At 38.5% G+C, this 115,678-nt stretch overlaps 7 protein-coding genes across 14 annotated transcripts; 1 reads left to right on the forward strand and 6 right to left on the reverse strand.

Annotated features, from left to right (window-relative positions):
• Positions 1-23,562: 23,562 nt before the first annotated feature.
• On the reverse strand, positions 23,563-27,769 carry LOC137940964 (pectin acetylesterase 5-like). Of its 3 annotated transcripts, none has more exons than XM_068786105.1 (12): positions 27,444-27,760; positions 26,919-27,001; positions 26,555-26,684; positions 25,688-25,767; positions 25,514-25,603; positions 25,200-25,324; positions 25,059-25,119; positions 24,806-24,859; positions 24,615-24,692; positions 24,421-24,526; positions 24,116-24,261; positions 23,563-23,923 (listed from the first exon to the last, which is right to left on the reverse strand). In XM_068786105.1, exons 1-12 carry the CDS (start codon positions 27,652-27,654, stop codon positions 23,807-23,809), a joined length of 1,281 nt encoding a protein of 426 aa, XP_068642206.1. In that variant the 5' UTR covers positions 27,655-27,760; the 3' UTR covers positions 23,563-23,806. The 3 variants fall into 3 exon arrangements, with proteins under 3 accessions (XP_068642206.1, XP_068642214.1, XP_068642224.1); XM_068786113.1 differs by having other exon boundaries at positions 26,919-26,963; positions 27,444-27,548; XM_068786123.1 differs by lacking the exon at positions 23,563-23,923 and having other exon boundaries at positions 24,148-24,254; positions 27,444-27,769.
• A 14,210-nt stretch (positions 27,770-41,979) lies between these two features.
• Positions 41,980-47,240, reverse strand: LOC137940977 (U-box domain-containing protein 33-like). 2 transcript variants are annotated; one of them, XM_068786136.1, is made up of 8 exons: positions 46,854-47,240; positions 46,479-46,597; positions 45,725-45,834; positions 45,129-45,498; positions 44,909-45,046; positions 44,261-44,806; positions 42,959-43,681; positions 41,980-42,351 (listed from the first exon to the last, which is right to left on the reverse strand). In XM_068786136.1, exons 1-8 carry the CDS (start codon positions 47,134-47,136, stop codon positions 42,169-42,171), a joined length of 2,472 nt encoding a protein of 823 aa, XP_068642237.1. In that variant the 5' UTR covers positions 47,137-47,240; the 3' UTR covers positions 41,980-42,168. The 2 variants fall into 2 exon arrangements, with proteins under 2 accessions (XP_068642237.1, XP_068642247.1); XM_068786146.1 differs by having other exon boundaries at positions 46,479-46,594; positions 46,854-46,879.
• Positions 47,241-48,372: 1,132 nt separating this feature from the next.
• On the reverse strand, positions 48,373-51,829 carry LOC137940986 (probable protein phosphatase 2C 4). Its single transcript, XM_068786157.1, has 4 exons — positions 50,067-51,829; positions 49,837-49,950; positions 48,869-49,133; positions 48,373-48,787 (listed from the first exon to the last, which is right to left on the reverse strand). Exons 1-4 carry the CDS (start codon positions 51,720-51,722, stop codon positions 48,666-48,668), a joined length of 2,157 nt encoding a protein of 718 aa, XP_068642258.1. The 5' UTR covers positions 51,723-51,829; the 3' UTR covers positions 48,373-48,665.
• A 7,230-nt stretch (positions 51,830-59,059) lies between these two features.
• Positions 59,060-60,376, reverse strand: LOC137940990 (fasciclin-like arabinogalactan protein 4). The gene has a single exon (XM_068786171.1). The coding sequence runs from the start codon at positions 60,344-60,346 to the stop codon at positions 59,117-59,119; it is 1,230 nt and encodes a 409-aa protein (XP_068642272.1). The 5' UTR covers positions 60,347-60,376; the 3' UTR covers positions 59,060-59,116.
• Positions 60,377-64,984: 4,608 nt separating this feature from the next.
• Positions 64,985-68,876, forward strand: LOC137942836 (uncharacterized). The gene is made up of 6 exons (XM_068788569.1): positions 64,985-65,067; positions 65,324-65,498; positions 65,649-65,849; positions 66,111-66,202; positions 66,289-67,948; positions 68,057-68,876. Exons 3-6 carry the CDS (start codon positions 65,699-65,701, stop codon positions 68,752-68,754), a joined length of 2,601 nt encoding a protein of 866 aa, XP_068644670.1. The 5' UTR covers positions 64,985-65,067; positions 65,324-65,498; positions 65,649-65,698; the 3' UTR covers positions 68,755-68,876.
• Positions 68,877-70,472: 1,596 nt separating this feature from the next.
• On the reverse strand, positions 70,473-95,124 carry LOC137934599 (putative pentatricopeptide repeat-containing protein At2g02150). Of its 5 annotated transcripts, none has more exons than XM_068779054.1 (9): positions 94,898-95,124; positions 91,339-93,880; positions 79,573-79,649; positions 79,019-79,455; positions 78,838-78,904; positions 78,345-78,654; positions 76,877-77,739; positions 76,665-76,765; positions 70,473-70,500 (listed from the first exon to the last, which is right to left on the reverse strand). In XM_068779054.1, exon 2 carries the CDS (start codon positions 93,696-93,698, stop codon positions 91,452-91,454), a length of 2,247 nt encoding a protein of 748 aa, XP_068635155.1. In that variant the 5' UTR covers positions 93,699-93,880; positions 94,898-95,124; the 3' UTR covers positions 70,473-70,500; positions 76,665-76,765; positions 76,877-77,739; positions 78,345-78,654; positions 78,838-78,904; positions 79,019-79,455; positions 79,573-79,649; positions 91,339-91,451. The 5 variants fall into 5 exon arrangements, with proteins under 5 accessions (XP_068635155.1, XP_068635148.1, XP_068635139.1 ...); XM_068779047.1 differs by lacking the exon at positions 70,473-70,500 and having other exon boundaries at positions 76,116-76,765; positions 78,345-78,442; positions 78,571-78,654; XM_068779038.1 differs by lacking the exon at positions 70,473-70,500 and having other exon boundaries at positions 76,116-76,765.
• LOC137942837 (uncharacterized) lies at positions 77,155-77,716 on the reverse strand. The gene is made up of 2 exons (XM_068788570.1): positions 77,556-77,716; positions 77,155-77,509 (listed from the first exon to the last, which is right to left on the reverse strand). The coding sequence occupies exons 1-2, from the start codon at positions 77,714-77,716 to the stop codon at positions 77,155-77,157; spliced, it is 516 nt and encodes a 171-aa protein (XP_068644671.1).
• Positions 95,125-115,678: the final 20,554 nt, after the last annotated feature.

Below are 115,678 nucleotides of genomic sequence, written 5' to 3' on the forward strand. Positions count from 1 at the left end.
ATTTGAAAAGAACAATAGCACTGAGTCGACGTTTGTTAGATTGGAGTAATTAGGTATACGTATTAAAATAAGGTTTGACCAGTGAAGTGATCCTTTCCGTGAAGGGTAACGAGATATTTGATGATGTCTGACTCTTCTGAGGATGTGAAAATCCAATTTCAAAGACATTATAATATACGCGCAGAGAGGGTGCAGGCATGAGATAGAACATGTCTGTGGTGATTCGTGCATTGAGACAAGTATGGGCAAGGACCCATCTTGCTTCACTTGGGTCGGCTTCCGTGGGATGGATGAGATCCTGTTTGTCTGATAAGGAGCGTGCAAGATTGAAGTCGGGTCATCCTTAATAAAGGTGGTGTAATCAGGCTTTTGTGCTTGGCAAGATTGCTTAAAGCACTCGGTTCATCCATTTTAGTCTCCTCCTTTTATTCTTTTCTTTTTTTCTAGTTTCTGCTTGGGTACTCTCTGCGTAGGTCCGTGTTCCACGAGGAAGGATAGACAGGCTTCAAAGACAAGTTAGGCATCGCTAAGACGAATTTGGAGTTGGACTGGCCCATGTCTGCTGGGAGAGTAGCGCACCTGCGGGGAAGAGAGGGAGAGAGACGGGACCGTCGTCATTGAGATAGAGAAAAGCGGAAGAAAGTCGGAGAGAGAGGATTTGGGGCGTTAAGAGGCAGAGGTGTCATAATTTTGTGCATGCCGTGTTTCCATGAGTGGGGTAGAGCAGCACTGCGGGCAGATCCGCCGCTGCGTCCACTTCCAACAGCTATTGATGGGGCAGACAGACGAGGAAGGTGGGCTTGCCTGTCTCTTGGAGCATTCCTTTGTGCCAAGAAAAAGTTGGTTGATAGAGAAGACAAGCTTTTGGTCACTTTTTTTTTTTGTATATAACACGGCTTTGCAGCCATTGTCAATTTTCTCTTTTCCTCCTTGCACCACTCTGTAATTATGAAAATCAAATCATTAATTTGATAAATTGTTATATTAAAGCCATCTAACCTGGGAGTAGATGGTAGTTGTGCTTCACCTTCGCCTTGGGATTTTCTAAACTGATTATAAGATTATTATTTTTAAATGTTATTTGTCAATAAGAAAATTGCTTTTCAGTTTTCACATAAATTCTAGAACTAAGGGCCATAACCAAATTCATCCATTTACTTGACCTAAACCTGACTTAAGGATAATCTTGGCAAGTTTGGCCTTCTTTTCCTGATTTTATTGATAATTGGATCAGCTTTAGGTTTGACACAAGGGTTCGATATATTTGAACCAATACCAAATAGGACTAGACTACCAATTTTGATTTTCTTTTTTTTCACAACTTCGAAGTAACTTGTCTTTCAATAACTTTTTGGATTTGTGTATCCTTTTTTATTTTCTTCATATTTTTATGTATTTTTAAAATATTTGGAAGATGACTCACGTTGGAATATGGGTACAAGCCCATATGACCAATGAAGGCCCACATGTCCAAGTGAGTGGAAGATGGGTTCAAGCCCACAAGATCAATGAAGGCCCACACATCCAAGAGAAGAAGAGGATGAGCTCAAGTTCATAGACCAAGGGGATGGCTCACATGCGACACAGTGGTGGCATAATAGTAAATAAAGAACCATCTCATAAAGATAGTATTGATATAATTAGTTTAAGTTTGAGGGGTATTATTGTAATATTATAATCTTATTCATTTATAAATTGAGCTTCAAAGAGAGGGTTACACAAGTCCATAACCCTTTTTCTTCCTCCCTTTTTCTCTCCAACATGTCAAAATTAACATGAATTCAGAACATTGATTTTCAGGAATCGTAGCTGTGGTTTCTTTTTAGAATTTCAATTTTTTTTTTTTATCTTTCCTCCTTGTGCCCTTGTTTTTGCTTGTAGTAAGAAGTTAGTAAGAATTATTTTTTGCTCGTTCGTGCCTCGTGCCCTTGTTGATTTTCATCTAATGGCACCTACGGGTGGAAAAGATAGTAGAAAAAGCACGCCGCCAAAGTGAAGAATCCACTGTTATGCTTGCTGCTACTGTTAGTTGATGAAGCTGTAGACAGAATAGCAATGGCTGCTCTGGCAGGATCATAGAGTACATCCATTGCATTCCTATCACCTATTACAGCATAATCCAACAATCAGCTGATTGGCCGATTAGGCAGTATCAGGGAAAACATTTCATGGTATAATTGACAAGTTGGGTTTGACTGATATCTATGCACCAAATTGAGGGGGAGTGTTGAAATGTATAGCTGTATAGCGTGATCGGAGGAAACTGTATAGCGTGATTGTTTCCTCCGATCCCGTGATTATATTCTTGATTCTATTCCTTGATTTTAGGATCTAAATTGATCCTAAAATCAACTTGTAATGTATTATAAATAGCCTCCTAACGGAGAAGAATAATCTCATCGGAAAACCATTCGTTCAATCTCTGTTACTATTTTTTAGTTCTCTGTTTTACATGGTATCAGAGCAGGAGAATTATCCTCTCTTTTTCGTCGCAGAAAGTCGGAGCTAAGTGCTCCTGTAATCGCCGAAGGAGGAAGCCGGAGGAAGAAAAAATCCGTCGGAGTTGCAAAACTCTGTTTTTTCTACAACTCTATATTCCGGCTGTCCCGACGCCAAAAGAACGTCGCCGACGCCCGACGACGATCGCTGAAGACAGAAGACAACCGCCGATGACAGTTCCACCTTCCCGTTATTACCGCCGATCACCACTGTTGCCGAGGGAAGCCGAATTGCCGAAAGAGAACAGAGTTCTCTTATGACGGTCCTATAGTCGGAATCACGTCGCCGACGAGTGCCGACGATCGCCGACGAGTGCCGACGATCGCCGACGAGTGCCGACGATCGCCGACGAGCGCCGACGATGGCACCACCACCCTGTTCCGACTGAAGCCGACGCTCCGCTGCCGTTGCCAAAGACGAAGGCGAATGTATTTTTTAACTTAGGAACTACTGTTCCTTTATTTTTCCTGCCAACCCAGACCGACGGGTCAACCAAATCGGACCAAACCGGTATAAACCCGAACCGGATCGGACCAGCACTGGAGCGGAACAGAATTGAATCTGCCCAGATCGTTCCGAACCAGACCAGATCGAACCGGACCGGACTGAACCGAACCAGACCGGATTAGAAAAAAAAAAATTCAGATCGATGGCCACCACTACAGGCGCATCCACCAAACTTATCCCATCACCACAGATTATAGTCCACCAAGATAATTCTGCGTTTCCAACTGGAATTATCCTCGATGAGACCAATTATTCATTATGGTCCCAACTCATGGAGATGCGAATTGGTGCACGTAACAAAGCTGGATACTTCACCGGCGAAACAAAAAAATCAACATTTGGTAATGCTAATCTTGGAGCATGGATTACTGAAAATCAAAGAGTCAAAAGTTGGCTTATTGACTCCATGAGTCCATTGCTCATGCAGCGATTTATTCGCCTCTCCACTGCCAAGGAGATATGGGAAGCTGTATCAAAAATATTCTATGATGGATCCGATGAAACGTGCATATTTGAGCTGAACCAGAGATCTTTTTCTACCAAACAAAATGGTAGACCGTTATCCACATACTACAATGAACTGGTTGTTATTTTCCAGGAGATTGATCATAGAACTATATCTCAGGAAGGAACAGTCGAAGGGCTAATCCAGTTGCACTCTGCAATGGCTAGGCTTCGGGTTCATATTTTTCTCAGTGGGCTTGACTCCGAGTTTGATCAAGTTCGTGGAGAAATTTTGCGAAAAGATCCCAAACTTGATTTGGAGAGTACATATGCATATGTCAGACGCGAATATCAACAGAGACAGACAATGGGGAGCTATCGCCCAGCCTACGAGAACTCGGCGATGTTGGTCAACCAAAACAGACAAGGATCATCAAGCAGTTGGAACCCTCAATCCTCTGGCAAAGGTAACAATCGTGTATGTATTCACTGCGGAAAAAAAAGGACATTCACAACACCGGTGTTATGAGATTATTGGCTATCCGGAGTAGCGGGATTTCTCAAAAAATCCCCGTAACAAGATTGCTGGGAAAGCTATGGTGACATCCATGGAAGATAATCAGGAACTACCTACTGCAAATGTTGCCCATCTAGGTATTCTCGCTAATGCATTAGTATTTTCTGTACATTCTAAGAATAGACCTTGGATTATTGATACAGGTGCATCCGATCATATGACAAGGGATCCCAGTCAGTTACAATCCATCTCACCTTCTCCACAATCTGTTATTTCAACAGCCAATGGTAGTACCTCTCCTATTACCGGGGAAGGATCTGTTATATTATCCAATAATCTGACATTAGATACTGTCCTTGTGGTTCCCTCTCTTGAATATAACCTGTTGTATGTTAGCCAAATTACTTCCACTCTTGCTTGTACTGTAACTTTTTGTCCCTGATTTTGTGTCTTTCAGGACATTCTAACCCAGAAGATTCTTGGTTATGGTGTTAGACGGGGCAAACTCTACTATTTGGAGTTGACAGAGAACGGGGGATCGAAAATCAGTCAGACAAATCAAGCTAGCAGTGAAGATAATGCTCAAACAATTGTATGGTTATGGCACCGACGATTAGGCCACCTTTCCTTTGGTTATCTTAAGAAATTGCGACCTCAACTTTTTTCAGGTTTGACTGATGTGCATTTTTATTGTGACACATGTGAATTGGCTAAAAGCCACCGTATTGCTTATTTCCCGAGTTTGAATAAAAGTTCTGAACCTTTTACGGTTATTTATTCTGATGTTTGGGGTCCAGCCAAAATTCCTTCTATTTCTAAAGCTCGTTACTTTGTGACATTTATTGATGAATGCACTAGAATGATTTGGGTATCTCTGCTTATAAAAAAAAGTGATGTGTGTCTAGCATTTCAGAAATTCCATACAATGATACATACTCAATACCAAAATCAGATTCGTGTTTTGCAATCTGACAATGGTACTGAGTTTGTTAATGCTTCTCTCGAAACTTTTCTGACCACTCATGGAATTCGTCACCAGACTTCTTGCACCTATACTCCCCAACAGAATGGATTGGCAGAAAGAAAGAATAGACAACTTTTGGAAGTAGTGCGTGCCTCTCTCTTTGGCATGAACATGCCTCGATTTTATTAGGGCGAAGCTATCACATCTGCTGCCTACCTCATCTATCGAACACCTTCTAGAGTACTTGATTTTCAAACTCCTCTACACAAGCTGCAATCCCTGATTTCAATTCCCCATCTTCCGAATCTTGAACCCCGAATTTTTGGGTGTACCGCTTATGTTCATATCCCAAAGATCTTGCGAAATAAACTTGATCCATGTGCCAAGCGATGTGTATTTGTTGGCTACTCTGATTTTCAAAAAGGATATCGGTGTTATGATCCACACACCAAAAAGCTCCATGGGACTTTAGATGTCTCCTTCCATGAATCCATCCCTTATTACTCAGGAGGAGTTTCTTGGACATCTCTTCAGTGGGAGACTTCAAATGAAGAGAATGTTTCACATGAAACTAACAGAGATGCTGAAAGAGGTGCCGAGTTTATTGAGTTAGAAGCGGTGAATGAATTTTTTAAGTGTCATGATGTGCAACAAGACTGTGATTCTATAATTTCACCTGAAGAACCCCCAGAGTTGCCCCCGTCTGCACCAACAACTGAAGAATCAACCCGGAATGTTCCTCCTCAGGTAAATACGAATCATATGTTTGATGAGTCTAATGAAACATGTCTTCCTACAGAAAACATAACCTCTAGATATCCACAAAGATTGAATAGGGAAGTTCCAAAAAAATAGTATGAACCTGATCTTGAAGCCAAGACCAAATACTCAATCAATAATTATGTGTCCTCCCATAGGTTGACTAAATCGTATGCATTTACTGTTGATCAATTATCCAGGGATTGTATTCCTAGTAATGTGCAGGATGCATTAGCTTATTCAAAATGGAAAAAAGCGATGAACGAAGAGATGGAGGCTCTACAAAAAAAATACCACTTGGGAACTTGTTCCCCAACCTGAAGGAATAAAAATAATTGGATGTCGATGGGTGTTCACATTGAAACTCAAACCGGATGGAAGCATTGACAAATATAAAGCTCGGCTAGTTGCAAAAGGATATACGCAAAGGTATGGGATAGACTATCAGGATACTTTTGCACCAGTAGCTAAGATCAATACAATTCGTATTCTTATATCTATAGCAACAAATCGAGACTGGCCTCATCAACAATTTGATATTAAAAATGCCTTCCTCAATGGAGACTTAGAATAAGAAGTCTACATGGAACTACCACCAGGTGTAAAAAGTGGTTCTTTGTCTCAAGGTAAAGTTTGTAAATTGAAGAAGTCATTGTATGGGCTGAAACAGTCACCTAGAGCATGGTTTGGGAGATTCTCGGCTACAATGAAGGAGTTTGGTTATAAACAAAGTAACTCAGATCATACTTTGTTTATAAAACACAAAGAAGGAAAGTTAACAGCATTAATTGTATAGGTTGATGATATGGTCGTGACAGGAGATGACCCAGGTGAAATGCAAGCTTTACAGGAGTATTTAACTACTAAATTCGAAATGAAGGATCTCGAACAACTTAAATATTTTTTGGGGATTGAAGTTGCAAGATCGAAACATGGAGTCTTCCTTTCACAGTGAAAATATGTGTTGGATCTTCTAGCCGAAACCGGAATGCTTGACTGTAAACCAATAGAGACGCCCATAGAAATGCATCATAAACTCGGAATTCTTCTAGATCAAATTCTAGCAGACAAAGGACGTTATCAGCGATTAGTTGGAAGATTAATCTACCTATCCCAGACAAGGCCCGATGTAGCATATGCAGTAAGCGTTGTGAGCCAGTTCATGCATGCACCAAGTGAAGAACATATGGAAGCAGTCTATCGGATCTTGAGATACTTAAAGAGTGCTCCAGGAAAAGGTCTGTTATTCTCAAAAAATGGTATCTCTAGTATTGAAGGGTATACAGATTCTGATTGGGCAGGTGATCAGACAACCAGAAGATCCACGTAAGGTTACTTTACTTTTGTGGAAGGGAATCTTGTCACTTGGAAAAGCAAAAAACAGAAGGTAGTATCAAGATCAAGTGCTGAAGCTGAATTTTGAGGTATGGCTCATGGTGTATGCGAGTTGTTATGGATACGGAATATACTGAGAGACTTAGGGATTGAATACGACAAACCTATGAATCTTCACTGTAATAACAAGGCAGCTATCGCAATTGCACAAAATCCAGTTCAACATGATCGCACTAAACATGTTGAAGTTGATCGTCATTTCATCAAAGAGAACCTCGATGCAAAGATTATATAATTCCTCTTTATTCAATCTGCGAGTCAGATGGCTGTTATGCTCACGAAGGCAGTATCAGGGAAAACATTTCATGGTATAATTGACAAGTTGGGTTTGACTGATATCTATGCACCAACTTGAGGGGGAGTGTTGAAATGTATAGCTGTATAGCGTGATCGGAGGACATTGTATAGCGTGATTGTTTCCTCCGATCCCGTGATTATATTCTTGATTCTATTCCTTGATTTTAGGATCTAAATTGATCCTAAAATCAACTTGTAATGTATTATAAATAGCCTCCTAACGGAGAAGAATAATCTCATCGGAAAACCATTCGTTCAATCTCTGTTACTATTTTTCGGTTCTCTATTTTACAATAATCCAACAAGTAGAATTCTGGATGTGGGTTATAATCGGCTGGCTGCTGGCATATCGTCCATATGGTGATTGCCTCTTGCTACTTCGGGTCAAGGAGTTGCTTTCACAGCAGCATCGGTGATTGGTATCAAATTGCCTTCGCAGCAGCATCAACGATCAGAGCATCGAGGATTGATATTATTCATAGTGCCTTACCTTTTGTCTGCTCGCCCATTGCTTCCGTAACTTGCTCTGTATAGCTTGGTATCTTCCGTAACTTCTATAAGATTGCTTCGACCAGCTATGGTATCTTCGTCTAGGATGGAATCTCGTTGGTTGACATATATACAACTCAATATTATGATATTTTGGTTGGCATATATTAAGTTGTTGTTTTTTTCTTTTTCAAATTGATTCTTCATTGCCAGCCAGACCGTATCTCATTTAGCAGCAGAATATTTTTGTCTACCTCCCTGATTGAATTCTGAAATGTTTCTAGTTCTCTGTTGGGAAGATTGACTCCCAAGAAAATCTCTCTGGTAATCTCTCAGTTGTCACCTGGTAATCTCTCAAATCTCTCTAGTAATCACTGGTAAGGCTCGGGAGGATCGCATGTCCTCACTCTGCGACAATGATTCTCCATCTGGATTAAAGCTTCGACGATGGTATGTTTGATCCAGCTTGGTTGACAGTTTTTGGCACCAATCATTCTGAATTATCAAACTTCGGATTGGGACGTTGATATTATCTCATCGATGCTATTTCAGGATGTATTCACCATTCATTTCAGATCTTCTCGCTTCTCTGGTTAGAGTCATTAGCGGTAGATATTTTGTGTTTCCTTATAGATCCGTTGCTGTTGCCAGACAGTATCTCCAAATCTGCCAAAAACTTCTCCGACAGCTCGTCACAAAAACGGGTTCGTTTTTCTCTAGCCAATCTATTTCTGAGGATAATTCATAGTTGTGCTTCGGCGGTCTGTTAAGAAATAGTCCCATATGGATTCGTGGATACAAAGATTTTGAGTTTATTAACTGAAAAAAAAAAAGTTTTCTAAGTGGCTAGTCATTTTGGGATAGACCTTCAACCCAAATTTAACATGGTATCAGAGTGACGATCTTGAGATCGCTCTTTCTATTTTATTTTATTTTCCGGTCTGTCTCGTTGCCACTTCCGATTCCGTCGAAGTCCAAATCCTCGTTCGACAGATGGAGATAAACATGCGTCGTTCATAAAGAGACGCAACTGGAGCTCTTTTATTCTCCACCAAAGGTCTCTCCCAGATCTGGCTACTGCGCCGTCCCGGCCACCGCCTTTTGGCCTTCCTCTGCCACAGACGTGCTCGCAAACCACGATCCGATGTCTGGCGTTGTCCCGTGACTGTGCCTTCCGACGACCTGCTTTATTTTCTTTCGCGCTCTGTCTGAAGAGACAAAACAAGAAGAAGAAATATTTATAGCACCACCCTAGGTGATGATGTGCTGAATTAAATCAGTGTTTTTTTCTAAGGTTCGAGCCAAAGCCAAAATCAGCCGAAATATTGAGCCGAGCTGAGCCAAAATAATTGAGCCGAGCCAAAATCATTTAAGTAGATATATTGAGCTGAGCCGAGCCAAAATCAATTGATCTGATATACTAAGCTGAGCTGAAATAGTGAGCTGAGCCAAACCAATTTTCTGCCGAGTCAACTCAAACCTAAGGAGTCTAGCTCGAAGTCCCGAGCCAAAGCCAGAGTCGCAATTTGCGCACACCAGCTTTTAATAAGGATATCACTAATATGATATCCAACTTTGCTAATCTGAATCACCCACTATATCTTCACCATTCAGATCAACCTGGGTTGGTTATCGTACCACAACTTCTCACTAAGGATAATTACAGCACATGGCATCATTCCATGACTATGGCCCTCGCAGTCAAAAACAAATTTGGTTTTGTTGATGGATCTCTCCAGCAACTAGACAGCAATACCGACAATGAATTACAACAGTGGATCCATTGTGATAACCTTGTCAAAACTTGGTTATTGAGTTCAATCTCCACAGATATTGCAGCAAGCGTATTCTATTGTGATGGAGTACAAACAATTTAGAATGAGTTGTGCGATAGTTTTTCTCATGTAAACAACGTCCAATTATTTTACATTGAGAATAAAATACATGATTGCGTGCAGAATAATATGTCTGTTAGCTCATATTTCACAAAACTCAAAGGACTATGGGATGAGAGAGGTTCTCTTTGTCCTATCTCACACTGTCGTTGTGGCTCTATGAAAGAGGAACTATCCTATTGAGAAACACAAAAAATCATCAAGTTTCTCATGGGATTAAGTGTACTACCATACGTAGACAAATATTGACAATGGACCCTTTGCCTAAGATTGGCAAGGTTTATTCTCTAGTACTCAGACATGAACGACAGAAAGATGTATCTGATAAACGGAGCATCATTCAACTTGAGGCAGCAGCTTTCGCTGTCAGAAATTCAGGCAAGAAAAGTGGTTCCTCCACCTGTACAAAATGTCACAAAGACGATCACCATGCTGGAAATTGTCGGGCACATTTGAAATGCACTTATTGCGGTTTGAAGGGTTACACCATTGATTTTTGTCAAAGACTCAAGTTTGCAGAATCCACTAAGCCCACAGAAAAGAAAAACATATCCAACTCCTTTCTTTTTACTCAGGAACAATGCCAAAAATTATTACAAATGCTCAGTCAAAACAAGCCATAAATGGCAAATCATGTGGGTAACTCCTCTGCTCACGACGGACTTTAAGGTAAAAAACACTTTACTTCTCCTCTCCCAATAAGCAAGCCACTCAGTATGTGGGCCTCCACCTAAATTATCCACTTATAGAGCCACAAAAGAGAGCGGGCCTACACGTGAGGGGGAGTATTAAGAAATATTCCCATATGGATTAGTGGATACAAAGATCTTGAGTTTATTAGCAGGGAAAAAAAGTTTTCTAAGTGGCTAGTCATTTTGGGATAAGGCCTTCGACCCAAATTTAACATGGTCTTCTCCTCTATTTGCTATTTTTTCCTAGTGCCAACTGGGAGCTGTTTCGGGAGGACAAAGATATTGGCTTTGTTTCATCGTTGTGTTTCTATTTTTGCTCCCTGGGAGTGAAGAAATTTGCTTTGTTATTACCATGATTCTGCGAGGGAGAACTTAATTAGTTGAGTCAACCTAGCAAACCAACAACCTGAGCGTTGCTTTTGTTCTACTGAGTTAACTCGGGTCAAGTAGGATCTAGGTGAACTTGACTTAGCTCACTTGCTTATTGCCTCTGTTATATGGGTTCGGGTGACGAGTTTTATACCTATTTCTTCCACAACTCGGATATATTAGTTTGATACCTGACTCGACTCGACTCGACTCGACTCGACTCGGTCCTTGTCTCTGACTGGATTATTATTTTGAAGTATTGGCAACTTAATACTTGGTTCTAGGATATTATTTAATGCAACTACCTTATTTAGTGATGGACTACTTGCAGATTATTTTATGGGTTATTTTTAAGGATTTTCACTATTTGGTATGTATTACTTGTGCCCAGGCTCATTTCAATTGCTTCTATTGTGTCTCTTCGATTGAGATATTATTATTATTGAAGAAGGACTTCTCGGTTGTTGGGAGAGGTTCATACATCTGAGAAAATAATATCAAGAGGGGAAGAAGAGACAAGAGAAGAGAGTGAGAATGGTAATTTTTTATTCTTATTGCATTGACAAGAATTGCAGTTGAAATTAAAATGCAAAGGAATGCGATAAATCTAAGTGAAAGTGGATACTATGTACCTGAGAAATGTAGACGACAGATGACCTAATGATGCCATGCAATTGAAGGGGTCTTTATATTGGAAAAAGGCGATTATTAGGGATGACTTGACTAAGGACGAAAACTATCGGTACATAGCATCCTTAATTTGACCCTACAAAAGTATTGCACCCGTGCAAAGATCCTTCATACAAAAGAAGTAGGTAAAAATTCAATGAAAGAATTATTAGTGTTGGAAGATAGGGCTCATGCCCACATGACCAATGAATGCCCACATATCCAAGTGTGTTAGAAGATAGGCCCAAGTGTCAGAGTGGTTTCATCCACTTTTGTAGGCAGTAGCTTTTCGCACCTAACAGATCGGTCTTTTGGGTGTATTGGCTAGTCGTTGTCATGGTATCGGAGCTGGAAACGCCACGTCCCGCGTTCAAATCCTATGAAAGGCGGTAAAGAATGGACGGGGTGAGTGTCAGAGTGGTTCTGTCCACTCTTGTAGGAGATAATTTTCCGCACCTAATAGACCGGTCTGTTGGGTTGTATTGGCTAGCCGCTGTCATGGTATCAGAGTTGGGCATGCAACATCCCGCGTTCGAATCCCGTGAGAGGCGGTCAAGAATGGTGGGGTGGGTGTCAAAGTGGTTTCATCCACTCTTGTGGGCAATAGCTTTCCGCACCTAACAGATCGGTCTTTTGGATGTATTGGCTAACCACTGTCACCAAGCCCATAAGACCAAGGAAGACCCATACATCCAAGAGATATAGAAGACGGGCTCAAGGCCCACAGATCAAGGAGAAGGCCCATGGGCCCACATACAATGATGGCAGGATGGTAAATAAAGAGTCATCTCATAGAGATGACATTGATGTAATTAGATTAAAGTTCCAGGGTTAAAACCCTAAACCCTAAGTTCAGGGGTATTATCGTAATACAGTAGTTACATTAATCTATAAATAGAACTTTAGGGGGATGGTTAGGATCATGAAGGCCATAACCTTTTATTCCTCTTGTTTTCTCTCAATGTCTATTGCCTCTAACAGTTTAGGTTTGTGTTTAATTTTTTTTTTCGTCCCTACACCAATTAGTCGTTTTATTTTTTGCTCCTCTATATTGCTCTTCTGGGAAGATGTCTACTGCTTAATTGGGATCAATTTTTTTCTGACTCTGTCTTTAGCGACCGTTGTCGTGGTTGCCGGTTCTGCCTCTAGACTACGGAGGGGGTGCATCTGGCGAGACTTGTCTGCGGTGATGGAGAGCGATAGGAGCCGCTCTATTCGGCGTTGTCGGTGAGGTAGACCGAGAGCTTGATGTTCCGCCGACTGCCTCTCTATTCCGAACCGCTCGGATACGACAACTCTATGAGTCTGGTTTTTGTTACATATGAGTACTCTGCCGAGAACTCTATTTCAATCGAGGAGATAGGTGCTAATTCAAACCAGTGAACTGAAAATACTTTGATTAAATTCACCACACTGTCTAGGGTGAGGTTTCTTCATTAATTTATAACAATTACAAAGATATACACGTGATTACAATTGATATGGTTTGTATAGGAAAAGAATGATTTGAGCTTAATTAGTTCCTGGAAGGAAGGCCCTAAACGGGCAATGATCTTGAATTGATCCTCAATCAAGTAGCCTTAATTGACTAAGAATAAGTATCTTCAACAGCTCCCCGCAAGCTAAGCGTCGGATTAGGACAGACGTGAAGCTTGAAGTGAAAAAACTGAAAGAGAGGTCGTGAGACGCTTTTGGTGAAGATATCGGTAATCTGTAAGTGAGAGGGTACATATTGAGTGCGAATCTTTCCAGCAACGACAAGTTCACGCAAAAAATGAATATCTAACTCAACATGTTTGGCCCGTTTCTGGACAACAGGGTTGGAGCTCAAGAACAGGGTGCTTTTGTTATCACATAAGTGAAGTGGCCGCTCGGAAGTAGAAACTTGGAGATCACGAAGAAGATGGGTGAGCCAAAGAAGTTCGGCGGCCGTGAGAGCAAGAGCATGATATTCAGACTCACAATTGGAACGAGAAACTATAGGTTGCTTCTTGGCACTCCAGGAGACTAAATTGTCACCAAGGTAAATAGAGTAGTCCGAGGTGGAGCGACGAGTGTCAGGACATCCGGCCCAGTCAGCATCAAAATACGCAACTAAAGATTCCGGCGAAGCAGATGAACGAAAGGACAAATCATAATGGAGAGTGCCTTTGACACACCGAAGAATGCACTTAACAACAAGGAAGTGATCAGCAGTGGGAGAGTACAAAAACTGACTTACGGAGTTGACAACATGAGCAATATCAGGACGTGTAATGGTCAAATATTGAAGAGCACCAACAAGATATCGATAAAAAGTGGGATCCAAAAATAACTGACCAACAACAGATAGATGCTGAGAAACCACCATAGGAGTGTGCACAGGCTTGCTGTCAAGTAATTGAGTGCGGGCAAGGATGTCGCGCGCATATTTCAACTGACTAAGAAATAGTTCATCAGCGTTTGGTGTAGCTTCAAGACCAAGAAAGTAGCTGAGGGAGCCCAAGTCTTTTGTGGCGAACTCTGAGTGAAGCTTGCTGGCAAAGCTATCAAGAAGAGAGAGGTTGTTGCTCATAATAATGATATCATCAACATATAAGAGCAAATAAAGAGTGTCAGAGTGTCGATGAAAGACGAAGAGCGAAGGGTCAGCCCGACTGGGGTGGAAACCAAGATGCGTAAGAAAGGAGTTGAATCGCTAAAACCATGCTCGAGGGGCTTGCTTGAGGCCATAGAGAGCTTTCCGAAGTTTGCAAACATGATCAGGAAAGTGAGGATCAATATACCCCGGCGGTTGTTCCATATAGACTTGTTCATTGAGATGACCATTTAGGAAAGCATTTTTGACATCCAATTGACGGAGAGACCATCGATTAGTGACAGCAATAGAGAGCACAACCCGAATAGTGGTAGCCTTGATGACAGGACTGAAGGTGTTGGTATAGTCAAGACCTGGTACTTGGGTAAATCCTTTGGCAACGAGACGAGCTTTGAACTGCTCAATAGAACCATCCGGCAAATATTTGGTCCGAAATACCCATTTAGAGCCCACAATATTGGTATGATCTGGGCGAGGTACCAAGACCCAGGTACGGTTAATTTGTAGAACTTGAATTTCTTCATCCATAGCGGCAAACTAGGCAGGATTCTTGGCAGCGGATTTGAACCCTTTGGGCGTAGTAGATGTCAAGAGAGCACAAAGAAGACCAGAAGAGCCAGAGTAAGCAAGATCAACCGAGTGACGAGGTTTGAAAATACCAGCCTTAGCTCATGTGAGCATAGGATGAGACCTCATCGGGAAGTGCAGCAACAGGAGCATTGGATCCAGGTGGACCAGAATCTGTGGGCGGCATAGGCGAACCAATAAGAAAACCAGTGGCCTGCAAGGACTCATCCACAGGATCAGTACAAATAGCACAGGGATGGGGACCAGATGGAGTAATGTGCGAGGAATGAGGTGCCTGAGGAGATGGGGACAGGACTGGAGGAGATGGAGCAGGTTCAAGAAAGTTGGAAAATTGGAGAGAGGAGAGGGGATGAGTTTGAGAAGATGCTAAGGAGGGAAAAAATGTCTCATCGAATTGAGCGTGTCTAGTGATATATATTCTAGAAATAAGGGGATCAAGACAATGAAAACCTTTATAAGATGAGCAATACCCCATAAAGATACATGGAAGACTGCGTGGGGAAAATTTTTTTGGCATGTAATCACGAAAAGAGGGATAGATCCGTAAACCAAAAAGATGAAAATGCGCATAATTTGGAAAAAAAACCATAGAGAAGTTCAAAGGGGGACTTACCTCTGAGAAGCGGTGTGGGCAAGCGGTTGATGATGTAGGCAGCAGTGATAAAAGCATCAACCAAAAAACGAGGAGAAATATGGGAATGGAAAAGTAAAGCCAAACCAATTTCAGTTATATGACAGTGTTTCCGTTCGGCGCGACTATTTTGAGCAGGAGTATATGGACAAGATAGTTGATGATGAATGCCAGATTGACGAAGGTGGTTTTTAAAGCGACTGCTTGTGAATTCTGCACCACCATCACTTTGGAAAATCTTGATATGAGCAGAATGTTGATTTTCCACAAATTTTTGAAATTGAAGAAAAGTAGCATCACAATCAAATTTCAATTTCAATGGGTAAAGCCAAGTAAATCGAGAATAATTATCAACAAATAAAACATAGTAAACAAACCCCAAAGTTGAATGTACGGGAGACGGACCCCATATATCGCAGTGAATTAATTCTAATACATGAGACGACCTTTTTTTATTTCGAGAAAAAGGTAAGCGATGACTTTTGGAAAGTTGACACGTGTCACATAATTTAGGGGATGGCAATAAGGAAGTAAGAGAAAGTTGGCCTTGTTTATTTAATAAAGAAAGAACAGAATGATGCACATGACCTAGACGTGCATGCCATAATTCATAAGAGGCATGAAGAGTTTTGTTTTTCAAAACAGAAATAAAAGCGGAATTTCCATGCTCTAGCACATATAAGCCTCCATCACGTCTACCGGTTGCCACCACCGTCCCCGTTTGGCGATTCTGAATAGTAAAAAGGTCATTAGTAAAAGTAACTGATAAAGGAAAACCAGCTGTTAATTTACTGATAGACAAGAGATTTTTGGTAAGATGAGGAACAACTAAGACATTTAGTAGTTTGAGATTTGGTGAAGGAGAAATATGACCTGTATGGGTAATAGGTAGGGACACACCATTCCCTACAATTACACGATCCTTACCCGTGTATGAGAAAGACCGATCCAGCGCTAACTGGGCTGGAGTCATGTGGATTGAGGCGCATGTGTCAACAAAGCAGTCGTATGCATTGGTCTGGTCGGACAGAGAGGGCCAAAATTTTTTCGCTGATGTGAGCGAAAGGTTCTTGCTGCACATACCGCTGGCGACAACGATCGGCGTAATGGCCGTCTTGCCGGCAAATCTAACACCGCGGTGGTCGACGACGGTGGTTCTGGTCAGAACAAACCTGTCCGTGAGCAGAGTCGTTGTTTTGGCCGTGGTTGGAGGAGTTGCGCGAGCCTTGACCGAAGTTACGGCCGTCACGGTGTCCTCGGCCACGATTCGGGTGAGAGGAGTTGCCGAAACGGGAGGAGGAAGCTTGGTTGGCGGTGAATACGAAGATGGGACGACGGGAAGTTCCATCAACTTCTGAAAAGTTTCGAAGCTCTCTGCTTTCGAAACCAAATCGAAAAAATAGGGCAAAGGGGATTGAGCCATCTGCGCAGTGGAGAAACTCAAAAATTCAGGGCCTAATCCTCGAAGGAACCAGTGCACCTTGTCGGTGTCGTCGACTGGGTGCCCAATGGCGTGAAGTTGATCGCACAGAGCTTTGAAAGCTCGAGCGTAGGCAGAGACCAAACGATTTCCGTGCTTCATCAATTGGAGATCGTCCTTGAAACAAATCTCACGGGCTTTTGAGCGATGACTGAAGGAATTTTCGAGGGCAGTCCACACCTCACGGGCGGTGGTCAGGCCAACGGCTTTTGCCATGGCCTCCTCGGACAGAGACGATAGTAGAAGGTTGAGAAGGCTTTGGTCTATCGCCTTCCATGCCAGAAATTTTGGATTTTGCGTCTGGGAGGTGGGAGGTTCAAACGAAGGTGGTGGCGCAAGAGTGTCGTCCACATGGCCCAACAAACCTTGGCTGTCAAGGAGGGAAAGAAATTGACTCTTCCAGAGGAGGTAATTTGACGATGAAAGCTTGATGGTGATCATATGAATCAAGGTATTGAAGGGGAGGAGATCGAAAGAAAATTTTGATGCCATTGAGGATCAGGGAATGTTAATCCAGGTAAAGCTCTGATACCATGAAAATACTTTGATTAAATTCACTACACTGTCTGGGGTGAGGTTTCTTCATTAATTTAAAACAATTACAAAGATATACACGTGATGACAATTGATATGGTTTGTACAGGAAAAGAATGATTTGAGCTTAATTAGTTCCTGGAAGGAAGGCAATTATCCTGAATTGATGCTCAATCAATTAACCTTAATTGATTGAGAATTAGTAGTTTTAGAGTCTTTCAACGAGGAGGAAAAGAAGAAGTTCATTTGCCGAACGGTTCGGCGTTCGTCGCCGTCACCGAAGAAGAAGAAGAAGAAAACTTGCGATTAAATTTTTAGGTTCTGAGTCTGCACTGTTTGGCGTCGTTGCCGAAGAAGAAGACTATTTTTTTCCGCCGTTGGTGAAGAAGAAGAAGAAGATTTGGCATCGACGAAGACAACAGCCGAATTATTTTTGAGCTATCTAATGTTCTTCCGAGTTATTCTAACGGATCCTTTGCCGTCGGAAATTGTCTGGATTGCTGTCTCTGGTCTCCAGAGATGTATCTGGGTTGCCATCTCTCTATTCAACGCCGTGAGGAAGACGATCTCTGGTTTTTCACTCTGTTCGGAAGCGGGGAGGAAGATGACTGCCAATTTAAAGTGTTTCCTAAGTTTAAGGAAAATTATTTGATCCAGCACCAGGCCGCGCCTATTGAGCAGCACCAATATATCGAGTCAACCCAGACCAACTCGGACTGAGTCAACTCGGGTCCGGGTCCATCTAACCCGGGCCACTTTTTTTGCCTCGATATACATGTCCAACCAAAGATTATACATATTTTTGCATCGACTCGGATATATTGATCTACTATTTGACTCGATGTGACTCGATAAATTTTGTCTCTGGCTGGATTATTATTTTGAAGAATTGATAGATTATTCGTTGGTCAGCATATTATTTGGTACAAATATTTGCATTAGATTATTTCATGGGTCAATTTTACAAGGATTATTTTGGTTTGTGTTATATTGGCCCAAACCCATTCCAACTGTTGTTATTGCATCTCTTTGGATGAGATATTATTATTAAAGAAGAGATGGCCTCAATACCTTTTCCTCATACCATAATTTATTTGACTCTAAAAAATATCACGGTTGGGACACCATGAGAGTTGGTGCCCGGATTCGGACACCATCATTTATTTAACTCTAAAAAATATCATGGTTGGGACACCATGAGAGTCAGTGTCTGGATTGGGACACCATGATAAATAAGCCCACTTCCCCCCATTAACATCATTTATTACTCTACCACTTGAAGAGTCGTTGTCCTATGGAGGGACACAATAGTGGAGGTGGATACTTCAGAGCAATGCCGATAGACACACTACCTATAGAAGATGGAGTGTGCCCTACATCTAACATGAGTTAAGATTGGAGTATGGAGCAATGTCTTAGGGGCTAGGAGTGATTTACTCTCACTTATATTATGCGAGTTGGGCCTCATGGAAGAGAGCACCAGTGTAAGGGGGAGTGTTGGAAGATGAAGGCATATTGGAAGAAGTGTCATTTTATACAAAAAAAAATTACATATCATTTGCAGCAAGCTGGGAGTTAATGTTCTTCTCTCACCCCCAGCTTGAGGGGGAGTGTTGGAAGATAAAGCCACACGATCAATGAAGGCTCACATATCCAAGCGTGTTAGAAGATTAGCCCAAGCCCATAAGACCAAGGAAGACCCATACATCCAAGAGATATAGAAGACGGACTCAAGGCCCACAGACCAAGGAGAAGGCCCATAGGCCCACATACAATGATGGTAGGATGGTAAATAAAGAGTCATCTCATAGAGATGGCATTGCTATAATTAGATTAAAGTTCCATGGGTTAAAACCATACACCCTAAGAACAAGGGTATTATTGTAATACAGTAGTTTCATTAATCTATAAATAGAGCTTTAGAGGAGGGTTAGGATCATCAAGTCCATAACCTTTATTATTCCTCTTGTTTTCTCTCAATGTCTTTCTCTCCATGACCTAAATCATGGAGTCCTGAAAATCAATTGTTAGATTTACAGAACTGAGAAATAGAAATAAGATTTTTTTTTCATGGTATGAACACATAAAGAACAACATTATTTAAGGAAAATTGGTGTGAGGGTGTAGAGAGAGATTTGTAACTAGTATGAATAATAGGGAGAACCGTGCCATCACCAATCACAATGTCATCAGTGTCGTCATAAGGAGTGTGAATAGAGAGATTGCTCAAGTTCGTGGTAACATGGTGCGATCTAGAAGCCAAGTAAAACCACTAGAAGAGTTAGCAGTTGAAAGATGGGCTTGTGGTTTCCATTGTGCTGAAAAACAAGGTTGCCAATGAGGAGGTTGGAGAGAAGCCTAGGGCGGTCGCAACAGAGGTTGCATTTGATGAAAGACCAGGCACTATGGAACGATGTGTCCTTTTTCATGACACCATTGGCAATGACCAAGGTAGGGTCGAGGCTGAGATCGACCATTCAATGTGACGGTGTTTGTGAGACCTGAGGCTAGAGCTGTCGGTGGGCAGTAGGAGGACACCGTAGGTTGTCGTTGATGACGCTTACCTAATTTTTCAAAATTGGAGCGAGCATGGTCTGGAGTTGTTGAAGTTGGAAGTGGAGAGGAGTGATTTTGATGGACACATAGTGAGAGTTCCTTGTTGATGAGTTTTTCATGCAGTTCTTTAAAATAAATTGGCTTGTCACGACCATTGATAATATCGACAAGTGGTTTTTAATCATATTTGAGTCCATCCAAAATTTTCTCAATGAGTTCCTTCGTATCCATAGGTTTTCCTAGGGCCGCAAGTTCATCAGTACGTTTTTTTAATAAACTACACATAATCAGTAATAGATTGAGATCCCTTAGTGGCATGCTTTAGTTGTTCCTTGATATGTTTGATGTGACCGCGCGAAGGCCAGGCATAAGTTCGGGCCAGAGTATTCCATGTTTCATGAGAGGTTCTTAATTTAGTGATACGCAAAATGCGATATGGCATGAAAGAGCCAACAGGAGCACCAAAAATCAGCTTGTCCTGACGAAGCCATGTTGGGATTGGGAGCAGCGAGATTATTGACAGTCTTTGTGGCTGAGGGCACAAGATGAGAACCATCAACAAACTTGTATAGATCATAACCAATAAGAATGGCTTCCATCTGAAGCTTCCAACAAATATAATTGGTGGGTGTGAGTTTGATTGAATTGTGAATGTTGATCACCGTAAGAGGTGTGGTTGGGTCATGGGCATCAGGAATGGTGGTTGGAGTATCTTCAGGAACCATGATTGTAGACTCGGATGATAGGAAATAATAAGTTCATGTTGACGAGTTGGAAGATGTTCAAAATAAATATGAAATAAATATGATGTACCTCAAAAATCGAGCTGAAACTTGCTGAATTGTCGATGTAGTGTGATTTTTTTCTTCGTCGTGTGAGATTGACACGTGGGACTTAACACGAACGGCGTGTGCTTCATCTTCAACCTTACGTGTGTCGTCTGGTTTCAAACTTCGGGGACTCGAAATTGGATCTTCGTCGGGCCTGTCGGTGAGGGGCGTTGGAAGGCTGAGTGGAGGCTCAGCTGCAGTCGTTGGCGGATTTTGGAGGTGCAAACAGAAGATTGTGTTGTTGTAGAGACATTCATGATGATGATAGAGAGTTGCAGCTTTGGTTCTTCAGTGAGGGTCACCTAATGTCAGTGATTCACTGTTGTAGAGACATTCACGGCGACCACAAAGAGAAGAAGATTTGAGAGTTGTAGAGAGGGAGGGATGGAGAGTTGTGGCTTTGGTTTTTTAGCGACTAGAAGGATGATTCAGATAAATCAGTCGCTCTGATACCAATTAGAAAAATCGGAAGAAAAAAGAAATATTTGTCGGGCTTTACATTAATGAATCATAGGTACTTATAGGTTACATATGGATAGGATTTACAAGATAAACGTTATCGGTATATTACATGATAAGTGTTATGATAGAGATAACAAATAATTGTTATCCGTTATCTCTATTATGTTCAAGTCTACCAAGAATGAATATAATACTATGTTAAATTTCAGTAGATGAACATGCAAGAGAGAAAGAAGAGAGAAGAAATCATATTAGAAGAGAAAAATGAAGGAAAGAGAGAACTTGTGTGTTCTCTCCTTAAGACAACTTCTTATTAATATAATTGAGAGTTTCCTAATTACAACCTAACTTTTACTTGTTTTGTTCATCCAATTACACCCAAATATAAATTACTAAATAAGATGACATGTGAAAATTAAATTTTACATAGGAAACTAAAACAAGAGATTTTAGACAAGACAATTTCTCATTTACGTTTTCATATAGGAGACAACTTTCTTTTTTTCTTCTTTGAATTGCTTCTACTTGTGAGATTTGTTCTTCGTGAGGTTTGCCTTACACTCTACAAAACCATCTTTTTTAGCATTGTTCCTCTAGTTGATGTTTGTAACTCATGGAAATTTTTTTGGTGTTCAATCTTCAATTTTCCTGTGTTGGCTATAAATTCAGCTTCAATTCTCCCTCTCACCTAAATGTCCTTTTAAAACATGATATTGGTCATTACTCAATAACTTTTACTCTAACTCATGGAATCTTTTGTTGTAGACTCTACCAAACACCTCTTTCTATGTACTTTTCCTCACACTTTTTCCCCTCAAATCGGAGATCACTCTTTCTTTTTCTAGGAGGCCCAACTTGCTCTGAAATGATGTGAGACAAGAACATCACCCCTTGCCAAACAACAAAATTCCATACACTAGTCAAAAAATCATTCTAAGTCAGAAAAGAAAAAATTTGCTCAATTACAAAGGCAAAACGACCCATTTTTTAAGGACATTAGAAAAAGTTAGCTCATTTCTTAATAGTAACTAAAAATTTTATGATGTGGGTGAAGTTAATGTGGATTTTTTTATGTTTAGGGTGAATTATTTTTTTATGAAATAATAAAACCTAATTAACTCAAACTAATTTATTCAAGTAAGATCCAAATCAAATTTAGATTGAACTTGCATTTTATACAACTACATTTAAATAATACTCTTAAAACATAAAAAAAATCTTTACACAAGGATGAACAAATTTTTTTTTGTTCTTGAAAGTAAGCATTAAAGTTAATACAATGTAGACAAAATTTATATTTTTCTTTGTAAAATAAAGATAAAAATAAGTGAATGCAATGGAATAATCTATTCAAGTATACATATGACAGATTGGGTTGAAATTCGAACCCTTTATAGACAAAGTAGAGTTGTTCAAATTAGTTGGATTTGGGGATGGTGCTAGACAAATTACTCAATGAAGTATCATTTTTAAAAAATAAATTCAATGATAAAAATATGTTTAATTATCTAAAAAGTCCTTTAATTTAAAAATGGGTTTGCCCACCATTTTTCTTGAATTTTTAGACCCGAATTCCTTTCGTCGACACAAAAAAGTTAAAGTGGATAGACTCTTATAGGAAATGATCGAAAAAAATAAACCAAGAAGTATGTATTAAGGTGGTTCCTATGATAGCACAATTGAAGACAATCGATGTAAATAAAATTTTAATTTTTTCTAGTAGAATTAATTTTTAAATGATAAAATTATTTTAAAATATGTTTTTATCATTTTATTTTCTTATAATAGTGTAAAGATCAGTTAATTTTTTCTTTAAAAATTAGTAATTAAGGTGGTCCTTACAAGGTAAAACGCTTTTCTTTTGCTCTTTGGGATATAATCGATATTTTCATCTATTATTTTAGACGAAAATAAGATAAATATTTATATTAAATATTAATAAACATTTCATAAATATATACGTAAAATTCTTAGTCAGCCGTCACAAGACACACAGGTGAAGTTATTTATGTTGGGTTGCTTGTTATCTTTCTTGATTCATAGAAATACACTGATCTACCAGATATTATTGCTTTGGCTTTCTTATGCTGATTTATATATATTTTCTAAAGCAACATGGGTGAAGCTTTTTTCAGCAAAACCCTTGTTGCCGATCGGTGGATGTTTTGATTTGGAAGACCTGTTTCTGCATCTGCCAAAAGAATTTTTCTAATCTTCGTCAGTGAACAGGATGAAAATGGAGATTGATCTTTCAAACATTAATTTTCAAATTGAGAGAAAAACTATCATCTCTTCTGCCTCTTCTATCATATTTCCACTGTTTATTGGTAAGTTCGATTCTCTTTCCTTCTCTTCTCTTTGGTTGTACTTAATGTTACTTTCAGGGTTTATTTGGAACCCCTAGAAAGAAAAAAACATGAGAACTTGACCATTATGATTCCCAAAAATAGTTAGTGACAATGAGATAATGATCTTGTCGTTTTTTGTTAGAAAGTAAGAAGCTAATTAAAGGGTATGTTGGGTTGTTTTGAAGTAAAAAAATAAATAAAAAGTCCTCTGACCATCAGCAGATGTAAGCCTCATTTGCCTTGCTGCGGACCACAGAACATATGAAAAACTGCCAATGTAGTAAAAGTGGTTTGTCTAAAAGATTAGTTGAGCTTGCTGAAAACCATGTTGTAGCAAGTAGGGTTACAGGGATAAGGGCAGTCCACCTCCTTAACCTGTTTCCGATCGAAGTACCAGTCTCCAACTGCCTCTGCAATAGTCTGCAAGGTAAAGGGGGAAAAGGATAGAATGAATAGATGAAACAGCACAGTTGCAGTGTGGATTATCCATCAACCCAGATGCAGCAGATGGACAAGAGAAGGCTAGAAAAAGAACGCTCAATGTGTAGTATGAAAAATTTTGAACCATTGCGCCATGCCACCATATTCTACTAGTCTCAAGTTAAGACCTACCTTGTTGTTGATCTTGGGAGAGTTTGGCGCATGCCACGTGTTAGACATCCACGTCTGACAATGAATGAAGCAGGAGTTTATAAACATGCCGGCATCCTTCTTCTGTTGGAAAGAACTCATTGCATTTAACAAGGAAGTCCTAAATCCTTGACATGCAACAATGATGGAAAAGAACACAAGTCAAAATAATAATTCTAAAAATGAAGGAAAAAATAGCAACCACAATGCTAGTGAAAAGTAGTACAGATGATAAACAAAGTGTCTCATAATTCAGGGTGTTGACATCTTTAGGCTATGTAACCCACCTTGCAGTCTTTCAATCTGGTCAGGATCGCAGTTCTGGATATTCAGTTTACATTTCCTCCACTTGCTATAAGGATCTGAATTATCTGGCACCAAAATATTTTGTATCTGACAGTGAACCACAGAAGTCAGAAGCATTCTGACATGGGAAGTGACATTTTCATAAAAGAGTAGCATGCCACCTAACAATCTATACCTGCCAAAAGTCATAGGCTGGGTTAACCAAGAACACTGGAGTTTTTGTTTTTTCAACAATCTGTTGAGGAAAGAAACACTGCAACACAAATCGAACAAAAGCGTAAATTGCTACTCCAGGAAAAAGTATTTGAATGTAGTTTATGTGACTCACAAATAACAAGTAAAATGTAATAAAAAGTTAAGGCCTGCCTGAGATGGCTCCTTCCTGGAGGTACAGTCCTTATGCAAACTCCTAGATATACCCTGGTTGAATGAAACCAAAAACTCACTTAACATAGGGCTCAGAGAAATATAGAAAGAAGCATGGTGTGAAGTGGTTATTTAGGAATAATCTTATGGATCCCATATCGGCAAATCAACATAGAAGCATCTTTCTCATAAAAAATGGAAGGAACATGACAAGAAGATTTAATCACAATAGGGTGTGACAATGTCAAAAGACCTGTAAGGAGACGACATCATTATAGAAAGACCTCATGCTGCGCTTTCCAGAAACATTCTCTCTGTGATGGTAGTAAGACAATTCAGAAGATCTCCTAAAAAACATAATTGAAACAATTATTATTAAGTGTGGTAAAAGTACTCGTCAACAAAAAAAGCAGCATCTGCCAGACACTTGACAGTAGCTTCCTGTGGCAAAAGCCCTCTAAAATCATCACAATGAATGAGAGTTGCCAATCCTCCAGCTGAGCACCCTGACAGAAGGGCCTGAAGAATAATCCAAAATCCAAGTATCAAGCAAAGAACAATATGGCAGAAGGAAAATAGTAACCACTCGGAATCACTCCTGAACATGAAACAACTGTACATAACATTGATATGTATGTTAAGATGCACTTCTGTAAGTAGCAGGCTATGTGCATGCATTTGCCAATGTCACAACTTAAAGAAATCAACCTGTCTGGCATTTGCTAATCCTACAGAAAGCAGCTCATCCATGATTGCCTCCCATATAAGCTGACCTCTGAACAAGAGCTTTGTTCCATTCTACACCAAACAAAAGGAGGTAATGCCATACATAAAGAGCCAGGGATAGGTATGACAAGGGATGAAAGTTCCAAACAGTTTTACCTGCACTTCGCTTTTCACAAAGCCAGCCAAGGATCCACCATCACAATACCTTATCTTGACTTTGTTCCAGTTAAAAAAATCTGAAGATAACCAACATTATATCAAAATCAGAAACAGAACATGAACACAATATAGAGCATGTGAAACTCAAATATTTCTTGGAACAAGACAAACTTTAAACTCAGGGGGGGGGGGGGGGGGGGGGGGGGGGGGGGTGGTATGTATCTGCATAAAATATAATGTAATGGGTAGTTTGGTCATTTCACAGAGTCTGTATATGTCAGTGAGAGGTACCAGTAGTTTAAGCATGTTTATATTAGTCTGTGGTTAAATTTTTATAGCATTTGGACATGTAACTGTGAAGATGTAAGGAGTTCTTGTATGAGGGATAGAGAGGTCATTTTCTCTCTACTCACTCAAGTTAATAAAAGAGAGACGGGGCTCAACTTTTTGCCCCATCAAGAGCAGCCTACGCTCTTCTCCAAAGCTTCCCTTTCTTCTTCTTTTTACCTTTTCTCTCTCTCAATTCTCTCTTCTTCAATAGTTTACAATCTGTATAACATAAAAATGAAAACAGAAACTATCATCTTTATTAAGTAAGAAAAGACACAATCTCATGAATTATTAGCAAAACTATATTGACTAAAACCAAAAACTGCGCATATTCTACAGGAACGTGTGACAAGCATGTGATAAGGAAAAGAATAAAAATTCATCCAAAATTAGGGAGCCAAACAATAATAGTCACCATAGAGCCAGAGAAAAAAATGTCCCTTCACAAAAGAATCGGCCAATAACAACTGTTGATACCTGATAGGGAGAAGTGAATTCAGTGCCAAGCTCATGTTGAAGTTGAACAGTGCATACCAGGATTTTGAGATGGATCATGGCCCAAAATTCCAGAGAAAACAACTTGACTCTCCATATGATCTGATGATCCTAGTGCTGTAGTTCTACGAAAGGAGCATGATGCCACTGAACTGCACCAGCCTCCACCCTGAAATTTTGTTGAAAATAAGCATGAATTAAAAAATAACAGCATAGATGCATATTAAGTAGATAAATATGACAGGATTTGAGTTCTCTTTTAAGAAAAAATGATGAGGCAAGTACCTTATACTGAGATGAATGAAATGCTACAGTGAATTGAAAGATAATAAAGAACCCACATTGTAGAAAACCATAAGACTGGAGAAGAGCAAATATGTTTTAGAGGAGCAAGTAAATGCACCTCTATATGTAGAAGCCAATTGTTTGAGCCAGATCCAGAGCCCTTCTGCAAATGATATCCAGGTAAGCTTCCATCTAGGCACACTGCGATAAATATCAACAACCTAGTTATAATTTTTTTAATGTTATACGACTTTTAAGGATCCAGTATAAAACTAACCACTATTTGAAAAGTAATTTGTGACTGAAGCTGTAATGATGCTTAGAAATCTTATTGGGCATCGATGGATGCCTTCTAATGCAGATGCAAGATAGTTTTCTCCGACGTTGCAGCCCAACTACAGTACAAGCTTTTTTGTCTTTCCATTGTTATTATGCCCAAATTGAAAACAAAACTCCCAATCAAGTAGTCCAAAATCACCAGCATGTATTCAGTTCTATCCCTAAGCAAAGCTTTGCCCACTATATTCATTTGGGCCATGTGAACCCTTCTCCTCCGGTGCTGGATCGTCCTTAAAATTCCAAAACGCAAAATAACCTAATAGAATTCAAATGTAAAACCAATATAAACAAAAGTGGCTCTCACCGGCTCCTCGATCTTTTGCATTTCGCACTAGAGTTAATCCCACAATATCAGGATCCGAAACAACGGGTCTATCCGAGTCGGTCTCTTCGCTCCACGAATCAAAAGTGGCAGAGAGAGCAAACAAGAAAATAAGTAAAGCTGCGGCTCCGACTACAGTTTCCTTTCCCCATCTTCTCCAGTAAAAGGCGTTCTGAAGACGCGAGCTTGCCATATGAGATGAGCGGGTAGAAGACAAAGGATATGGTAGAGCAGAGTGAAAGTCGGAAGTGCAGGGACTGAAACTTCCCCTCAGGGAATATGCAAAAGATAAAACTACAGTAGCAGTTCGATTTTAAGTCTATTAAATGGGAGTGGAAGAACTGCTGCGGTCAGCTGGTGTGCTCCCCGGACGAATCCAGAATCAGGCAATTTCACAGTAAATCAGAGAGTATTTCATGAATGAATAAAATGATTTCTGAAGCTGAGGTAGATGATCTTCTTTAGTTGAATATTTAAATTATATTATAATATTATTGCTAATAAATCTACAAAATCCATATATATGAAGAATAGAGTGAAAATTGAATAGAAAAATTATAAATAATTTCAACAGATGAATCATAAAGCAAGAGAACTATGCACGAAATATAAAGAATTAGATTGAGAGTAGTTTGAATAAAAGTACTGTATACAAGTATTCCAAATCAAAATTATATACATATTAGAGATGTGTTTGTGCTAATAAAAAATCATTGGAAAATATTTCTGGTGTTTGTGCTAATTTTTTGTATGGATCACAAAGTTTTCACTTGATTACTGTATCAAAATGAGTTTTCTATTGCTACATTAAGAAACTATAGCAAAATTAAACAAATAAACAAAGTGGTTTTTTACCCGTCACCTCTTACTTTTACCTTTTTTTTTTATCATTTACAAAATATTTTATTTTGTATCTGGTGTATGCACAAAGAATGCAATTAATTTTTCCTTATTTCCTCTAGTGGTACAAATGAGAGAACATTTTTTTCAATAGAAATTTTTCAAATGAAAAATTTAGTTAAGGAAAATGGTTTTCGCATCGTTCTAAATCGTTGTATGGCAACACAAATTTATTAGCTGAGACTTGACTCTTATCCATATTTTTATGATAACAAAACTTAATCAAGTTAACAATTATAAATTTAGTGTTTCAAAGATTTTTTCTTCAAGAAACACAAAAATCAAGGTATATGCAAAACAATTAACATATGCATCTCAAGACCTTGAGCTCCATTGGTAGGTCAATTCATCTTGAAGAAGCACCCATAAGTGAAGAAATGAAGAATGGAAGTTTAGAGTCCAATTTGTCTAGAAAAACTCAAGAACTCTTTCTATGTAAGAGAATCATCAATCATCCAAAATGTGCACTACCTAAAAATATAAAGCATTATTGATCAAGCAAGGGGGATTGATTCATCAAACAAAACTTGGCCAGAATGTGTTATAAAGCAGGACCGATCAATCCCTATAGACTGATCGATCAACCTTATCCAAGTATTAAAAACTTATAAAGCATATTCAATCATACTATTGATTGAATGATCATATAGAAGTATGCCAATGAGGGACATTATGCATGATTGATGAGACCCATGCTATTGATTGATTATACATGGTATTACACGCCCAGTAGGATAAATGCATGATCGATCAATCTAGGTGGACTAATCAATCAACTTGAGTTGTTAGACCTGATAAACAAACATTGATCGATCGATGCATCAATCAATTAGCCAAATATCTGACAAAAATATAGTCATGACACAAGATTGATCAATCATACATTTATATTGATCAATTATTGAGTTGCCAACTTTTCACAAACGACTAGTTTGGCTTAGGAAGCTATAAATACCCCACCAAATGTGCCTTGAAGAAATTATTAAGCATTTATTGGCAAACCTACCTTGATCAAAGCATTCAATAGTTGAATTTCCATTCAAACTCATTTTTTTAAATAAAAAGTGACATCTATCTTGCAAATCTTTCATTCCTCTCAAGTTTCTCCTTGCATTTCATTCATACAAGCTCCAATACATTTCAAATTGTTCTTCAAAGTTGTATATTTTGAGATTCGAAAAAAGAAGGTTGTCCATCAAATATTAAAGGGTGTAAGCTTTTCTTCTTTCGTAATTTCATATTTCAATTCATAGGTTTATCTAAGGCCTTTAAATCTAGGAGAGCTTCTTGGAGCTAGAATCTAGCCAAATATGAGGGGAGATTGTTGTAATCGTGATACCAATTGTTAGGAATTAAATGCCCGAATTCCAAACTAACGAAAACAATAATAATAATCATGGAAGAAAGGAAAAACAAACAGGGAAAAGCAAACAACAAGATTTATACAAGTTCGCCTTAAGGTGAGACTACGTCCTGTCTTCCACCGTTGCAGTAATCCACTATGAAGATGAACTAGTTTACAAGAGAAATCGCACATTTACAAGTGTTTCTCTCTAACCTCTCGAGCTGCAACTCGAGATGTTCCTCGAATTAAAATAATCAAACCCTATAACGGCACCCCTCAATTATAAAGAGAAAATTAAGGCAACTGCAATACAAGAGTAAATTTTCCAAACTGCTCTTAATGAAATAACAGTTAATATATCGTGGACCGGGCGGGGACTCCGCCCCCATACCCCCGGGAGGGGGGGCATCCCGTCCCCCTTCCAACTCCCACAGATCGACCTGACTGAGCAAATACGTGGCTTAAAAGAGAGCCAAAATCTCTTTTGTATAAATTCTTCCTAATAGAGCCAAATCTTTTTTGGGTAAATTCTTTCTAAGTAGTGGAAGAGCTTGGCAGAGAGACCATCAGAGTTTTCATCCTCTAGAATAGTTCATACATCAGTGAGGGTGTTTTTGTCTGACTGTGGTGCAGATGTGTCCTCCTTTTTGTTGTTGACTGAGGCTTGATTAGCAGTGAGCCATTCTGGCTTTCCATGGAGTTTCCAACAATTTTCTATAGTGTCGTTGAACCTCCCACGTGCATCCTTGGTTATCTGTTCTGGATGTACCAGTCCTTCCACCACTTCCTCGGCCTCCTATATAATTTCTACCACGACCTTGATTGGTAATGTGCCCCTATTACCCGAGTACATGGCTCATGATACTTCATTAGGAAAGGTGGAAGAAAATTTTGGAATTCTGAGTAAGGTATCACATACATCATCAAATTTTGGAATAGCAAAGGAGCTAAAGAGTTGAGTCTTAGCAGCCTCAAGATAAGGTTTAATATTTTTTAAACAGATAACGGTTGCTAAGACTTCCTTTTGCTTGTCTTGAGTAGAGACATCGGTGGAGTTAGGTTGTGCTAGCTTCCATTCTTGAATGAGGCCTTTGAACCTTCCCAAGTACTCATGGAAGTTGTCTCCTTGTTTAGTATTAAAGATACTTTGGAAGACATCATACAACTTTTGTAGATTGTTTGTGCTAGAGTACAATTTGACACATGTATTCCAAACCTATTTAGCGGTATCTATGTGGACTACATTGTTGGCTACATGCTTCTCCATGTTGTTTATGAGCAAACTAATCACCTATGTGTCATTTTTCAACCACTTATTATAAGCACTATCTTCCTCATCAATACGTGGTCCGAGCATAGTTAGGTGACCTAGTAGGTCTCGGGTAATAAGAAACCTCTTAATAGATTTTGACCAGCTCGAGTAATTTGATAACCCTCTCAAGGTTAGAGTGGTAATCTTGAGGATATCACTCTTACTACCAATGTGTTCTTCAGCCATTAGAGACAAGTCGAGAATGACAATTTATTCAACAAAATAAGTGATATAGCCTAAGGAATAAGCTTCAATAACTGATAATCAAGTCTAGCCAAAATCAATATCCTTGACAAGGTAAACCAATTCAGGTAAAATGAGGAAGAACCCGAGCTTAACTATTCATTTGAAGCAAGTAAAATATCCAATAGGCAAGAAGGAGTGCTAGCCAAAAGATAATTTAATCAGACCTCTTATCTTCCTTTTAGATTAAAAGGGAAAAATCAATCAAGAACACCAAATCATCAAGGAATCAATTTTCTTTTTCTTGTCGATACTTAGATCGTCAATATCTTTCCAAAAATAATTGATGATGCCAACCAATCTAGATTTAATCCTTTTTTATTCAGGAAAGATATGATTGATTGGGGATTAATAAATCAAGCCTAATCAAGGAGATCTTGAGGAGCTTTGTGATCTCTAAAAAAAGAGAAACCTTCCTCAAATATGTTGGCACCACCTTGGTCTTTCCTAGAGAACACCTTTAACTCCTTTTTCTTTGCTTATTTTTTTTTAAACAGATTTCCCAACCTTAGCTTCACGTTGAAATCTATGCAAGAAGAAGAAAAAAAGCATGGCTTTGAATCAAAAGACTGAAGAGTCTTGGTACTTAAAAAAAGGGCTCTTCAAAGAAGCAACGAGGAAGGAAGAAGTATCACAATGCCCCACATAATCAACTTTTTAAAACCAATAAATTATCAAGCTTGGATCATAATAAGCACGAGAGAGTGGCCTTCCATTAGAAACAAACTTTGGATGAATGAATAGTAGCTCTCCATGCAAAAAAATTCTCGACATAAAACTGATTTCAACCTAAAACATGCAAACCGATTGAAACAATCTAGCCTTTACAAGCTTCTTCCAAATTGAGAGATATGAATCTCAATACTTTCATAGGATAAAGAGAATAGTATCTAAATCATCTTCTAGAGATAAAAAAAACCGGGATCATGAAGCCATAAATGAGTAATAATAACAAAGAACAAGCACTTATCTCAATAAGCTTCAACCTTGCTTGACAAAGAGCCTTTCATTAGTGCCTTTGATCATTGTTAAACGAAGATTTCAAAGAGTAGTTTTTTTATATATATTCTTCTCTCAAATGGAGGTATTTAATGATACAATTACACCCTAAAGATAGATCCAAATCAGATTGTAAAATCAGGGAACAAATCGTTTAGATCCTAAAATTACGATATTTACAGCTCATTGCAACACTCCCCCCTCAAGTTGATGCATAGATGTCGATCATGCCCAACTTGTCAATTATACCATGAAATACCTTCTCTGATACTCCCTTCTTGAGCATATCAGCCAGCTGACTCTCAGATGGAATAAAAGGAAATTGTATAATCTTTGCATTGAGGTTTTCCTTGATGAAATGATGATCAACTTCAACATGTTTAGAGCGATCATTTCGAACATCATTTTATGCAATTTTGATGGCTGCCTTATTATCACAATGGAGATTCATAGGTTTACCATATTCGATCCCTAAGTCCCTCAGTATATTTCTTATTCATAACAATTCGCATACACCATGAGTCATGCCTCGAAATTCAGCTTCAACACTTGATCTTGATTCTACCTTATGTTTTTTGCTTTTCCACGTGACAAGATTACCTTCCACAAAAGTAAAGTAACTAGACATGGATCTTCTGGTTGTTTGATCACCTGCCCAATCAGAATTTGTGTATTCTTCAATGTTAGAGATTTTTTTTTTGCGAATATCAAACTTTTTCCTGAAGCACTTTTTAAGTATCTCAAGATCCAATAGACTACTTCCATATGTTCTTTACTTGGTGCACGCCTGAACTGGCTCACAATGTTCGCCGCATATGCTATATCTGGCCTTGTGTGTGATAGGTAGATTAATCTTCAAACCAACCACTGATAATGTCCCTTGTCTGCTGGGGTTTAATCTGGGAGAATTTAAGCTTATGATTCATTTATATGGGTGTTTCTACTGGTTTACAATCAAGCATTCCGGATTCGGCTAGAAGATCTAACACATATTTTCATTGTGAAAGGAAGACTTCATGTTTCGATCTTGCTACCTAAATTCCCAAAAAATATTTGACTTGTCTAAGATCCTTCATTTCAAATTTAGTGGCTAAATACTCCTTTAAAGCTTACATTTCACCTAGGTCATCTCCTATCAAGACCATATCATCAACATACACAATTAAAGTTGTTACTTTACCTTCTTTGAGTTTTATAAACAAAGTATGATCTGATTTACTTTGCTTATAGCCAAACTCCTTCATTGTAGCCTAGAATCTCCCAAACCACACTTTAGGTGACTGTTTCAGCCCATTCAATGACTTCTTCAATTTACAGACTTCACCTTGACACAAATAACTACTTTTATCTTTAGGTGGTAGCTCCATGTTGACTTCTTCTTCTAAGTCTCCATTGTCAAAAACATTTTTAACATCAAATTGTTGCAGAGACCAGTCTTGATTTGCTGCTATAGATATAAGAATATGAATTGTATTGATCTTAGCTACTGGTGCAAAAGTATCCTGGTAGTCTACCCCATACCTTTTCTTATATCCTTTCGCAACTAGTCAAACTTTATATCTTTCAATGCTTCCATCCGGTTTGAATTTCACCGTGAACACCCACCGACATCCAATTGTCTTCACTCCTTTAGGGTGTGGAACAAGTTTTCAAGTGGCATTTTTTTGAAGAGCCTCCATCTCTTCGTTCATCACCTTTCTCCATTTTGGATCAGCTAATGCATCATGTACGTTACTAGGAATAGAAACCTTGGATAATTGATCAACAATAAATGCATATGATTTAGTCAACCTATGGGAGGACACATAGTTGTTGATGGAGTATTTGGTCTTAGCTTTAGGATCAGGTTCATACTGTTCTTTTGGAACTCCTCTATTCAATCTTTGTGGATATCTATTTCTATAGGAACACACATTTCATTTGACTTATCAAACACAGGGTTCGTATTTACCTGAGGAGGAACATTCTGGGTTGATTCTTCAGTTGATGGTGCAGACAGAGGCAACTCTGAAGGTTCTTCAAGAGAAAATAATGATTCACTTTCGGCTTCATGGTTGTGATCACAGTCTTGTTGCACAACTGATTGTTTAAAACATTCATTTACCGCTTCTAACTCAATAAACTCAACACCTCCGCTATTATTCTCTAGTTAAAAATTCTCTTCACTTGAGCTCTCCCCCTGAAGAGAATTCCAAGAGACTAACTCCCCCTGAGTAATAAGGCTCTAATTCATGGAAAGAGGCATCTAGAGTTACATGGAGCTTTCGGGTATGTGGATCATAACACCGATATCTTTTTTGAAAGTCAGAATAGTGTTGATTTTCAGGACTCCATGAATTTAGCTCAAGGAGAAAAAGGGAGAGAAACCCATTGGGAGAAAATTGGAGGAAGAAGGGTTACAGACTTGATTATCCTAACCCTCCCCCTAAAACTCTATTTATAGATTAATGAAACTATTGTATTACAATAATACCCCTAAACTTAGCGTTTAGGGTTTAGGGTTTAACCCTAAAACTTTAACTTAATTACATCAATGTCATCTCTGTGAGATGACTCTTTATTTACCATCTTGTCATCATTGTATATGGGCCTATGGGCCTTCTCTTTGATTTGTGGGCCTTGAACCCGTCTTCTATATCTCTTGGTTGCATGGGTCTTCTTTGGTCTTATGGGCTTGAACCCATCTTCTAATACACTTGGATATGTGGGCCTTCCTTGGTCGTGTGGGTTTGGGCTCTGTCTTCCAACACTCCCCCTCAAGCTGGGGGTGAGAGAACAACATGAACCCCCAGCTTGCTGCAAATGATGTATAAAATCTTTTTTGTATAAAATGACACATCTTCCAATATGCCTTCGTCTTCCAACACTCCCCCCTCACGCTGGTGCTCTCGTTCATGAAGCCCAATTGGCATAATATCAGTGAGAATAAATCACTCTTAGCCACTAAGACATTAATCCATACTCCAGTCATAACTCATACAGTATGTAGGGCACACTTCGTCTTCTGTAGGTAGTGTGCCTATCGGCATTGATTTGGACTGTCCACCTCCACCATCGTCTCCCTCCACAAGACAACGACTCTCAAGTGGTAGAGTAATATATGACATTAATGGGGGAAAGTAACATAAATGTAATAATAAGTTCCTCCGTCATGGACTCCCAACCACAAATAATTTTGATATTTTTTATGGGGTATTAAGTTCCTCCGTCATGGACTCCCAACCACAAATAATTTTGATATTTTTGTCGGGGTATTAAGATCCTCCGTCATGGACTCCCAACCACAAATAATTTTGATATTTTTTATGGGGTATTAAGTTCCTTTGTCATGGACTCCCAACCACAAATATTTTTGATATTTTTGATAGGGTATTAAGTTCTTCCGTCATGGACTCCCTACCACAAATATTTTTTATGGGGACAAATAAATAATAGTATGAGGCTACCTGTTCTTCAATAATAATATCTTATCAAAAGAGACACAATAGCAGTAGTTGAAACAGGATTGGGCCCATTTAACATGGACCAAAATAATCCTTGTAAAATGACCTATGAAATAATCCAATGCATATATATGTACCAAATAATATGTTGACCAAGGAAAAATCTGTCAATTCTTCAAAAATAATAATCCACCCAGAGAAAATATTTACCGAGGCGTGTCAAGTCAAATAGTAGACCAATATATCCGAGTCGCAGCAGAAATATGTATAAGCTTTGGTCTAAACACATATATTGAGGCAAAAAATAAGTGGCCCGAGTCAGGTTGACCCCTGGCCCGAGTTGACCGGACCGAGTTGGTCCGAGTTGACTCAGTATGGCCAGAACTATGACCCTCGGGTTGCTGGTTCGCTGGCTTGACTCGGGCGAGTCTGGGTCTCAGCAAAACAAAGTGGCCCGGCTGATTATTTGATGTTTCCTAGCTTAGGAAACATGAAATATTTGAACAGTGTCTTCCTCCCGACTTCCGAACAGAGCGGGCGGAAACAGAGAGTTCTTCGGGAGGAAATTTTACGAATAACAACAATCTAGCAGAGAGATTAGAAGAAATGAAACTTAAACTTTTCAAAACAAGAGATATCACCGGAATCAAGCTAAACATCGAAGGTAAGATTTTGATGACGACAACTTTCGAAAAACAACAACGCAAAATAATTTTTCGAAGATAGGTAGCAATGATCTTTCTGACAGCAGTAACGAGAACCTTCCTGACAGAAACAGTGCATCCTTCTCGGCACCGAAATTCTCTCTGTGGAAACAGTCCAGAAATGACAACTCCTTGCATAATTCGACGTCATCGTCCTCCCGCGTAAACCATTTAGCAGATTTTTTTAACGGAGTCTCGGGTGGCAGAAAACTTTTATCCGAAATAAGAAACAGCTCCGGCGCCCCGAAGCCCATCTCGAAACCGAGAAGCCGCTAATACAACTGGTGCACCGAGCTGTATTTTTTTATTCTGGGCGAATTATTGCGACAAGTTCCCCTGACTGCTCAATTCTAGCAACCGACATTGAAATTGGAAATACCGACGTTGATGGTGGAGCTATGGAGTCGGGCCCGTTCGAATAAATCTTCCGGCCTGAAATCTTTATGTTTGGTCAATCAGATGCTAGGAATAACTAGGCTAAGGGGAAAACGAGCGACAAAAACAAAAAAACTGATGTTCCAAAAAGCTACGGAAAAACAAAGCATCTATACGAGAAAATAAAATAAAATAAAATAAAGGATTTTTAGAATTGTGAAAAACCATACTACGAGTCCTAAAAATCAAAGCTCTGATACCATGTTGATTTTCAAGACTCCATAAATTTAGCTCATAAAAAAAAAAAAAAAAAACCCAATGGGAGAAAACCGAAGAAAGAAGGTTATGGACTTGATTATCCTAACCCTCCCCCTAAAGCTTTATTTATAGATTAATGAAACTATTGTATTACAATAATACCCTTGAACTTAGTGTTTAGGGTTTAGGGTTTTAACCCTGAAACTTTAACTTAATTACATCAATGTCATCTCAATGAGATGACTCTTTATTTACCATCTGGCCATCATTGTATGTGGGCCTATGGGTCTTCTCATTGATCTATGGACCTTGAGCCTGTCTTCTAAATCTCTTGGTTGCATGGGTCTTCCTTAGTCTTATGGGCTTGGGACCTGTCTTCCAACAAATAGCCAACAAAAACACATCGTTCTACACATGGATCAAGTTTATTTCGTAAGATTTTTGGGATATAAACATATACGGTACACCCAAACATTTGGGGTTCAAGATTCAGAAGATGGGGAATGGAAATTAGGGATTGTAGTTTGTGTTGAGGAGTTTAAAAGTCTATTACTCGAGAAGGTGTTTGATTAATGAGGTAGGCAACAAATTTGACAGCTTTGCACCAATAAAACTGAAGCATGTTCAAGCCAAAGAGGGATGCACGCACTACTTCAAAAAGTTGTCTATTCTTCCTCTTTGCCAATCCATTTTGTTGGGGAGTATAGGTGCATGAGGTCTAATGACAAATGTCATGATTGTTCAAAATTTTCTAAGAGAAGCATCAACAAACTCCTTACCATTGTCAGATTGCAAAACACGAATCTACTTTTGGTACTGAGTGTGTATCATTTGATGAAAATTCTGAAATGCTAGACACACATCACTTTTTTTTATAAGTAAGGATACCCAAGTCATTCTAGTGCATTCATCAATAAATATCACAAAGTAACAAACTCTAGAAATAAAAACTTTTACAAGACCCCAAACATCACAATGAATAACCTCAAACGGTTCCGAACTTTTATTCAAACTTGGTATATAAGAGATACGGTGGCTCTTAGCCAGTTCACACGTGTCATAATGAAAATCCAAGTCATTCAAACCTGAAAAAAAATTTGGTTGCAATTTCTTGAGATAACCAAAGGAAAGATGGCCGAATTTTCGGTGTCATAACTATATAGTTGCTTAATCACTGTCTTCACTGCTAGCTTGATTGACCTAACTGATCTTCAATCCCCCATTCTTTATCAACTCAAAATAGTAGAGTTTGCCCTGTCTAACACCATAACCAAGAATCTTCTAGGTTAGAATATCCTGAGAGACACAAAATGAGGGCTAGAAAGTTACAGTATAAGCAAGAGTTGAAGTAATTTGGCTAAAAGATAACATATTGTATTCCAGAGATGGAACAACAAGGATAATATCTAATGTAAGATTATTAGACAAGATAATAGATCCTTCCCTAGTAATAGGAGAGGTACTACCATTGGCATTGGAAATAACGGATTGAGAAGAAGGTAGGACAGATTGACTGGAATCCTTTGTCATGTGATTGGATGCACCTGTATCAATAATCCAAGTTCTATTCTTAGAATTTACAGAGAATACAGATGTTTTATGGATAATACCTGGATGGGCAATATTTGCCTTAGGTAACAACTGTTCTTTGGTAGATGTCACCATAGTTTTCCCAGCAATCTTTTTACGAGGTTTTTTTTGAGAAGTCCCATCACTCCGGATAACCAATAATCTCGTAACAACGTTGTTGCAAATGTCCTTTTTCCCCACATTGATCTCTTTTTCACTCTTTGATTTTCAATAATCCATGCGCCAAGATTGGGATCTCCAGATTCTAGTTTTCTTGTTTCACCGGTGAGATATCCAGCTTTGTTGCAAGCGCCAATACACATCTCCATGAGCTGAGACTATAATGAGTAATTAGTCTCATCGAGGATGATTCCAGTTGGAAAGGCAAAATTATCTTGGTGGACAATAATTTGCGGTGTTGGTGCTGAGATAAGTTCTGTTGATGCGCCTATAGTGGTAGCCATCAATTTCTGTCACTGGATTGACCCAAAATAGTCCCAACCACAACTTTGTCTGGTCTAGAAATTTGGTCTTGTCCAATTTGGAAATTTGGTCCAGTTCGGTTCGGTCGGAAAAAAAATAAAGGAATAGTAGTTCCTAAATTTAGAAAATAAAACAAACGATAACCTTTGTCTTCTCCTTCGGTGATGGCAACAGTTCGTCGGCTTTCTTTGGCGGCGGTAGCCATCATCGACTTAGGCGGTGGTTCGTCGTCTTTTAGGAGTCCAAGTCCTGCCTGAGTTCGGATGGCGGCTCGGTGTTACGGCGACGAACGAAAGAAAAATGCAAATAGCGTCTTTGGTGTTCACGGCGATGACAGAGTGTCTTCAGCGATGGCAGGGAGTCTTCGGTTTTGTGGTGCGGTCGATGACAATCGGGTTGGTGGTGCGGTCATCAGTGATGGCAACGTTCTTCGGCTACTAGACAGAGCTACTGCTCTTTGTCTTCGTCGAGACAAGTGCGAAGACCGTAGGGCCACAACAGAAAAATAGACAGATCCTACTATGGATTTTTTTCAACAACTTCTACAGGCGACGGAGACGACTACGGGAGCACTAGCTTGATCTTAGGCAACTGGAAGGAGAAGAGAATTCTCCTGCTCTGATACCATGTAAAATGGAGGTTTCAAAGAATAATTTTCCGATATGTATTCTTCTCACAAACGGAGGTATTTAATGATACAATCACACCCTAAAAATAGATCCAAATCAAATCATAAAATCAGGGAACAAATCGTTTAGATCCTAAAATTATGGTATTTGCAGCTCATTGCAACAATCATAAAAGTTTTAGAGCATGATCTTAATATGGGGATCCTAAATTCAATGCTTTGATACCATGTCGAATTTAGGACCCACCCCATGATTAGAACCTCGAACCAGGTGGTGCGAGAAATAGGAGAAAAAAAAAGAAAGGAGAAGAAGAGAGCAAGAGAGGAGCTCGGCCAAAGGGGGAGAGAGAGAGAGAGAGAGAGAGCATAGAGACGAATTGAGAAAAGGGGAGAGAAACTTGATGCTCTACCCCAAGCCAAAGGCCTCTATTTATAGTTTTTTAGAGGATGTTACAATATCTATTATGCCTTTAGGGCTACAACCTTTACATATGAACGGACATAAGTAGACATTTTCTCCTTGACTAATTACACCCTTGTGCCATCTTTATGAAAAGACATCTTATTTACTATCATGCCACCTCTCTTGGATGTGTGGACCTTCTCCATACTCCTGTGGGCTTGATCCCATCTTCTAACATTACTTAGTTGTGTATCTTCAGCGAAAAATTGTGGTCACTCCAAAAAAGTTATACTTGGTCAATTTTATTAAGTTCTACCATTATAATTTCCCCTAGTTTTTATTTTAAAAAAGTCACTTTGGAAACATAGTTGCCTCCTTTCGATCAAAGTTGTTTTCCTTTAATATTTTTTCAGTTTATCTTCTTATGTTTTCATCACTTCAGAGCAATGCTTGGACCCCCTACCTAAAAATTATAGAAGTGTTCCCAACATCTAGCTTAGGTCAAGTCTTTTATTCTTCACCCAAAGGTGATTAGTGTTTGAGCTACCTTAAAAAGTGAGTAGTCACTTTGTTAAGCCTTAAAGTTGCGTATTTTTTCGCTTCTAAAATTGAGCAAAGTATATTTCAGACTATGACTATTTTGATTGGTGTATGGAGCTTTGTCGTATGAGTAGGATTTATTTTCTTCTCCTATATTGTACTTTGTCCAAGTAGGGTTTCTATGTCCCTTTGATCCCCAACTTGAGGGGGTAGAAGTAGAAGAAGAAGTACAAGAAAGAGAAATTTTATTCCACATATTGTGATAATTTCTATGTGACCAAAATATTCAAGAAAGGGGGAGCAAAAAAGATGAAGTTTTTGCATCTATGAAGAATTTTGTTTTTTTACGAAAAAGAAAATTGAAGACCAAGAATCTTTTCCATTGTAATCTGAAGATATAAGCTCCAGTTTGAGGGGGAGTGTTGAAGAGTAGATATGAAAGAGTCTTACATGACTCTCACAGCAAGAAATCTCACAGAGCAAAATTATTATGGCGGAGTCTTACAGGAGTCTTGCAAGAGGTCTCATAAAAGAATCTCAGTTAAAGGTGTTTTAATTATGTTAGTCTCCTATTCATGTTCAGTTTTTTAATTGTTCTATGACTTATTTTTTAGTGTTTAACTTTGGGTGTAATTGGGATAAGGGTAATTTAGTTGTGATTGGATTCTACTTGATTCCTCTATTATAACTAGAGGTTCATTTTGCTCAAATTACATTAAGTCATGAAGTGTTTATCTTTTCCAAAATTTCAAAAAAAGTATAGGAAATTTCTTTGATTTTTCCAATATGATTGCACAAAGGAATATCATTGATTTTATAATGGCTATGAAGTTGTTTGAGATGCATTTCATGCACCTTTGATTGACGACATAGATTGCCTCACAATTTAGCCACACATCCTTTACTATTTTCAACTCAACGACATGGGTGAGAGCTTTGTCAGACATTGTAGCATTGAGACAACAAAAGTTGGGTCTTTTTTATCCCAATCAGTGAAGCCAATGAGCCTATGAGACTAGGATAGGAATGCACTGATTCCTCCTCCAAACAAACAACATAAGTGTTGGCATTTGACTTCATTGAGATGAGAGCAATGACAGACGCCACAAGACAAGAAAGATATGTGTGGATTAGATTTTTTGTTTGTCCTGGAGAGTGAATAAGAGAAGGTGAATAACGAAAGAAAGGAAAGAGACGTGTATGAATGAATGCTTAGAGAGAAACTTTTGAGAGGATGAGAGACGTATGAGATAGGAATTGAATCCTAGGAGAGCTAAACAAGATTTTCCAAGTTATAACAAAACCATCTCCTTTTACCTGTGGATGTCTCACACAATGACCATATCTTTCATCTAAAACATTTAATACAATGCTTAATCAAACAAAGGATATCTTACAATCCGTTTAGATAGTCAACAGTTGTAGCTAAAACAAAAAAAAAACTGCCTCCATTATATGCATGAGAAAACTATACACATGCTTTTTTTACAAATATTTACTAACTTTCAAGATTGCCGAAGCCAATCTTGAATGGCAAACCTGAGTGAATAGTTGGGAGTAAGTTTCAAGTGCTTTAACTTGAGATTAGTCATTGGAGATGTTTCGCATCCGTTCTCTAGCCATCTCCGAATAGCATCGCCTTCGTAAGTGAAACCATCAGCTGCTACTTGAGGATCATGCATAATTTCCTGCAAGCGTGCAAAGATTAGAAAATTGCAGCGCTATTTGATGGCTTCACAAATAAAATATTGCACCACTGTCAGTTAAATGTTAGCTTAAAAATCTTTTAATTTACCCTAACTTAGAACATGAGGACATTAGACCAAGCAAGCTTCATGAAGAAACCATCTAAAGAAGATTAGAATTGAGATGGACAAAGAAAACAAAAGAATTAGATAACACTTCGAAGTAGCATCTATATAAGGCAAATGGAGATGGTACTGGATATTCAAGATGTAGGCTGATTAGTCTCATCAGTGACCGATTAAAGATACAGGAAGTCAAAAAATGACAAGATATTAGTGTTAAGAAAATATTCAAACAAACGTGTCATGATTATGAGAAACAGAATGATAGGGAAGAAAAGGGAATGAGGATTCAAACAGCCAACATAGTGGGGTTAAGGCTTCACCGGTGATAAACTAATGCTGACAACATCCACAGAAGGAACAACAACAATCAACATCTGAAAGAAAGTTTAATTAAAATGATTTCATCTGTCTAAATAATGTTTTGCGACAAAGCCCTTCAAATTTTTCATCAACAGATAGGGTTAAAGAGGCCATACAAACAAACCTGAAGTATCGGGCACAAGAAGAAATGAGGTACTGGCCTTTCCTCCACAACATGCAATTGTTCGAGCTCCCTCACAGTAGCAACTGTAAGATCTGGCCTATCTCGACTATTTATCTCTGTGAACTGTAAACCAAGCTCTGCTAATCTTCTTGCTTGAAATGTGGGCCACTCTCCAGCCATCGGATCCAGTAATGATGCCAAACTCCCACTGGAAACCGCCCGGCGCACCTCACTCGCTAACCCCACTGGTGGTCTCCCAGTGAGCAGCTGTAGTATAATGATTCCAAATGAGTATACATCAGACTTGGGTGTCAACTCACCAGTCCTTTGGAATTCTGGGTCTGTATAATGAAAGGAACCTTTCGGCCCTGTATTTTGGCGGACAGCTTTACGTGTTGGGGTCTCCTCTGGCACAAGTTGAGAAATGCCAAAATCACAAATCTTACAGTTGAATTCAGAGTCAAGAAGAATGTTTTCAGGTTTGAGATTTCCATGAACTATCTTTTCAGGTTTGCCGGAGTGTAGAAAGACGAGGGCACATCCAATCTCTGACATGATATGGATCCGAGCTTTCCAAGTTAAGGGAGGACTACTGGCTTTGCAGAAGAGATAATCCTGAAGATTTCCATTTGGCAAGTATTCATATACAAGTGACCATGCCTCAAAGCATGCACCTATCAGAGTAACCAAATTCGGGTGCTTTAGTTCTCGAAGGACTTGAACCTGCACATGTTAATGAAACAAAAAATTGAGGTTAGAAACTCGGACAAACTTTTTCCAACATATTCAGGTTATTGAATTTTCTTATTGGGACCAAAAGAAACTGCTTGTTGATCCTTAATCGGTAATTCTTGTCAATAATACTATTTAACAAGAAAGAAAAGATATAGAAAGCATAGCCTAGATAGCTGTATGTGAATCTTATCAACGAGGATCTGGCAAGAGAATCATGTGATTTGGACTGTCAATCCAAAGTTACAGATGCATATGAGTAAGTCACATGATGTGGGTATTTGTGGATCATCAGTTCCTGTGAAAAAACGAAATCAAGTTGGAATAACTGGAGCATCCATTGATAGCGCCACATTGTCTCCCTACTACCAATTGGATTTACTTCACAAACTAAATTTGAGCAAAATCACTCATTTCCATAATCCATCTTAGATGGATGTCTATGCCAGCAAAAATAGTATGTCACCCTCCTAAAATAAGAACATATTGCTAACATACATACTATATATCCTCTTATTTTCATGATTAGTCGTTTCCTAGAAAAATGTAAAGTCTTAAAGAAAGCTGGACCTCTTGTTGAAATTCTGAGCGGCCCTGCATGTTGTCTGGATGAAACTTCTTTATAGCAACACTCACTTCCAATATTTCTCCCTTATAGACACATCCATATCCTCCCTGCCCAATCTTGAAGCTTTCTGAGAAATCACAAGTTGCAGTTTGCAAATCTGACAAAGAAAACTCTGCTAATGATTCATTACTGAAACCTAAAAATCTCTCACACTTCAGAGCTTTAGACAGCCCATAATTCCTCCATTTATCCAGGCAAAGCATGGCTTCTTGCCTCTGCCGTCTAATCTTCTTTCTTTCTCGCCGGAGTGCTGTCATGGAAGTTTGAATGAGTTTCAACTCTCTGGTGGCCTCATTTCGATGATGGGCTGCCTCCTGGGCCTGAGTCTCAAGGAGGGCTAAGGTTCTCATGGTGCGGTCCAGCTCTTGCTTGGCTTCGTCTCTCTGTCTTAAGAGCCTTTCATGCTCCTCCTTTGTGGTTTGTAGTTCTTCTTCAACTTCTCTTCTGATTTCAGCTTCATGAGCATAAGCTGCATCATAAGCTCTGACCTGCGCAGACCAGGGAAGTACAGAAAATGTAAAGTATGATGCTTGTTAAGAAATGATGCTTCCCTGGCAATGATGTTACCAGTTACTATAACGCAAATTTACCTTGTTCATAGTTTCTGCAGCTTTTTTTTCCAGTTCTTTGCACTTGAGAAGCTCTGAAAAAGCTTCTTGCTTTGATCTCTCAGTTTCTATTCTTACTTCAAGAAGGGTATTCTTCAAGTTGTCTAGCTGTTGTTCCTCCTGAAACAATATTTTGATTAGAGAAATTAATAATTCTAAAATTTTAAAATGGGTTACCAAGTTCAAAAATAAATAGCTCCACCTTCAAGTTGAACTCAGATGAAGCTCTTCCTTCTAATGGTGAAGAAAGTTCAGAAAAGGTACTTGTATAACCCCTTGAACTTTGTGACTCTGGACTGTCAATTTTAACATATCTGTCAGTAGAGGAACTTTGGGTTCTATGACAGCCTGCAGTGGAAAATGACAAAGCACCATGTGTAGGTAATGATTTAGATCTTGGTGTTTCTCCAAGGTTATTTATGGATGGCAGTGACTGAAGTACTTGTGAACCATCGGATGCATCCCTTGTCCAGACATGTTTTCCCTTGTAGACAAACCATATTTCACAGAAGTTTGGAGCATTCTTAGCAGTATTTCTTGCTTGATCAGAGCTCCTTTTCACCTTCATGCAACTTTATTTTGCACAGTCAGGAAGGCTTAATTAGAAAATAACCAAACAGTATAAGCTAAAATAATCTAGAACATATATTATACTATTAGAGGGTATCAGAGTCACATTTGTTAGACAATTTTCAGAAAATTACACAACATGAATCAAGTTTAGTTAATCCAGTCATAAGGTTTCAGGAAGGACTTTCTTGGTGTGCAAAATTTAAAACTATCAGACTAGTAAACCACCTGTCTGGTGCTGCTCCCATAACAAGCTTCCTAATACCATATCTTGTCACCAAGTCTACAATTCCTCGATGAATTTGTCCAGCTTCAATGGCGGCAATACTTATTTGTACCTGCAGCTTGTTTCTTCCCATGAGTTACCTCAAAATTTATGCAAAAAGCTTATTAGGTTTTCAAAAAAATAAAAACAGCGCTATTTGAAAGAAAATTATGGTACACTAGGGTTCCTAAAAAACTAACACAAAGCAACCTGAGAAAAACAGTTCTCATACCAAATAGAAGGCCGAATCAAAATTTTGGAGAGTAAAAATATATAAGAGGATATCAACCTAGACTCGACAGCTTTTTTTTTTGTTTGTTTGAATAAACCTAGACTCATCATGCATGCAAGTATAATGCAAAGTTGCAGCAATCTGGATCAACAACTAAACAAAATACATCTTGCCCCTCACAACAGTAGCCTTAGGCTTAAAGTGACTGTCTCTCTGACAGCAAGCTCAGACAAAAGGCACCAAAACATGATAGCTATGCTAGACTATCCCCAAACACAGACCTGTTTCATCCCTCAAGGATTGGCTTTAATGTTCTTTTTTTCTTTTTTGTTTTGAAATGGCGAAAATTTTATTAAAAACCAAAAAGGCTACAACAAGCTAAAAGGGAGGTAACAATATTCACAACAAGGTGCCGAGCAGATGGCAACACAAATATACTATTATACCGTAACAGACAAAGAAGTAAACAAGAATAGGTAAAACACCTTCAGTCTGCCGCAAATGCTCAAGTAATTACGTAACATGTCATTCATTTGTAGTTTCTCTTCTCTTCGGTATGCAGACACCAAATGCTCATTTGCTTGACTCGCAGGAAGTCTTCCTACTGCAGAGAGCATAGTATTAATTTGTCATCACAAACGCAAGAGAAAAGAGTAAAGCATTGTGATTTGAATTAAAAGTAAAGAACAGCTACAAGTTTGTCGTTTCATTTGAAGAAAAAAGAGACAACAAATTGATTAAGCAGTGGAGTAAACAAGTAGCAAGTACGGAGTATAGAAACAGACATTATTTTGTAAGAACTGGAAAAGTAAAAAGTATGATGAAAACAAAAGAGAGAAAAAAAAAAAAAACACGCTTACAGAGAGTAGGAATAGTCGTCGAAGGCTGATGCACATGAATTATCCGAATTCGCTGCGTTCCGAACTGCTTCAAAGTCCATTTCAGCAAATCTAAACCTTTCTCAAAGGATCTTCCTACCGCCACAAAAATTCTGTCTGCGCCATCGTCATCAATTTGAGGCAGCGGCGAAGCGAAAAAGAAATCCTCTCGAAGCAAGCCATGGCGGAAATCCGCGGTAGGTGAGGTTTGGGCAAAGTGGACGGAAATCGGTTGCGGAGGAGGCGAAGGAGTGAGCAGCTCCATTGCTTCTCTCAACGGAGCAGTAAAGCGTCTGTGACAGGGATGAAATGAATACTAAACAAGGATTTTTCTTTTCTTTTTCTCATGTCGGCGTTTAGATGCTGAAATTTCTATGAATATTCTATAGAGTGTGTTGACCTGAGAGACCCGAGAGAGAAGGACAGGAGAGGGGCGAAGAAATCTCAGTGAGCTGGATAGCCCGTTAATTGGGCTAGTCTCAAGGACCACAAAGAGAAGCCCAAAAAACACATAATGGGCCAAAAGAAAGGGAGGAAGGAAGGCAACTCACGGAAGTAGAGATTGAGTGGTTATACCAAAACCATATTTTATATCTTAAATCTACGATCAAATAAAATATTAAAAGAAGAGTTGTGAAATGAGATTAAGGGACTATTTGGAAACCTAATCCTTGGAAAAACAAGTCCACAAGCATCATCATCATCATCACACTCGTGGGGTTGACCATTTACAATGGAGAAGGTATGATGTGAAGGGTTCTTTTTTTTTTTTTTTAAAATCAAAACATTCTTGCTTCATTAATGTGTGATTTTAATAAAATGGAGAGAGACAAAAGAAGATTTGGATGTGATAGTGTCAAGTTAATTATTCTCCAACAAGCCTGAAACCTACCCATTCCAAGCCTGAAACCCAAAAGGATGTCATCTTCACCCTCTTTAAACATCTAAAAAAAAAAAAAAAAAGGGTCAGAACAGGCAAGATACCTTTTATTTCACATCATCTCCCAGTTTCACCTTCACCTTTCTAACTGCCATTTAATGCTTCGTTCTCCATGGTGAGCTCATGAACCTAATCCACAACCCATTTGCCATTTCCCTTTATGCTTTTCATACTTCTTCTTTGTTTTTGTGAACCTGTTTCTAATCCATTTGGCTGTCTCTGTGTGTACAGTTTCTTCACTTTATTACCAGCAGTTAGGTTTGAGTGGTCTCCAAGCATTTATTATCTTCCATTTATGTGGTCAAATTTGCATGCCTTCCAGTTTCAGGACTTTTACAGATTGTATAAGGCAGCAGTGAAGATAATAAGGCTCTCCACCTATACAAGAGAATACTGTTTAAGACAGGTTATTCCAGCTTCTAATTGTCAGTTCAGCTTCTGACACTCTTTTTTGTCCTTTGAGAGACCCTATCTTCTTTTGATGATATCTTCCCAACTGTGAAACAAACCATAATAAAACTTGAAAATGCAGCAACTGACAAGTGCAAGAATGAAGGCATTGATATTATGGTCCTGAATGGGACTCACAAAATATAGGCAACAATGGTACTTATTAATTTTTACCTTTGAACTCTCAAGAGAAGAGAATATTATTCTAAAATTACATTTTCCCCCCCTTAAAGACATGCCCCAACGTCGACATAATTTTTGCAACCTTGATGTCCCCGTTACTAGGATGGCAATTCATTTGCAACCAACTCTCGCCCAGAGCTTCAACTGATTATGGTACAGAAGCAACCTGAGGAAAACAAAAAAGGCTCAACATGTCCATGGATCTTCCAACTCTTTCACTTCTATATTTCCACACATGATCTCCATATCCTTCCTTCCAAGGAGATTACGATGATAGAAACATCGTCATGGTATTGCCGTCTGTCACCATGTGGTATCTCTAACAACTCATGAAAGCCCATCCCTAACAACATCAGAGAAAACCATCATCAGCAAGATTAATGCATACCAAAAGCTCTTCCCACATATAGGAAGTTATGTTTACCAGCTTTCTTCGCTGCTCGGAAAAGGACTTCTTCAACAAGGTGTTGAGCTGGATCTCCATCAGGCGATGAATCAATGAAGAACTCAACTTGGGCAATGACCTCTTCATTGGTGAAGTATTGGTATAGCCCATCGGACGATAATATTAAAAATCTGTCTTTCGGACCAAGCTTGTGGTGGTGTAGGCATGGACAACAGTTGATGTAAGGGGAAGATCCCACGTAATCAATCCGGAACATCTCAAGAAGTGCATCATTCCATTTGGGCTGTAGGAAATGAAAACTCAAGTTTAGGAAACAATGTTGAATTAAAAAATGGTAAGCAGTTGTCAAATGCAATGTCAATGAAGCTACTTGATTTTTGTCACAGGCCTCTGCAGGTCCTTCCACACCAATACACCAAATAAAAACAGGGATTTCAAAGTTCACAAAAGTTCCCAACACAGCTTGCTCATTTTCTTAGCTACAAACCAGATATTTTTCTCAAAAGTAATCAACATAGTTAATTTTAGATACCAGAAGTTTCAATCTCATTCATTTTGTCATGCAAATTTTTTAAGTCAACGTTTGAACATTTCAGCAGATCAAAGCTCACCAGAATTTTGTTGCCCTTTTGTTGATATATTTGTCAGTGTTTGACCTTAGTTTGACAATTTGAAAGAGAAGAGTTTTAGTAAAGTGTGGTACTCCTGTATCATCTTTCCAGACAGTATAGAAAAGAAGGACCCTCAAAATGCAGCTCCAGAGAACACACTCCTGAAGAAGAATTTCTCAACTTCCAGACAAGCTAATGAGCTGCTATCCGGTTCAATCTCCAGTTAAATAATTGATGAAAAATTAAGATAAAAGGAATTAATTTCGAGTTCAGAACTTTCTAGATAAGCTAGAGCAGTTCAGAATCAGGCGAGAAGATGATAGACTGTTTATGGCAGGCATTCAGACTTGTAAAATGCTTAAAACAAGGGATTACCTGTTTAAGAAATCCTGCTCCAAATGCTCGTGTAACCTTTAATGTACCCTTCACTCGATCGTTCAGCAAAGCAGAAGAATCATCTGGATGTTCATTTCTAATTCTCTGAATTTCCTGAAATGCAAAAATCAAGTTGAGAACATATATCTCACAACTTTGAACTTTGGCTGAAGTTTGGAATGGAAGAGATGGAGGCAGGAAGAGATGAAGCAAGAAAGAGATGGACTCACCTCCTCGATGCTAGTACTGTGATCCATGGAGAGCTGAAGGGCACATAAACTTTGCAAGTTCTCGGAAACATCCAGATCAGATTCCAGATCATGCATAGTCTCTTCCTTGATCCGTTCCAAGTCCTGGTGATCCTTTCCCAAGGACCCCCACACATCAGGCTCTGCCTTTTGTGCTAGAACTGCCCTACTATCCCCTACATTCATCAAGTATACATCCTCTCCCTTCATCAACATCACTAGGACGCACGAACCCATTAAAGCCAATTCAGGGTTTTCTGTAACCATCTTATCTGCAGTATCCAAATAAGCCTCCTCTGTCTCTCTCAAGGCCTGAGACAGAGCTTTCAAGACATCGGAATGGTTAACCCCTTGATTGGAAGTAGACCGGCTCAACTGTTCTTTTAGTTTCCGCTCAAGCTCTAATCTTTCCCGCTCCCACTCACCCTTCCATCTCCTCTGATTATCTTCCCATCTCTTTGCTGCATTTTTAAACCTGTTCTTCGATCTCTTGCATTTAATCCTCTTGAGCTCAGGATTTGGAGTTGAACAAGAACTGCTTTCCAATGGATACCTTTCCGTCTCAACACTCCGAGAAGTATTACCGATCACAAAATCCTCCGCTGTCGACTGATCGGTCTCGTGGGTCTGTACTGGTATCTCCAATGAATTGGGATCAGCTATAGTCTCAAACTTGTCCTCCCATAACAATCCCTTTAACTCCTTGTGAACAGCCGGATACAGATTGGAGAGAAGGTAATCAGGCGCATCAGGACCATTAAATCCATCGTAAATTCCAACAAAAACCCACCCGTGTTCTTCAGAGACGACGACATGAACCCGATCTTCCCCTGCTTTACCTTGGGCCCACTGAAGACTCTGGCTCTCCAAAGAATCACAATCCTCCAAGCTCAAATCCGAGCTCAAATTCGTCGTACTGCTGATGGTAAGATTCTCTGCACCGATCCTGTCTGGCACACCAACCCAATCCAAATCTTTAACCAAAACAGGACCTTTAACTGGCGCGACGATCGCGCTATGGCTACCACGGACCTTGGCCTTGGAAATCACCTTTCGGAGGACGCTTAACAGAGATTCTTTTTTGGATTTATGCCTAAAATGATATCCCCCGTGAGAGAAGCTCCTCTGGAACTGATCGTTGTCGGACATGATGGGACCGGAGAAGAGGCCGCGATCGAGGGGCCCGGACATGAATCCGCGCTCGATGGGACCAGATAAGAAACCTCGCTCGATAGGTCCGGACATGGGAATCCCAGCGTAAGCCGGCCCAATAGGGCCGGAATTCATCCTGGGCACGGGCTGTAGAGGGATGGAAGCAAAGGAGGTGGAGCTCTCAAAGGAAGCGGACGCCCGGTCAAAGCATTCGTAAGAGTAGAGGTCAGATAAAGCGGTAGATAGCGGCGTAGAAGTATTAGCACTCACAGATGCGCCAGAGATAGTCCGGAAGGTGGTCGTGGTCTCCTCGGAGTGAACCTTGGAAGAAGAAATCTTGGCAGGATCAGGTCGAACATAGCAGAAGGAATGGCCCAAACCTTCATCCAATGTGTCAGACATAACCAGAGCCATATCGTGTCCCCGGCGGCGATGGGAGAGGTCGCCATTGAAGCAGACACAGAGCTTCCCGATGCCGTTTCCCATCGGAACACAAACCCAAAGCCCCCCTCCCCAAACCAGGAATTCGAAAACGATCAATCCTCAAAATCCCAAGTACATGAAACCAAAAAAGAAAAGAAAAAAAGAAAAAAAAAAAACGAGAGCCCGCGTCGAAGCAGAAGAAAGAAGAGGGAAGGAAAAGGAGTGAGAGAGAGAGAGAGCAGGGGCGTTGACTATTCGGTGTAACGGTGGTTGAAGTAAAATTTATAAAGTCTTATTCGTATTTTTAATGCGAAGAGCGTTGACCCAGGTAGGGTTAAAAGTTAACCATGGTTAAGGAATTTCTTCTTCTTGTTTCAGGATCCGAACAGTAAAAGTATGATTTAAGTCAGAACCGTCGGATCAGTTTCATCTCGGAAAAGCAAGACGTCCACGTGTTCGCTTTTTAATTTTTCTGTGTATTTCAAAATAATAATAAATATTACTAAAAACAAAAAGAGAAAATAATGAAAAAAAAAAAAAAGGAGAGGTTGGATGGTGGGTTGAGTTGAAGAGGGTGGTGGGCCCTTCCGGGTTGGGATTGGGATTGATATTTAGTTGACTTTTAGAGATAGGGTTGGCGAATCTGACCGCTGTTTTCGTTGACAAATCAAATATTCTGGACCATTGATCCTTAAAGGGCCTTCCCGTAAATTTTATAGTCCATTTTCTTCTCTTTTTACCGTTTACTTTCTGCGGACAATTCAGAGCGCAGAGTCTCTCAAGAATTTCGAGAATCTTTTAAGAGAAAAAAACCCAGCACGTAAGCAAAAATTCAAAGAAAGCCATGAGTGGGTTTCCCACCAGTGGAGCTACAAAAAAACCACAACACCAAAACCCTCTTTCCCCATCCCAAAGAAGCTCACCCACCACCATGAGCACCATTTTCTTCTTTCCGTTTTTTTTCTGTGTTTTTGTAGTCTAAATAATAGTTTATATATCCTTATGAAGCTATAAATTACTATTGACTATGTCAAATCTTTAGTCTTGATTGAATTCAAATACCCATATACTTATTTGGGATTTGTGCTGACTATGTTTAAAAGTGTTTTTTTTTCATGTTTGACTTCAAATTTGCGAAATGGTTAGTTGTTGAATAGATTCTCCTATTCATCTTCAATTTCTAATGTTCCTTTTAGCATCATGACTCTTGTGAAGGCAAAAACTTTTACACCAATCTTCTCCCTCATTCTATTATGATAAATGTTATTATATTTTATTTTATTTTAAATTAATATTTTTTTATCAATACTCTTTCTTTAATTTTTGCTCAATGGAAAGTTTACTAAAATAAATGTAAAAATAATTGTAAATAAATTAAAATATAATAATTATAAATAAGTTTTTTTTAGTTTGTCGACATACAAAAGGATCTAGACTACCAAGGGCGCAACTATAAGTTCAATAACAACAACAAGATTATAAGATTCCAAGTGATGTGAGGTCCAATCTTTAAAAACTTATTTGATTTCAATTTTCAGACACAAACTTTGTTCGACTCTTGCTTAATTTGACGAGTTCACTAAAACTGTTTTGGTTGACTAACTTTAATTTTACAGATAAGTCACCTATTAGTGCTTGACTAAAAGGTTTAATCCCATATTGCAATAGTGATTCCAAGACAAGTAACAAAGTAGCGGGACAGTCGATTGCTTGATATTACTTTTATTATAACAATCCGATAGAACTTAAGGCTAATTTGAGATTTAAGGTCTCAAGAGCATAATAAAGTTTCTCCGTTCTCATGAATTGAGTTTTGACACACCATAACTAAAAGAAACTCTCCAACAATTTTTCTTCCTCCTCGAAAGTTCTCTTCTTAGACCTATTGGGGGTCCCGATTTAACGTGTGGCAAAGGTCATTCAACGATCCCACCTTTTTTTCTCTCCCTCCCCTTGATTACATACACACACAATGGGAGAAGAACATTTGGAAAGACCGTTTATTCTTCTAATTAGAGCATGGCACCTCATTTTATTCATTTGAAATAGTGCAACGTCTTTTAAGTGGCATTGTCTTACAATGCTACCACGTATCACCCATGTGCCACCTCTTTTGCTTATATGGCATTTAGGTTGCATTCTTATCTAATTTTACTTTTGGTCGTGTCCTCATTACAATCCACTTCATTTTAATCCTTGATTAAGTTATAAACTTAATAATAGATTCAAATCTTGACAAAAGATCTAAATTTTGACAATTGATTGATTATTTTACAATTTTCCATGTTTTAACTGTTGAGAATTTTGACTTTTACCATCATTTAACTGGAGATCAAGTTCCTTAAATCTTGATCATTTATTGATGTCAATGATCTAGACTACTGATCTAAGTTCTAATTTTGATAATTATTTTTTTATGATTATAGATGCCCCCCTTCAAGACTTCATGATGTGGATGGAGATGATCTGAAGCACCTCCTTTTTTTCTTAGACTTCAATTCCTAGCCACTAAATGAAGGGTGCAAATATTCTGTCAACTTTGAATCAAAATCTTTCAATAAGTTACATTCCATAAGCAGACTTTTTTTTCAAATTGAGAATCCAATTTTTTAAAGAGATTTGAAATAGAATTTTCATCACTACAATAACCTTCCAAATTGAGAGTGATTTCAACAAGCTCTCCAAAAGAGAGAGAGAGAGAGAGAGAGAGAGAGAGTTGTGTGGTGCTACCACGACAACAAGATTCAAAAAGTGAGCTATTTTATGGAGTATGCATGGATGAAGCTGACTAGCCAAACTTATTTTGGAATAATTTTTTCCAGTTGTGAGGATGTTTAATTGAATCTTATTTTTAGCTCATCGTATAGCGTGATCACAAAACTTGTTTTAGGCTTTCCCTATTGTGAAGAGATTTAGCCAAAACTTGTTTTAGGACATCACTTAGCATGCCAATTTTTGCTGAAAAATATTTCAAGCTTTTCCAACTGCAAGGAGGTTTTATTGAAACTTGTTTTGGGTGTCCCTAAGCAACAAGAAAGATTTTGTCCAAACTTGTAATAGGTTTTTTTCCACAACGAGGAGGTTTAGCCGAAACTTGTTTTTGGAGTCCCTGAGCAACATGATGAATTTTACCAAAACTTATAGTTGATTTTTCTTGTAGCAAGGAGGTTTACCCAAATTTTATTTTTCGTGCCACCAAACAACATAGTGGATTTTATTGAAACTTATTTTAGACTTTCCCAGATGTGAGGAGGCTTTCTCGCAAGTTGCTTGAAACTCGAATTTGAATTATGGCAACTTCAACCACTAGTTTCGCTAGAAGCTTGAAAATGTGTGGAGATATTGAAGCTCGGATTTCAAGGTCAACTTTTCCGCCCTAATTTGTTTGAAATTTGGAGTTAGTGGATAATTGTTTGTCTCCAATTTGTTTAAAATTTGACATTCTAGAAGAGTTTACCTTGAGGTGTTTGAAGCTTGGTTTTTGAGGATGATTTTCTCCATTAAGGTTATTTGACATTTGTATTATGAAGACATTTTTCAAACCTTGCTTGGAAGTCTTTTTTTTTTTAAATCTAGTCCCCCCCAACTACTAAAATTAAGAGTTATTTTTCGTTGTTTCATGCTTGAAGTTTTAAAAATGATCTTTTACCTTTAAGTTTTTTTGGGAATTGAAAATTTGGAGGAATATTTTTCCCAAGTAATTTGCTTTGGAAGAGACTTCCTATAACAATTTTAGTTGATTTCTCTTTGGTCTAGTGCAATGTATGTTTTAAGCTTATTTGGCATGAACTCTTCAAGTGTGAGAAATGGTCACACACAATTATTACAAGGTTATCTTTTTTAGACGCATTCTATTCAATTTTTAGTAGTGAAAGCATTTGATTTGTCTTTTGCTTTCTATTTTGGATAAATTCAGTTTAATCTGAGGTGAGTTGGGGACTCCAACCATTACTGGCTCAAATGTATCGAAGGCGAATTTGAAAGAGGTAGTATTCGAAGTATTTGAATTTGTCTTATAGGATTTCTTTGGTTGTTATTGGTCTACATTAGAGCAAGGCTGAGGGGGTTAGTCCATAATGAACTTGAATTGAAGTGAAGAATTGAATTGATTCAACTTCAACTCATGTTTTGGTGTTAATATAGACGAGTTCAAGTGGCTGGAAAATAGATTCCAGTGTTAGTACCCCCAAATGAAAAACATGATATAAAGAAGAGAATGAGTAACCTTTTATAATATACTTAAATAGAACATATACCTAAACATATAATTAACAAAAATAAACGTGGTTACTACACTTATAAGTGATTTAACGTGTAGTATTAGAATGTTTTAATATCCGAATTAATGAAAAACTATATTATATTATTTAATGATTATAGTTTATTATAAAGTAAAACAATAATTATGTGTGACTAAAATAAATTATAAAAAATTAATAAAAAATTAAAAATAAAACAAGAGAATATAATAAATAAACCTAATGGTTTAATTAATTATAACAGTTGGATAATTAAACCAATTAATGATTAAATTTTATTATAAATTAATATACTAATTACGTGTGACTAGAATAAATTATTTAAAATAAATAAAAAAGTTAAAAATAACATAAGTGAATATAATAAATAAATAAATTATTTTTTAATAACATAAGATATAGTTTAATATTAAAACTAATTATTTTAATAAAAAATAAAAAATACATAATAAATAAATATAGTAATTATCAATAACATAATATATATTTTACATATTATTAATTAATAATATATTAACAAAAAATAAAAAACTAATGGTTTAATTAATTTGATAATTAAACCAATTATGACAATGGTTTAATTTTTCCTAACTTAGGAAAAATTAAACATCATCTTCATCTTCCTCAGCGGCGGGCCAGCGGGCAATGGCGACAATCTGACGGTACGCCGAGAGGGAGAAAATAGGGAGGCCGAGAGAGAAGAGAAGCCGAAAAGGCCGAGGGGCTCGACCTCCCATGCTCTGCGACGGAGGGAGCAGAGATCGTCGGGAGATGAAGGCTGAGGAGAGGGGAGAAGCAGCGCGCGTCGGGCGTGGAAAGCTGATGATTCGCAAAATAGGTAGGAAACAACTTTTCCCCGTTTTTACCTGAGCGAATGAAATAGTGTAATCTCACTTCAATTCAAGTCTTTCTATACTAACACCATTTTTTTATGAACTAGGTAATGCGGGGGAAATTCATTCCACTTCATTGTGGACTAACACCCCCTTAGTCACTTTTGTCTTGAAGGATTAATCGTAGTAGAATTTGATGTTGCAACTTGTTCACTCTCCTTATTCGATAAGCTCGAGGAATTTATCTTGCTAGGTGATACATGTTTTTGTCAAATGTCAAACCATTTGATGGTAATTTCAATGTTGTGGATCATTTGTTTTGCCAACTTCTTCAAGCCACTACATTGATGAAAGACCTATCAGTTTTTGTTTGAAAAGTTTTTTTGGTATTTCTTAAACATCCATATCTAAAAAGAGACACTTCTTTTCTCATCCTTCCTTTATTGAAATGTCGAGTCTAGCGACCAACTTGTTTTGTTATAGAAGATTTTATCTTTAACTTAGTTGTGATGTTAACAACATGTTATTCATAAATTGAAGTTTTAACACAAGGTTTTGATTCTTTCTTTGCCTTTTGATATTCAGAGATTGGTATGCTACCATTTCCTATAGAAGCATTCAACATCCCCAGGGCTTCTTTCAACATCTCCATAATGTTTACAAGTCTTGGCTTTTAACCTTAAAAGGAAGTAGATCAAGCCCCACCCTTGCATACACATTTAGATTTCTATCTCCTTCAAGAGGCTTGTGTTATCTTTGCAATTCAAGATCAACTTCTGGTAACAATTGATGTAATCCATTACTTCTTCATCCCTTTGTTCTTGATTGGTTTTTTGTTTATTAGCTTTGAACTAAACATGGAATAAAAATGCTTACCCAATTAAAAATTTTCCAAGAGTGTGGTTTGAGTTGGGCTGAGATGGGTTTCTTGTCCCCCATGTGAACCGTGGGTCGAACTTTTTAAAACCCGATGCGTAATTACGATAAACCACTCGACCGGACCAATAGTAACGAAGCTTCGCGATCCGCCCTCACACCTGATCGCTATGTTCTCATCGGGAGCATTAACTAGGAGGAATTTGGAATCTGGACTGAAGTCGTCGTCGGCGCAGGCGGCATCAAAGCACTGGACCACTGCCCCTCCACCCACCCTCCCCCAAGTCGCCTGCCATGATTGCTACAGAAAGTAGACCAAATTTTGATTGAGGCGACCTGGTCAGGAGGATCCTGGCTCACAGGCTCCACACCACTCGTGAATCCTGATAAAAGGGTACCGATTTAGCCATATTTTTCTCTGTTCGCCCACGACAGTAATGGCACCCGTGAATCGCCATTGGTCCCTTCCATCCTGCTGCTTGCTGCCTCTGAAAATGGATCGTCACAGTGGCTGCAATCGACTCGCCCGTCACTGAAATTGGACCGTCTGATAATTGCACTTCGTTATCGGGCTCTACTTTTTCAGTTTTTCCTTTTTCTTTTTCTTTTTTCTGCTAAAGAAATACATCAAGGGTCTGGAACTCTCGGTAGGGAGGACTGTAGACTGAGGTCTGAGGAGAACAATAACAGAGCCAGGAAGAAAGGCGAAGGGCTTTTGTTCAGAGGGGCAAAGCGGTTGTATTCCTGTATCCATCTTTCCGCCCGAATAATCCGCTACCTTGCTTCGCCTATCCCGACTTGCAGAAGCATAACATAGATTCGGCGACCCTAAAAGAGGAAGAAAATGTGTACCCTTTATCCTGCCTTGTTCATCTGTTTGCCCATACCAAAAGAAAAGGACCCGTGAAGCAGCGACAAGACTCTATTCCCACTGAGGAGAATCATCAACCGCTTACCTTGCGTGGCTTTCCGGCACCTCCCCTTAAACTTTTAGGTCCGGCGCTTTACTGCACTTGAAATCCCGATTAACCTTTGCCAAAGTCTTTCAGATAGCCACGCAGTCGTGGTATCAATCTGATTTCCAGTGTAAATATTCAAAACAAACAACTACAAAAAGGATGCGGAAGATTTCTTATTTTCAATGTGGGTTCGTTCGCGGAGGAGAAGGCGAAATTCAGGCGACAAGGACCTGGGATTGTTTCTGGATTGATAATAACAAAGATTGTTTCGAGGGCAAAAAAAAAATCCACTTTCAAGTAAAGGAAACGAAACATGATAGAAGAAGTGCATAGGAAGGAGACGAACAAACAGAGGGATAAAAAAAAAGTTTTAAGCTTTTTATATCCGTAAAAGAATTTTTTTTTTTCCTGCTCTGAGAAACTGCCCAAAATTATTTTCCCGAATAAACCAATTAAATTCTCCCCTGAAAACCGAAAAAAAATTGCTGCTTTGCAGCCAAATTCAATTCCCTGGAAACAAAAGAATAAACTCATACCAATACATACAATGCTATACAAAAAAGAGGAAGCAACGAACCCATCTTCTCTCCATTGCCGCCCGTGGATCTTACATCCCCGCGAGAACCTGGCGGAGTCTCCAAATGCGCAGGCGGATTCTGAATAGAATTTTCCGGCGGTAGCCCAATTTCAGGTGGTACCGCCAGCCCCATCCTCTCATTTTCCCTCCCGAATACCTCCCTCGGCAACAAAACCCTTGAAACAGCAAAAACCGCCACCGGATTCTGATCGAACACAGTCTGTGTAATTTCAGCCTGCACAATTCCCGTGTCAATGGCGACTGACCCATTCACTCTCGTAATATTTAGAGTGTATCTGCCCGCGCCCATGTCTTCAGTGGCTAAAGTGGGCTGCACCGGATTCACGATCGACTCCAAGGAGCCCAGGGGATAGTAGGAATGCAGCACGTGAAATTTCAGTACCACCGATTTGGTGTTTGCCGACAGAGATTGCAGATTCTCCGCAGGCGGGAGGTACGAGAAGGCGTCGTCGGTGGGGGCGAAGATGGTGATTCCAGCGCCGTGCTCATCGTCCTCGAATTCCTCCACCACACCGGAGGCAAGCAACATGCCGGCCGCAACATTGAAGTTCTTGGCGTCGGAGAGAATGCGGGTAATGTTGAGACGCGCCTTCGGCGCGTCCTCGGAGGCGGCGAGGCCGAAGCCGTAAGGGAGAAGCAGGGAGTCAACGGTAAAGATGGAGATGTTGTAGGGCAGGGTTTTGACTAGGGAAAGAAGGGTTGCATTGGAAGAGGGGGAGGGAGAGAGAGAACGAAAGGTAATGTTAGCACGAGAGTTGAGGGTAACGTTGAGGGCGCCGAGGTCAGAATGCGCCCTGCCAGTCGTCTGGAAAAGGGTGGTAACGAGCTTGCCGGAGGGAGGGATCTCGCGGAGGTCGGGCCAGGAGAGGTACTGGAGGAGAACATGGTAGCGGAGGACGTCGGTGAGGGTGGAGGGCCAGTGGTTGAGGTCATCGGAGGCAAGGGCGGACTGGAGGAAAGAGTTTGGGACGGCAAGGAGAGTGATTGATGAGCGGTGCGTCAGATCGGCGGGGACGGCGGAGTCGGAAAGGAGGCGAGAGAAGTCGGAGAGGTCGGGAAAGCTGGACAAGAGAGTAGTGACGTCGATGCAGAAAGCCAGCGACGGGAAGAGGAGGCCGGCAAGAATCAGGAGGGTAAAATGGGAATGACGAAAGAACGCCATTTTCTGGTGCAGAGTTGGGAGTGGGCTGCTAAGGGAAGAGTGAGTGCAAGTAGAGATGATGAGTTAAAAAAATATTATCGAAATATTTTAATGTCACCGCATATTATATTCTGCGCATTCACTATTACGAGAAACCGATGAGAAACACAAATAAAGGGGTTACAGACTTACAGTCTTCGTTTAAAAATAAAAATCGTCAGTCTATCGTGAGTCTCACAGGAGCCCTTCTTGCTTTTTTGACCTCGCCGCTGTGGGACTCGTGTCGTCGGTATCTCGTGGGGGTTTACAGACTTTGGACGGAAAATGAGGACAAAGAGCACACCGTCTCTGTGGCATCCACCTAATAAGCATGTGACACGTGCACGATGGATCAGATTCAGTGGGGCCACGTTTCCATGACTTGCAACCGTCGATATAGTTTCGTTAATATTTCGGACACAAAATTGAAACGTAAGGAGGAAATTTGGAGAAATGGATAAGGGCATTGTGGGTAATAAGGAAGCGGGAAAAGTTTTGGTGGAGAGGACATTTGGTGACGTATGGAAGGGTGGACCCGCGATGCTGACAAGTCACAATTGATTACAGCTGCCATTCACGTCAGGAAGCTGTTCGGACGTAGACCTTTTGATGATTTTTTTCTTTTCCTTTTTTTTCTTTTTTGGGAAACCGCGCTCATTTATTTTTCTGCACCAATATCGCCCTTTGGCGTACTTGCGACTAGTACAAGTCACTTACCCGTATTTATACAGAATGATGTACCAAGTCAAGTGTATATTTGCTTCCTATAAACTCTTTAGGGTGATATTTATATAATTTAGAATAATTTTTTTTACATAAAAAAGATAAATACAATAAGATCATATCCGATAATTGAAGAGATTATATTCATCTCTTACCATGCCCCCCTAAAGGTAGGTCATTGTTAGAGAGGTTAATCTTGTCTTGTAACAACTAAAATTGTAAACTTGGTATTGGATAAGTAATGATATTTGTTTCCAAGGTCTTGGACTAATAGCTTGAGGTGGACGGAATCAGAAAGAACACATCGTTCGATAAAAAAATGTGCAAGAGCAGCGACACTAGTAGTAGTTGGGGATGACAGAATCAAAGAGAACACATCATACGATGAAAAGATGTGGAAGAGTAACGGAACTGGGAGTGGCTGGGAAGAGTAGCGGTATTGGTAGTGGTCGGGAAGAGCAACAACACTAGTAGCCGTTGGGAAGAGCAACGACATTGGTAACGATTGAGGTGGACGGAATTGGAGAGAACGCACATCGTCCAATGAGGATATGTAGATGAGCAATCGTTGATATCATTTTTTTGTCTCTTTTGTGGATTTCGCCCATGCACGAATGGTAGATGCATGGGACAAGGATATTGGTGTCAGAGTGGTTTCGTCCACTCTTGTAAGTAATAACTTTTCGCACTTAACAGATCGGTCTGTTGGGTTGTATTGGCTAGCCACTGTCATGGTATCAGAGCTGGGCATGCCACGTCCCGCGTTCGAATCCCGTGAGAGGCGGTCAAGAATGGGCGGGGTGGGTGTCAGAGTGGTTTCGTCTACTCTTGTAGGCAATAGTTTTCTGCACCTAATAGATCGGTCTGTTGGGCTGTATTGGCTAGCCGCTCTCAATTAGGGGGTGCCTGACAACGACGACAGGTGGAAGTAGGGAAGGTGGACTGCGACGACGGAAGCTCAATGGCAATGGTGACGTCAACGAAGGTAGAGAATGGTTTTCGGCGATAGCATTGGGAGAGCTGAGTGAAGGGCAAACGGGGTGGAGGCTTTGGTTGGGGGTGATGACGGTAACAACGATCTTGGCGGAGTTAGGGGAGTAGCCGAGGAAGGAATGTAGGTGGTGACAGGAGAGGAGTTGTTATGGAGGTATGACGGGAGGATGTCGGGCGATAGTGGAAACAATAGAAGTATGAGGAAGAAGGGGGTACCAACGATGACAAGAGAGGAGTCGAACGGACAAGGGGCTCAGTGGTGATGGCTCGATGTGGCACAAGTGTGCAGTGTTGGGCGACGAGAGAGGAGTTATTCTGGAGGTGTAACGGGTGGAGGTGGAGCCCAGTGCAACGGTGGAAGAGGGCAAGGCAGAGAACAAGAAGAGAAAGTTTGTTTTCTTCTCAATATAGGCGAAGAGCCAGGCGGACGGAATCGAGAGCGCGAATTGTCTGGGTGATTCAATGTGGGAGGGTGTGGCAGAGAGTTAATTATAGGTGAAGAGGAAGTGGAAGCTGGAAAAAAAATGGGAGGACAACAGATGACGAGGCATCAATCTGATACCATATTATCTTTTACAATTGAGTAAATGTAGTATTTATATAATTTAGAATAAAAAAAATAAATTTTACATGAGAATATAAATACAACATAGGATAAATCCAATGGGATCTCATTCGATAACTGAAAGTATTATATTTATCCTTATCCGCGAGTATCTCAGTTTCTTCTTTTGCCTATCCACAATGAGGAATAATCCGAAGACAATGTTTAGTTCTCTCCAATGGAGACCGATGCGATAATGCGCTTAGATATTAGAACCTGAATTAAGCTGCCCATGAAGAGCATGTTATACCCACTCTTCAGCACCCTTTCTCTCACTAATCATTTTGTCTCATGCATCCTCCCCTCTTCTCATCTCTCACAACCCCCACCACAACTTTGTCCTCCGCCCTACTACTGCTGCACCTTCATCCTCTTTCATCAATTTCCTCCCTGTTTCTGCCTGAATATTTTATCATTAAGAGACCATATTCGACACTCCCACCCTTGAAATCTTTATTAGAGACTTACTTTTATAATGATGGATAGGAAAAAGGTAGACAAGTCCGCCAGTTGTAGATGCCTTCGGAAAAGATTTCTTCACTGTTGTTTTCTTCTGAACAAGAATCGCTGAAATGTTCATCAAGTTGTCTTTCAACCTTCTTCAATTCATGCAGATAAAAGAGTCCTTCTTCCATTTGGAATGTTTCGATCCTAGAAAAAGAAAAACGAGAAAGAATCCGTTGGATCATCAACGAACCCAGGGAGGGAGAGAGGAGGAGTGAGTGCCAATGAATATCTCCCTTAAAACCAACCTAACCTCTTAAGGGTTTACACTTTTGGACCTGAAAAACATTTACAGTCCTCTTTAATTGATTGGGAACATTTGTTGTTTGACCACACAAGGAGAGCTACGCAATTCATGCATTAAAAGAACAATCAATGCCTCGGTTGTGATAATTATTAACCCCTGTGAATCCTTTACAGGAGGAGATGTTTTGGACAATCTCTATTTCTTTTGTTGATTCATCACAGAAGGAAGGCGGGTAATTGAAACTTTACACCCAAAAACAGAAAAGAATCTCTCATTCTAGCTCCAAAACTCTCCCTTTTTCACAAGACTAAGACAACTTTCACTACTCAAAAGTGGGCATTGAAGAGAACTTCAAAAATCTTTTCATTACAGCCTAACTGGACCAGCAAATCCTAATGTTAATTTTTTTTTCTTGTGTTTCGTCTCTTCCATTTTCCCCTCTCTCCTTTTTTGCCTTTTCGGACTGTTAGAGATCCTTCAAGAAAATGGTGGATGGGTAAGGGGCCCTTCTCTCAGCCTCTTCTCTTGGGGAGAGAAAGTTTGCTCAATGCAACCGATTTTTGGATTAACGGGATATAGGAAAGAATGGTGCTATCCCAAAATGACTAACCAACTTAAAATTTTTTTTTTCAACTAAGAAACTCAAGATATTTGTATACACTAGTCCATGTGAAATTATTTTTTAACACCCTCACGTGTAGACTCTCTTTTGTAACTCTACATGTAGATAATTTGGATAGAGGCTTACTAATATAAGTACTTGCTCTATTACCAAGTAAAATTGGGTCCAAGGCCGTCCCAAAACTCAAAGATCTTTGTACTTACTAATCCATGCCGGATTATTTCTTAACACTCTAATGTTTTGAAAGTCTGAATTGCGGATAACCCATGAAAAAACTTTGACGCAATAGCTTGATGTTAGTTGTTAATAAGATCCAAACCGTTCATTGTAAATCATTTTTACCTGCAAAATAGATTTTCTCATATTTACCATCAATCCCCTGGCTGCCATCATCACCACTATAATTCCCTCTAATTAAGGGTCGCAAGGGCAACCCCGCCCTTAAAAGCCTCATTCGATTCCTCTCTTTAGGCATTATTTACATCATCGGATTCTCGTTAATAGCCCGCCATTGCCTCCACTCATCCAGGGCCTTATCAACCTCATTAATCCGGCATCCCCCACGGCAAGAAAACTCGTCCAGCCGCCGGGCCCACTTCGGTTAATCCACAGCCTTCCATCGACTTTGAAGCTCCGCCATTATACCAGCGACCAATCCAACTGGTCAAAGCATTCCTTCGTCAGCTGGTCAGTTTTCTTGAAGAAGGTTCATTCAACAAAATGGAATGGTGGGCCTACCAAAGGGCCCAATTCGTGGATCCACTTATGGCGGTCGTTATTACCCAGAATAACCGCCAATGGAGACGAAAGGGAGAGATGGCGACCGTTGCCGCGGCGAAATTGAAAAGATATTGAGAGGCGGAGCTCTGCCTTTACCCCGTACCTCGCGGAGGAAGACGAAGTCGCTGATATTTCCTCTCTACACGCAGCTTCTTCCTTCATTTTCTATTTTCTATTCATCGTCCTCAACACGACTCTAATCTCTCACCAATTTTTCTTCAAACACAAAGGTAGGGTTCCGCTTCTCGAATTAGTTTCTGATGCACAAACAGAATCAGGTTTTCCCTAACTCTTTTTCTTTCTTTCTAAGAATCAATCTGAATTATGTTCTCCAGTTTTAATCAGATATGGTTTTGGGTTACCTTGGTTTCAGTATATGTTATTAATGTTTGCACTAGAAGTTGAATGTTTCTTCCTTCCAACATGGCGTCGTAATGTTTGAACAAATATCAATCTTATTTGAATCCTTGATCTGTTCGATTGCAGCGTCTGATCTGTTGCTTCGGGGTGCTTATTTTTTCAAGTTCTCTGTAGATGTTCCGACCATAATTATCAGAACATCTTCGTCTCCACGCTGCAGCTGATACATATCGTCTCCTTCTTAGTTTCTACTCCCGTGGAAGGGTTATTTCCGGAATATGCATATATTCATCAACGCCCGGTAAAGTGCCATCTGAAACTGGTTTTTTCTTGTCCAATTTCTGGTCCAGATTTTTATTCAATCCGTGGCTCCAGTAAAAAATAAATAAAAAGGAGAGTAACCTTGCTAGTTGCTCACAAAATTTCCTCTGATTTGCTCGTTTTGAATCAGGATCTACGGTTCTTTTGGCTGACTAGTTAGCCAATTCTTATATCTGGATAATGGAGAGACACTTGCAACGGAATGTCTCGTTAGAAAACCAACGTCCCAGTTGTGTATGGGGAATTCTTCACCTTTTTGATTTTCATCGGAGGCTTAATGTCAGACAGATGCTTCCAGATGGGAAAGACAGCGGGGGAAAACATGATGGAGGTAGGATACGCAGCTCCCCTTAACAAATGTGGGTTCCACTCCTCTATCTGATATTTTTTGGTTTATGCTTCTGGAACCTTAGAATACTTCTCTTAATGCAACAAAATGGTTCTTGAAAGCTTTAAGAGTTGCTTTCTGGATGCCACTTTCTGCTTGATTTGCTAGCCCGTTACGAAAGCTTCCGAGTTTTTTCTTAGATTTTTCTTAAATTCAACACTAGTGGAATTCACCTCCTGAACCATTTCCATCTTCTTTTTACAGGCATCAAATTTTCAAAAAAGAAACTAGTTTCTGATCCAGGTGAAACTCAGGAATTGATGGATCCGGAAGCTGATTGTTCCTGTAACCAGAAGGTTATATTTTTTTTTGTTGACATTATCTTTTAGATTACTCACAAATTGGATGGTTTCTAATTTTTTTATGTTCGATATTTCTGCAGGTTGAAGAGTATCACAAAAGCAAGACCAAAAAACAGAGCAAAAAATCTGTTCTAAGCCGCATAAAAGTTCTGATAGAAAAAGAAATGGCAAAGGAACGGGGGAAAAGACGGATAAATCCAGCTCTTGCTCCTCGATTGCAGCGTCTTTATTCCATCCATCATCTGGAAGGTGGTGATTTTGATCTTCCCGAAGAAGGGCCTTCACACGGTCAGGATACTTTCGAAACTGAACCCAGTTTACAGGACGGAAATGCTTCTAAAAGCTGTGACAATGAGCCCATTGAATTACAAAATAATTTCTGTAGAAGATGTGAAGCATGTGGAATCCTTAATTCTCCAGCGAAGGAGAATAACAATCTTTCGGAACTGGGAAGGCAGTTGCTGGAGAAACAAGCTCACTTGCGAGACATGTTGGAGGAAGTGAAGAAGACATTATCAAACAGAAGCCTTTCCGACAAAGTGGCGGGAGAAGTAGGAATCCCAAAATCACAAGAGATTCTGGATGTGGTGGAGGCCTTCAATAATAACCAAGAATTATTTGTCAAAATGCTAGAAGACAAGGGTTCTGTTCTGCCCAATCATATCCAGGGCTCTTCCGGTGCAGGAGCGGTCTTAAACAACTCAGGCTTGATTCCTGGAGCACGGCTTTCAGGCAGAGAGAATATGGATCATGTCAACCTGAAACATAAGGAGCTGAATACAGGTTCCGCTGTGAATGGAAGAGGAAAGCCGATTTCAGGAAGTAGACACCCTGAGTCTGTTGCCGCTGGTTCTTTAGAGGCCACCCAGGGAGAGTCAACGCCATTCAGGACTGACGAAAGGGCTGAAGCTGGAGCAGAGGGTTCAGATTCGCCTCACCTGTCGAAGAAGAGTCGGCTGAAGAGTATTAAACGGAAGATAGCCCATGCGATCAAAGGGAGCAAGAAGGAACGACATCCAGTTGCACTAGATGGGATTCTCCATAAGATACCTTATGGCCACGATGTTTCAGAGGAATTGAAGTCTGCGACGGAGAGAAAAAGCGGGGACAGCCCGAGTAGTAGCATCAGCAATGGAAGTGGTCAGCTGCGGATGAAAAGAAGTACTTCCCTCAGCGGATCCCTTGACCGCTACTCTCAGTTATTTGACTCAAGTTTCCAAAAAGAACCCACAATTAATCGCGCCAGGACATTGAAGTTGACCAACTCAAGGAATGAAGACACAAATTCTCTAGAGAGCAAACCGGAAAAAAGCTTTGGAAGAGTTAGATCCCTACCCAGTTTCCATTCATTTCAGTTAGAGAGTGATGTAGAGAACGAAGAAACTCGTCAAATGCTCAGCAGGTGGATGCCACCTCCACTTGTTGTGGGAAAACTTGCAGATTTGGGAAGCAATAGCCAGGGAATGCATGCAGGGGAGTGCTCCAGGTTGAGTTGGTTCATCGAAAGTGAAATAAATGGAGAAAATTTTGCAAGCGGCCCAATTAGCAGAGCTTCTGAGCAATTGTTTTCAGATACAGACGTTAAGAGGGAAGGTCTAGACCGGTGCAAATCTAACGAATTTCTTGGTATGATAATGAAGGACACGAATAAAAAAGCACCAGAACCAAGCCCGATATCGGTTCTTAATTCGTGCTTTCAAGAGGATGTTTCCTTTCCGGAGAACTCTTCCGTTGCAGAAGGTGAGAGAGAACTATACTTTTCACATCTCCCCTAAAACCTTGAAGCTCAAATTCTCTTAATCAGGTGAACTGTAATAAAAAATTTTACTTCTCACTTCCCATTTGCAGAAGGTTCGGACTTGAAACCTGGACGCACACCATTCAGTGAAGTAGAGGCTCCAACAGTCGCCCTGCGAGATGAGCCAGAGGTGAAAGAAGCAGAAGATGTTGTACCAGCTGTTGACGAGTTGACATCCCCCCTTGAACTGATTGATTCCGAATCGCTCTTGTATCAGTTTGACGAAAGGGAAGAACCGGAGTTCAAGTACGTGACAGAGATTCTGAGAAGATCCAGGTTCACTGGGTCGAAGTTGCTAGGTTCATGGTACGACGCAGAGCAACCATTGGATCCCTCATTGTTCGACGAAGTAGGAAGCCAACAGATCCAGTATGATGCTTCAGGAAAGGTGGCGAGCTTAGAGGCGTACTTGGAACATCTGCTCCTGTTTGATTTACTAAACGAGGTCCTACTGGAAATCTATGAAAGGTCATACACCCTGTTGCCGAGGTCAGCATTGTGTCCGTCGATCAGCCGGCCGATGCCGACAGGCTACCGTGTTCTTGAGGAGGTGTGGGCCATGGTTAGTTGGCACCTGAATTTTCAACCCCAGGCAGACACTTTGGTGGAGTATGTGGTGGCCTGTGACCTACATAAGTACGATAGTTGGATGAATATACAATTTGATCTGGAGAGTCTAGCACTTGAACTCGAAGATTGGATCCTCGATGATTTGTTGGACGAAGTAGCGTTTGAGCTGCTTGCTTGATCTGGGTCTCCACCCAGGTACTTCACAATTCCTGTATATACAATATACACGTTTTTGGATGTCTTTTTCTTTTTTTCCGCTCCTATGATTTGTCATAGGATGATACTTCTCTGGATTTTATAAGATGGTGAGAACATTTTTGCTTTTTTGATTATTCGTTAATGTGTTTGTCCTTTATACAAAATCATAAGATTGAAAAGTTGTTGCTTGTGTAGATATCGTATTTCTGAGTGATGATGGAATATGCAATACTGATGCAAAATTTAATTACGTCGGCTTTTATACCTCGCAAGCGTACGAATCGTTCATGTAATCTAGCGGGAAGCGAGGGTCATATCCACAGGGAGGACTGAATTTTGTGTATTCTTCAGTCAACTAGCCTAACCAAATATGATGAATTAATCTAAACTAAACACTAATTATAACCTAAATTATCAAACCATCATCTGGTTAACTACTTCCACAACAAGAAACGTCAACTCTGGATTTTACCGTGATTCGTGCCTCTCTCGAGCGCCACGTAACCACGAATCCGGATTCTCAATCCTTGCGTCTAGCCCCTCTCGGGCGCCTAGAGTTAATGACAAAGAGCGGATTACAATAGAATGCAGAGAATCGATTTCCTATTGTGATGATGCTAAAATTATCAACTCTGGATTTTACCGTGATTTGTGCCTCTCTCGAGCGCGACGTAATCACGAATCCGATTTCTCAATCCTTGCGTCTAACCCCTCTCGGGCGCATAGAGTGAAAGACAAAAATCGGATTAAAATACCAAAATCCAACCTAAATTATAATCCTACCCTAACTAGCCAATTTAATAAACTATCCAGAAAAAAAATATTCAATAAACATTAATTATCAAATCACATTTAATAAACATTCAAAACCTAAGTTCAAACTATAGAAAAATTAAATTTGAAAATGACGGATCACTCCCCTTCTCCTTCCTCTCGCTCGGGCTGCAGACTCGTTCTCACGGGTGCTGCAATGTCCCAAAATCAATGGCTTCGGGTTGGCAAGAGTGAGTGGCCGGAGGTAGAAATGACGCCGGCGACGAAGGTTGAAAGCCGACGGACGGAGGTAACGTCCGGCGAAGAACGAAACAGAGATGAAGTTCTCTAACCGGCTCTCTCGAGTCTCGGTCGGAGTCGGAGGCGCTCCGGGAATGGTCGAAAATACGTAACCGACGCCGGAGGATGGTCGGAAAGCGGAAGTGGCACCGGAGAAGCCCTCTCGGATCACTTCTCGGTCTAGCGAGCGACGACTATCGAACTCACCTCGACGGAGACTCTCTTGAGCTCTCCTCGGGTTTGTTCTCGGTTACTGGACGGTGGTGGACGGCGGTGGACGACGGTGGACGACGGTGGCGCGGCGAAAGACAGTGGCCCGGCGAGCGACGGTGGGAAACTCCTCTCGGGTCTCCCCTGTTTCCGGTGCTCTGTTCTGGCGAGCAGAAACTGTCGAACTCACCTCGACGGAGACTCTCTCGAGCTCTCCTCAGGTTTATTCTCGGTTGCTGGACGGCGATGGACGGTCCCCTGTTTCGGTCGACGGTCGATGCTCTGTTTTCTCTTCACACTCGTCTCTCGGGTCTCCCCTCTCAGGTCTCCCCCCTCCTCTTCGTTCGACGCTCCCTCTCTCCTTTAATACCATCTTATTTATTTTAAAACGATTTGACCTAAAAATCACCTCCATTTCACTAAGGGCATTTTGGTAAATATCTCCTTCTCCACCAAAATTCTCCTGAAATTCCATAATTAAATCTATAAAAAGCATTTCAGGAAGAAATAAACCTTAAAAACAATGAAATATAATTCAGGAGAGAAAAATATGCAATATCGACAGTAATTAATGCCAAATTCAATAAATGCTCATTTCATTTGAAAACCGATAAATAACCACCTATAACACAATTATAAAGGTTATTCTATTATAATTAACTTAGTTCTCATGTCAGAATATGACATCTATCAAATACTACTGTGCATTTGTTGGGTGCTGTGTTATACCATGTAGATAGTGTTTGTTCTTCCATCTACTCAATTCTCTGAAGATCCACCTTTCTTCCCTACATGATTACATGACTTGGATGAATCATAAGATCCACTAGTTCAACAGAATTGTTACAAAGGGTGTGACAATAGGACAGTGAACTACTAGGAAGATCAACTGGGTGAAACTTCTGACCCACGACCACATACATCATCCGAGTAAAACTTGCAGATAATGTAAATTGCTGACCTGAGTTCCTAGACAAACTAATAATTTAAATGAGAGGTACAGGAAAACATTGGGAGGGGGAAGGCATTAATCCATACCCAAGTTTTTTTTCACTAGAACCCTGATTTACTTGAGAGCTTTAAAGATAAACACAGAAAAACATCAAGAGACAAAACTTCCTCAGAAGTTCTTGTTGAATAGCAGATATGGAAGAGTCTTATATGACTCTCACATTAAGAAGTTTCACAAAACCAGAATTAATATAAAATTTTACAAGAGTCTCACAAGAAGAAGCCTCACAGAATAGTCTTAGTTAAAGGTGTTTTAGATATATTAATCTCCCATTTACTTTCAATTGTTCTAGGATTTATCTTTTAGTATTTAATTTTGGGTGTACTTGGGATAATAATAGTTTAATTACAATTGGATTCTACTTGTTTCCTCTATTATAAATAGAGACTCATTGTACTCAAATTACAACAAGTTAGTGTAAGTATTTTTCTTTTCCAAAAATTTAACATGGTATAATAGTGGGTTCTGTGAGTTGACTTGGTCAACCCACAAAGATAATGTGATCATTTTCTGAAATATCATTTCTAGTAATTTAGATTCGTATTCAATATTTTTTTACTTTCTTTCCTGTCCCAGTACCCATTGTTTTCTTGGTCCTCGCACCTCCATATTGAACATTTCATACTGCAAATTATATATTGACAAAAAAACTTAGAGTTTAATTTCCAATTCAAAAAGAACTATAGTAATCAGAGTTTTCTACAAAGAGAATCGATATTTTAAGCAGCAAAGGTCAGACTACAAGAAATGCTTGAAAATCAGCAGAAAGTTTTAACTTTTGAGCCATTGTATACCATTAAGAACGAAAGTTTATATGGAAAATTATACGTCAAAAGAAAGATCTATAAGTTTATTTTCTTACCTATCCAACCAATTCTTAATTTGAGGTTTGTCGAGGGAGATATCGATATCGAAAGAGTCAACGGTCATGCTGACCAAAAAAGAAAAGAGTACTCAATTTGGCTAGATTAAAGAGTCCGAAATCTATCAAATTCTTTCTCTCAAAAGATGTATATTTTATAGAGAAAATTTGGATGAAATGTATCATAGTCTAGTTTTAGGAGGAGAAAATTTCATGTCAATCTGATTTATATTTAAGGAGATATTTGCATTGGAGTCGACAAGGGTCAAACTACCGAATAGAGTAAATCAAGAGGTCATAAAAGATTAAAAAACGAAGGTTTTTATGTCAAATTAGATATCAATTTAAAACTATTTGAGTCTAATTTCTAGAGAAATAAACTGTTTGTAATTCTGAGCTATATTTTTTGAGATATCGATATTAAAAGTTCCAAAGGTTGTTAAAAGACACTCTAGGGGTAGTATGACTAGTAAATAAAGAGAACTTTTATAGAGATGACAAATAATTTTAATTATGAAAGTTGGTATATGTTTTCTCTTGGGTGTATGTCCGCTTTGAAGCATATACCCCTAAGGGCATTATAAACATTGTAAGTACCTTTTTAAAACTACAAATACAACCTCAAGGCATGGGATGGAACACTCAAACCTCTTCCTCTTGGCTCAAATTCATCCATACACCTCTCTCTCTCTTTTCCTCTTTTTTTGCCTCCCTGGTTTCTTCTCTCCTCTTTCCCAAGAGCTAGAGTTATTCTCTTCTCTCATTACCTTGAAATCTCTTGGGTTTATGTGTTGGTCCTAGAAATCAACATGGTATCAAAGTGGGCAGAGATTTGAGGTGAAAAAGGAGAAGAAGATGGAGAAGAGAGGGAGGAAGAAGAAGAAGAAGAAAATTGAGTTTTTCATTTTTGCTTAAGTCTTTCTTTCCCAATTCCTGTTTTTTCATTAAATGTTTCACTCTCTTACCCTATGTTTCCTATAGCAAATTATATAACATTGGAAAAATCTTTGAATCTAATTTCCAACTTAAAAAGAATTGTTGAAATCAGATTTTTCTACAAAGATAAATCGACATATGAATTAGCAAAGATCAAGTAGTCGAAAAGTTTCGTGTAACAACAGAAGCCTCAACTTCCAGAACGGTTTGTACCAACATTAGTTAAAATTTATATTGGAAATTATATATCAAAAGAAAGCTATGTGAGTCTACTTTCTATCCCAATAAATTGTTTTTCAATCAGATTTTTTTAGAGAGAGATATCCACATTAGAAGAATCAAAGGTTATGTTGGTATCCTGTTGCATGCGAAGATCCGATTTAAGCCGAATTTTTTGCTTCAATTTTTGAGTTGCTAATGGTGGTTGAGTTTCCTATTTGTTTTCAAAATCTAGTTAAAATTTTACCAACTTGAGTATCTTTCATTCCTTAAAAGTTTATTTTGTTTGATCTCACATTACATTAGTTTCTTAAGAGAATACTTTCTCATTATAAGTTTAGTTTCCTTTTTGACAAAGTCTGAAAATTTTGAATTAGAAAACTTTGTTTGCTCATTCTAAATTTCAAATATTAGTGTCCTAAATCTCCCTTATTACAGAAATTATTTCTTGAATATTTTTTTAGAAAATTAGTAAGTTGTGTTAAAAAATAATTGCCTTACATGAGAAGTCTATTTTTAGAAAGTTGCCATTATTCTATTCCATCTAAAAAACTTTCTTATTGGGGTTTTTTAAGTTTCCTTAATTATTATATTCATAGAGGAATTATTTTTTTACCTCTAGAGTAAAACTTGGTTACTTTTTATCCTTCTATTGGTTTAAAAGCGCCCCTTTCTTACTTGGAAGTATGAAACATTGTGCGTCTCCTTCCTTTTAAAGTATGATAATTGTTATCTTTTTATTCACACCCTTAATTCCTCAAAGTACTTTATTCTTTCTTCAATTTATTTTTGTTAAAATCACTTCTGAGGAATGCCTATAAACTGACTACCTAAAAAGCATAGGAGTGTATATCCAACATCTAGCTTGAGTCAAGTCTTTTTATTCTTACCCAAGAAGTGTTTTTTGTTTAAGTTACGCTTAAAAAATGAGTAGTGTCTTTGTTGTGCCCTAAAGTTGGGCTATTTTTTCGTCGTTGAAATTGAGCGGAATGTATTTCAGACTATGATCGTTTTGACTAGTGTATGGAACTATGTCGTATAGCTAAGAGTGGTTTTTCTTCTCTCACCATTATGTTGTGCAAACTAGGTCTCTTGGTAAAGAACAACGAGATCCCCAACTTGAGGGGGAGAAGTAGAAAAAGAAATACAAGAAAAAGGCAACTAATAATGAAGAATTTCACGTGTTGGTAATTAAATTTTATGTGCCAAGAATATCCAAGTAAGGGTGAGACAAAATGAGAATAAGATGAAGACTACAAACAAGATATGAACAAGAAAAAATATGAATCAAAGTAAAACAATCAAAATTTTGTTCAAGCCACACAAGATTAGAATTCTTTTCAAGCTCACAAGTTTCTTAACCAAGATTATTTTCAAAGTGGAGTTACAAACACCAGTTTGAGGAGGAGTGTTAAAAGACACCCACGTGTGTAGGGGTGGCATGACTAATAAATAAAGAGAATTTTCATAGAGATGGCTAAAATTCTAATTATGTAAGCAGGTGTATGTCCTCTAATTTTTTTTTTCATTTTGAAGCATGTAACCCTAAGGACATTGTAATCATTGCAAACACCTTCCTACAATTATAAATACAACTTCAAGGCATAGGTTAGAACATTCAAACTTCTTCTTCTTGGCTCAAATTCGTCCATACCCCTTTCTTTTTTCCTCTTCATTGTCTCCCATGATTTCTTCTCTCATCTCTCCCAAGAGCTAGAGTTCCTCTCTTCTCCTTCCCTTGAGATCTTTTGAGTTTTATGAGTTGGTCTTAAAAACCAACAAAAGTCAGTTTTGGCAAAAATCACTCATTTTTCCTATTTTTTCTCCTATTTTCTCTCCATGCATTGAGGTACATTGAGTTTCTTTTCTCCTAAAATCCAATTTTTTGGCCAAAATTTTCTTCTAATTAGAGAATTTTAATCAAACTTAATCATTCCATGATATGCTCATTCAAGGTATGCAATATTTTGCTTCAATGTTGTTTTCAAGTTTTGTATTTTTGTTACTTGGTTGTGTATCTTACACATAGTGTACTCTAAAAAATTGTGGTCACCCCAAAATAAATTATACTTTATTAAGTTTATTAAGTTCTACTATTATAGTCTCCCCTGATTTTCAAAAAAAGAAGAAAAAAAAAGTTACTTTGGAAGTATGAGTGTTGCATAGTCGCCTCATTCCAGTTAAAGTTGTTTTCGTCCAATATTTCTTTGGTTTATCATCTTGTGCTTTTATCACTTTAAAACAATGCCTAGACCCACTACCTAAAAAGTATAAGAGTGTGCCTAACATCCAACTTAAGTCAAGTCTTTTGTTCTTCACCCAATAGGTGATTTATATTTGAGCTACCCTTGAAAAAAGACTAGTCTCTTTGTTGTGCCCTAAAATTGGGCCGTTTTTCTGCTTTCAAAATTGAGAAAGTGTGTTTTAGACTATGACCATTTTTTACTGGTGTATGGAGTTTTGTTCTACATGTAGTAATTTTTATGGTACCAAAATATTCATAAAAAGGGAAGCCAAAAGATGAAGTTTTTGCATTTATGCATAATCTTTTTCAACAAAAGAAAATTGAAGACCAAAAATCCTTTTTATTAAAAGTTAAAGTTATAAACTCCAACTTGAAGGGCAGTGTTAAAGAACAAATAAGGAAAAATCTTATATGACTCTCATAGTAAGAAGTCACACGGAATTAGAATTAATACAATGGAGTCTTACAAGAGGAGATCACACAAAAGAATCTCAATTAAAAGTATTTTAATTATGTTAGTCTTCTATTTATGTTCAATTGTTTTTTTTAATGTTTAACTCTGGGTGTATCTGGGATAAGAGTAGTAATTATAATTGGATTTTACTTGTTTCCTCTATTATAAATAAAGGTTTATTATACTCAAATTACAACAAGTGCAGTATTTCTCTTTTCAAAAAAAAATTAAATAATTTTTGCACTATTTTTTAAAAAACTTTTTTTCATTATGTCTTGGGATGCAAGAGCATTCGGTCTGTCTCCATGAGCAACAATTACTTCCAGCATGATCCATCCATACCAATTTTACAGACCTTTTATAAGCTAACCAAAAGAATTTTACCATTAACCATCCTTACAAAAAATTTCAGAGTACAGTTCAGCTTGGTCTTCTCTGCACGTCAAATTTTCCTGACAATAGCAGTTAAGCAGAGAGGCAGACGAGCAAGACCTCTAAACACAATATGTACAAGCACTGTATGAACAAAATCGCAAGGCTCCTGTATAAACCAAAACTAAGTACTCCTGAGAAAACATTATCAGGCAGCTGTTTTCTCTTTCTCCGATTCTTCTTCATGTCTTTGGTGCAACAAACAAACTACCAATATACTTCATTGCCTTCCAGCATCCATAAAATATCAGAAAATAATAAATGCATGTTAAATTCATCTTACAGAACCATCTCTTTCATTTCACATGGAAGCAAGTGAAATAGTTGAAGGCAGTCATTTGCAAACTTAAGCTATTTAAGCAGCAGCTGTTTTCTATGTTGTATATCAACGCCACAAATTCCCAGCAACCACACAATACATTCAATAGGATGAAACATAGAAGTAAATCACAGAAGATGAAGATTACCATCTAAGTTATTATCTTGCACTGAAAACGGGTTTCATATCTGCTTTAGGCTGTGTTCTCCGTGTGTACTTGATGAGCAAATACCTGGTACTCGCAAGTCCCTACCAACCATGAATATTACCATTACTAAGAAACCAGCAGATGATAGAATCAGAAAGATTTCAGTCTCACTAAAAGGAATGCAAGGAAAAACAATTTAAATTAATATAGACCTGACAAAAGGATTCAGATCCTTCTGTTCCCACTTCTGCCGTTGACTGAAAAATGCAGCAAATCTCTCTGTGGGAGTTGATGGTAGTGACAAGACACTGATCCACGTTTCTACTCCAATCTTCTCGATCAAAACGTCCCCTTCCAACATTTCCAAGCTGGCACTCATACCTGTTGGAATTCTTCGAGCCCATTCATTCATGAAACTCTCCATCTTCTTCTTTCCTTCTCCTAAAACTTATCTGGCGAAATGTTTACAGACCCTCTTTTGATCAAGGCTTCACACAGATTCATCCGCCCTTTCCCCCTTGATTCCGTAAGTCTCTAAACAGTGAAAAGCAAGTACGCGTGAAAATCCATCAGCCCTAAGTGTAGCTACCACTTCATCTTCTTTCAGTGCAGTTAGAGACCATTCATACAAGACCAAATTATGTACTAGTAGTGTTAAAATCTGGCCCATCAACTTCTCAACAACTCTCCAACAGCCACTGATCTCTACAGCTTTTAGTTCTTCATCACTAGCTTGGATTATATTCATGAGATCTTCCCATCGATAGAGACGCCTTTGGTAGTTGCAATCCTCATTTACTTGCTCTTCCTCTTCAGGTCTATAAGGGTTTAGAGCCAAAAGGGTCCTGAGCTAGTCAAGCTCTGGAGCAACATGGACAAGCTCCATATTGCCAAGGGGCAAGTTTGATGACTAGTGCTATGGTAGACAAATTGCCGTGATATGTCTCATCAATAGTGGCATTGGCGGGAGCTTTGAGGAAGGCGGAGTTGGAGTTGCCCAATAAATTTGAGAGCATAGGTTGCCGATGCCGTACACAGGAGAGCCTCCTCATCTTGCTGGTCTCGAACACTTAGCCTGAGAATTAATCAATGGTTAAAACCACGAAAGAAGCAATTGAGAAGGCATGAAAAGTCCCCCTCGCCTCAGTGGCTGAAGGAAAAACACCAGAAGAATTTATGTCATTAAAGACTAAGATGAGCAATGAAGCTACTACCTACGCAAAAAAATTCAATCAAAAGTTTTTCCTTATAAACAAGATTCAGGAGAATTTTAAAGGTTCTCTGCGTTAAATAGCAGTGTGACTTGTAAGAGTGATGATTCCATCTAATAAATGCAGTAGCTTAAGCAAATGCGATATATTTTATCTCCAATTTGGTAGCCGATAATGAACCAACTCTTGCATACAACAAACACCATTTCAGAACACTAGTCATCTGAAGCATTACACAACCCAGGAGCCAAAAATGGTCGGCTTTAGGCTAGTTTTATTCACAGCGTGCGGCCTGAGACGGAATTTGAGTAGTCACCATGGTGAACTGTGAGTCTTAATCTGTAGGTGGCCTTTGCAGAAAACCGATAAAAGGCGAAATTGAAAACTCTAAATGCTTCCATAGACGAGCGGGAGTGTGAAAATGGAAGCACAAACAAACCAGAAAAATTATAGCAAGGGAAAACCATACCGTTGATGAAGAATGTCGAGAAGGAGGTAGTCCTTGACTTCGAGGAGGAGAATTTCATCGGGGGAACCAAAATTGGAGTGTTTTTAAACCTGACATTCCTACAAAGGGGAAGTCAACATAATTTCACAAAGAATAGATCAGAAACTTATTATTTATTTATTTTTATCATTGTTATAATACAATCAAATGGATCCTCAGGACTAGTGAATATCAATCAATCTACTACCTTTACATAAAACAGAGAAAGGTATAGGGATGAAAAGTTTGAAGCTGTCTCAAGGGCATCGCATACAACATCATGAACATCCAACTGCAAAACACACCCAACTGCCATTAGATTCATATTGCCGTCAACTATAACCTGCTTGAAGACAAACCCTATTGTCAACTATCAAGTACTTTACAAGGGAATTAAAAGGAAAGGAAATATTGTGAGCAATAACCAAACCAGAGGACATGAAATTAGAGAACCTAGTATGTGTATTTGACTTACAATTTCTTGGGTTCTACCGGAATCGGATGACAGAAGCCTGTAACGCCTTCTTTGTACCCTCGTGAAGCTACATAAGTATACAAGCACATCACACTCATAAACACTAGAAAGCATATAAAGCAATCCTTGCGCAAATCAGAAACTGAGGGAGAGACTAAGAATGAGAGAATATCAATCATACCAGTACGTAACTGATGCATTATTTATTAATCACAATCAGCAACAGCTCTAACTTGAAATTTGGTGATTCTGACAGAAAACTTGAACTCATATGTGCCAAAATATGAACTTCTCAAACAAAATTTCAAGTCTCAACAGCCAATCACCACAAAATATGTAACCTTAAGTTGCCCTGAGTCGTTGATAAGAAATTGAGTACAGTGACATCAAGGACTTGAAGGCCAATTCATCATCCACTTCTCTACCTCCAATCCTCATCTTAAAAAGCTTTGGAATGTCATATTACAGCTTAGCAGAGCAGTATCTTCTTTTTTTGGTTTCAACCTAAAAAAATACGGCTTTGGTATTTTAAGTCCAGTTTCTAATGGCTTCTGTCTTTCTAATAGCAAAATTTTGTAATAGTTGTTGAAGTCCCTGCAGCAGCCCTCGCTTCTGGGCCTAAAAGGTGTCAATCAGATGACAAAATAGGTAAATAATTAAAAACAACAAAGCAGAGAGTATTTATGAAGCAGAACAGTGCTGTAAATGGTAAGGGCAGTTCGAAGTCTGTCCTACCTGACTGATGATTTTTCCATATTTTATAGTGCCTCCCGTCACTCCATCTTGAGATATTATGGTACCATGGCAAATTTCTGTAGGTTTTCATATATACTAATAAAATCAGAATTTTTTTTGAAAATGAGAATATTTGCTGAAAGACAGACAACTCTAAACAGTTAAACAACATACTGATGCAGCCATACATGGAAATATTTTCTAATTTAGTTATTTATCTTTTTTCCGAAATTTTAAATTCATTTAGATTCTTTTTCAATTAGAAAGTGTCTTTCCCAGGAATTTTTTTTTTTGAACGGTCTTTTTTTTTTTTTTACTTTAACAGTTTCCTATTCCAGTACTTTCTTTTGATCAGCAGTCTCCTAGTTGATAGTAGTTCACTATGTAAGGTGATAGTATTTCAAAAGAAAGTAGATGGACAAAAGAGAAAAAGGCAGGCAGTGCAAAGGCTCCTAGCACCACAGAATCCACCAACACAATCAAATCATGTGCTTCTTTGAAGAAGAAAAGACAGATCATCCTTCCTCCCTCCCTCCCTCCCTCCATGTCGGTTCATCAGGTAAAAGTCTGGACAAACAACTCAGGCAAATGACAAATCGTTCCCCAATTTATTTGGAGAAATATTTGTATACATCAAAGAAGAGAACAGGTACTTTGGAACCTAAATCCGGCCTCTCAGATGAAGATGCCAGCAGACCTGATTTTTACAGCCTAGTAATCATAAGTTAGGGGTCATGGTGAAGGTAGATTCAGAAGTGAGCAGTAAATGGCTTCTTTCTCCTACAACCTCTTTTAAGATAGCGTGCAACTCCATTATGGAACCAGCTCAGCTTTCCTTGAAAGCTTTTCTGCACCTCTTTTTTATGTGCTTACAAGGAAAGAATCCCTTACAAGGAGTAGAGAGACGCATTGTGGAAAACAAAATGATGCAAGTTCTGTGGGAACAATAGTAAAAGTGCCACCACACTTAGCTCCATGGACAAATAAGTTGCAGAAAGTAGGGCACAGTTTTTGACAAATTCGGTATGAAGCTTGGTTGCTATTCACAGTTCCTAAATTCCTTTTTCAAGGTCACCTACGAACTTTGTTGTCAAACCAACCTCCGTACTGGTGTCATTGCACCCATAGAAAGAAAAGGAGAGAATTTAGAAATTCATCCAGCACAGCTGAAATTCTGATTTACAAATTTCCATCTCTGATCTTCTGGGGAGTGCTACAAACATTTATCGCACCATCTCCTGCCTCAATAACACATACTGGAGATTTGTGGCTTGTTCGTGGAATTTCCAGTACACATCTTGGGAGCTCCTTCCTCATCGCTCCACAAACGTCATCTACGCCCTTTCAAGGAAATCGGAGCACTAAATGGGTTGGAAATAGTCTGACATCATGATCCATTGTCTGTTTGGAAGCACTAGGTGATTCAGCTGATGCACAACTCCCATCCCTAGTTCAAAAAACTAAGCTTCACAAAGATCTCTTCTACTCCTTTCATCTAATTGTCAAATCTGACTCTCCAATTATCATTTGCTGGATGAAGTAAATTAACTGCACGAAGAAAGCTCGAATCTTCCATAACACTTAGAACACATCTTTAAGAAACGCTGGTCTTCGCAACTCTCTTTCAGAGAATTGACAACATGCTTCCAGATCCTCCAAGTGATTGCAGATAATTTAGCTGAAACTGGAGTCATTTCAATAATCCTTTGTTATTTGTTACATGATGCCATTCAACTCTTGATAAAGATGCAATATCAAGAGAAAATAAAAGAAAATAGAAGAGAAACTGAAGTGAGAAGAGAATGGAGAATGCTGCATTGATCAGTCTCAGGAATTGAGACTGATCCTCTTAAATTATATCACTTAAGTTGAAAGAACAGAAATGCCCCCAAGTACAATAGCCCCTTATGACTCTCTCTATACACATCAGATTCGAAGGAAATTTGAAATACAAGCGTATGAAATGTAAAATATCATGCTGGAAGAATATGACACCTACAAGACAATGTCAAATGACCAAAATACCCCTGTGTCTGTATTTCAATACTCCCCCTCAAGTTGGAGGGTGGCCATCAAAAAGTCTCAACTTATTATAAAATCCCATGTGTTCTCACTTTCCAAGAGGTTTAATAAAGATATCTTCGAGTTGCTACGAGGATTTCACATACAGAGTGACCACTTTCCCTTGCATAATAACATCTCTAATAAAATAATACCTAAAAGTGTTTATCATTCTTTATGAAACATTGGGTTATTTACTATGAAGACAGTAGACTAATTGTCACACCTCATAACCATAGGCTCTAGAATAGAGAAACCAAATTCACCAAGATGGACCTAGCCCACATAAGTTTACTGACTGAATGAGTCATTGCCCTATATTCAGCCTTGCACTAGATCTAGCCATTATAGCTTGTTTCTTGTTTTTCCAACTCACCAAGAAACCTCCAACAAAGCAACAATAGCCTATCCATTTTGTAGTCAACACAATCTGCATCAGAGTATCCCAATACATCAACCTTTTCATTTTGAGTATCCATTAGCCCTTTTCCAAGGGCACCATTTAAATACTTTAAAATTCTCTTATCAACTTCTAAATGTACCAATCTCGGATTCTCTATAAACAAACTCACAATTCCCATTGCAAAAGATATATCAGGCGTAGGATAGATTAATTTTCCTACTAGGTGTCTATACTAGGTCTTATCCTTGAGTATGGGACTATGAGAATCATGAATATTAGTATTCACCTCCATGGGAGTCTACACTGGCTTAACACCCAACATTCTTGTACTCTCTCACATGTCTACAGTCTATTTCTCTGAGATAAAACGACTCCCTTCTTACTCCGACCCACTTCAATACCAAGAAAATACTTAAACTGTCCCAGATTTTTTGTTTGAAAATGTGTGGCTAAGTGCCTTTTTACTTCCCCAATTCCTTCGGAGTCATTTCCAAATAAGATAATGTCATCAACATACACAACTAAAATAACAATGTTTGCCTTCCTCATCAGTACAAACACAGAGTGATCACAGTGGCTTCTATAAAACCCAAATCGCATCACCATGCTACTAAAATTTTCAAACCACGCTCTAGGACTTAGTTTAAGCCCATAAATGGCTTTCTTCAACCTGCATACTTTGGTTGTCTCCCCTTGAGTAACATACCCTGTAAGTTATTCCAGGTACACCTATTTTAAGTCACCATGTAGAAACACACTTTTCACATTTAACTGAATTAATGGCCACCCTTGAGTGATTGCCAATGAGATCAAGATATGCACAGGAGTGAGTTGATCAACAAGAAAAATGTTTCAAATACATCCACAGACGCTTATAACCCTTGGTTACTAATCTGGCCTTATACCTCTTAATAGTCCCATTTGCCTTCATTTAATGGTGTAGACCCAGTGGCACCCGACAACAACCACCCCAGAAGGTGGGTCACAGAGACTCCATGTGCCTCTTTTTACCAAAGCATCCATCTCCTCATCCATAGCATGTTTCTACTTAAGCGAAGTCATAGCATCCTGCGCTTAACAAGGAACCGAAAAAGGACATTACAAACACACAAATTGAGAAATAGGATGACGGGTACAAGACCATTGACCTTTCTGAAGGCTAATGGAAAGGTCCAAATTAGATGAAATCGGACCTATTGGCAAAGAGAAAGATGGCTGATCTTGAGAGGCGAGCTCATGTGTTGGAAAGTCAGAAAGCACTGATGGGAGTACTAGATGACGAGATTGTCAACTATATACCAGTAGTGATGGAGAGGTACCTGCAGATGACACATCCATAATTTTTTTGAAATGTTGATAATTTTATTTCAAAGAGAAGGCGGATACATCAAGGCGGATACATCAAGGGAGACCTCCCCTAATAACAAGAGATTGAAGCAAAGGGGGTGGGGGGTGGGGATGACGGGTACAAGACCATTGACCTTTCTGAAGGCTAATGGAAAGGTCCAAATTAGATGAAATCGGACCTATTGGCAAAAAGAAAGATGGTTGATCTTGAGAGGCGAGCTCATGTGTAGGAAAGTCAGGAAGCACTGATTTGAGTACTAGATGACGAGACTGTCAACTATATACCTGTAGTGGTGGAGAGGTACTAGCAAATGACACATCCATAATTTTTTTGGAATGTTGATTATTATTTTTCAAAGAGAAGGCGGATACATCAAGGGAGACCTCCCCTAACAACAAGAGATTGAAGCAGCGGGGGGGGGGGGGGGGGGGGGGGTGTTTAAGATAGGAACTGGGTTATCCACACAAGGTTCAGACTAAAACCAGTACTGTAGAAGATGCAAAGTACGGTGTATTCTCAAAAATTGTAACATCAAATGAAATAAATCTTTCTTTTAATTGGATCATGACATTTGTATCCCTTCTGGTAACATGAATAACCCAAGAACACACTTAACAACTTGAGGAGACAACTTATCAACAATTTTTTTTTTTTTTTGAAAAAGACAACTTATCTACAAATGTATTGAATAAACGGATAAAACAAGTAGATCCAAAGACCCGATGAGTGATATCAAATAACTTACACAGGTTTTAATATATGCATAGGTACCCGCACTTGTAAAACAGAGGAAGACACGTGGTTAATCAAATAACATGATGTTAACATTGTGTCTCCTCAAAAAGACTTAGGAACATTCATATGAAACAATACCGTATAGGTCACTTCAAGTAGATGTCAGTTTTTACGTTTACAACCCCGTTTTGCTGGGAAGACACAAAAATTGATGAGTAATTCCACGTAAAGCACAAAAAGATGAAAACCATTGACTAAGAAATTCAAGCTCATTATCAGTACAAAAAAATATTAACACGTGCACCAAACTGATTCATTATTTCATTAAAGAAAATCACAAATATATCAAAGACTTCTGATTTTCTCGTGGAAGATGCAACCATGTAACTCAACTAAAATCATTTATGAAAGACACAAAGTACTTAAAACCAAATGGGTTGGGAATCTACATGGACCCATATATTAGAATGAATCAACTCAAAAGGGCGAGAACTGCGACTAAAACTAATTGGAAGACTAGATCTATGATGTTTTCCCAATTGACACGACTCACAATCAAACGAAACATCAGCAGGCAAGGATAGAAAGGACTGACAAAGTTTTGCTGGCAATGGATGCCCCCTGCTAGGGGTGGCATCGAACTGAGCCGATTCGCGAGCGGCTCGAGCTCGGCTTGGTTCCGGCTCGGTTTGATTAGATTTACTAGATCCAGATAAGGCTCGTTTAAGTTAACAAACCGAGCTCGACCAAACCATGGTTCGGTTCAAAAGCTCGCGAGCCGGCTCGTTAACTTAACGAGCAGCCCAGGATTTAGGGAGATAGGGAGGTGGGTAGAGGTGGCATCGAACCGAGCCGGTTCGCGAGTAGATCGAGCTCGACACAGTTCGACTCGATTCGGCTCGACTAAACCAGATCTCGAATCAAATTCAAGATCGGGTTTCCGACTCATTTAAGTAAACAAGCCGAACCCGAATGACACTCGGTTCTCACGAACCGGCTCGTTTATTTAAACCCAAGGTGAAGATACAGGACGGGACTGAAAGAGACCTCTCTAGCCGGGACCGAAGGAGGAAAAGCGAAAGCTCCTCCCCCTTCTACGCGAACACTCCCCCTTCTCCGCGAACACTCCCCCTTCTCCGGCTCGTGAACGCTCCCCCTTCTCCAACTCGCGAACGCCGAAACAAGAACCGAGAGGCCAAAGCCAGTGGGACGATCATGCATGCCTTCTCCAGTTACAGGTACTTGCCCCCCTTCTCCCTTGTCGTGTCTCTTTTTCTTTCTTCCTGTAATCGCCTACTGGAGCATTGTCTTTTATTTTTTTAATGGTGTATGAAGTTCTGCTTGGGAGCTTGTTCCGGCTGCGTCAAACCAAATCCGGGATGGTAAGGAGGAAACCCAGTATTCGCTTTTGTTCCTGTTTTTCCATCCCGAGAAAGCCTATTTGCTTCTGTTCCCGTTTTTCCACCCCGAGAAAGCATCACTGACTGACCTTCATTTTTCCGATCTCTTCTTTGCCCTTGAGCTACAACCTTCTCTTAGATTACTTTGATTTTCATCTTGTTTTTCAAGTGGCGAATATCTTGTTCCCTTTTACAGAAATAAAAATCTTGTTCCCTTTTACATTCTCTCAGATTTTTCTGTTCGTTTTTTTATTAGGCTCTATGATTTTTCTGTAAGTTATGCTCTACACTGTTTTTTTCTCAAATAAATGAGCAATCCTTATTGATTGCATCACGATATATGTATTTGTTATAGTGCCGACCACTTGTTTGATAATATGTGCATGTGAAAATCGTCAGGCTAGAATATCATAATCTCTTTAACTGTGATACAAATGTCTTGTTCCCTGCATGAGTGTATTGTTCCAAACCTGACCAAGGAGATACAAGAAAAGTGAGAAGTAACGCTGAGCTTTAGATGTTATGATAAAGGTACCTCTCTCTATATACTGCAATTGCGTATAACAAACATGCATACTCCAAATTTAAGTCATATAGGAAAATAAGACTTGATGGATTTTTCAAGCCAACCGTAAACTAGCATTACCCCATCCTAATGTAAGGTGTTTAAGACATAAATGTATACTAGATTATATTTTTTTTGTTTGGGTGATTGTAAATTTGATATCGATATTACATTTAAATTTTGTGTTTGATTATTGAATAAAGTTTATGCATACTATTATGTTTTGTTTATGAACAATTTTATGCAGAGTGTATAGACAATTTTATATAGGATTAATGTATAAGAGGTCATGCCAAATTTTAGTAGTTTAGAGCTCAAACTCAGTTAAAATTCTTGGCCTCGAGCTCAAGTTCTAAATATTTAAATCAAGCCTAGCTCGAACATATGCAGGTTCGAGCTCAACTCGACTCGATGCCACCCCTACTCTTATCTACTGATTGGAGTCATTTATTCCGTAGACTTTAGCAACAAATCAATGTGGATTATTAGCTGACCAGGCATACCTCTCCCCTGGCACATGCCCAATTTTATGCAGGAATCATGTACATAGGTCATGCCCAATTTTATGTAAAATGTATGCATAATTTTATATACAGTTTATTTGACATAGTATTTTTTGCAAAGTTTTAAATGTATGTTGGAGCTCGAACTCAGTTAAAATTATTGGGCTCGAGCTCGATAAAAAATTTAGGCTTGAGGCTGGGCTCGGCTCGAGCTCGGGTTTGAAATATTTAAATCAAGCTCGGCTCGAGCATAGGCAGGTTCGGGCTCGGCTCGGCTCGGCTAGATGCCACCCCTAGCCCCAGCTACAAGTACCACAAGAGGGGATATTCCTTTGCAACTAGTGAGTCGGTGTAGTAGAGACATCATCTAGCAAATAAAGCCCGCCCTTTTTATGTCCTCAACCAATTGTCCTCTTTGTCTACAAGACGTAGGAGAGAATGTTACTGAACAATAGAAAGATTTAAATACGCGACTAACAGAAAGTAAATTAACAGCAAGTTGTGAGACAAATAGAACTGAATTCAACGACATGTCTTAAGTGGGTTGTACAATACCTTCCCCACGAATTGGATTGAAAAGGACTAATGGACTGAAATAAGGACTCCACACCTAACATTGAGTAGAGGCTCCTAAATCGATGATCCAGGAGGGAGATTGGGAAACATATAGTGTTTGTATTCCTGTGCTAACCATTGTGGCACTAGTTGAGGTAGAGGTATCTAGCTCAAGCGTAGTAGAGGCAATAGTCGTAGCAGTGGTCAACTGACCCAATCTCTGAAATAACTGCTGAATTTCTTTCTAAGGATCCGGATAGTAGAGTTAGTCCAAGCAAATTTTCCAAAAATTTTCCAACATTTATCAAAAAAATGATTGGCCCTCCGATACATTTCTTATCCCCTCTGTCACTGCAACCACATCCACAAAGCAGAGGAATCTCGCCCATGAGCTCTACTATAACTCCCACGACCTCAGTTAAGAGCCATGCATTTTTCTCACTCTTGCCAGCCACTACACCTTCAGCATGTATTAGTCGGTTAAAGGCTTGTTCCAATGTAACCACAACTCAAAATTTGATCACTGAAATTGAGCTTCATGCTATTAACAAACCAAGTCATTACTTGGTTATCTTCTGCCTCCCAGTGTTCAATGATGGGGGTAGAAGGATCATCCTTGATGTACTTTACTTTCCGTTTGGCTTTCAGGAACATAAGAACTGAATAAAACCAGTTCACATAGTTTGATCCATTTAACTTAATGGAAATTAATCTATATGGAACTTGAATCCTTACTATCAGACCCCTCAAACTGTATTAGGGCAGCAATTTGTCTGATAGAATCAGCCATTCAAACCTTTCAATATGCCTCAAATGAACTCAATAAGATGTCCCAAATAAGCTTCTAAGTCAAGGGAGCAACTCTTTCAATTTCCCAAAATTAGGTTGTGGGTCTCACACTTCAAATCAGGACATACCAACTCCAAATCTCGCAGCAATACACCAATTTATCTTCAATTAAGTAAACAAATATCACAACACAGCATTAACACCACAGACAGTATGATGATGCAGGCAGATCTATAATGATGCATGACCTGTAATGGCTCAATCGGCAGCAGTAGCCATCAACCAAACGGTTATGGCTATAAAAAAAAAAAAAAAAAAAAAAAAAAAAGATGAACCTTTACTCTACCAGTAGCAAAATTGAGTGGATTCCTTCCTCTAGGGTTGAGAAATCTGGGAATAGAACTCAGGTCTTGAATAAAAAATTCTAAGAATGGACGTCTGCTCTGATACTATGATAAAGATGTAATATTAAGAGAAAATAAAAGAAAAGAGAGAAAAATCTGAAGTGAAAAGGGAGAATGGAGAAAACAGTAGGGAGAATGCTGCATTGATCAATCTCGGGAATCAAGACTGATCTTCTTAAATATATCACTTAAGTAATTTAAGTTGAAAGGACAGAAATGCCCCTGATTACAATAACCCCTACAACTCTACTATAAAGATCAGATTCGAATAAGATTTGAAATACAAATGTATGAAATGTAAACTATCATGCTGGAAGAATATGACACCTATATTACAATGTCAAATTACCAAAATACCCCTGTATCTGTATTTCAACTTCTAATCTTCTACCGGAGCTTGAGGGTTTCCCTCCATCCTTTTCCTTTTCAGTTCCTTTAATAAAGGAGAATTTCTCTTTTTCAAAAAAAAAAAAAAAAAAAAAAAAAGGAAAAGAATCTCTGATAATGGGTCTTGAATAGGTGCAAGTGGGTAATCTGTAGGTCACTACCAGGAATGAAGCTGAACAACTCATTCCTCTGAGTAGTAGTTGTTAAGTTGGTTCCAAGGCCTATCCCAAAATGACTAGCCAACTTAGGAAACCTCTTGCCCAACTAATAAACTCAAGATCTTTGTACTCACTAATCCATGTGGGACTATTCCTTAACACTCCTCTCACGTGTAGACCCTCTTTTGTGGCTCTATAGGTGGATAATTTAGGTGTAGGCCCTCTTTTGTGGCTCTACAAGTGGATAGTTTAGGTTTAGGCCCTCTTTTTGTGGCTCTACAAGTAGATAGTTTTTAGGTGCAGGCCCACATATGAGTACCTGCTCTGATACTATATTAAGTTGGTTCCAAGGCCTATCCCAAAATGACTAGCCAACTTAAGAAACCTCTTTCCCAACTAATAAACTCGAGATCTTTGTACTCATTAATTCATGTGGGACTATTCCTTAACAGTAGTAAAAGATAACCTAGTTAGTTCATAGTAGTGCTACAAAACCTAAATTGGACCAGTCGGTTGAACTGGGTTCAAACGGACCCAATCCCTTGTCCAGGATGGTGTTTATAACATTGCTTCATAGTGCACATTCACAATATAATATGTACAGATGCCAATTCTTTCTGTTTTGTACTATATAATTGCAAATAAAACAACACAAAACAGAGACGTGAAAAAGGTGACATTGGCTCTTCCTGCACCAATTGGTGGGGGCACATGGTCAAAGGGGGACTCAGGAACTGGGATAGGGCAATATTATGTTATACCATTGCCCTAATTGCCTTTGCTAGGCCAGGTGCTTGTAGTCTGTGGGAGAAGAAACTTGGACTGGACAACCAGCTGTTATAGACGCTAGTCGGCAAAAGAGGAATTCCATTGCAGTTGGCACAAAAGTGCCCAAATGTATATGTTCCTGCAACAGACATCCTTGAGCTTGATTTACCGAGAAGATACTTTGATTTAAGCCAAATTATTCAAAAGATAGCTCCTTTAACTAATGCTACAACACTCCAATAAAGCAAAGAAAATGAATTCTTCCTTTCCTCGTGTTCCAACTCCAAAATATTCTGAACTTGAGGAACAACTTTTCAACAATAGGCAGATTCTTGTTCAAGTTGTGATTTAAGCAACTCAAAGCACAATTTGGTCTAGTCTTTGATCCATCTTGTCAAAGCAATTGAGAGTAAATACTCAACAAATTCCATACAAGCACCACTGGTTCAGATTTCTTTGATACATGTCAATGCACATAATTGTGTTTTGTTAGGAAAAATCTAGTGGTTATTAGTTAGGAATGGCCTCCTAACTTCAGCTAGTCATTTTGAGATGGACTTGGACCCAACATTAACATATTATAAGAGCTAGGTGTCTGCCTTCTTGGGCCAAGTTATGCCCTAATTAGGTTAACAAGAAGAATATTAAAGTGACTTTGGAACAGTTAATGCACCAGTTACACAAAATAAAATAATGTGCCCAGACAATGAAATCTGCAGTAATAAAGAAATCAGTAAAAGCAAAAACTTAAAGATAATGAAAAGATTAGCAATCACCAGACCGCCTAAAACTAAAATGATCATCTTAAGGGAAAAAACACATAAAGCTCTCTTTCCAACATGAGAAGTGGACAAGGGTGAATTTTGCAAGACTTCCATCAAAATAATGCATGCTATAGTTGACTCAAGGCTAATTCTGTGATCTGGTCGATTTTTCATGAAATTACATTAATGAGGAAAGTGTAAATGAAGTTATGCCATACTTGAAGCTTCTAAACATTCAAGTTAAAATAGAAACCAATTCAAGCATCCAAGAATAATTCTTTTGATAATCCACCTAGATGAAAATCAAAGAAGAAATTGTAACTTTTCACTATAATATAGGTCCTGAAACTGCAGTATTTGATCTAGCCATAAATTTTTACTCTTCTTATTGAGAGGCATTAAAATTTCATTCCTAGTGGACAACTCAATTACACTGCCACTATTATCCATTTTAAGATATTAATGGCTACCACATAAATGCAACCCCATGTCAATCTGATTTAGAAATTACTATCTCATAAAGGATACCTTTTGTGTATCATCGAGCACAATGTTGCAAAGCTCTAACTGAAAGATGTAAACTTATCCCCGCATAAGTAGGGAAAATATCCACAAGAACCATCTACAAACTCTTTTTCTTTTGACTAACCTACTTAAATACCCAAAAAACTCATTTGTCCAAAAACATTTTCAATCAAGCCCATCAAATGACAAATCTATTTATTTTACCTCCCTTTATGGAATCTGTATATGCCATTTGATCAAACTATAATATTTAGTAAACCATCCATGAAAGTTAATGGATGATAACAAAATTTCTTATGCCTTTTTATAAGATGAATGTGTTAGCTGGTCAAAAGACGGAAATGCATTTCATTGAAAATGATATCAGAGAAAGTGCAAGACTTAAAAAACTATGATATTACCTTTTTTGCAGCTGAAAAATCAGTCCAGAAAAATATATATCCAGAACATGTCCATACTGCTGCATCAGCAAATCAGTCAAGAAAACATATAGCAACATGACTGTCCAAACAGGTTAACAAGTTGAACTTGTGGCTGGAAGCATTCTTCTCATTTCATTTTCTAGCTCAAAAGCTTCATCCATGTTTCCTAAATCTTGATACTTCCTGATTAGACAGTGAAAAACAGCTTCATCAAGAGAAATACCCTTTGCAGTCATCTCATCTAGCAGCTTCCTTGCCTCTTTAACATTCCCACCTTGACATAGTCCCCATATTATTGTAGTATAAGCATATAGATCAAGTTCAATCCCATTGTCTGCCATTTTATCCCTTACAAGGAAAGCTTCATGAAGATTTCCCTGCTTCAAATATCCATAAATCAGAGCAGTGTAAGCAATTTTATCTGGAGACATGCCCTTTTCCAAAATTTCATCAAATAGCTCCCTTGCTTCTTCCAGACAGTTATGTTTACCAAGCCCATCGATGAGTGCTGTGTAAACTAACAAATTGGGTTCGATTCCCTTGTTTCTCATCACATTAAAATAGTCAGTAGCTTCCTGTACCAACCCATGTTTATAGAGTCCATCAATCAATGCACAATAGGTCACAACATTTGGAGTTGGACCTGATTCTTGCATTTCTTGAAACACAGTGAGAGCTTCCCTGGGCTTTCCTGCCTTGAGATAAGAATCTATGAGAATTGTTTGTATAACATGATTTATTTTTTCACCTGATCTCCTCATCTCATTTACTAAAACCTCAGCTTCTTGAAGCTTTCCTTGATTGCAGAGACCCCAGATCAGAGTCCCATATAATGACAAGTCAGTTTTCATGCCTCCTTCCCGTGTCTCATGCCATAATTCCATGGCTTTCTCCAGCTTGTCACTTTTAAAATATCCATAAATAAGTGCAGTGTAGGTTAGCTGGTTGGGTGCCACACCTGCCTTCACCATGGCCCTGAAAACTTCATCAGCTTTCTCTACCTTTCCCTCTTTACATAGCCCATCAACTAATGCAGTATAAGTAATGGTATTTAGGCTCAGACCCACATGAATCATTTCATTAATGAGCTTCAGCGCATCATTAAGGTTACCAGCTTTACAATGTCCATCTATCAGAGAAGTGTATGTGATAACATTAGGAGCAAGTCCTCTAACTCTCATGTCCACAAAAAATTTCATAGCCTCCTTAATCATTCCTTTTTTACAAAAAGCATCAATAAAGGTACTATATGTTACAACATTGGGTTTTATTTCACTTTGTTTCATTTCACTTAAATAGCAAAATGCCTTCCGGAGCTGTTCAAATTTACAGAAACAGTTGATAAGAGCATTATAAGTAATCACATCAGGATGACAGCCAGACTCCTTCATTTCCTCTAATAGAAGAACAACCTCATCCAAACTGCCAAACTTTCCATGCCCATCAATAAGGGAATTATATGTAACAACATCTGGTGTGATACCCTTTTTCTTCATTTGCGAAAACAGTTCTCTAGCAGACTCCAGATCCCCAACCTTGCACATAAAATTTATCATTATATTGTAAGTGAAAACAGAGAATGGTATTTTTGCAGCAACCATGTCATCAAAAAACTTCCTCGACAATTCCACGTGATTCGACCTGCTAAGCCTATGTAGAAGATTATTACAAGAATGTGCCTTCGGAAAATGGCATAACTTTGTCATCTTAACAAAGCATTCACTTGCCTCTTCTAAAAATCCCAATTCTGATAGCATACTAAATAATGCATCAAAACCCCCAAATCCTGAAAAGCGGAGTAAGCTCTGGGTCGTTCTTAACATGTCAAATATATCCGAGCTTGCAAAAGGTCTCGACAAAATCAAGAGTTTAAGTGCTTCTTGGGTTTGAGAATACATTCTGGACCCAAACAATATATGGATGATAATACAACATGACTCCAGCGTGTGACTGAAGCCCTTTTGCTTTGCTGCAAAATTAAAGAATTTGAATGCCAGAGCTGCGTCTTCTTTTAACTCTATTAAAACCTTAGAAACTTTTGCTGGTGACAAAACTGAAGTGAATAAACTACTTACATTCACATTGTCATACTGTTCTTCTTCGATGACTTGGCTTACCATGTCCTTGTTTATATCTTCCCAAAATTTATTAGAATGTGTTTCATGTGAACAGATAAACCGGATTGAACACACAATGCTAGTGATGCACAGGAGATCGGGAAAGTAGCAGTGCCTTCCAGGTAGATGATGAAAAGGATGATGACGGCAATGAATTGATCGAATAGGGGCAATAGAATATCTTAATCTGATGCCTTGAAGATGCCGCAAGTAAATAAGCATTTTTCAAGTCAAGAACCAGCATCAAGCTGCATCATTCTCAATCATTACCCCATGATATTTTATTTTGGACTATGCTGAGGTGCAAAAACAACAAACTCTAGTCTTGAAAATTTTAGAGTATCCAGTTCTTTGTCTCTCAGCTTCTTCCATGGCGCTACCAAGAGTTTACATGTTTCAATACTCTGTACACAAGATTGAACAATTAGTGTTAATGTCGTGTGTTTAATTGGGTCCAACCAGCAGCTAAACCGGTATGATGTCATACATAAGAACTTTTAAAATTAAAAATCAACAGAATGATTAAAAAATAAAAGAATACAAAATATAGGCAAGAAATTTTAAACAGACCACCATGAGTTAGCATTTTCTATAGATGAAAATGTACTGCTAGAATGGAAGGCTAAGTTGCTGACAATGACATTACAAGAGCGAAGGCTTGTCTCAGTTCTCTATTCCCGTAGCCTTCCATCTGCAACTAATATTATTTAATGAAGGTTCAGCCTGCTGCTAGTTTGGCTCATGCATTCTTCAGCAGCATCAAGTTGGTGTCCTACAACAGCCTTCATTGGAGATCAGAAGTATATTGTAGGTAAACTTCACACATGGGTAAAGTCACTGCTGGGAATGAACAAGGTGATGTAGGATCATTTAGAAAGAAAAAACGAATGTTGTCGGCATAAAGCCTTATATGTCCCAAAAGAACCATCTTCATAAACTAGGAGTCAAGGTGATGCTATCAAAATACTCGTTCTGAGACATAAGAGTCCAGGCAATCCAACCAAAATAATCGTTTTGAAACATAACAGTCTAGGTAGAACAATAAAAATAAACGTTTCAAACAGATTGTCTCTTCTAAGAACGGCAATCACTGGGAAAGCAGAAAATTTTCATTCAACAGCAATATTGAAGTCCAAGCATAGGAAAGAAAGCATAGATAACTGCAAGATATTTAAGCGTATACTGCTCAGTAACTCAATACCAAGGTGCACCGATACTCAATAGTCGAGGAATGATTCTCTGTTCCGTTAAAGAAACGGTTGAAAACAAAACTACCTCAAGAAAAAGAATATCATAGAAAAGGAAAAAAAAAAACTTTAGAACAATAAATCGAACTCGGGAAATGAGACTAAGATCACACCAACTCAATAACAGCAACCGGGCGGAAAACAAACAGTAAAGGCAGAAGAAAAAATACTTACTGGAGAAAGGAAACCATTGGTGATTGAGCTCTCATTTTGTTCCGATAGGGAATTTGAGTATGCTGGTTAAGACTTGAGAGTTGAATAGCAGTCGAACGTCGCCCCTCGATTGCTACCGTTCCCTGCAGCTGGCTAGGTCAGGAAAGAAGCAACAAACAGCAACAGAACCGGTTGGATGGTTCCGTGGTTGAACCGCGTCCAGCCTTCTACCTTCCCTGGTTTAGGGATCGCAGTTGGAAGGGCAGGTTGTAAGAAACCTAACCTAGCTACATAGCCCATCCTCACCTCGCCCGATGACAGGTTAGTAAATTAATGTTAATCTTGTACGTACTTTGCACTATATAGTAATTTTGAAATATAATAACATAAGATTTACAAAATTTAAATAAAATTAAAAAGATTTAACGGTATTGATAGAACGTAAATCTTTTTTTATTAAAAGCTAATTTTGAAGTTAGGGAGGTGAAATTGGGATTTCTATAAGAGTGAAATAGGGATTTTATATGTCTTAGACACCAGACAAGGAAAAGAAGGGGTGCAAGCCTCTTACGGATATTTTTAGTATTTTTTGCAAAAAAAAGTCAAAATTGGTCAATAAGAGGAGTCTTAGATTAAAAAGTCTTGTTTTTAGTATGATTCTTAGTTGGAGTTCTCTATTAGGAGTTTTAATTACTCTCCTACTATGACTTTGAGTTTTCTAATTGATGAATGTTGCACGACACCTCAAGTGGCATTAAAGTAATAACCTTTACTTACGTTAAAGAGGTGGCATAAAGAGTAATTAAATGTTCTTCTCATAAGGATGACACAAGGGTGTAATTAAAGAAGATGATATATGTCTATTTCTGTCTTTTCTTTTTGAAACCTTGTATCTCTAAGGACATTGTAGTCATTATAATATTTTTTCATAAACTTTAAATTAGCTCAAGACAAGCGGTAGATGATAAAGTGTTCCCTCTTTTCTCTCAAATTAGTCCTTAGACTTTTCTCTCAAAGTCTCCCACTTTCTCCTCTCCTTAGTTGTCCCTCTCTCTCTCTCTCTCTCTCTCTCTCTCTCTCTCTCTCTTATCCTCTCTTCCTTCTCTCTTTTTTCTTTTCTTCTTCTTCTTCTTCTCATTTTTCTCACCCTCTACTCGAGGATCTTATCATGGGATCCTAAATCCAACATGGTATCAGAGCAATGGATTTAGGTCCCAACATTAAAGTGTTGATTACGTAAGTTTTCATCAAGCTTCATGTATTGTTGTTGGTGAAGCAAAGGATTGACAAACTAGATAAGTGGTTTTATTTTTTTACCTTTCATGAGATGATTTTGATAATGTCTTGATCCCGACAAGAGGTTTACTGATAAAAGATAAGTGTTTCATCTCATGCATGATAATGTCTTGTTCTTGGTTTATTTTTCATGCAACAGAATGATCGGTTTAAGTTTAAGTTGAATTATTGTTGGAAGATAGACCCAAACCTACACGACCAAGGAAGACCCACATATTCAAGAGTGTTGGAAGATGTACCCAAGCCCATAAGATATGGTCCCACCATGATCACGTGAGGAGTCTTACACAATAAGAAGTCTTACAGAGACAATATTATTATGGAAGCAAGTCTCACAAAAGAGTTTCAGATTAAAAGCGTTTTAGTCATGTTAGCCTTCTATTTTATATTGAATTATTTAATTATATTAGGACTTATCTTTAAGTGTTAGAGTTTGGGTGTAATTGGGACAAAGGTAGTTTAATTGTAATTAGACTCTACTACTTTCCTCTATATCAATAGAGGTTCATGTACTCTGATTATAAAAAAAGTCAATGAAGTATTTATTTTTTTCATAAATTCAACATGGTATCAGAGTGAGGTTCTATGAGTTGACTCGGTCAATCCACAAAAGTAATGTGATCCTTTTCTGATCTATTATCTCTAGTAGTTTAAGTTCGTATTTATCTTTTTTTTTTCTCTCTTTTTAGTCCCTATACCCATTATTTACTTTACGTTTTTAACTCTATAATGAGTTTTTCATATTACATATTATATATTTACGAAACGATATTCGAGTCTATTTTCCAAGGAAAAAGGTTTTTTTTTTTGTAATTGGAGTTATCTACAAAGAGAAATCGATATTTGAAGTAGTAAAGGTCAAATTCCAAAAGTGGTTCAAGTAGCAACAAAAAATTTCAACTTCCGAACTATTTTATTCTATCAAGAACGAGACTTTATATGGAGAATTATATATCAAAAGAAATATATGTAAGTGATATTCTTAAATATTCAACCAATTCTCGATCTAAGTTTTTTATATGGAAATATTGTTCTTGGAAGAGCTAATGGTCATGCTAGAAAAAGGGGAAAGAGTACTTAGTTCGGCAGAAATCGAAATCTATCAAATTATATATCTCAATAGAATTATATTTCATAAAGATAATTTATACTTGGATAAAATTTATTTAAGTCTAGTTTCAGAAGGAGAAAATTTTGTGTCAATCTTATCTATATGTAAGGATATATTCGCATTGGAGGAATCAAAGGTCTTCCTGGTATCCTGTTGCATTGAAAAATCCGAATTTAAGCCGATTGTTTTGTGTCACTTTTTGAGTTGCTGTTATTGATCAAATATGTCAGAAAAATATCTCACTTACCCCTGTTAAGTTACTAATCTATGTTATTTGGTTCAAGCTGGGAACATTGCCATTACCTCCAAGCTTGAGGTGGAGAAGTAGAAGTACAAGAAAGAAGTATTTTATTCCATATGTTGTGGTAAGTTTTATGTGACCAAAATATTCAAGAAAGGGGAAGCACAAAAGATGAAGCATTTGCATCTAAGAAGATTTTTTTGCAGTAAAGAAAATTGAAGACCAAGAATCCTGACTCGCAGTAATAATTTTGGTAATTATCGGTAATACCTGACTCGACTCGACTCAATTCTATTTCTCCAACTGGATTATTATTTTGAGGTATTCATAATATTTTCCTTGGTCAAAATATTATTTGGTGCAATTACTCACATCGGGTTATTTCATCAGGTTACACAAATTTCATTATTTTGGTTCGTGTTATATGGGCCCAAACCCATTTTAGCTGTAGTTATTGTGTCTCTTTGGATGAGACATTATTATTGAAGAAGTGGTGGCCTCAGCATCCTATCTTCCACTTTACCCATTACCTATTGGTTATTTGATAACCTTACTCCTACCATCCTTTATTTGACTCTCACATACTTCTTTGGGCCAACCTCTTGCGTGTTACTTCAGTTGGGAGTTTATGTCCATCATGGTTAGGTGTTTTTAAGTCCATTAAGACTTAGATATATATATATATCCGTGAGTATTTTATCGCCGTCTTGTGAATGACAGGTATTTATCACGTATCACATCATCGTCTTGTGAATGACAGACATTTATAACCTATTTCTACCTATGAGAGTCAGTGCCCAATGGAGGAGCTTATTACTACATATTTGTTACCCCCTTAATTCACATCTATTACTCCTACCACTTGAGAGTCGTTGTCTGGTGGAGGGACACGGTGATGGAGGAGTTTTACTACACTTATGAGCACTGCGTATAGACCAATTACCTGCAAAAGATAGGAGTGTACCCTACATCTAGCATGGGTTATGACTGGAGTATGGAGTGATGTCATATGGCTTGGAGTGATTTCACTCTCACTTATCTTATGCCAGTTGGGCCTCATGGAAGAAAGCACCAGTGTGACGGGGAGTGTTGGAAATGGAGGACTACCATTTTATACGAGAAGATCTTATACATCATTTGTAACAAGCTGGGAATTCATGATGTTCTCTCACCCCTAGCTTGAGGGGGAGTGTTGGAAGATTGGCCTAAGCCCATAAGACCAAGGAAGGCCCACATATCCAAGAGTGTTGGAAGATGGGCCAAAGCCCATAAGATATGGGACCCACCATGATCACGTGAGGTGGCATAAGAAGTCTTACACAATAAGAAGTCTAAAAGAGTCACAATTATTATGGAAGCAGGTCTCATAGAGGAGTTTCAGTTTAAAGGTGTTTTAGTCATGTTAGTCTTTTATTTATATTGGGTTATTTAATTATTCTAAGACTTATCTTTAAGTGTTAAAGTTTGGGTGTAATTGGGACAAAGGTAGTTTAATTGTAGTTAGACTCTAATAATTTCCTCTATTATAAATAGAGGTTCATGTACTCTGATTATATTAAGTCAATGAAGTATTTCCGTTTTCCATAAATTTAATACATGTTGTACCACTTGATGTGGTTCTACTTCAGCCCCCTGAAGACTCGGCCAACACCACACCTGTGGAGTTTACGAATTCCTCTGAGGTATGTTAGCCTTCCCCTATTATATTTGTCCCACAATTTGATACTCAACCCATAGTTTTACTGAAGGAGCCTCAGACTTGCACTAGGCTCTCCACTTCTCATCCTATTTTAAACTTTGTATCTCATCATGATTGTCTTCTTCATGCTGTCAGCTTCCTACATCTATTTCTTCCATCTTTGTTCTATAGTCCTATCAAGAGGCTTTGAGACATCCAGGATGGAAGACTGTCATGGAAGAAGAAATGCATGCCTTATATGAGAATCATATTTGGGCCCTTGTTCCTCTTCCTCCCGGCAAGAAACCCGTGGGCTATAAATGGATTTTTACTATTAAACACAATCCAGATGGTTCTGTTGTTAGCCTCAAAGCCCAACTCGTTGCCAAGGGATACATTGAGTGGATTATGAGGAAAGTTTTTCCCCTGTGGCTAAATTAAACTTGGTTTACATCTTATTATCTCTAGTAGCTAATTCCTCTTGGCCAATATTGTTAGGAATTAGACGCCCTAATTCTATACTAACGAGAGCAATAATACTCGTAGAAGAAGAAAAAAAATAGCACAAAAAACAAAAGATTTATACAAGTTTGTCTCACGTGAGACTACGTCCTGTCTTCCCCTACTATAGTATCTCACTATAATGATGAAGTAGTTTACAAGAGAAATCGCACACACTCAAGTATTTTTCTCTAACCTCTCTCAGCCGCAAATGATGATCCTCCTTGATGATAACCCTAACAACATCACCCCAAAATAAAAAGAGAAAACTAGGGCAATCGTAATACAATTGTGAAATCCCCAAACTACACTTAATGAAACAATAGTCAATATTTAGTGTACCGACTCAACATAAGGCGTTAATTAGGCTCCACAACTTAACATATATTTCAATTGGATGTCAAAAATGCTTTTTTGAATAGAGACATAAAAGAAGATATATATATATACACACACACATCAACCACCTGGTTTTGTGGTTGAGGGGGGAGTCTGTATGCAAATTGAGAAAGTCTCTATATGGGCTTAAACAGTCTCATCAGGCTTGGTTTGATAAATTTAACCGAGCAATGTTACTGTTTAGATTTAGTTGGTGCTCAATAGATCATTTTGTCTTTATCAAGAACACCTTAAAGGGAAAAGTATTACTACCGGTTTATATAGATGATATTGTTTTAACTGGTAGTGATGCAAACAACATAAAAGAAGTCAAAGAAAAGATATGCCAAGAATTTAAAACAAAAAATCTTGGACTTCTACAATATTTTCTAGGAATTGAGATATTCCTGTCAAAACATGGGATTACACTGTCTCAGAGAAAGTATGTCTTGGATCTACTAGAGGACACATGGATGATGGGGAGTTGACCTACAAATACTCCTATGGATGCTAATGTAAAGCTATATGCAAGCTCCGAAGAAGATGTTGATATAAGTAAACATCAAAGGCTTGTGGGAAAGCTTATGTACCTCATGGTGACTAGACCAGATATATCTATGCAATAAGTGTGGTGAGTCAGTATATGCACAAACCACAACTTACCCATTGGCGCTTTGGAGAGGATACTAAGATATTTAAAAGGAGCATCAAGAAAAAAAAAACTTCTCTATAAGAATTATGACCACTACAACATAGAAGGTTTCTTAGATGCAGATTGGGTTGGATCACTTGATGATAGGAAATCCACTTCAGGGTACTATGCCTTAGTTGGAGGTGATCTGGTTACATGGAGAAACAAAAAGTAGAATATTGTTGCAAGGTCCAATGCAGAAGTAGAGTACAAAGTTATGACCCAAATAGTTAGTGAGCTTCTATGCATGAGATCTCTTCTTATTGAATTGAGATTCTATAAAGGAGCATTTATGGAATTATATTTCAACAACCAGGCGGCTATTCATATCACTTCAAAACATGTATTCTATGAGAGGACAAAACACATCGAGGAAGATTGTCACTTTATACGAGAGAAATTTTAGGCTGGTATCTTATCTCTCAATCATGTTTCATCACAAGGGCAAGTGGCAGACATTCTTATAAAACCGGTCACATTCAAGATCTTGTCCATTATATGCATCAAGCTGGGTATCTACGATGTTTTGTCCCCACCAACTTGAGAGGGAGTGTTGGAAGACACCTCAAGAGGAATTAAGGTAAAATAACCTTACCCACGTCAAGGAGATGGCACAAAGACTAAGTAAATGCTCTTATCATAAGGATGTAATTAAAGAAGATGTTTTATGTCTATTTATGTTTTTTCCTTTTGAAAGGTTGTAGCCCTAAGGGCATTATAGTCATTGTAACCTTCCTTCATAAACTATAAATAGAGGCTCAAGGCAAGGGATAGATCATTAAATCTCCCCTCTTCTCTCTCAAATTCGTCCTTAGACTTTTCTCTTAAAGTCTCTTCCTTTCACCTCTCCTTAACCATCTCTCTCTCTCTCTCTCTCTCTCTCTCTCTCTCTCTCTCTCTCTCTCTCTCTTCTCCTCCCTTCCTTCTTCCTCTCTTTCTTCTTCTCCTCTTCTTCTTCCTCTCCTCTTTCTCACCCTCTACTCGAGGACCTTATCATGGGATCCTAAATCCAACAATATACATAAAAATTATAAAAAAATGAAGTTTGGCTTAAAGCCCTTTTTTTCTTACTCTCTTATCTCCCTTACCTCCCTTTACTCGTCCCTTGTTTCCTCTCTTCTTTGTTCCTCTTTTTCTTATTCTCCTTCCCTTCTCTCGTCTTTCTCCTCTCAAACTCCCCTTAACTCTTTTCGAGCCATCTAAATCCTAAATCTTAATCCTTTGCTTGTACATATTAGAAAAAAGATATAACCTTTCCCAAGAGGGTTCTATCAAGTGGTATCAAAGCAAGCCTTCCTTGGTTCCATTTCGAATCATGGTGATCACTGGTTCAGTCTCTCATCAGCCACCAAATTAGAAGCTTCATTAAGGTTAGTGCTTGTAATAGGCTCTACACTTTCTTTACCCACCACCCTTGTTGCTCATGTCATCCAACTCCACTCAGCCTTCTCAACTCACCTTTCCACCAACCCAAGCTTCTCTCTCATCCTCTCAACCAAACCCCACGGATTTACAATCTATATGAACCCAACCGAATCATCACTCTTCCCAACTCTACCACGATTCTTAGGTATTACCAATGTACAACCCTCCATTGATAAAATTCTCTCACATTTAAATTCGCTCCAACCAAGGATAACGAGGGTTGACTTTCCCAAATACAAAGCAGATGATGACCCAATTGCTTGGGCTTATATGGCTAAACAATTCTTTGCTTTCTATGCAACTGAGGAAGACCATAGAGTGCTGCTAGCATCCTTTCACTTGGAAGGGGATGCTAGAAGATGGTTCCAGTGGCACAACAAGGTCAACCCTCTCTTTCTCTTGGCAAGTGTTTGTACAAGCACTTTGTGTTCATTTTGGGCTAAATCAGTGGCAAGACTTTTGGCTCTCTCTTGGACAAACTTCAGCAGACAGACTTAGTTAATGAATACCAAGCGTAGTGGTTAGAACACATACAAGTTGGAAGTTTTATTGGAGGACTTAAGCTTGAGTTGGTAGCTAAAGTGAGTATTTCATAATAAAACTCTTACTAAGGCAATTCCCATGATAGAGTTCAAGAAGAAAAATTGTCACTCCAGTTTCTAGCCAAAGGACCTACCTTCCAGCCATCACAGTCCCCTACTTCAATGACAGTCCACAAAATCTGCCCGAACTAAGGGGAGTTTTCCTTATAGACCATTCAAGAAACTTTCTTTTGAGGAGATTGAACACAATGAAGCAAGAATTGCAATGAGAAGTTTGTCCCAAGACATAAGTGAAAACGACTTGACATGTCTCTTTTGAAGGAGGAGGACTCGCCACCTCAACTTATTGTTCAAGAAGAAGACTTCATTCCAATAGTTCCCAAGACTCCAACCCTGAGGACAAGGTTGGTCTTCCAAGGGGGTGAAATAATAGAACCCAAATTATTTTGTATTAAAAGTTAATTTAGAAGTTAGGGAGGTGAAAATTTGGGATTTCTAGAAGAGTAAAATTGGAAACAAGAAGGAAAAAGGGTGCCAACCTCCTAGGGGCTTTTTAGTTTTATTTTATTGAAAAACTCAAAGTTGGTAAAAGAGGAGTCTTATATTAGGAGTGCCAGACTTCTCTTACCTCACTAGCTCCTTTACTCTTCTTTCCTCACGAGTCTTCTTTCTTATTCTCTTTCCCTTCTCACATCTCTCCTTTCAAATTACTTTTAAATTTTTTTGTCCCTCTAAATCCTAAATCTTAAAACTCTCCTTGCACACGTTGGTAAAAGATAGAACATTTTTCGATAGGGTATAACAGGTATAAATTCCAAAACTTCAAGGGGTGAGGATGGAAAGTTTGTCTCCACCCCATTCCTTGTGAGGGTTTTTGGACTTCACCCAACCCCTATCTTGTAGGTCGAACAACAACCTCATCCCTACATTTAGTGGGCAGGGGAAAGACACTGATAGGAGCAGGAACAAGAGAGGAGTTCCCCTCGAAAGCTAATCTCCTCCCTCCCTTTCCAACTCTTGAAAAAAATGACAAAGGGAAGAGGTGCAATATGCCTCTCCTTCTAATTTTTTCCCTTTTCCCTTCCATTATTTTTTCCTTGCAAAGGTCCCCAATTTTTTTATCATTTTCAAAATGTCGAGTACAAAATTGAGTCCATTTTCAAAGGAACAAGATTGTAAATAAAACAATGTTAGATTTTTTAAAAAAAAAAACATGTAGGATCCAATTGTCTAGAATTGCTTCTCTCACCCATTTTAAAAAACAAGCTTCATTAGTCCTTCAATCAAACCAATAACTAATTAGTGGAACATATATAGTTGGTTGAGAGTGATTAACATCCTCCCTCCCCCTCCTAACCCAAAATTTGGTACTAAGATAAGCTGTAATGATGTTGCAAAGATGCCAAACTAATCAATTTATGCATTAGGAACAAGCAATCCTTTAGTGAGTTAGTGTTTTTTTTTGTACTATTTTATTTTGTGCTTTAAATAATTATCGAATGGATGTGCACATACAAGGCACAATATTGGTTTCTAAGTTGTACCCCTTTACCTGTGCCAAGGAGAGGTCGTGGTACCCTTTGGAGGAGGATTTTACTTTTTGACATGTACTACTCTATATGGTTACATGCTATTTCAAACCTAGGTTTTGGGAACTGGGATCAGTACGACTTGGAGCCACCTGATCTTGAGTCAAGTCTAACTTGCCCAATCCACATGCTAGATGATTTGCCCATATAACTTTCTACAAGGTGACTCAGCCAAAAATATAATTCAATAAATATAAAACCCAAAAAATAGCTTTAAACATTTGATATATAATATGTTTTGAATAACTAGCTAAATATCGTAATGATTTCTAGGGCATAAATTGTGTATGTTGTGGGTCCAAATACTTGTTCTGCCTGAGAAAAAAAACACAAGTATAAAATTTAATAATGTAAGAATTATGGTTTTCAGAATTGGGATTGGGTTGGCATCAAATGATCTTGAGACTCGATTTGACGTCAAATGATCTTGAAACCCAACTATTACCCAATGATCGCACGACCTGACTTGCCCGATCCTCTACCCGACTTGGTCCTATAACCTTCTACAAGGAGACTGAACCAAAAATATATTTCAAATAAATATAAAAAATTTCCAAAAATAGATTAAAATAACTTTATCTGGATATATATATATTATAATTATCTCAATATAGTAATAATTTCAAGGGCATAAACTTAGTGTTCAATGAACACATTATTCATTGTGTTGTGGGGTTTAAGTAACTATTTGGCAATGTTGATTTTAAGATTCCATACTGTAAAGTCTTCAACCTAAGACAATGAAAGAAGAGGGAAGAGGAAGAAGAAGAAGAAGAAAGAAATAAATAAAGAAAGAATAAGAGAAAGGATGGTTGGGAGAGAGGAGAGAATTGAGGAGAGAATAAGGGTTGTGGAAGATGTCCAAACCCTCCCCCTTAGCCTTTATTTATAGATGTCAATAGTAAATAAATTATAAGTATACCCTTCACCTTAGAGAGTGAATAAGAGACAAAAATATAAGATATTTACAATAATGACACCTAAGCTTGTCTATCTCTCTTAACACTCTCCTCAAGATGGTGGTGAAAAAATATCGTATATCCCCAACTTGGTACATGTATTGGAGAAAATTTTGGAGTTGACTAACTTCATGAACATATCAGCAAGTTGTCTATGAGTTGAGACATGTTTAAGGCTTATAATTTCTGCTTGCAACTTTTCTCTCACAAAGTGACAATCCACCTCGATATGCTTAGTTCCCTTATGAAAAACCGGGTTGGAGACAATGTGGATCACTGCTTGATTGTCACAATAGAGTTCCATATGGCCTTCTTTGTGGAATCCCAATTTTTCTATAAGAGAATTAATCCATAGAAGCTCACTTACCGTATGTGCCATGGCTATGCATTCTATTTTTGCATTGGACCTGCAACCACATTTTATTTTTTACTCTTCCATGTAACAAGGTTGCCTCCAACTAGAGTAAAATATCCTAAAGTAGATTTTTTATCATCTAGTGATCCAGCCCAATCCGCATCGGCAAAACTTTCAATACTAAGATGACCATGACACTTATATAAAAGCCCTTGTCTTAGTGTTTTTTCTAGTACACGAGAATCCTCTCTAAGGTCTGCCAATGAGACATCTGAGGTTTATGCATATACTGACCACATTGACTGTAAAAGAAATATCTGGTCTAGTCATAGTAAGATATATAAGCTTGCCAACTAGCCTCTGGTACTTGCCATTGTAACTCCTTCTCCCTAGCCAACACAGTTTTGTAAATGTGTCTCAATAGGGGTGTCAACAGGGTGACATTCCATCATTCCAATTTCTTCAATCAAGTCAAGAACATATTTTTCTGTGATAAAATAATACCATGTTTGGAATGAAGAACCTCAATATCAAGAAAGTACTTAAGGAGTCCCAAGTCTTTCATCTTGAATTCATTGCATATCTTATTTTTTACTTGACTGATACTACCTGAATTCATTGCATATCTTGTAATCACTTGCTCAATACCTGCTTCATTGTTAGATCCCAAAAAACACAAGAAGAAGGTGAGAAGGTGATGAATCGACTAAATCTTTTTGTTAAATGGCTAACATATAAAAAATTTAAAGAAAACTGAGGGACAAATAAGACATCAATAAGTGGAAGTGATGGTGTAATAGAGGAAGATCTTTTTTCAAGGACTTCGGTGTGGGATCTGTCGGCTATGGTAACAAACTTGTTTGATAGGCATGAATATATGGAATGTAATAGACTCTTATTACCTATAAGATGCTCGGAGACCCTGAGTCAATGATCTAGGATGAAGAGGAGGAAGTTGCAGAAATCATACCTAAGGCAGTGGTGGTAGCAACAATAGTTGATGATGCAAGAGAAGATGGTGGGGATGTCATAAGAGTTTTCATCCTCTGCAAGAGTTCATAATCATCACCGTTGATAGTCTTCTTGCCTCTTTGAGACTCAGATCAGAATGCATTTTATCATTTTGACCGAGGGTTGATTGGGAGTGACCCAGTTTGGTTTGCCATGAAGCTTCTAACAAATATCTACCAGATGGTTCAATCCGCTACAGTGGGTGAAAACACGATTTTCTGATCACCAAGAACCAGAGCCAGTTCTATCACCTCTATAATTTTTCTACCATGCCCTCGGGTGGTAGAAGATGTGGCCCTATTTCTTGAATACATAGCAGATGATACATTAGTATGAGAGCTGGAGGAAAGATCTGGTATATGAAGTAATATTGCACTGATGTCATCAAATGATGGAAGTGTGGAGGAGCTGAGAAGTTAAGTCTTAGCCACTTCATGATATGGCTTAATGTTTAACAGACATATAGAAGCTGGTAAGGTTTCCCGCTGTTTTTCTTGAACAAAGATGTCAGTGGAGTAGGGCTGAGCAATCTTCTAGTCTTGAATCATTCCTCTAAATTGATCCAAATATTTATGTAGACTGTCCCCTTGTTTTGCATTGAACATGGTTTGGAACACATCATACAACTTCTATAAGGTTTCCATACTAGAGTACAACTTAACACAGGTGTCCCAAATTTGTTTTGTAGTTTCAAAGTGAAAACATTGTTGGCCACATGATCTTCCATGCTATTAATAAGCCAACTAATGACTAAGGTGTCTTTCTTGAGCTATTTCACATAGGAAATATATTCATCAGTGGGTGGGGCTGGTTTGGTTAAGTGAACTAAGTGGTCTTGAGTAATGAGAAACCTCTTAATTGATTGGGACTACTTCAGATAATTAGGTAACCCTCTCAAGGGTATGGCAATAATTTTAAGGAGATTATTTTTGCTTCCCATATAGTCTTCAACCATTATAATCAACAAGTAAACAACTTCTTATATGCAATATTGATATCCAACAAGTAGGTTGAGAATCAAACCGATGCAAATATATGAATCAATTCGAGAAGAGGGGAGCAAATTGAACTTAAATAGTATGTATCATAAATCTTCTATCCAAGAGAAGTCCAATTGTTGTATCATAGAAGATAGATCTCATACTTTTATCATACATGAAGTCAAAATCAGATTGAAGAAGGGTTTTCAACCAAGAGAAATAGGTAAGTTACTATCTTATTTAAACAAGCACTAAAACAGGAATGTGAGACTAATCACATGCTACTCATGCCAATTAGAGAGGATTACAATCTTCGTCAATTAGGAGATTACCTCAAATCAAACTAGATCTAGAATTAAACTTGAATCAATTCAAAATCCAGATCTGAAATCAAATTCAAATCTTTCAAAGAGGGAAGTTTGCTTTCTTTATAAATGTGCTACCTAGCAAGTGAAAAATAACACAATCTCTTCTTCTTCTTTCTTTCAACTGATTAGGAAACAAATACCACTGGATATTTTACTTTCTTGTCTTAAAACAAACAATTTTTGGATGGTTTTAAGAAGGAAACTTCTTTTCTCTAATTATGCGCCAACTTTGGATGATAGAATCATGCCTTCTTTGGCCCTTTTTTTTATTTTTCCCTTAAATCTTTTAGGTAAGATACCAGAGAGGATACGATAGCTAATGAAATACCAAAAAACAGTTGCAAAGACCAACAACCTTATAAAAAATAAAAATAAAAAATCCTTCTCGGCACCCTCTCAAACAATCTTTTGCCAAGCTCTTTGGGAAGAGTCAAGAAGAGCAACAACTAACCAATATAATAACTCCTAAACATGGTAGAAGAACAAAAATAACTCATAATAAACTTGGAGGACAATAGCAAATATAGTGAACCTTGATTCATACAAAAATTCCAGCCACAAACATCAACATATATGCAAGAGAGCAATAACGCAATCATTCTTGCATGAGGAATAAAAATTGAGCATAATCACCATGGACGAACCACTTTCAAAACCAAGAATATAATCACCAACTTCTCATTCAGTTTGGATGAGAAATCCATCCATAAACCATCTTATCAAAATAAAGAACTATTAGCAATAATCTCATAAGAAAAAAACTTATCTTGGCTCAACTTTAAGAGAAAATTGCTTCATCAACAAGAACAACTCTAAGTGAAGCTTGAACAATTGAGCCTTTCTAATTTTCATCTTGACGTGGGGATCCTAAATCCATTGTTCTGATATCATATTGAATTTAGGATCTCATGACAAGGTCCTAGACCAAGGTAGTGAAAGAGGAAAGGAAGAAAATGAAGAGAAGAAAGGAGAAGAGAGGAATAAGAGAGAAATTAGCTAGAGAGATGGAGAGAGAGAGAGGGAGCTTGGAAGAGGAGATAATTCTTTTGAGTTTGGATCCCATGATTAGAACCTTGAGTAAAGTAAGAGAGGGAGAGGAGAAGAGAAAAGAAGAGAGAAATGGAGAGAGAGAAAGCCTTTAGGCTAAGAGAGAGCTTGGACGAATTAAGAGAAGGGGAGAGAGCTTGAATGCTCTACCCCAAGACAAGGGCCTCTATTTATTATTTTTGAGAGGATGATACAATATCCATAATGCCCCTAGGGCTACAAGTTTTACATAAGAAAAGACATGTTCCTCCTTGATTAATTACACCCTTGTGTCATCTTTATGATATGTCTTCTTATTTACCATGATGCCACCTCTCTTGGATGTGTGGGCTTAAGCCCATTTTCTAACACTCCCCCTCAAGTTGGGAGTGAGAGAACATCATAAACGGCCAACTTGCTGCAGATGGTGTATAAGATCTTCCTGTATAAAATGGTAGTCCATCATATCTTCTAACACTCCCCCTCAAGCTGGTGGTCTTTTTGTTCTTTACCTGGAGACATAGTTGGCATAGTATAAGAGAGAGTAAAACCACTCCTAGCTATAAGACAAAAATCCATACACCAATGAAATGGTCATAGTCAAAAATACTTTTTGCTCAATTTTACAAGCGAAAAAGTAGCCTTACTGTAGGGGCACAGAGTCTACCCACTTTCTCAGGGTAGCTCAGAAAAATACCTCTTGGGTGAATAATAGACTTGACTCACACTGGATGTTGGGCACACTCCTATCCTCTATAGGTAATGGGTCTATAGGCATTGCTTGAAAGTGTAGTAATAAGCTCCTCCATGTCGGTGTTCCAACACAAGGCATCGACTCTCAAATGGTAGGAGTAAAGCTGCCAAACAAGGGGGTAAAAGGTAGTCACCGATAGATTATATTTTGGGGCCATGTAATTTCTTTTTCATCAGAGTAACCAATGTTAATTAACAACTGAGAAGTCCTTCTTCAATAATAATATCTCAGTCAAAGAGAAACAATAGCAACAACGGATATGGGCCAATGCCCAAATAACATGTACCAAATAATGAAAGTCCTTAATAAGGACACATAAAATAATCCGCTGCAGATCTATTCTTGAATAAGAAGAATGTGTACCAAATAATGAGCTGGAACTGAGTAATGAGAGACCTTTCTTTTGTTATATAATTCTCCATATAAAGTCTCATTCTTGATGGCACAAAATGGTTCGAAAGATGAAGCTTTCTATTACTACATGAAACTTTTCTGCTATTTGGCCTTTTCTTCTTCAGATGTTGATTTCTCTTTCTGAAAAAAATCTGATCTCAATGATTTTTTTTTTAGTTGGAAACTAGACTCAAATATTTTTCTAAATATATAAAATTTGATATTTGAAACATATTGTAAGAGAGTTAAAAAACTAATGCAAAACATGAATTGGGAAAGACAACTAGACGAAAAACGAGAAACTCCTCTTGTTTCTTTTTCTTTTTCTTCTTCTTTGTCTTCCTCCCCTTCCTCTCCATCTTCTTCTCCATCTTCTTCTCTTTTTCCATCTCAGATTTTTCCTCGCTCTGATACCATATTGAATTTAGGATCTCATGATTAGAACCTCGAGCAAAGTAAGAGAGAAAGATGAGAAGAGAAGAGAAGAGAAGAGAAGAAAGAAAAGGGGGAGAGAGAACCTTTAGGCTAAGAGGGCTTGAATGAATTAAGAGAAGGGGAGAGAGCTTGAATGCTCTACCTCAAGCCAAGGGCCTCAATTTATTGTTTTTGAGAGGATGATACAATGTCCATAATGCCCTTAGGGCTACAAGTTTTACATAAGAAAAGACATAGTAGATATGCTCCTCCTTGACTAATTACACCCTTATGTCATCTTTATGATAAGTCTTCTTATTTATCATGATGCCACCTCTCTTGGATGTGTGGGCTTGAGCCCATCTTCTAACAAATTCTTAGGATGAATTTGAGAGAGGAGAGGGGAGACTTAATGATCTACCTCATGCCTTAAACCTCTATTTATAGATGTAGAAGGAAGTTTACAATGCCTACAATGCCTTTAGGGCTATAAACTTTGAAAAAGAAAAGACATAAGTAGTTATACATCTTCTTAGATAATTACACCCTTGTGCCATCCTTATGAGAAAACCTTTAGATTACCTCCTTGATGTGGGGAAGGTAAGTACATTGATGCCACTTCGAGGTGTCTTCCAACAATAACTATCCATTTGATACATTGCAACACAATGATTGTAATACATTGGCACAAAGTACATGTATTTCCTCCATATGTATGTTGTCTTTGGTTGAGGCTAATCTAGAGGTGTTGTATGTGACACCTCTTGGGTTGATGGCACAATAGTGTCCATGTCACCAAAATTATATCTTCATTGTGGTTGATAATAAACACGACCATCCTTGTGGGACTTGTACTTAACATCTATTGCATCAATTTGATGTTCTTCATTTTTATCAACCACATTTTCATTATCTCTAACACAAAACCTCCATAGGGGTTTCCTTCTAAAATGATTGAATCAAAGTCATTTTGACCTAGACCATATATTTGTCATTCTCTTCTTCATTATCTTCACCATCTAAGTCAAATTGTGAGAGAAACTATCAATAAAATCTATCATCATCATCCAAGAGTTTCTTGTAAACCTTAATAGTCCAAGGACCCGATGGTTGTCTTTTTTAAAAATATAATTTAAGTTTATCAAATCCTAGTTATCATCATTATTATTCCTACCATATCTTGATGCTAGTGCATTTCAGGTCTTGAGCTTCATGTTATGATAAAAATAAACAAGATCGTTAAGTGATTTTTATTTAATTTGTTTCATAGTTTTTTATGGATAGAAGTAAATGTACTTGTTAGAAGATATACACAAGCTTGGTTGTCATTGATGTAATTATCTTATGATCTTTGTCCCCCTTATTCACTCTTTCTAGGGTGAAGGGTATACTTGTAATATTTTATTTTTTTACACTATAAATAAAGCTTAAGGGAGAGGGTTAGGACACAAGTCCATAACCCTATTCTTTCCTTCCTTTCTCTCATTGACGTGCACTCATCTTTCCCGTCTTCTCCTTGACGTTTTCTTCTTCTTCTTCCTCTCTTCTCCTCTCTCCTCCTTTATTCTTCTTCTTTCTTCTCTCCTTTGCCTAAGGTTGTTATCTATGGAATCCTGAAAATCAACATGGTATTAGAGCATTGATTGATTTTCTGGACTCCATCTTACTTTTTTGCTCGGTTTAGTAGAAGATTGCATGGGTTGGTTGGTTTTTGAGATGTGAAAGAGCTGTTAAATTCGGATTCAGAGATATAAGTTATTTCTCTTACTTGCTTCCCTGTGTCTTCCATATTTGAAGCTCTAAATACATCATGCTTATGTACAACTACATATATTAGAAGTTTTTATTGATAATTAGCCTATACATGTGTTGTTCAAGGTGGTTTTACCGATTATTTACACTATGAAATTCAGAACTCAATGAGTAATTTCTACTGGGCCTATATTTATCATATCTCTGTGCTATCGGTATTGGTATCTCTCTGGTATTGATAAGGCTGCTCAATTTTTCTCTCGCATCTGGTTCTTCGTTCCTTTTTTTTTGTTGTATCATGTTTTGAAAAACGTAAGGGAAGCAAAAAATCTTGTTTGTCTCTAGAAAATTGAACGAGACTATGAATTTGGATTCGGAAGCAACAAGAGGACTTTTCTTGCTTATGAGAAGTAGTTTTCGAAAACTCCTAGTGATGTCTTTGGTGAACCAAACATGAATGATGAATTCGGGTGGCTATTATTATCACTCATAAGACTTGAAACTTGCAGTAGCCTTATTGTTATGTTGCTCGTAAACGTGTTGGCATTGGTATTCATTTAGACAGGATTCACACTTTCTCAATTGCATTTGATTCCTAGATAGCATAATATGATTTTGCTTCTTCTCATGTGAGGATGTGAATAACAACATATCTGTTTAAAAAAGGGAAATTATTTGGAAATTATTTGGTTATGTCAATAATAGCAGAAGATGTTTTACTTGATATTACCTTTTGAGCTAGTGATATTTGACACGTCTTGTTAGAAAGAGTTTCCTAATATAGATTGAAGACTCTTAGACATATTTTACTTGCCTATCTATTGGTGATATTTGACACATCTTGTTAGAAAGAGTTTCCTGATATAGATTGAAGACTCTTAGACGTGTAAGAAAGAGTTATTTGCCTATTGGATGCAACTATCATTCAGGAAAGTTTTTGTTTTTATAAGTGGTGGTCCACGAGAGATAATGTTGGCTGCAACTGGTTATGTTTCCAGTAGTCACATTCCTATCTTTTAGGGAAGTATTGACACGGATGTTGGGTTGTTGCTACCTTGTTTGAAGTTGCTAGTCAAGTTTCTAGTAGGTCACGTTCCCAGCAAGACGTTGTTGTCTTCAAGTTGTTGGTTACATATCCTTTTGAACTAGCAACCTTCCATTAACATATAATTGAGGCTAGTTGGAAAATTGATTTATATGACTGTGACCAGACCGAATATTTCTTTTGCAGTTAGTATGGTCAGCCAATATATGCATAAATTGATTTCTCATTGGTTGGCATTGGAGAGGATTCTCAGGTACTTGAAAAAGGCACCGGGACAAGGACTTCTATGCAAGTGCCATGATCATTTCAATGTTGGAAGATAGGGCCCAAGCCCACACGACTAAGGAAGGCTCACATATCCAAGTGTATTAGAAGATGGGCCCAAGCCCATAAGACCAATGAAGACCCATGCATCCAAGAGATACAGAAGACGGGCTCAAGTCCCACAGATCAAGGAGAAGGCCCATTGGCTCACATACAAGATGTCAGGATGGTAAATAAAGAGTCATCTCATAGAGATGACATTGATGTAATTAAGTTAAAGTTCCAGGGTTAAAACCCTAAACCCTATACCCTAAGTTCAGGGGTATTATTGTAATATAGTATTTTAATAAATCTATAAATAGAGCATCAGGGGGAGGGTCATAACCTCTTCTCCTCCAATTTTCTCCCAATGGTGTCTCTCTCATTTTTCTCCATGACCTAAATCCATGGAGTCCTGAAAATCAACATTCAATATCGAAATTTTTATAGATACAGATTAGGCTGGATCCCTAGATGATAGAAAATCTACTTCAGGATACTGTACTCTAGTTGGAGGCAACCCTGTTACATGGAGGAGTAAAAAACAAAATATAGTTGCAAGATCCTGTGCAAAATTAGAATGTCGAGCGATGACACATGCGGTGAGTGAGATCCTATGGATTAAATCCCTTCTAGTAGAATTGGGATTCAACAAAGAAGGCCCGATGGAACTCCACTGTGATTATTAAGTTGCAATCCTCATTACCTCCAATCTGATTTTTAATGAGAGAACTAAGCATATCGAGGTGGACTATCACTTTGTGAGAGAGAATCTGCAAGTAGGTATTATAAATCTTAAACATGTCTCAACTAATAGACAGCTTCATGATATATTCACAAAATTAGTTAATTCCAAGGTTCTCTCCATTGTATACACCAAGGTGGAGGTATATAATGTTTTCTCACCACCAGCCTGAGGGAGAGTGTTAGAAGTTATTGGCAAGCTTGGGTGTCATTGATGTAATTATCTTATGATCTTTGTCCCTTATTCACTCCTTCTAGGGTGAAGGTTATACTTGTAATATTTATTTTTTTAACCTATAAATAAAGATTAGGGGAGAGGGTTAGGACACAAGTCTATAACCCTATTCTCTCCTTCCTTTCTCTCATTGACATGCACTCATCTGTCTCCAATTCTCCTTAGTTCGGAATTAGCATAATCTAGGGTAATTTAGGTTCTTTCTAGGCTCTCTATTCTAGGGTTCTTGGTGTGAACTCTCTTGGGTTTGCTGCATCCATTGGGGAGTCTTTGAGGAGATCTTGGAAGGAAAAGGAAGAGGAATTACCTTTCTCTTTTGAGCTACAAGAGAGGTCATCTCTTTCACGAAAATTCTGGTTGCTGGATTGGTGTTGACGTCAAGAGGTATTTGGAGAAGGGTTGGCGTGAGCTAACCAGGAAGGAGGACGAATTCTGGTTGCTGGATTGGTGTTGATGTCAAGAGGTATTTGCTAATCTTATTCCAAGCATTAAGATTAGATTTATGTTTCTCTTTTACGTAAGGAACCAGTGCTCCATAAAATTGGAAGGAGCTTCCTTAACTAGCTGGGTTCATTCATAATTAAGAAAAGGAAACTCCTTTTCAAGGGGAATGAATTCAGTAAAGGGAAAGGGGTTGTTCTTGAGTCATTACAGCAAGTAAAACCCTCTTGTCTTGAATCATAAAAGAGGGGTTTCATATCTGAGTGCTTAAACAGTCCTTTAACTTGCTTGTTGCATCTATAATTGAGAAAAGGAAAATCCTTTTCAATCCTAACGAGAAAGGAGAAGTATAAGAGAGTTCTTTTCACAAAAAACGTGATAAGAAACCCTCAAGCAGTGCTGGATTCATATTCTTCCTCTTCTTCTTCCTCTCTTCTCCTTTCTTCTTCTTCTTTCTTCTCTCGTTTGTCCAAGGTTTTTATCTATGGAATCTTGAAAATCAACAATACTCTACTTTCTTTCACACCTAGATGATGCACAAGTTTGACATAAATTTTATTTTGGTATCCG

The sequence above is a fragment of the Aristolochia californica genome, unplaced genomic scaffold (genome assembly GCF_029961685.1).
Source record: "Aristolochia californica isolate CCGP_79_NKW_82.1479 unplaced genomic scaffold, dmAriCali1.0.hap1 SCAF_10, whole genome shotgun sequence".
In the NCBI taxonomy this organism is placed as follows: Eukaryota; Viridiplantae; Streptophyta; class Magnoliopsida; order Piperales; family Aristolochiaceae; genus Aristolochia; species Aristolochia californica.

Excerpts from the sequence above, each read along its gene's own strand:
- LOC137940964 (XM_068786105.1), bottom strand. The coding sequence starts at position 27,654 with ATGGCAAGCTCGCGTCTTCAGAACGCCTTTTACTGGAGAAGATGGGGA. Across the intron at positions 24,693-24,805 it reads CCAGGAAGGAGCCATCTCAG|TGTTTCTTTCCTCAACAGAT; the intron begins GCAGGCCTTAAC and ends TTTGTGTTGCAG. Across the intron at positions 24,527-24,614 it reads CAGCCTATGACTTTTGGCAG|ATACAAAATATTTTGGTGCC; the intron begins GTATAGATTGTT and ends GTTCACTGTCAG.
- LOC137940977 (XM_068786136.1), bottom strand. The coding sequence starts at position 47,136 with ATGGAGCTGCTCACTCCTTCGCCTCCTCCGCAACCGATTTCCGTCCAC. Across the intron at positions 45,835-46,478 it reads GCATTTGCGGCAGACTGAAG|GTACAAATAAGTATTGCCGC; the intron begins GTGTTTTACCTA and ends AACAAGCTGCAG. Across the intron at positions 44,807-44,908 it reads CTGCAGAAACTATGAACAAG|GTCAGAGCTTATGATGCAGC; the intron begins GTAAATTTGCGT and ends TGGTCTGCGCAG.
- LOC137940986 (XM_068786157.1), bottom strand. The coding sequence starts at position 51,722 with ATGGGAAACGGCATCGGGAAGCTCTGTGTCTGCTTCAATGGCGACCTC. Across the intron at positions 49,951-50,066 it reads ACAGTACTAGCATCGAGGAG|GAAATTCAGAGAATTAGAAA; the intron begins GTGAGTCCATCT and ends TTTGCATTTCAG. Across the intron at positions 49,134-49,836 it reads GAGCAGGATTTCTTAAACAG|CCCAAATGGAATGATGCACT; the intron begins GTAATCCCTTGT and ends CATTTCCTACAG.
- LOC137940990 (XM_068786171.1), bottom strand. The coding sequence starts at position 60,346 with ATGGCGTTCTTTCGTCATTCCCATTTTACCCTCCTGATTCTTGCCGGC.
- LOC137942836 (XM_068788569.1), top strand. The coding sequence starts at position 65,699 with ATGGAGAGACACTTGCAACGGAATGTCTCGTTAGAAAACCAACGTCCC. Across the intron at positions 65,850-66,110 it reads CGGGGGAAAACATGATGGAG|GCATCAAATTTTCAAAAAAG; the intron begins GTAGGATACGCA and ends TTCTTTTTACAG. Across the intron at positions 67,949-68,056 it reads GAACTCTTCCGTTGCAGAAG|AAGGTTCGGACTTGAAACCT; the intron begins GTGAGAGAGAAC and ends TCCCATTTGCAG.
- LOC137942837 (XM_068788570.1), bottom strand. The coding sequence starts at position 77,716 with ATGAGGAGGCTCTCCTGTGTACGGCATCGGCAACCTATGCTCTCAAAT. Across the intron at positions 77,510-77,555 it reads GTCATCAAACTTGCCCCTTG|GACCCTTTTGGCTCTAAACC; the intron begins GCAATATGGAGC and ends TGACTAGCTCAG.
- LOC137934599 (XM_068779054.1), bottom strand. The coding sequence starts at position 93,698 with ATGCTTATTTACTTGCGGCATCTTCAAGGCATCAGATTAAGATATTCT.